Below are 134446 nucleotides of genomic sequence, written 5' to 3'. Positions count from 1 at the left end.
GGGGCCTATCATGGGGAGGGGGGTGGGGGGAGGGGGGAGGGATTGCATTGGGAGTTATACCTGATGTAAATGACGAGTTGATGGGTGCTGACGAGTTCATGGGTGCAGCACAGCAACATGGCACAAGTATACATATGTAACAAACCTGCATGTTATGCACATGTACCCTAGAACTTAAAGTATAATAATAATAATAAAAAAAAAGGGCAACCAGCAGCCCCCATGGCTGCTCTGTCTATAGAGTAGCCATTCTTTTATTCCTTTACATTCTTAATAAACTTGCTTTCACTTTGCACCACGGACTCGCCCTGAATTCATTCTTGCATGAGATCCAAGGACCCTCTCTTGGGGTCTGGATCCGGACTCCTTTCTGGTAACAATATGAATAAACATACAGTTGTGTACACACACAGAATAAAAAATTTCTTGCAAATCAGTATTATTCCACAAAATGTATTGATATTTTCTGTATTATTTTATTCTATTCCATTATTTCATTTTTTAAAAAATGTTGATTAGGACCCACTAAATAGATTGCATAACCCCTGAATGAGTATGAAACACTGGCATTCAAGGACGAGAGTAGACTCTGAGAAGTGTAGACTGGGATCCAACTGAAAGGGGCTTTAAATGTCAGCCTCTTGACAGCATATGATAAATGCCTCTTAGTAGCTGGTTGGTGCTACTACTTCATAGTTGGTGCCACTGCCATCAGGGTTCTAATAAAGTACAGACTATATACCAAGTGTTTCTCTAGAACTCTGAATTCTGTCTGTCAGTAGTTCTCAACTGAGGTTGGCTTTGCAACCCAGAGAATGTTGGGCGTGTCTGGAGATATTTTTGCTGTTACAACTTGGAGGGTGTGCTGTTACTGGCATTTAGTGGGTAGAAACCAGGGATGCTGCTGCTAATCATCCTGCAATGCACAGGACACCCCCCAACAATGATGAATTATCCAGCCCAAAATGTAAGTGCAGAGGTTGAAAGATCCTGCTCTAGCTGGATCTTCTCTCAGTCAGTTGTGTCCAGCAGTAGTTCAATCTCTTTTGAAATTGTTCCCCGGCTGTGTCTTCCCTGTGCTCCAAAACTATGCCTCTACTACCTGGTGTAAAACATTATAAGCTCTTATGAATTAGGTTTTTGATAAGTGATGACTGCATTAAAAAGAGTTTATTATATAGTGAATCTGAAAGTGGTGATTGTGGATATGTGCAAACGATCATCTTGGCACATGGTGGCCTATTCCAGGTTGCCACTGTCAGTCAACTAAACAAACAAATCTGCAAATTGTTTCAAATCTCCGGAACTGCAGGGTAGCTAATATCTGTCATCTAAACATACACTTTAGGTTGTAGATTTTACTGCAATCACATTTAAAGTACATTTAAAGATCATTTGAACAGGGCATAGGTAGTACTAGTCCAGTGAAAACTGAAAAGATAATGACTTTCACATTATAAAGCTGTTTAGAAGCTCTTTTTGCTCAAAAAATAACTTTACCAGTGTCTCTAATCCTATATGGCCCATTGTAGGGCACTAGAAGGCAGCTTAAAGGTAGAAGGAATAGTCAGTAACCAGCGTCTGTTGTTTCCACTAATAACTAGCATAAAATATACCTTATGCTTGGGAAATAATATCTAATTAAAGCCATCGAGGGACAACTTTCTGGGAGGCCCAGGCCACATTTCCAGGGCCAGCTCGTTGGAGTGGGGGTGGGGACAGAGTGGTGGTGGTTAGTGTCAAAGGATGGAATATGAAAATAATCTATTTTAGCCTCCATATTGAGGGGAGAGGTCTTTGAAAAACAAATGTAACATGTATTGCTAATAATCCTAGAATAAAAGTTTTTTAGGTTTGTGTATAGTATCTCTTCTAGTTTCATTGGAACATGAAAGAGCCTATAAAAATAAACTCCAGGAAGTGGAAGATAAACTACAAAGGGAGTTTTAAACGTAATAATTAGAACCTCTGCCCCTTCAAACTAAAATAGCTTTACTGTGGAAAATACTCTGATCTTAATTTCTGTGTTGCAATATGCAGTCTCTCCCCAATCCTAAGAGAGACTGGAGTGGTGGTGAGGAAAGGTCTTAGCACACCAAAATTCGGGAGCTTGAATAGTTACGAACAGTATCAGAAAGACAAGGTTCCAGATGAGCATGTTTCAAGGAACAAACAATTGAAAGTGAAAAACTATTTAGTAACCAGTGACTTGTTCCTTCTGTATTTGTATGGTCTTACTGCTGAAGCAAAGGCATATAAGTTAAAAGAAAAAAAAAAAGCTACCATTTTATGAAATGCTGAACTTCTTTGTGTTTGGCACAGTGCTAAGCACTCTATATGGCATGTAATCATCACAATAGTTCTATGAGGTAAGTACCACTGGCATTCCCATTTACAGATGAGTAAACAGGCTTACAGAGATTATTTGGTTTCATTAAAAGACGAAACTAGGTTTAGAAATCAGGTGTTTTTGACTCTAGAAGCCATGTAATGAATCACTCTGGGATATGCAGTACATGGAATTCTTTCAAGTACTGTCAATGGTTTATTTTATGATGGGCTCAAAGTAAAGGGAATTGTTATGGTGTGGATGGTTGAAATGAGAAATATCAGTGAGTTTCTTTTTTTTCTTTTTTCTTTTTTTTTTTTTTTTTGAGACAGAATCTTGCAGTGTTGCTGGGCTGGAGTGCAGTGGCACAATCTCTGCTCACTGCAACCTCCGCCTCCTGGGTTCAAGCAATTCCCCTGCCTCAGCCTCTCGAGTAGCTGGGACTGCAGGCGCCCACCACCAAGCCCAGCTAATTTTTTGCATTTTTTAGTAGAGACGGGGTTTCACCATGTTGGCTAGATGGTCTCAATCTCCTGATCTCATGATCTGCCAGCCTCGACCTCCCAAAGTGCTGGGATTACAGGCATGAGACACCGCACCCAGCCGTCAGTAAGTTTCTTTTTATTTTTTTCCCAGTTCTATTCATTTTACTAAGCAATCTATTATAGAAGCTAGTTATAACATGGAAACTATATTTCCCAAATCCTGTGATCTTACACAGGTAGTTACCTAATATATAATAGGTTATAATATATACATACATATATATATGTAGTGGGTAACTTGATAGGTTATATATAATATATATACACACACATATATACATACACACACACACACACACACACACACACATATAGTGTGAGGAGGTAAAGTAGGTTAAATATTTTGGTTCTGGCATCTTACTGAGTGAGCTGTATTGTCAGTAGTAGCAGAGTCCTAATGAAATCTGTCTCCAAAATGGCTGTGATTTCCACTAGATGAGCCATTATAGCTACTATTTATGGTACTCTGAAAGACACTCTTTTGGTCAGACTTCAGTAAGCTGTGGAGTAACAGCGGATGCGAACTCCTTTCTTTGCCTACTGGTCTCCTGATTTGAGGAGCCAGAAGGACTAGAGGGCAGCTGTAGACTAAAAGCTAATATGACTCTTGTTCTGCTTAAAATCTGCATTTCCTTTTTGGGAACCAAGACTTCTATACCCATAGATCCTAGACTTGTGAGGACCAGAAGCACAAATTTCCCAAGCGGATCACTGGGAGAAGTGGGGCCGCTCCTACTTTTACCTCTTGGTGCCTGGACCTATGGAGTCTACCTACTGGAGAAACAGCACCATAGATTTGTTATGATTTAGGGTATATGTTACATCCTGTAGAATATGTCCCCCTTCACAAGGTTTCATCTCCAAGCTGGTATTCAGGTGTCCCTTTAAAAGGCCATTTCATTACTCCATCCAGCAGCTTCTAGGTTTCGTGGCTTGTGACAAGACCAGTCTCACTGATCTATATTCACTGCTGTACCTCCTTTGTTCTAAAGTGAATTCCTTGGTCCTTTGTGAGGTTAGGTAGGATCCTAGGTAGGTGGATCAAACCCTTTGTAGGTCCTTGGATAATGAGGTTGGCTGAGGCCATGCAGCCAGGAAGGGAAAGTTCATACCCAGAATATGTATCAATTCCAGTCAGAATCAATTTGCTCCCTTTTCAAGATGGCCAAAGTTACTTGACACCAAGTGGTTGCTTGGTTTCCTCAAAGGAAGGCACTGAATCAGGGGCTGAGCCTTGCTCTCTGTTAGTGGTAGATGGGATATTTGACATAAGCAGTAGCTTAATCAGCCTTGGAGAGCAGGAGCCCCTGCTGTTAGGCCCATGTGCAGCCTCCATCCCCGTCACTATGGCTTCTCTACTCATGTTCCTATTGTGCCAACACTGCAGTGGCCAATAACAGAGGCAGACTGACATTCTGGTGAGCCATTCTGTCTATTCCATTGTGTAAGCACCTCTTTTGTGATAGATGCTCTCTGTCAGGTAACATACGATTCAGACTTTTCAGATACCAAACAAAAAGAAAGATTTTACTTTCATGTTTATTCCCGTAGACTCACCCACATGCCTCTTACCCAAACCTCCTTGTTTCTGATCTGATCCGTTAACTAACCAGCCAAGTCATTAGCTATGCTTCCACATGTAGTTTTACCTTGGGCCGCTTTTACTTTCTTACCCAGTGGACGCCCATGTGTACAACTCAAAAGTTCTGCCCATTGGACGGGTTTCTGCTCACCGTTGTCTTACCCAGGAGCTGAGGGAAAGGCATTGGTCAACAGTGGAAAATGAAACTTGGGCCAGGACTTGTGCAGCTAATGTGTGCACTCTGGCCCCCTTCTTTCCCATGTACACCACTTCCATCTTACTAGAGATTGTTGATAGGTCTGCCTAGCCTTATGATTTTGTGGGCTGGACAGATCTCAGGTCAGTTCTGGAAGCATGATCACTTGCGTCAACCAGGGTGCAGTAGCACCAAGGACTTGTTTTTCAAATGGTTTATAATTTTCTACTGTGGGTGTCATGGCTTGGTTGCAGAATTCTAGGGGGCCTATGTTGTTATTCTCCAACTGGAACATGCCCAGAAACACCACATGACATCTTTTACCATCACTGACAGCTCCAATATCATTGAGTGTGTTAGGAAGTATGGCCCAAGAGGCAGAATCACTTGCCTTGTAGCCTGGACCTGCTGCAGAGCCCTTTTTTTGTTGAGACCCATTCAGAGCTGGATGCTATTCGTGTAAATGGGTTGGAATAGTGTTCTCTGTATGAAATATGCTGCCTCCAAAATCTGAAGAGGCCTACCAACCACTGTGCTTATTTCTGAGTGGGGAAGGCATGAAATACAACATTCATTTGACAGGGATATCATAGGCCATTGGATCCCAGGCCCCTGAATCTTTATAGTGTTTCTCTCTCAACCACTGAGGGAGTGTATCTTATCAAGGCCTTTGATATGTTTGTAATTTCTTGTTCGTGCAGTCTAAATCACACAATTTTATCAATATGTGGACTAATGTGATATAATATCCAGAGGATCCAGATCCTTTGACTATATTATGAGGACGGGCAGGTGAATTAACATTTATAGTTAACTGTTGTGCATCCAAAGTGAATGTGAACTTTCTAGACTTTCCTCCTATAAGGGATGGGAAAGAAGGCATTTCCCAGATCAATGGCCACATACCAACTATCTGAGAGCCTTATTAATCTGCCCTAACAAAGATGCTACATCTGCCACAGCAGCTATAATTGGCCAATTTGCAGTAGTCCACTGTCATCCTCTAGGATCCATCTGTAGAGAGCAGACTGGTCGATTAAGTGGGACATGATGGAGACCACCATTCCTGAATCCTTTTAGGTCTTTAAGCATGGCATTAATCTCTTCACTTGTCCCCAAGTTACAATTCTTACTATCCGGCTAGGAGTGGTGTAGGGGCAGTTTCAAAGATTCCACTTAGTATTCCTTTCTACTATATCTCTTATCCCACAGACTAGGGAACCACTGTAAGGTTTTACCAAACACTCATACCAGTTAGATATATTTGAGGATAAGGAAAATATCATAACCATGAGGTAGACCTGTGGACTCAATATAAACTAGACCTGGGCCAGGACTAAATGTATTACCTAGCCCTCATATGTTCCCAGTGTAATGGGGGAAGGGGCAATGACGATGCTTGGTCCCTGGGAATCAATGGCAACTTGGAAACTGTGCCCAGTAATTCCTAAAACATTGGGTTTTCCATTACCCAGTGCACAGTTACCCAAGTAAGTCCATTTAGGGGAAGCCCTGGGAAAATAATTAGCTTACGCATTTGGGTGGTATTGCAGGGTCCTTCCTCCTGGAGATTTAGCATTTCTGTTAATCAATGAGTTCTGGATCTGAGAACTGGCTCAGAACCAGACACTGGAAAAGAGTTCATGACTTTTTATTGCAGCAGCTGCTCTCAGCCTCCTGATGATCCATTCTTGATTTCTTTTGGTTGTACAGATTAGGCAATGTCTTTACTGGCTGCCCGTCTATCTTACATCTACTGAAGCCATGTTCCATTAAATATCTCTATAGCAAACTGCAGACCATAACACGTGAATGACACTCTGACCTTGCAATTCATTAAGATAACTTATCCGCTTTGCTCCGGGCAGCGAAGTGCACAACCTGACCTCTGTTATTTCAGGACCCCATCATCCCTATTATTATCAGGGCACCCAGTTCTGTAACATTTCCCACCCTCAAACCCGGCCTTCAGAGGACAGCCACTTCTGAGCTTCTGAATGATGCTGATGCCCCTTTAAATAGCACGTTCTTTATTGTTTTGGTAAATAGTCACCTCTGGGCCTTCCTGCCCTACACAGTACATTCACTCTAGCACACATACTTCTCGGAGCCTTTTGATCCCTTGGCTGCATTGGTAGTTCTCATTATACTTCACTTAGCTGGGCCAAGCTAAGTGGCTCAGGCTTTCTCCAAGCTTCCCAAAATTACCCTAGCCACGGGTTAGCACTGTCTTCCCAGAGTATTATATCTTTTATCATTGGAAAGTGCTTAAATATAAATAACCTCTCATCCAACTTTATGTTCCTTCCCCATTGACCCAGAACCCTCAGGATCCAGGCCCACTTATACTCTTCCAGCTCCCCCAGGTTCGCTTTGACAAAGTTCTGCAGCCAAACTTGAGCCCTGGGGCTGCTCCTCAGCCTTTCCTGTCCTCCAACTGCAGGAGATCAGTTTTCATATGCTGCCAAGGAGGCCCTCTGGCCTTCATACATAGCCTTACTTGGTGATTCATTACTGTCAGCATTTCTCTATACAGTGATTACCCAGAATAGCCATCCAATCCCATGCTCTTTATAATTACTGCTTCCCTTGGACTTCTCAAATGCCTGAAACATTGTATCAGGGTTTTCCAGTATCCCATCCCAACTCACCACCAGTGAAAGTTTCCACAATTATATTGTTATAGCATGCAAATGGTTTTACTGCCATCAGTAATAGGGTCCTCCATTGCCAGCCTGCCAATGCTGATCCAGCTCCAAAATGTCATTTTACAGTCTGCTTCTGGCCGGGCGTGGTGGCTCACGCCTGTAATCCCAGTACTTTGGGAGGCCAAGGTGGGTGGATCACATGAGGTCGAGAGTTCGAGACTAGCCTGATCAACATGGTGAAATCCTGCCTCTACTGAAAATACAAAATTATCTGGGCGTGGTGGCGCATGCCTGTAATCCCAGCTACTACGGAGGCTGAGGCAGGAGAATCACTTAAACTTGGGAGGCAGAGGTTAGGGTGAGCCGAGATCACGCCATTGCACTCCAGCCTGGGCAACAAGAGCAAAACTCCGTCTCAAAAAATTTGCTTCTTCAGACCATTCTTGGCAATAACTGCTTTGATGAGCTTCCCTGAGAAACAGACTGAGGTGGATTTATGTGCCCATTTACTAGAGTATGCCACTGGGATCAAAGTCTGTGAGAGTCTGAAGGAAGTAGGATAGAGCAGAGGAGGAGTTAAATTGCAGTGCAGTCACAATGAAGGCCTCAGCTGATCCCATGGGTAGCACTGGAGCTGATGGAATGGCCTTTCAGAGCTGTTGTGCCTTAGCCAAAGGCACCAAGCTTTTAGCACTTGGATACAGGACGTCCTTGTGAGGAGCCATGGCTTTGGGTGAAGCAGTTCTTTCCAGCTGGTGGCAGTTCTCAGAGCAACTCAACTGAGTGCTCACTGCCAGCAGCTGAAGAAATGAGTGCCTCAGTCCTGACAGATGCGCATAAGAGCAACCACTACAGGTGCCAACATACTTTCTCCTTAGTTTATCCCACAATCCACATACCCAGCCTCAGAAGAACAAATATCACACACATTATGATTACTGAAAACAATTGTGGACAGCAGGTATTTAGTGGTGTATTGTCAAGTGTTTTAGAGTTATGTGAAATAGTTCCCTCTGGATCATTATGCCACAACTCATGGCATAGTTCAACACATTTGCTCTGCTTTCAATTTTTAGAGGGTACGTTTTCAAAATTTAAATTGTATGTTACTAAGTATGTAAAATATTTACATGGTTCCAAAACAAAGTACATTCAGACAAATCTAGATTCTATCCCGAACCTTCTGTCCTGTTTCTTCCCTCTTATACGTTTAAAAAAATATGTACAGTTGGCCAGGCATGGTGGCTCGTACCTGTAATCCCAGAACTTTAGGAGGCTGAGGTGGGTGGATTGCTTTGAGCTCAGGAATTCGAGATCAGTCTGGGCAACAAGGTGAAACTCCATCTCTACAAAAAATACAAAAATTAGCCGGGCATGGTGGCATGCGCCTGAAGTCCCAGCTACTCAGGAGGCTGAGGTGGGAGGATTGCTTGAGCCTGGGAGGTAGAGGCTGCAGTGAGCTGAGATCATGCCACTTTACTCCAGCCTGAGTGACAGAGTGAGAACCTGTCTCCCTCCACCCCCCCGCAAAAAGTATAGTTTATCTTTCTATGTAGAAAATATACAAAACATACATACTCATTCTCCCTTTTTCTTTATTGAAAGCACATTGTGATGGTTAATTTCATCTGTTAACTTAAATGAGCCATGGGGTATCCAGGTATTTTGCCAAACAGGTTTTCTGGGTGTTTCTGTTGAGTGTGTTTTTGGATGAGATAAACATTTAAATTGGTGGACTGAGTAAAGCTGATTCCCCTCCCTAGTGTGGGTGAGCCTCACCCAATCAGTTGAAGGCCTGACTAGAACAAAAGGTCTGGCCTTCCTGATCCTTCCCAGAGTAAGAGATAATTCTTTCTTCTTCACTGCTTTTGAACTGGGGCACTGACATTTTCTTGGCTTTGGACACGAACTGAAATATTGGCTCTTCCTGAATTTCCAGCCTCCTGGCCTTTGACTAGAAATGCATCATCAGCGATTCTGGGTCTTCAGCTTGCGGACTCAACCTCAGATCTTGGGACTTGTCAACCTACTTAATCATGTGACCCAATTCCTTATAAATTTTATATATATATATGTGTGTGTATATATATAACCTATAAAGAAGTATATATATTTCTACATATATCTTTTCTCTGGAGAGCCCTAATATGCATTCCATATGTACTCTCCTTCCTCTTTGCTTTTTTAACCTAACACTATATTCTAAGAATCACTTTGTAGCAATATAAAGAGATATTTCTTATTCCTTTTGGTAGCTCCATAGGACTCCATAATATGGAAGTAATCTAGCTTTTCCATCAGTCTCCTTCTGACAGACATTTAAGTCATTCCAGTTGTTTGCTATTGCAACTAGTGTGGTAGTCACTACAATTTATTCAACTATTTCCATACTGGTGGGCATTTAATATATCTCCAGGTTATTTTTTTTTTTTACTTTACAAAAAATTTCATATAATAAATGCCTTTCTATACAAATAAATCAAGAAGTGCTAATATAGAGTTCCCAAATGAGGTCATGGGTTATGTGTGATATGTGTATTTTTAATTTTGTTAAATTTTTGCAGAACTTTTTTAAAAAAGTAGTAGTACATTACATTCCCACTATCAAAATATGAGAGTTCACGTTATCCCATTATCTTTTCTAGTGCTGGATGTTGTCACCTCTGCTAGTTTTTGTCAATATGACAGGAGAAAATAAAATCTAATTGTTCATTTGCATTCCTTGACTACTAGTGAGGTTAAGTATCTCTACATATTTATTCGCCACTGAGATTTAGTTTCCTATGACTTGTCTATTTCTATCCTTAGCATATTATTAGATTGTCTTTTTCTAATTTGTGAGCCCTTGGTATATCAGAAATATCAACCTTCCTTTTCAAATTATACTAATTAGTATGCGGGCCCACAAAAAGTATCTTAAACCTTGCTATATATTATGGCAAGATAAAGCTCACTCTTTTTGAGCATTCTACGTATGCTTAAAAGGCTGTGAAGTGAACTTCTAAAAGCTACAGTATCTAGTTCATATTTATCCTGACATTTGATAAGCCTAGCTGTCTTAAAATATACATTTCTGAAAGGAAGAGCCTCCCTCTCACCTCAATTTTATTGTATCAAATATTAAAGTTATTTTCAAGTAAAAAGCTATTTTCACTAATATAAAGATTGAAATTACAGTTGCCCCTTGCACACGGGTTTGAATTGCACAGATACACTTATACATGGGTTTTCTTCCACCGCTGCCACCCCTGAGACAGCAAGACTCCTCTCCTCCTCAGCCTGTTCAATATAAAGACAATAAGGATGGAGACCTTTACCATGATCCACTTCCACTCAATGAATAGTAAATATAATAATATATTTTCTCCTTATGATTTTCTCAATGTTTTCTTTTCTCTAGATTATTATTGTAAGAATACAGTATATAATACATTTAACAAACAAAATATATGTTAATCAGTTGCTTATGTTATTGGTAAGTCTCTGGTCTGGTAGGCCATTAGTTATTTTTGAGGAGTCAAAAGTATATGCAAATTTTAGGCTGTGTAGGGGGCCAGTGGCCCAAATGCCCATGTTGTTCAAAGGTCAACTATCAATAAACTTACAAAATAATCGAGATAAATAATAATGTAAACCTACATCATATTTCTCAAATTTACTAAAATGTGTGTGTTTATTTATTTTGAGACGGAGTCTAGCTCTGTTGCCCAGGCTGGAGTACAGTAGCACGATCGTGGCTCACTGCAACCTCCACCTCCTGGGTTCATGAGATTCTCCGGCTTCTGCCTCTCAAATAGTTGGAACTGCAGACGTGTGCCACCACACCTGGCTAATTTTTTGTATTTTTGCTAGAGACGAGGTTTCACCACGTTGCCCAGGCTTGTCTCATATTCCTGACCTCAAGTGATCTGCCCACGTTGGCCTCCCAAAGTGCTGAAATTACAAGCGTGAGCCACCCCACCTGGCCATGTTCTTTTCTAAAGAGCCATCTTTCCTTGAACTTTTCATTTTCCTGTTTCAATCTAGGCTAATTGCCGGTTAGGTATGCCATAAAGCTATGGTTCTAAGATTCACCAACATCCTGTGACTTTCCTTCATCTTTCTCCTGTGCTGTATATATTGGTTACTGGATCTCTTGATTTTTAAAAATAATGTATTCCTTTACTTTGGTGGTGCCAATCTTTCAGTAGCTTTCTGAGAAAGAGGGCATGAGAAATGCATCTTTTGAGACTGCATGTATGAAAACATACTCATTATAACTGCATATATACCTGAATATTTGTCTGGCACACAATTTTGGGTTTAAATGATTTATCCTCAGAATTTTGAAGTCATTTCTTTCTCTTTGTCTTTTGGCTTCAAACGTTAATTCCTGATCCTCTGTGACTTGCTTTTTCCCTCCCTCTCCACAGATTTTAGAATCTTTTAGAATCACAGTGATGTCCCTTTGTGCTATAGTCTGAATGTGTGTGTCCCTCACAATCTGTATGTTGTATCCTAATCTCCAGTGCAATAGTACTAAGAAGTGGAACTTTTAGGATGTAATTAGGTCATAAGCTTGGAGCCCTCATGAATGAGATTATATTGCCCTTATAAAAGAGGCCTGAGGGAGCTCATGTGCCCCTTCCCCATGTGAGAATGCAACAATAAAATGCCTTCTATAAGAAATGTGCCTCACCAGGCACTGCTGGTGCCTTGACCTTGAATTTCCACCCTACAGAACTGTGAGATACAAATTTCTGTTGTTTATAAGCTACCTAGTCTATGGTATTTTGTTATAGCAGCCAAAATGGACTACTAGACACTTGGTATGGTTCTTCTTTTCATTCATTGCTAGGCAGCCTAATGGGCCCTTCAATCTGAAAACTCATGTTCTTACGATCTAAGCAATCTTTAAAAAATTTTTTCAGGGGGAAATTTTCTTCCCTGTATTTTCTGTGTTGCTCCCATCCCTCCCCCTGAATTTCTACTGGTCAGCTATGGAATTACCTGAAGTGATCCTTTAATTTTACCTTTTATTTTCCATCTATTTGTCTTTTTCTTCTTTTTGGAAGTCCTCCCAACTTTGTCTTCCAATCTTCCCATTAAATATTCAATTTTATAATATTTTATATTATATCCAAAAACTTCCTTTAGTTCCTCAGATGTTCCGTTTTTTGCTCTTATTCTTGATCTTTTATTTCCCTGGGTGTCGCTCAGGCTGGGTTTCCTGAAAGCAGAGCCTGTGACAAAGGCTTATGCACAGATAATTTTTGGGAAATGCACTCCCAGGAAGGTGTACAGGATATGAACTAAACAGAGAAGGGGGAAATTTTTTAAAAAAATGACATATTAGGGAGTTGGTTACTGCTCCAGGCAACTAGCCTTCAATCCCATGGGACTTACTGAGGCATACTTTTGAAATACTCTCAACTGTCTGCTAAGGTATAAAACAGAAGTATTTATTGCACTCACAGGAGTCAGAATGGTGTTAAATTTCCCTCATCTCCAAATTGTACATACATAAGTACCAAAAGGTTTCCTACGTTTCAGCTGGGGTGAAGAGAACGTCCAAGGCAGGAAGTAGGTTATCACTTGGGCCAAAAAACAAGGCAATATCCAGTTGTAGTTAAGCAAAGCTGGTCAAGACTATGAAGAATTAGTTACTACAGCAGTGGCTGAAGTGGTGGGCCAAGAAGATTCTCAAGATAAGAGGTGTCTAATATAGTGGGGGATAAGTGATAACTTTTAATTTTAAAATGTTTTTCCTATTAGTTTATGTTGTTTGTTTTGGCCTCTACCTTTCATGTTAGAAGCTTTCCTCAAATGTTTGGTGATTTTTGCTTTCTGCCCATGTGTGAGGCTCCTAAACACCTGACTGGAAGCTCTGCATGCAAGGGAGAAGCTTTTCAACGAGGGGCTTTAGAGGAGGATGATACGGATGGTCCACATCAATGGGCAAGCTTGAAACATCATTAACTGTAGATCTTTTCTCTTGGGCTAATCTTCCTAGGGAAGAATATGCTAGAATCTCCTGCTTGTGGACAGGGTAGAGTATAAGCTTGGCTACTAACAGTCTGGGAGCTGAGAGACAAAGTAGGCTGAGTTCCCACCATTGAGAAGGTATTTGGGGTAATTTCCAGGCTCGTAGTTCAGGGGTGAATGAGAGACAATTGCTAAGGTTTGTGATATGGTGAAGAGGATCTGAGAGTCTATATGCTTTGATATATATGACAATTTGATAACTGATAATTCTATTCACAGTTTCATTAGTACCTCTACTTCCTGAAGTCTTTCTGGATTCTGTGGTGCAAATCCACAGCTTTCATGATTATTCCACTGCTAACCTAAATTCCAGTTTTCTCAGGTTTGCTCAGTCACATACTACGTATTCACAAGCTTTCCAGCTTCGAATATTTTGTAGCTGTTATCACCTGTCTGATCCTTTTTGTCCATTTGGGTCCTTTAACACAAACTCTTTACTGTCAGTTTAGTGTGGTTTGAAAGAGCACAAATGTGAGTAAGTGTTTAACAATGTATGTTTAACCAAAAGTTTCTGCCTTGTTACTTTCCAAAATATGAAAAAGTTTAAAAGCTAATATCCCTTATTGTGTATTGCCCATGAATAAACATTATGAGAGATGGACAACAGGAACATTAATAAGAGCTTACTTTCCCTCTTGTCCATTTTGCTATTGGCTCCTTGCTGTTTCTCAAACACCCCAAGCACGCCCCTGCCTCTGGGCTCTGCCATCTGTTACTTGCTATGTGGATTTACTCTTGCTCCACAAGTTCCCATGATGCCTTCCTTACCTCCTTCAGGTTTTTGTTCAAATGTTACTTCATTGGAGATGCCTCCTCCTACCCATTCTATAAATCACAGCAATAGCCCAACTCCTACCCCGCAACCCTTCTACTCCCTATCTTTTACCCAGGTTTACTTTTCTCCATAGCACTTATCACCTCCTGACATATCATACATTTATTGTTTCACCCCACATGAATTTATGTTCCAACAGAATCTAGTTTGTTCCCTGCTCTATCCTAGTACCCAGAACAATGCCTGGCACATAGCTAATGCTCAGTAAGTATTTGCTGCAGGAAAGAAAAGAGGGAGGGAGGGAAGATGAGAGAATGGAGGGGGAGGAAGGATGGTTGGTTGTTGGGGCATTGTATGTGGTAGAATATAATGGGAGATAAAACACTTTTGACTATTTCTTGAAGTTAAAGTATGGTCTTGAAGTTAAAGTATGGCCCAGAGGTTTCCTTAATTTTGGCATATCCTAACCAAACCAACACTTAACCTTCCCAGAATTTGTTTCCCCCAAAACAAAGAGAAAAGGAAAAGGGTGGGGTGGTGGTGAGGGGAGGGGGTACTGCTAGGCACTCTGTGTTACTGCATATTGCTCCATAAAGACAGGGACTTGGGGGCGCACAGTAAACACTTAATAAACATTGTCAAATGACTAAAGACCAGGTATCTCCTGAAATGTTCCACTTTGCATAACCTTTCTCTAGGACTTTCGCATATTTCTGAGCTGATGGCAATCCCAATAATCACAGATTAAATTTCCTGTTATTGTAACATGCTGGAGAGATTAGAGACAGATTAATTTTATTTAGAAAAAATAAAGTAACTTTGCTTATATCTTAGGGTTCTTGGAGTAAAATTCATACATGCTGCAAGTCTATGGAAGTGTTTCAAAGAGAACATTTGAAGAAGGAGAAAAAGAGAACATTTGAAGAAGGAGAACTAGAACTGTAAGGAAAACCTTAGTCTAACTGGAAAAGTAACCTCACTCACAGTTCATGGAAGACCAAATAAAATGTGGGCCAATTATGAGACACTAGAATAAGTGAGTGTTAGGACTTAAGAAAACATTCGTTTAACTTTGCTTTAGGATGAAACAGACAAGTAGAGCCCCAAGGGTTTTTGTATTTAAAATCCATTAGGTATTTGCTGAAATTATTTTTTACCATCTGGGCAAGAAGGAACAAGAGGCAAGGCTTAAAGCTATTTGTACAAAAAAGATTTTACTTTTTCTCAATATACATTTTAGAAAGACTGTCGCCTCCCACTCCAGATCTTATCTTGCACAATATGCATAAGACAGACTGCTCCTGGTTTGTGAAATAATTTTCAGAATAATTTACTGAGTTTCTGAATATTAAAAACTTAAGTATAAAATAAATCGACATTAACAGCTGCTTAATAGTGATAAAATATATTTTTATTTACTTTGTTGAGTCAGAGGGTTGTAAAAAAAATTATTGCTAAAGTAGATATCAGGCAAAAACAGAAAGGTGCTTTAGAAGTCCAGTTACCTTGGAGTTTATTTAAACTAAGAGAAAAAGGTCATAATGTTTTCATGCAATACATACTTGGTTCTTTAAATAACAATTGTATGACAAATAGCGGAAGGAATTAAGGAATGCTGCACTTGTGATCCACACAAAACACCAACATTTTAGGTTGTACATAATTAAAGAAATATCTGAAACACTTTTTAAAACACTGTAGTAGCCAATACATAGAGGCATGCCGTAGGTGGGCACAGGAATGCAGTTTAGAAAAGAAAAAAAAATCACATAGGAACTACTCAATTTCTTTAAAATCACTGAGCAAGAAAAGCAACATTGAACTTTCATACTGATTTTACACAACTTCTATACAGTACCTTGACTTAAATCCAAGAGCAAAAGTTAAGACTCTCCTCCTCTATTTTTGGTAAACAACTGCATGGTAAACTTAGATGACTCTTCCCCCTGGATTTTACCTGGGAGTGGCCTTTTTACATTTTTATTTAAAAGAGGGCAGGTTTGGCACTTTTATACTGATGTCACCAATGTTAATATTTCTTGGGATCTCAGGAAGATTCATATTCTTTACAGCTGATACAGCACGGGCTGGAGCTCCCGCTAAGCCAGCCTGTATACAGAAGCAAATAAAAGAAAAAGAAAATGTACAACTCAGGTGTAGCTCATCATAAAACACTTACAATGGAAGACAACGATAAAAGATTTTCATATAACAAGCTTAGGGACCAGATGGTAGTTTGAATTGGTATGGAATGGTTACTTTGAAATACTGATCTATAAAGAGAAAACAGTGACACATTAAAAAAATACAGTGAACACATGCAATGATAACAATGTAAAGATTTAAATACAAATTAATGTGCACTACCACACAATATTCACACAATAAGACCTAAATCTTCACTTGTATCTTGATTTAACTGACATATAGCATGAAGCATGATTTACATTAGTTTCCTTATTAAATATCTCTTGCAACGATCATGATAGATTTTCTTTTGCTTTTAAAATGGCATTTATTATCAATATGTGCTGTGAAATAAAAATTGTAAGTAACAGATCGTGCTTGTTTAATTTCTTTTCTTAGGGATAAACCCTTAAAACATTTTAAAACAATAAAATTAGTTTTTTAAATTGTGGGGGCTCTTTTAAACTTTTCTAAGAAAGTTCTAGAACATTCAAAAAATAGGCCTTTAAGTAAAGCCTCAATCCAAAGAATATAGTTCTGCCTAAAGATGAAACTACAAGAAGAGGATCATTCCAACCCTTTGATGCATTAGTAAAAATATAATGATTAAAAATGTTTTGTCATATAGCATAGATTGAGCAACATATATTCAGCTTACAGTTCACAAATTTAGAGAAAGAAGAGCATAAAAGCAAGAGGGTAGTAAATATAAATAAATGAATTCTAAAATTTCCAGTAAGTACCATTAGTGCATAATACTTGGCTTTCCTATTAGTAGGAACATTTATAATTTGTGAAATAATTTTAAAAGAAAATATGCCTACAAATAAAAGAAAAATGCATATATATCATTTTTCTCACCTACATTAACAGCCTTCATATTTAAGGTTTAATTTTTATACCAATTACATTTCATTAATTTTTATTCAGGCTATATAATAAAGCAAAGTCAACAAAGACATCTGAGTTCAGTGGCATCATTTTGTACAAAAATAGACAACAAAAACGAATCTTCCACTTTGATTAGATTATATATAAGGCAATGTCCATCAAATTAGAAACACTAGCTTTAAGGTCCCTTTTCATAATTTTAGTTTTCTTTTCTTATGTAATCCTACCTTTGTTAATAAAAATAAAAATAATAATAAAGCTGTTACCTGAGAAAAATCTTGACTGATACAAAATAGGCCAGTGTAAACTATTTGCTAAATAAAGGATACAAACATTGTTAAGCAATGAAATAAAAGCCATGGATTATCAATTCAGAATTGGAAATAATAGAAAAATTAGTAGAATAGTATTAATAATAAGTATATTCTACACAGGCAATAAGGGTCATACAAATGAATAACTCCATACCCAACTAAATACTGAATAGGGCTGGAGAATTTTTATAATTTAATGGATGTTAGTTATTTTTGATGTACAACTAAAAATGTGATTGACCTCTATACTTATACCTACCTGAAGCAATGAAGTTTTTGTTATCCCCCCTTCCTTCCTCCTCCCCCAAAGATGTTGGAGATACAACTAAATAATAATTAAGGCAGCATGTATCATATTCGAAAGGGTCTTTAATTTGATCATTCCAAGTTAAAGGTCTAGCTACCAAAATTGAGAGTGGGTTGGGATCAAAGAAGAATCTAATTCAAAGAGGTTTACCATCTTTTGGCTTTGTTTTACCAGGAAGTATGTTGTCTACCAAGGAAGAAAAATTTACAAAATTGCAGATGTCCTGGAGGTAGTATCATTTTTTAGACAGGAGGATTTTATAATTTTTCTAGTTAAAAGACCAATTTGCCACTATTTTTACTTTGGAATTTCCATAAAGAAGACAAATGATGAATTGACTATAGAAAAGCATTGACAAAATATTTGAGTATAAATATTTAAAAAGGCATGAATTATTAAGGGATTTTATTATTGCAAGAGAAATTCTGTGTATCTGTGTATTTTATTGGACACTATGGTTTACACTTATAAATAGTAAACATAATTTTTCAGTATTAAATGTACATGAAGCTCTCTTTTCCATAATATCCTGTACCATGAACAGCTAAAGCAAAAAAAAAAAAATTAAAAAACACATCCTGTTAAATTTCATTAGACTGAGTTGTATCTTTGTGACCAAAGATGGTGTCGACTATTGCTGCTAACAAGAATACATAAAGTCAATACAGCAATTGATTTAAATAGCATATTTGTGCTTAATATGTAAAACCAAAAGAAGTTTCTAAGTACAACAAACTACAATTCTTCTAAACATAAGCAGCAAGCCATAGACATGCAAAAGATGGGAACTATTCAGAACACGCAAATGAATTAGGAGAATCAAATTATTTCTCAAGCATGTTCAATACTTTTGTATAGTATGCCATGAATTTAAATGGTAGGAAATTTTAAAATTGTAATATGTACTTTAAGTTTTAATTAAACTAACATTTTAAAATAATTATTATGCAAAATATAAAATGTGAAGAAAATATGATAATGACAATTGATCAATAAGTAGATGTTTAAACCAGCTAGCAATGTTTATATATAAAAATTTAGGGCAAAAAAAAGACTTTATGTCACTCAGTCAACACCAGAATGGCTATAAAACAAATTTCATTTTCAGACATTCATGAAAGTGATGCCTGAAACATTTTTATTAAAACATAAAATGTAAAGTAATTTTCCATTAGGGAATCAGTTTGCTGACACAGAGGTATGAAGTAATTTTCATCTTGATTAAGATTTTTTTTTCTAGTAAGATACATTCAAAGCAACAAAGTAACTTTTACTAACACTTAACTTTTCAATGCTAAAACTTACAGAAATTAAGTTTACCTGACTTCTTAGCAGTACAGTAGTCCCCGCTTACCTGTAATTTCACTTTCCATGGTTTCATTTACCCGTGGTTAACTGTGGTCTGAAAATAGGTGTGTACAGTACAATATTGTGACAGAGAGAGGACTCACTCACATAACTTTTTTTTTTTTTTTTTTTGTTAGAGACAGGGTCTGACTCTGTCACCCAGGGTGGAGTGAGTGATGCAATCATGGCTCACTGCAGCCTTGAACTCCTGGGCTCAAGTGATCTTCCCACCTGTCTCCTGTCTCCTGAATAGTTAGAACTATAAGTGTGTCCCACCATGCCTAGCTAATGTAAAAAATATACATATCTTTTTGTAGAGATGGGGTCTCACTGTGTTGCCCAGACTGGCTCAAACTCCTGGCCTCAAGTAAATCCCCTGCCTTGGCCCCTAAAAGTGTTGGTATTATAGGCGTGAGCCAGTGCACCTGGCCTCACATGACTTTTATTACATTATACTATTATAACTGTTCTCTTTTATTATTAGTTGTTAATCTCTTACTGTGCCTATTTTAAAAATTAAATTTTATCGTATGTATGTATGTATAGGAAAAAACATAGCATATATAAGGTTCAGTAGTATTCACAGTTTCAGGCATCCATTGGGTGTTTTGGAATGTATCCAACACAGATAAAGGGGGATTACTGTAAACACATTTTTAAACGTAAAAGTAAGATATTTCTGACAGTACAACATAGTTCGTAAAGATTTAAGATTATATAGTTGACACAGCAGAAATAAAAAGAATGAAATTCTACTAGAGAAATAACTTGTTTCCATCTATGTTATACTTGAGCACCACCATGGCAGGTAAAACTGCAGCGACTACACCAATAAAAACAAATATATGAATCCAAAGCAGTTAAGAATATGAACTGGATGAAAGAATGAAGTACAGTATATAAAAGAATGATCATGTTTTCTCTCCCATGAGATTAAATAAATTAACAGAATTAAGAGAAAGAAAACAAAATGAAGTCTGCAAATATACCAAAATGAGGCCAAACAGATAGAAGACTTATACAGACATACTCTTGGAAATTTCAAGCACTTGAATCACAAAGATAGTAATGGATGGATATGATTTGTTTTTGATTTTGTTTTTAAATTGCCAGACCCAAAAATAAACAAAATATGTGCAAGCAAAACTGAAAAAGCAGCATTACTAAAATATATTTCAAAGACCCTGAAAGCTCCCTTTTCTTCATGCAATAAACAATCGACTTTCTTGAAGGGAAAAGGAAAGTAATAATCTTGTTATTTATTTCATAAAATATCATCCTACCATCTTAAAATGTCTTTTTTTTTTCAAGTTTGAAATACAGCATAATAAGATGGTAGTTGGAACAATTTGTACATATTAAAACCTTTACCCACCCTTCCTGCTGGAAGTTGCTATATGCACATTCATAATTTTGACCTAACAGCAAAGTGAAAGAACACCAACATTAATAAACACAATATTAAATGGTTTCAGACTCAAAATCATTAACAAAATAATGGCAGATTTTGAAAGCATGTTTTTGAGCAAAAAAGACAATGTCAACAGTTTAAAAAATTTTTCAACATGAGGTAGAATAACTTTTAATCTGGGGATATATAATAGGCTTGTTCTTTGCTTTAATGGCAGTGCTTTAATATTGCAATTATAAACATTTAGATATGCTCATGACAATTCTCTAGTGAGCAATAACTATGGTGTTCTACAGTTTTAACAAAATTAGAATGTTCAAAAATCTAAAAAACCTTCCAAATTATTAGTCATTTTGTACGGATTATCTTCAATTATAGCTTTAATATCAAACGTAGGATTTGCCTGCATGAAAAAAAGAGAGCAGACTAATGACTTTCATGGATTTACTATTACTAGTTTTGACCATTACATGTAACCTCAAGGGTTCTCACCAAAATTTTTTAGAAGTACAAGACAAATGTGTATGTCAAGGTAGAGAGGCAGAACCAACTCATGAGCTGACCGTCCAACATCGGTATTAAAATACCGAGCCACTTTTCTTAGTCTCTACTCTTTGAAAACAGAAACTTGATTTTTTTTTTTTTTAAAAAGGCCAATTAACAGTTCTAGTAATGAAAGTTAATAGACCCAGGTGATTAGCGGTTCTTTGCTGGAAAATAGCAGTTTAACATAAATTATATACTGTAACACAGAAACTGGCAATAATTTTGCCCACTGGTGAGAATGAGACTACTATGTATTCTCTATATGAGGAACAAAATAACATGGATAGAGGGACCAAAAATGGTACCCCAGTTTTGTGATATAGCCCACAATCTCAAAATAAGATACTATAAAGCCACCTGTATGTTGCTACTTCTCAAACACATCCAGAGAGTAAGTAAAAATTTAGTGGCTAAAAGGCAATGCTTTGTGATATCACCACAATCATCAATTCTCAGTGATGTTTTTCTAATCAGTAAGGTGCATAATCTAACTTTGTAAGTTTACACATTTTTTTCTCCATAGGACTCAATAAATTACTTTTATTTTGAAATTTTCAATCAGAGACCTTAAAAACATTTCTCTTTCTTACATGGTTTTACACAAAAGAGTTGCTCATCACCACATACATGGAACTTTTAAAAAAGTAATTAACACAGTTAATTTATGGTGTGAAAAAAATATACAGGAAATATCAGAAGAAAAATTAGTTTTGTAAAACTAGAGGTCTATTAAAAACATTTCCAATATTTGTCAATATGCTTTGCAAAAATATTCAGGGTTTTTTAATCAATACTAACTAAAACATTAATGTATTTTTACTGATTCTGATTATGACATGTTTGGATGTCAGAAGGTTTGCTACAATGAAAACCCATTGTATTTTGGTCAATATATTTAATTCCATTTTTAGAGCATTCAAGTTTGAAATACAGTCAAGTTTTATAAGGTTTCTGATCTTATTTTCTGTTGGCCACTGTTAATATGCACCTGCAGGTCAAAACTGTAAAAGGAATTCTGTTAAGACTTTGGAACTGAAAACCATTTGAGGGGAAAAAGTACTATTTAACAGTCACTATTCTAAGCCTTCACTGCTTCCCATTTTGTATGCAAAACTCTGAAGGTTCAGCTTTTGGTTTTTAAATTCACAGCTTCCAAAACCCAGCAGGCAATTTTATGTTAGAATCCTAATTTAGAGATGGAAAAAAAACAAATCTGTCAGAGTTAAATTAAGATTGGTTCTGCTATATGATGCTCAAAATAAATTTTACGTTTCTATACACAAAGTAAATTGTCATTTCTGCAAATGCAATTTGTCAGTTAGATGACAATGTTTAAAAAAAATTTAAACTTTCCTTTTACAATGCAGGCAGACAAAACAGAACAAACATGACATCAATGATATACTAGTAAAATACACTAAGTCCAATAAAAGATGAAGAAACTACAAGGAGAAACTAGAATGGAAAATAGGCTACAGGGACTATATGGGTTTATTAACACAAAGAATTTTTGAGTCTGGCCTAAATAATTAATTGCCTTTGACATCATTTTGCTTTCCCTTTGTTATAGCACATATTTCTCAAAGTCAGCAATACCTTGTCTACCTGTCCTGTCTGGGAGACTGAAAGATAAAGGTCTGTAAGAGAGAAGAATGGAAAGAGCTAGAAAGATCAGGATGTTCGGAAAAAAAAAGAGGACTGACTTTCAAAAAGTAGTGACTAAATTCAGACCCATTTATCCATCTTAAGAATAACATGAAATACATAAAAGCTAACAGATCTCCCCAACCCCACCCCTCTACCTCCACCCCCAGGGAGTCCTTTCATTCTTAGGCAGGTTCCTGAGTGCCTCTTATACTTGCCCCGAATCCCATCACCCTCCCAGCTTAAACCCTCCTCTCCCAATATTCCAATGTTACAGTAAACAATTTTTCTATCAAAACAGAACAGATGGAAGTACATTCAGAGTATATCTTTGCTTCTCTCTTTCAGGATCTGGGAGAGCTTTGCTCTACCTGTCTAGGTATTGGGAATTAAATTGATTCACTTTTTTCCATTACCAGAAATGTACTAACTTTAGACCAACATAATAAAAGCTTTGATTTCTGACAAAGGCCCCTAGATAAATGCATGTTATGTTTCAAAAGCTGTGTTTTAATTATACCCAGAATGATTTTTAAAGATAAATGATGTTCCTAAAATATTACTTAAATGATGTAAAATATTGATAACCAGTTCTTTTCATCAATCATGACATTCTTGATTTTAAACGAGTCTTTTTTTGTGTTTGTTTTTGAGATGGAGTCTTACTCTGTCACCCAGGCTGGAGTGCATCGGTGCAATCTTGGCTCACGGCAACCTCCGCCTTCCAGATTCGGGCGATTCTTGTGTCTCAGGCTCCAGAGCGACTGGGATTACAGGCAAGTACCACCATGCCCGGATAATTTTTTTTTTTTGTATTTTTAGTAGAGACGGGGTTTCACCATGTTTGCCAGGCTGGTCTCAAACTCCTGACCTCAGGTGATCTGCTTGCTTTGGCCTCCCAAAGTGCTGAGATTACAGGTGTGAGCCACTGCGCCCAGCCAAACAAGTCTTTTAAGTTTATGCTTATATAATAAATTTTAACTGAAATTTAGTAAGAAGATTAGTAAAAGTTTATACTTTGCTTTCAAGTAATTTTGGATTATTCTGCAGAGTAATATCTCTGATAAATTTAACCAATTGAAGTAACATGGACATGAAACATATGAAAGCTTTTGACATTTCAATGTTTCTGGAATAAAGCTAGACGTCGTTCAAACATACTTAAAATATATGAAAGCTACTGAAAAATCAGTCATCATACTTTTCAGTGCTGTTTTAAAAAGATGATCAGGACTAAATGGCCTCACTTTGATTTGAAATCCGATTTCATAACTAAAATATTAGCAGACATTACATGTATAGAAAATATATAATTTTGTGGTTTATCTCCAATCAAACTTAAAACATACTTTCTTGTAAAAGACAAAAAAAGAGAAACTAATTTGGTACCAGCTAACAATTATGTATGATGCAAGATGATCAGGGAATGAAAAATAGAAGTAATCACCAGTATTCTAAACTATTTTAAATAGCATTATTTCTGTGAATGGATTTTAAGTTATAGTATTTTTATAACGATTTCCATTGAAATGTAAATTACATTTTACTGCTCTTTATAGATAAGAAAAATTGCCTCATTAACGAAGTTTTATTCAACAATCAAAAAGCAAATACCCATTATGCAATAATTACAGGTCCTTCATGACTTTCGTCAATATAGCACATTAACCCATTTATGTCAGAGGTTGCAAACTTTTTTTTGTGAAAAATCAGACCTTGGGGATGACCCTGAACAGTAGGATACAAATAACTCCCACAAGCTTAGCATTCCAATAACGGAACACTAGGCATAAATGTGTTAAGTAGCAGAAGAAAAAGAAGGACCACCACCAATGGAAAGGAGTTAAGTACCTGGAAAGGTGAAAATTCCAGACAACTGGTCATACTTTTTATAGATGATTATACAGAATTCACAAATTACTAGATATTCATTATACCAGTTATTAAAGGATTGCATAACTGTTTGTCCCTTGGCATTTAAAATCTATAACCATACAGTTTTGCAAAGCAATGTTTAACAAATGACATATATTTTAAGTTCTTTTAAAACTTTAAAAGCAATAGCTCAGGGTTTACAGTAACCTTTTCTTTACTAAATAATATATTGCAAGTCAGTTATACTAAATTAAATTATGAGTCTTTTTCCTTGTCCCAAAACAAAATTTTCTCTATTAACCTAATTTATGTTTTCCACTTTCAAAAGCCAATATTTTAAAAATTGGCTATAGGACAAACAAAATGTACAGTTACTTAAGAGAATCTTAGCTCTAAATCACCATTATAAACTTCTCCTTTGGGAAACCAACAGGAATGGGAAATTGAGATAAAAATGCAATACTATTTTATTTAAAAGAGAACATTGGAAAATGTTTTTATAAGAAAGCTTCAACTGTTTCTAGATTTCAAATTTATTCTTCATTCTGTGTTTTCTTCAATTAAAATGGGCACAGAATTGAGTTAAACTGATCCTTTAAAATGCCAACAAGATAAATTTTTCAGAACTCACCTGTTGTAAATTAATGCCAGTGTATTTTTAATACCTTGATGTTTTCATAGTAATATTTACTTTAAATCAACAGAACATCTGAGCTTAACACTAATAATTATAAATAAAGTTTGTTTTTTCCAATCTGAGTTATGACTGCAAACACCAAATGTAAGAGTATCCTCAAACCAGCTGGGTGGTGAATGAGATATCAAAAAATTATTGATCTTTTTTTTTTTTTTTGAGATGAAGTTTCACTCTGTCGCCCAGGAGTGCAGCGACGTGATCTTGGCTCACTGCAACCTCCACCTCCAGGGTTCAAGTGGTTCTTGTGCCTCAGCCTCCCGAGTAGCTGGGATTACAGGTGCGCTCTACATGCCCAGCTAATTTTTTTTTTTTTTTTGTAGAGACAGGGTTTCACCATGTTGGCCAGGCCAGTCTCGATCTCCTGACCTCAAGTGATAAAACTATTGCTCTTTCTAAACCTCTGCTAGGGTAATAAACAACCCAAATAATGTGAACCCGGGCGGCTCAGCTACAGCACCTGCTACTGATATTCAGACTAGTGCTTGAGGGAAGAGTCACTAAAATTCTGAAGTAGGGTTTTTATACAATGCTAAAGTGCTGGTTGTTCCTCATTTATCCAATCTAAGGTTGAATCTAACAGCAGAAAGTTAGCTAAGTATAACAAACCAATCCTATAGAATGCAATAAAAACCACGGATATATATGTACCAATGTCTAAAATATGTGACTTAACTAACTTGTCAGTGAAATCTTAGGGAAAGATCTAGAATTAAAAGATAAAGGTATTGAATTTCTTTTTTGAATGTGAACTCAAACATGCTAGGCATTTATTTATAACTTGAAACATTACTTACTTCCTTATAAGAATTCCATTTCCTGTCCCTGCCCTTTCCAGAAGTAGTTTTGTAACACAAAATTTATATATCTTTAAAATATTAGTTCTAAGACTTCCTTGATAATTACTGACGTTTTACAAAGCAAATATTAGATTCCACTATTCAGATAATTCTTTTAAGCAATAAGATTTGGAATTGTGCTTATTACCCAAGGCAGCTATGACTGTGGCTAAAAGAAGAATACACAAAGCTGTTTGGCAGATAATAGTCACAGAACCTTTAGCATACTAATATGTGTATATTCAATTTTTTAAAAACTGAATAAGCATAACGGCTGAACCTAAAGGGTGATACTGAAGGACAAACAGTGAAAGCTACAAATCATGCGTAATCTGTCATCATGCTTAGAACCTTTCTTAACTATAGCATTTTCCATTCTTACCTCAGATTTTTCCAGCTTATTTTGTGCATCAATTTGTGTAACAATCTCATTCATGTTTGTCTCCAATACCATTCCCCCCATCACCATTTCTGCAAGAATATTGTGAACCTAAAGGAAATAAAAGAACATATACCCATAAAGAAAACTGACTAAAAAGAAGTTTCATGATTCACTTTTTGTTTCAAATACCACTTCATCTATATTAAATGTATGAGTGGTAAAAACAACTTGGAGTAAGGGCTCATAATCCACTTTCATCACTACTGTGAAGTCCTAGGCAGTTATATAACCCCCTTAAGTTAATAGGCTATAAAACATTAAGTTAATGAGCTTAATAGGCTATAAAACAAAAACAATAGTACTAGCTTCATAGGACTGTTGAAAGGAATAAGGTAAGCCAACGCAGTACTCAAAACAAAGTAAATGACTAGTAAATATTAACTACCATTCTTATTATTATTATGTCAAGTTTAATACTAAAATATGATTTATAAGGGTCTTTTATGCCAGATTCTTAGCCAACAATAATTAGGTTGTTATTTTACTCATTGTACTTAATGAAGCAATGTAGTACAGTACTTCTAACAGGCTCTAGATTGGAAAAAGGTAGAATTTTTAAAATTGTGGGTACTTTAATAGTGCTTTTACCCCCAAATCCTCTACACATGTAATACTCAGATTTCTTCTCATAAATACATCTTATAATGACTAAAAATGGTGTCTTCCATTGGGAAGTAAAAATATAACTTCATGTCTTTTCATAAGGTATTATTGGATCAAAGAAATCAACAATTCAGAGCTGAATTACATTTCACAGAAGAATCTACTCTGCTATATATATATATTTTTAAATAATGTGGTAAGGTTAGAAACGGAGACTCCAAAATTAGATAAGCATGAATACCGGCTCTACCACTTATTACTTGTAGTCTTTGAGCAGTTACTTCAGCTCTCTGAGTCTGTTACCTTATTTACAAAATAGAGACAGCAATAATATAGGCACCTCACAGAATTACCATAACAATTACATAAATAATTCATGTAAGTGCTTAGCATAGAACTACTAAGTATTATAAGGTAATTTATTTTTTTTCAATGAATTCTTTTTAGGAATTAAATATATATTATTTGATTTAAATTTCTTTGTAAGATTTCATGCAAACTTATTCATAATTTTAAAAATATCCCTGGAGGCTGGGTATGGTGGCTCACACCTGTAATCCCAACAGTTTGGGAGGATGAGGTGGACAGATCACTGGCAATATGGTAAAACCCTGTCTTTACAAAAAATGCAGAAAATTAACCAGGCATAGTGCCTCACGTCTGTACTTCCAGTTACTCGGAAGGCTGACCCAGGAGGACTGCCTGAGCCTGGGAAGCAGAGGGTGCAATGAGCCAAAATCACAGTACTGCCCTCTAGCCTGGGCAACAGAGTGAGACCCTGTCTCAAAAAAAAAAAAAAAAAAAATCATCATTATTTACTATTTTTCATTTTGGAAATATGGATACCTCATGCACAAATTATGAAGACAAATTTATATAAATTACTTTTCCTAGCCAACCAAACCAAACCAGACATCACAGTGTTTTGAAAACTACCGTAACTTAAAAAAAAAGAATATAGGCAAATGACTAAAAGTTCACACAGAAACTTATGTATGAACAACAATAGTCTCTACCACACTCTGCATCCATTATGAGGTCCCTTATCCAAAGCTAATCAGTCAGCTATATCTTAGGTATCCTAGAAAACTTGCTGTGCACATACTTGTTATACATGTGTATATGCATATCTAATTTACACAAATGAGAACATATTATATACATTAATTTTTGCAGTTCTGTAAGAAAATAAAGAATTGAAAGTTAGAGTCAGGAAAGAATGAGAAATTAAGTTAGGAAAACCATGAAAGAGACTGGTGACAAATGAAACTGTATTGGTAAGAGCAAACAAACAAAAATATAAAAATTTAAAACAGTGAATCAACATTAACTATTAGACATATATTTGTATAATGAGATCTCTCACTGATCTCTGTCAGAGAAGCAAGTTGCAAATATGGAAAATGAGAAAGCCAGAAGAAATTCTATAGTATTGTACTAGATTCTGAGGTATTAAGAAGTGGTCAATGACTTTTAATATACATATCAAGATCTAGAAACAGCTGTGTGTGTATACACACATCTATTTCCCAGTTCAGTTCACTAAGAACCAGGAGTCATGTTACCCCAGCAACAATGAGCAAACACAGTGCCCAAATGGTCATTTCTAAACATCATTCTCCACTGAAAGAAGCCAGGGTTCCTTTGAGAAATGGCTGACTTGAGGGCTGGAGCATAAAATATTTAAGATGCTCTGTTCATTGAAAGGGCCAAGAAACAATGAGCAGCTTCATAATTATGAGCACCTCTAGACTGTGGTTACTATATACTATCTCCAACACAAAGGCATCAGGGCTCCTAGAAAGATGGGCAACTTGAACATAAAAGAAAATAATGTCTGCAATTGACTTAAACAAATCAAATACATTAAAATATTTTTGTCATAGGATACTAAAAAACTTAAATGATCTTTTTTGGTGGATATTAGAAAAGCAACCAGTTATGAAAATTGGTAAATATAAAAAAAAAACACTCTAGAATTTATCTGGCCTTTCCTATATAAACTGTGCCTTTTATTTAAACCCATCTTTGTCTTCAATGAATTATTTCATTCAATGTACTTTTAGTGTATTGAATATTATTTCTACCTTTAATTATACTTTCTCTTTTCTCCCAATATTTGTTAGTTTGATCTAATTTTATTACACTATTCTCTTCCTTTTAAATATGAGACTCTACTGTGCTTATACTTCCCATTAATAAATATCTCTCCCTCTTAAATGACTTTGTTATTATTTATAAAACAAATATCAAGTCTTTCTAGATCACTGAGACCTTGTTTTCCTAATAAAATACTTTCATTCTTCCTCATTCTTTTTTCTCTCAATTGGATATGACCCTCCAAGTACTTGTATAATACATGTTAAATGCATCCTTCAAAGTCTCTTATCTTCTTCATGTCTTCTATCTTTCAGTCTTATGCTTTGAGATAATTTCCTATACTTGATCTTCTACCTTTAATTCAAGCCTCAATTGTGACCACCGTCTTTAAAACTTTTCAGTCTGAAAAACTCTTTTCAAGCCCAATAAGACTTTTCCAAATCTTAAGTACTTTTTAAATCATTTTAAAATTTCAAGTGAGAGGCCAGGTGGTGGCTCACACCTGCAATCCCAATGCTTTGGGAGGCCAAGGCAGGAGGATCACTTGAGGCCAGGAGTTCAAGAGCAGCCTGGGCAACACAGCAAGACCCCAATCATACCAAAATAAATAAATTTTAAAATAATAAAATTTCAAGTGTTACTCTATCTTCTCCAGTAGTTCTTTTCCATGGAGCGTAATTTCTGATTGTTCAATGTGTCCATCTTTCTTGTTCAGATGGCAGTGCTTTTTTTCCTATTGGTTTACTGTGCTCAGGGCTGGCCTCCAAGATATTATTAATGACTAGCTCCTTTATTTGGTGAAAGTAAAAGGAGTCTCTCATTCTGTGCCTGTGGTTAAAGGCCAGGCTATCAAAATCCTCAAGAGGGACCAGGTTGGAGGAAAACACTCTGCTCTTAAGTCTTCATTCTCTCAGCCTCAAGGGTAGGAAAGACACTTGGGCCTCCAATCAGATCTCTACACTAATCACTTGTGGAGGCAAGTGGGGGAATGCAGAGAGGAGAACAGAGTATATTAATAGCTGTCATTATCAAAGTCATACATCCTCCAAATCAAGCCCTTTAGCTGTCTCATTTTGCCTTGGATTTGGATGCTTTGTTCCAATACGGGCAACAACAAGGGGCCACCCAATTGAAGTCACACTATACAGGAAATGGGCAGATAACTCAGCAGCTCCTCCCAGCAAATCCACAATAAACATGTAGTCTAAGTAAGAAACATACTGAATTATTCATATTTTAGGATTTTAGGGGTAATAACCACAGCATAACTTAGCTGTACGTGATAATGGGTCTGACTCCATTTTTTATGTTTCTCTGCTCACAGCCTTCAAGTTCTACTAGTCCCCATTCCTCTTCTGCCTCATATCTGGGCAAGCTGTTAAGAAGGTCTGGGTGCTCCTTCCTTTACACTAGTGGAAAGTTCAGACTAGCTAAGACCTGGCCCACATGCAGAAATCCTCACCCCATTCCCAGTACCAAACCACCAGAAAACCCAAGCCCGGTGTTGTTCTCTGCTTTCTCCAGAAAGCCTCATTATGTGAGTAATAAACCTTTTCCAACCCTCTTGGGGCACCTGTGACATTGTTAGTCTCTACATCCAAACCAACTGTGAGTAGGGGCGGGTCTGTCCCACTACTTCAGGGTGACCACACTAGCCTATGTGATTGATACAGCTATTAGCATGTAAAGATTTATAAAAAGAAACCGGTAACAACCATGATAAAAGAAAATGTGTGACAGTGGTTTACAGGTTGGATGGCTGGCCCCATGGAAACTGTTGTATTTGAGGCTAGGAAGTTACTGATGCATGTCTGTAGTGGCAAAATATTTGGTACAATTATCATCTGTGATACCTTGAAAAGCAGATAAATTTACCCAATGAAAACTTTTTTTCTGACATAGAAACTAACAACGTTCTGGATAGTGGCAGCTCTGTTACCATGGATACCAAAATGACAGCATGTGGAATACGATAAAAATACTGCGTGAATAGGAAAGAACCCTTTTTTGTTTCACGGGGTTAACATTTTAATGTTTATTACTGCAGCATAAATTAACTCATCCTGACTGATAACAGAAGGGGTATTCTCTACAACTTTCTCTTTTCATCTACTCAGTTGTGACCCAGAAGCAGTCTGAGGGTTGTGTGTAAACCTCTCTGGGTCTTGCCTTTAAGAAAATGTGAGCCGTTACTGGGCGTGGTGGCTCACGCCTGTAATCCCAGCACTTTGGGAGGCTGAGGCAGGTGGCTCACGAGGTCAGGAGATCAAGACCATCCTGACTAACACTGTGAAATCCCATCTCTACTAAAAAAAATACAAAAAAATTAGCCAGGTGTCGTGGTGGGTGCCTGTAGTCCCAGCTACTCGGGAGGCTGAGGCAGGAGAATGGTGTGAACCTGAGAGGCGGAGCTTGCAGTGAGCCGAGATCGCACCACTGCACTCCAACCTGGGCGACAGAGAGAGGCTCCGTTTCAAAAAAAAAAAAAAAAAAAAAAAGAAAATGTGAGCTGAGTCACTCAGAAGATTCCTACTGCTGGAAGGTCCAGAGCAGCTTAAAAGTTGAAATTTAAAAATAAATATATATTTTTTAAGTTGAAAATAATTTTCATCAAAGGGCTGAAAGCAAAGTTAGCATTGTCTTGGAGAATAGGAAGGAAATACTTATTTGATCTCCGACTCTTGGTATCCCAAAACTTTTGTCTCCTTGCCTTGAAAAAATAAAACAAGATCTTAGCCCAGAGAAAAGAGAGACAGTTAATTTTGGCAGGTTCTAAAATAGTGATATAGTGTTGTGTAAAATGAACAGGCTACACAAAATACATATTGTATGATTCCATCTTTACTGTTTTAAAGATGCATTTGTTTAAAGATTATTTGTTTTAAAGATGTAAAATCAAGAATTATACATATTCTAAAATGTTAACAATAGGCAATCTCTGGGATAGGGATGATTTTCACATATTTTTCTCATCTGTATTTTCTGATTTTTCTAAAATGAATGCATACTAATGAGAAATAGAAGTTTTAAAAACATTTTGTATCATGTATGGAAGTTGCAGATGAGTACAGCTTAATTTTCTTCGAAATTTTTATTCTCTTTCTCTAGTAAAAAAATACTAGAACCTTATTCTTACCACCACATTTCACAACAGAGTCCTCAATTTTCTTAAAAGATGGTAAATGTGTTTATATAAGCTAATGATGACCTCTCAGCAGTCATTTTAAAACACAGCTTTCTAAAAATTTTAATCATGTATCAAAACATAAATTTTTTTCTTTTTTGAGACAGGGTCTCACTCCGTCACCCAGGCTGAAGTTCAGTGGCACAATCATGGCTCACTGCAGCCTCAACCTCCCCGGGCTCAGGTGATCCTCCCTCCTTAGCCTCCCAACCAGCTAGCACTACAGATGCATAACACCACACCTGGCTAATTTTTGTATTTTTTGTAGAGACTGGGTTTTGCCATTTTGCCCAGGATGGCCTTAAACTCCTGGGCTCAAGCAATCCTCCGACCTCAGCCTCCCAAAGTACTGGGATTACAGATATGAGCACTTGCACCTGGTCTTCAAAACATAATTTTGAGTATTGTGAACCCTAATGACTAAAAATAACAAGAGTCTTTGTAAGTGTGAAAAAGCATTAGACATAGTAATTAGAGAAAAACAGCAGAACACTAAAAACAGACTCATAAACATATCATGTTTAAGTACTCTGTCCAAAGTGAATTAATTTATAAAATCAAATCACTTGGTAAATGAGAGATATGATCTAGAATATTGGCTAAAGAGAAAAGTATTTTTTTGACATTCACAAATAATGAAATTCATGCCTTGTACTTTGATTGTGATGCTGGTTTCATGTACTATACACACTTGTCAAATCTTAGTTTTGTAAGCTTAAACCTGTTGACTTTTTTTTTTTTTTTTTTGAGACGGAGTCTCGCTCTGTCGCCCAGGCTGGAGTGCAGTGGCCGGATCTCAGCTCACTGCAAGCTCCGCCTCCCGAGTTCACGCCATTCTCCTGCCTCAGCCTCCCGAGTAGCTGGGACTACAGGCGCCAGCCACCTCGCCCGGCTAGTTTTTTGTATTTTTTAGTAGAGACGGGGTTTCACCGTGTTAGCCAGGATGGTCTCGATCTCCTGACCTCGTGATCCGCCCGTCTTGGCCTCCCAAAGTGCTAGGATTACAGGCTTGAGCCACCGCGCCCGGCCACCTGTTGACTTTTAACACCTGTAAATTATGCCTCAATAAAGTCAATTTTTAAAAATCACACTGCATTTTTTTTTTTTTGCTAAAATTTTCAGACTATCTTATTCAATAGTTGAATCACTCATAAAGAATCTCTTAGATTATACAAATTTAATACAGAATAAAATCTGCACATAGTGCAAGTGGAATCTCTTCCTCCTAAGTTCCGTATCACAAATATCAACCAATACTGGTAGAAATCTGTCATTCTTTCTCTCACCTCCAGCTTTCAATAAGCCATCAAATCCTATCACTTCTACCTTCTCCCAAACCTCATCTTGGTGTCTTACCTTCTTTCAAACCTCATGGTAGTGTCTTAGTCATTTCTTTCTGGACTACTGCAATAAACTCTTAATTGACTTCCCTGTGTTTAATTTCTCAACCTATCAATCCAATCTCCATAACACAAGAAAAAATCATTCTATCAAAAATATATACAAACAAAGCAATAATAATGTCAGTAAAAACCTGTTTAAAAACATTAAATTGCCTCACAATAAAGTTCAAAGTCATGGCATTAATGGTTCTTTTAAATTAGGCCTGTTGATCAATATCAGTCCCTCCTCACAAAAAGGCCTATATTTTGTATCTCTGCCAGTAGGACCATCCTCTCCTTTTCTATGTATGAAATATCTACTAATCCCTTAAAAATCCAGTTTAAATGTAATTTCCTCCCTTCACAGTCTCCTAGGGAGAGGTAAGTGGTTCAGCTGTGTCCCCATTGACATCCTGTACATACTATTATTATTTGTTAATGCCATTGTTTCCGCCCTTAGATGTGAACTCCTCTAAGGAAGGATCTGAATCTTCTCCACCAAGCACAAAGCCTGGCTCATAGTAAAAACAATTTATGAACTGAATAATAAAAGAATAAAATAAAAGAAAAAAATAGAATTATTCATTAAAGCCACTTTTGCTATGACAATTGTAAGTTAATTTTTTTTTTAAAAAGCTTAGATGTGACAATAGAAATAGTACCTTGTCTACATGGAAAATCAAATCCAGTTCACAGACATTTTCAAAACATTTGTCTAATGTTTCCACAAATACCTATGGAAAAAGAAAAAAGGTTTTGAGACTGTTTAAATTTATTCAAACCTGTTATCTATAAGGAAGGCAATTCTTAATTATGAACTAAAATTTTGTATAATACATTTATCTTTTTCAAACTAAAAACTGTATTAAATATTAAAAAAGTAAAAAAAGAATAGAGTCCTAAAAATACCAAGTTTAACTACAGATAAACTACTTTTCAATACGTAAGTATAGAAAACAAAATAAACTTTTTTGGAAAATCACTAAAACTAGAAAGTCTTACCACCACTTCTTACAAAATCACTTAAAAATACTCAACTAAGTCTCCTTATTTTGACGTGAGTGGGGGAAGAAAGCTCATTAGGAAATATTTATCAAGAGAGGTGAGGCACAGTCCAACTCCCTACTATATCTAATGTAGCCAGTAACTTTTAATTATCAAATCAGTATAAAAGACCACTAAAAACTACTTATGGAAAAAGCACAGACCTTGGCATCAGACTTACCTGGGTACAAACTCTAAACTGAGTAACCTGTATGACATCGTGTGGACAAGAGTCATCTCAACAAGCTTGCATTGTTCAAACTCTGCACATTCCCATAAATGGACTGTTTTCAGGACTAGCCCTTGGCCAGCTCCTGAGAACTAAGCTCCCACCTTTCAGAAAGTTGTCCGATTAGAGTGTTTTTGTGTGCTGGAGGTCTTGGGCCATGCTGTACCAGTATGAGCAGGGACTTTATGTTAATAATGTTGATTTACAGTGAATATAAGCTTTTTCTCTGAGGATCTGAAGCTTAAGTAGCCAAGGTCAGTCATGCAGGCATGACATACCTATGTGACTGACCCCCAGGGTAAACTTCCCTGGTTGGGAATACTCTGTACACATTATCACATATTTTGGGGGAAATTAAACATGTCCTGTGTAACTCCAGTAGAAAGGAACACCTGACAGCTTGCAACTGGAGTCTTCCAGACTTCATCCCATGTGACTTTGCTGACTTTACTCTGTATCCTTTCACTATAATAAACCATAGCATGAATATAGCAACTTCTGAGTCCAGTGCATCCTAGTAAATGATTGAGATGGTCTTGATGATCCCTGATGCAAACCTTCAAAAATCAGTCTCTTAAATTCCACACTGCATAGTTGTCACCAACTATTCTATTCCCATTTCTATTCTCACCACCCCTTTCAGTGGTAATTTCAGATAAAGTGACCATACAATTTATCATCCCAAATGGGGCAGTATTAAAAGTAAAAAGAAACAGCTATTAATACTAAATTATATAATAGGATGCAATATCATCATAATGTAATAACAGCCTGGAACAACAGCTATAAACCAGGACTATCCCTAGTTTATTGAAATGAATAGTCATCCCACTATTCACAGGTGATCCTATGGGGAAAGTAGTAAAATGTAAACAAAAGGCTTCTTGCTATAGTTGCTCCTATGTAGGGCACCTTTCTACACATCCACAATCCAAGGTTCCTTCCTGGCATCAATGTTAGATAGCTAAGTGGACATGTAACTACAGTTCATCCTTGAACAACATAGAGTTTGGGACTCTAACCCTCCAGGCAGCTGAAAATTCATGCATAACTTTGAATTCCCCAAATCTACTAATAGTTCACTGTTGATGGAAGCCTTACCAATGACATAGTTAATTAACACATATTTCATATTTCACAAAATATGTGAAATAACGTTTTCATGCCTGCTGGGGTACGACTTCATGAAATTTCCCAAAAATTTCCTTTTCTTGCTGTTCAACGGTCTGTATGCTGGATCCACTTATCTTGAAATGGAAAGCAACCATAGCTGCAGATCTCAATCTAAGGTACATATCAAGTGATTCAACTTTTGCTGGTAATGTCATGACATTCTCTGCTTCTTGGGGGCACTTCTACCATCACTAGTGGCACTTGGTATGGGAGTTACCATGGTGTTATTCAAGGATTACGATATTGAGTAAACATGATGAAAAATACATAAGAACCAGGAGATTACTTTTTGCTCATGGGGACATAGCAATTAGCAGGACATAGCAATTTAAGCAGATATTCAAAACACTTGACCTCACCACAAGGAGGTGACAACAAAATTATTATAGTTAATATATATAGTTAATTTTGTCTAGCTATAATTTATTTTAATTTCTGTGGGTACACAGTAGGTATACAGATCTGTGGGGTACATGAAATGTTTTGATACAGGCATGCAATGCACAATAATCACTTCAAAGAAAATGGGGTATCCATTCCCTCAAGCATTTATCTTTTGTGCTACAAACAATCCAATTATACATTTTTACTTATTTTTGAATGTACAATTCAATGATCGTTGACTATAATCACCATAATGAGCTATCAAATAGTAGGTCTTATTCGTTCTATTTTTTTGTATCCATTAATCATCTCCACCTTTCTCCAGCCCCCCCACTACCCTTCCAAGTCTCTCGTAACCATCCTTCTACTCTCTATGTCCATAACTTCAATTGTTTTGATTTTTAGATCCTAAAATTAAGTAAGAACATACAATATTTGTCTTTCTGTATCTGGCTTCTTTCACTTAACGTAATGATCTCCAGTTCTATCCATCCATGTTGTTGCAAATGACAATATCATTCTTTTTGCTAGTACTCCATTGTGTATATGTACCGCATTTTCTTTATCTATTATTCATCTGCTGATGAACACTTAGGTTGCTTCCAAATCTTGGATATTCTACACAGAGCTGCAACAAATATGGGAGTGCAGACATCTCTTTGATATACTGATTTCTTTTCTTTTGAATATATACCCAGCAGTGAGCTGGATCCTATGGTAGCTCTATTTTTAGTTTTCTGAGGAACCTCCAAACTGCTCCCCATGGTGGTTGTGCTAATTTACGTTCTTACCAAGTGTACAAGGGTTCCCTTTTCTCCACAACCTTGCCAGCATTTATTATTGCCTGACTTTGCATATAAGACATTTTAACTGGGATGAAATGATATCTCACTGCAGTTTTGATTTACATTTCTCTGATGATCAATGATGTTGAGCACCTTTTCACGTGCCTGTTTGGCATTTGTATGTCTTCTTTTGAGAAACGTCTATTCAAATCTTTTGCTGATTTTTTGGTTGAATTATTAGGGTGCATGCAAATCTGAAATCCAGTGGGGGAGTCAAATCTTAAAGCTCCAAAATGATCTCCTTTGACTCCATATCTCACATCCAGGTCACACTGACGCAAGAAGTGGGCTCCCACAGCCTTGGGCAGCTCCAACCCTGTGGCTTTGCAGGGTACAGCCTCCCTCCTGGCTGCTTTCACAGGCTGGTGTTGAGCGTCTATGGCTTTTCCAGGCACACAGTGCAAGCTATCAGTGGATCTATCATTCTGGCGTCTGGAGGATGATGGCCCTCTTCTCACAGCTCCATGAGGCAGTGCCCCAGTACGGACTCTGCGTGGTGGCTCTGACCCTACATTTCCCTTCCACACTGCCCTAGCAGAGGTTCTCCATGAGGGTCCCACCCATCTGTATCCTTTGTAATATTCTTTATAATAAGTGGGTAAATGTGTTTCCCTGAGTTCTGTAAAGTGCTCTGGGAAATTAATCGAACTGAGGAGGGGGGTCACAAGAATCCCAATTTACCATCACTCAATCAGAAGTACAGGTCACAACCTACTACTTGCAACTGGCATCTGAAGTGGGGGCAGCCTTGTGGGACTGTGTCATGGGATCTGATACTATCCCCACGTAGACACTGTCAGCACTGAATTATAGGACATCCAGCAGGAGAACTGCTTGGTGTGTCGGGAACAAACTCCCACACATCTGGTGTCAGATGTATTGTATTGAGTGACTGGGGTGGTAGAGGCGAAAAACCATCTTGTATTTTCCTTTTACAACAGGTCAGCCACAAGTGAGATTTTAGTTTAATTTTTTGGTAGGTAAAAAATTAGTATCATTTAGTACCCACCCAAACTCCCAACTTTATTTATTTCTCCTCAAGGCCCTGGTGACACAGTACCTGAAATGACTTTATTCATTCTAACTAATTCAGATACATTTTTCCTCTTTGATACAACAGACTCCTGTTATGAGGACTGAATGGGGTAATGCTGCTTGAACACAGAGTAAGCAATGAACATATATTAACTTTTTGGAGCAAGTAATAATAGGAGTGAAAAGAGGAAAATTCTCGCTGTTACCAGGGCAGCCCTCATGAAATAGTTGGGAAAGTTCTTTTTCTTACTGTTTTGCTTTAGACCCCTATTAATAGGCACATGTGCTCAAAGAAACTAGACAGCCTGGGATGATACCAGGGCTCCGGAAACAACTCAAGTTACTGGTGACATTTCCATTGAGAAAGAAGAAAATATTTACTTTGAAAATAGTCTTTAACTTAGAAATCATTTGAATACCTATTTAGAAAATCATAGTTAAAAGTTATGGAAAATAAAGCCATTTAAGTTCTACCCCCTGCTTAAATTTTTACTTAAGTGTAACATACACATAGAAAAGTACAAAAATCATAACATATAACATAAATTTTCTGTATAATCAACACTCAAATCATGTTTTAACATTACTAACATTATAGAAGCCTTCTCAGAGTCCATCAGTCACTATCAACCATCAAAGGTAACCAATACCCTACTTTCTAACACTATGAATACATTTTATCTATGTCTGAACCATATTAAAATGAGATCATAGGATATATGCTCTTTTGTGAGTGGCTTCTTCATTGTTATCTTTGTGAGATTTATTCAGGTTATTACATAATACAACAGCTAATCATTCTTAGTTGTACAGTATGCCATTGAATTAGAATATCACAATGTGTCCACTCTACTGGTGATATAAATTTGGGTTGTTTCCAGTATGGTGCCATTACAATTAGTACTGTTAGAAACATTTCTTACACATCTTTTGGTGAACATATATATATACACATATCTACTGATTACATACTCAGAATAGAACTCCTAGGTCAAAGAGTCGTGTAGGTTAAGCTTTAGTATATAGTGCCAAATAGACTTTCAAAACAATTATGCACACTCAGACTTTAAACAGCAGTATATGAGAGTTTCTGCAGTTCTATAACCTTGTGACCACCTTATGTTACCCATCTTTTAACTTTAACCATACTCAACAGTGTGTGGCGGTATATGATGATATTAACTTGTACTTCTCTGATATAAGACTGTGTACCATTTCATCTGTATTACCCATTTAGATATCCATTTTCATAAAGCCTGTTCAAGATTTCTGCTCATTTTCTATTGGTCTTTTTATCATTATTTTTTCTTAAACATGGTCTCACTATGTTGCCCAGGCTGGTCTCAAACTCCTGGGCTCAAGCAATCTTTCCACCTCAGACACCTGAGTAGCTGGGATTAAAGTGGTCTGTATTTTCTTACTGATGTATAGGAATTCTTTATATATTCTAGCTACAGTCTTTTGTCATATGTATTACAAATATCTTTGCCAGTTCAGTGGCTTGCCTTTTCATTCCAAGAGCAGAAATTTTCCATTCCAATAAAATCCATTTTTTCAGTTTTTTTTCTTTATAGTTAATATTGTTTTATGTCCACTTTAAGGAATCTTGGCCTATAGCAAGGTCAGGAAAGAGATTCACTCAGAAGAAAACAAAAGCTTTATTATTTTACTCTTCAAGTTTGGACCAAATTTATCTGAAATTGATTTTTGTGTATGATGTGGAGTGGTCTTACTTGATTTTAAATCATTATTAGATTTACTAATCAGAATACAATTTCCAGTATGCCTTTATTTTTTCTTTCTTAATTTTTCTAGTTCCATTGATTACCTACATGTTGCAGTCATCCTTTTTTAACTGTTAGAAGACCATCCTGGTAAAAATGCTGTCTAAATAGTTCCCCTTCACTTACATGTATTTATAAAAGATCAGCAGAACCTACTAAATGTGCAGATTATACTGGGCAAAAAAGAAAAAAAAAGTTTGTGATAGCATTAAGTGTGCCTCTGGTAAACTAGGGAGTGGTAAAAAATATGGGTTGCCTATACAGACAGTACAGTACTGTGTTGAGGATACATGCTTTGAAACCAGGAAGACATACGTGGCTTCAAATCCCTGCTCTGTGGCCTTAAGTATCATTTCACTCCTTTAAATCTCAGAACTATCAGATAGAGATAAAAGTACCTACTTTTCTGGATTATCATAAAAATTGAGTTAAACAATTTAGATCGAGGGCCCAGCATAGTTCCAAAGACCCATTTAATAAATGGCAGCCAGAATTATTTATCTGGCTGTTCAAATTACATGATAATTATAAAATTAAAATAGAAATAGAAAATTGTAATTCTGCTGATAAATACTGATATAAAACGAAGATGACTACATGCCACAACCACCAAGACACTGTGATTTGTTAACTTAGAAAGGAAAAATGCTGTCCACATTTAATTCAGAACAATACCAAGTGTAAAAAAATGTGAATACTATAAAAAAAGTATACCCTGCAGCAAAATGTCATTATAACTGCATGTTCTTAATTTATGAAAAAAAATCTTAAAATTTAAAGCACTCAGATACTATGTTCAGTTTTAAAAAATCAAAAACCTTCTTCAAAAGACTTTCTATTAATTTTCTTTTGATTTAGCAAAAATTATTTGATATAATTAGAAATCTAGAGCCCTAAGGTCCATACACACTGATGATCTGTTACATGGACAAGGCCAACAAAAAACAAATAAACGACAATCTGAAGTGAAGAAATTAGGGGAAAAAATTAGAGTCTTGATGGTTCTAACCATAACAACAACAAAATTGCTGTTGCATTATTATTTCACAAGGAGAAAGATAAAAGGAGGTAAGACCTAGAAGTGTCATAGTAAATAGCACCCTCTTGTGTCTCAATTTTAAAATGATATAAAGTTTAAAGACAATTTCAATATAACAGGTATCTAACCACTACTGAGTAGCTATTCAGGTGCCAGGGATATAAAACCAAAGACCTAAACTCTGTCTTCAAGGAATTCAAAAGCTGGTGGGAGAAAAATTACTTCTAATTTACAAAAAAGAATAATATTTTAAATTGTCCTGCATTTTAATTACCTAGTATTCAAAAAATAAATATAAAAAATAAATAGATTCTGAATAATGCCTCCTCCAAATATTAACAGTTCTCCTTTCCCATGCTATTCTAGTTATAAAACATTCTTGTGTTTTCTTTGTCTTTACATCCAAGCCATAAACAGTGACCTATATATCCAGGCTACAAAGAGTAACAGGTATCTATTATGTGGCAGCTTAGTACTGAGTACTCAAGAGCACAAACTTTAGCATGCGTATACTCAAATTCTAGCTTTGCCTCTAACTCTGAGATCCAGGGCAAGTTATTTAACACTAAGCCTCAGTTTCTTATCTGAGCATAATAATGGTACTTATATTATAGAGTTGTTTTAGGGATTAAGTGAATAAATATAAAGGGCTTAAAACAATGTCCCACAAAAGAAAACACTCAATACACATTAGCTAGTATTATAAAACAAACACATGGAGAAATAAAAATGTACACAAGATAAAATAAAAATATCACAAATTACCCTTAAACAATACCACTTATTTGGCAGACCCCCTTTCAAGTTTCTAAGTCAAAAAAATTTTGCTTCTCGGTTTAGAAATTTCTGTTAAAATTCAGGAGGAACATATCCTGCTGTTTTGAACCTACAATAATAAATGAAATAAAAAAGGGTTACACTGACATGTTATAAGATAGGAAAAGTCTTCAGTGCAAAAATTGGAGGCATAAATTTAAGGATACTAATATGCTGAAGCAAAAAAAATTTTTTTTCATCACCAGCAAGATGTTCTAGAGAGAAACATCTTGGTTTAACTCAAACCAATAACTAAAAAATACCATTACAAATACTGAATGTACCAACAGGTCTAGGGAAGACAAACTGAACTTAAAATCAGATCATTTATCTTTGAAGAACAATTATGAATGTAGCCTAGGTACACTCTCCAATATGTACTACTGCATGTACTATTAAGAATCTTTTAAAGTATGGTGTTCAAGATATGTAAATAGCACTTGACTCAACATATGACTGCATTCTGGACTGGATTTCTACTACACCTCACTTGGACACTCACATGCCAGTGATGACAATGTTAGCAAAAACAGTCATTTAATGGGCATTTACTATGTATCATGCACTTAACACACAATGAACTCTTAATGTCAATATAGAGAAATTAAGAGTTGAAGAAAGGACCATCTATCTTCTGTATCACGTCATAATAATTCTGAAAGAGTTTACATTAATGATTCTTTCTCTGTGGTTTACAGAAAGTTAACGATAGTAACAGCTAGCATTTACTTGGTACAGTTGATCTTTGAACAACAGGGGGATTGGGATGCTGACTCTCCACACAGTTGAAAATCTGTGTACAACTTTTGACTCACTAAAAACCTAACTACTAATGGCCTGTTGCTGACCAGAAGACTTATCGATAACATAAACAGTCAATTAGTACATTTTTTGTTGTATGTATTATATACTGTCATCTTACAATAAAACAAGCTGGAGAAAAAATGTTATTAAGAAAATAGTGAGGAAGAGAACATATATTTACTATTCATTTAGTGGAAATAGTTCATCATAAAGATCTTTATCTTCGTCTTCACATTGAGTACACTTAGGAAGACGAGGGGTTGGTTTTGCTGTCTCAGGGGTGGCAGAGATGGAAGAAGTGGAGGAGGTGGAATGGGAGGCACGAGAGGCAGGTACACTCAGTGTAATCTTTATTTTAAAAAATCTGTGTATAAGTTGACCCACACAGTTCATACCTGTGTTGTTCAAGAGTCAACTCTACGTAGTATTGTGGCATTAACACTGTTCCGAGTGCTTTAAGTATTTTATTTGAGCCTTCACAGTAATCCCATAAGGCAACTACTTTTATCATCAACCATTTGCAGAAGAGTAATCTAAAGCAAAAGGTTAACTACTAACACTTAATGGTAGAGTCCTGATTCAAATCTCAAAAATCTAATTCCAGAACCGACATCAACAACAAATAATATATTATTTCTAATGTAGTAAGAAGCGATCATTTAGAAAATATGGAAAATACAGAAAAGTATAAAGCAAAAATCTGAACTGTCCATACAGCACCCACAAAAATCTACTGTTAACAGTTAAAATCTCATTCATAACTTCCTTTCAAGTGAAGAAATAGAAAAAGAAGTAACTACAAACACAGGCTTTTCACACCATTCTTTAAAGTGTTTCGGCTGCCTAAATCAAATGATAAATTTCAAGGAGAATAAAAGAAGTTAACAAAAGGATTCAACACGATGATGGTTAATATTAGGTGTTAACTTGATTGAAGGATGCCTAGATAGCTGGTAAAGTACTCTTTCTGGACGTGTCTGTGAGGGTGTTGCCAGAGGAGACTGACATTTGAGTCAGTGGACTGGGAGAGGAAGACCTGCCCTCAGTGTGGGTGGGCACCATCCAACTGGCTGCCAGCATGGCTAGAACAAAGCAGGCAAAAGAAGGTGAAATAACCTTGCTTGCTGAGTCTACTGGCTTTCATCTTTCTCCCACACTGATTGCTTCCTTTGGTTCCTCCTGCCCTAAAACATCAGACTCCAGGTTCTTCAGCCTTTGGACTCTTGGTTTTACACCATGGTTTGCCAGGGGACTCTCCGGCCTTTGGCCACAGACTGAAGGCTGCACTGTTGGCTTCCATGTTTTTGAGGCTTTTGGACTCAGACTGAGCCACTACTGGCTTCTTTCTTCCCCAGCTTGCAGACGGCCTACTGTGGGACTTTGCCTTGTGACTGTGTGAGCCAATTCTCCCTAATAAACTGACTCCCTTTCATATATACATATATCCTATCAGTTCTATCTCTCTGGAGGACACTGACTAATACAGATGGAAAGTCATTAATGTGTCTTTGGAACCAGGAGGAAGACACTGAAATACTCAAGAAAGCAGAAGAAACGGAAATACAACTCATGTAGTAAATGATGTTGGCCATAATGTTAGTGCAGACTTCTGGAAGTAGAAAGAAGTAATATTAGTTAAGTTCATATTATTAAGTCATAGGGCTATGATTTCAACCCAGGAAGAACTTTGAGATCAACAGTTTTTCTATGTGATAGAATGTCTGTATCAGTGTTCCTATTAGTGTGTTTGCAAAGAATCAATCTTGAATCAGGCCAGGGCCTCTCAAGTCAACATATAATAACCTCAGAAACTAGGAAAAAAAACGCTTGCCTTACTAGTTAAGTGATTTTTTAATCCAGAAAGATTTAAAGTAACAGAGATTATGATGTGAACCTATAATATTAGTATTTTCATGTTAAGTTTAGAAAGAATCTATATAGTTGATATTTAAATACTTACACCTTAAAAAAAGTGGTATCATAAGAATACTTAATAGACTAGGCTTTTATAAATCTAAATTTCAACGTAAACCTGAATATCCAATTGGAATGGGTTGTTTTTTCTTTCTTTTTTTTTTTTTTTTGAGATGAAGTCTCACCCTGTCGCCCAGGCTGGAGTGCAAAGGTGTGATCTCAGCTCATGGCAACCTCCACCCCCCCAGGGTTCAAGCGATTCTCCTGCCTCAGCCTCCCAAGTAGCTGGGTACAGGCGCACACCACCATGCCCAGCTAATTTTTTGTATCTTTAGTAGAGATGGGGTTTCACCACGTTGGCCAGGCTTGTCTCAACCTCCTCAAACCTCATGATCCACCTGCCTTTTTAAGCTGAAATATAAAGGAAAACTTGCCTACATTGATTGATGTATTAGAATGTTTAAGATAACTTAAGAATCACCATAATACATGAACTTCTAAAAATTAATTTGAGATATTTAAAAATTTGAGAAAGTTTGCCAAAATATGAGCATAAAAATAAAACATAATACATATATAAATTCAGTTTAAAATACAGGTACTCCTTGCTTTATATGGTACCATGTTAATGGATCTCAGCAACCACTGAACCGTGCAAAGTGATAAACATGGTTCCTGCAAACATGAATTATTACCATGGTATTCTGCAAAGCGAGGACTGCTTGTACTATAGGAAGCTTAATTATGTTTCAGTCCCTCCATTTAAGTGACTGAATTTGATTTGTATGTTGAATTTCTAAGAAAGAACCGGGTTTATGAATTTGTAAGGTTAATAAGTATTAATTTTAAAAATGAAAGTAAACTATGAATAATTTCTTTCTGTGTACAAAACTACTCATGAGAACATTTTTTAAAGCTTATATTGACATAAATTGCCAAAACTATATTTAAACTCCCAAGCAAAAGCTGATTTTTAAAATGGTATTTGGCCTAAAAATACATTCTTCTACCTATAGTTGAATATGGTATGATTGATATTTTGAGCAGTGACTTAAAAAGAGTAAAAATATTACAAAGGAGGTGGCTGGCAAGATGGCCGAATAGGAACAGATCCAGTCTGCAGCTCCCAGCAAGATCAACGCAGAAGGCAGTTGATTTCAGCATTTCCAACTGAGGTACCTGGCTCATCTCATTAGGACTGGCGAGACAGTGAGTGTAGCCCAGGAAGGGTGAGCAGAAGCAGGGTGGGGCATTGCCTCACCCGGGAGGCGTAAGGGGTTGGGGAACTCCCTCCCGTAGCCAAGGGAAGCTGTGAGGGACTGTGCTGTAAAGGATGGTGCCACCTGGCCCCGATACCACGCTTTTCCCATGGTCTCTGCAACCTGCAGATCAGGAGATTCCCTCAGGTGCCTATACCGCCAGGTCCCTGGGTTTCAAGCACAAAACTGGGCAGCCGTTTGGGCAGACACCACGCTAGCTGCAGGAGTTTTTTGTCATACCCCAGTGGCACCTGGAACACCAGCAAGACAGAACCATTCACTCCCCCGGAAAGGGGGCTGAAGCCAGGGAGCCAAGTGGTCTATCTCGCTCAGTGGATCCCACTCCCATGGAGCCCAGCAAGCTAAGGTCCACAGGCTTGAATATTTGCTGCCAGCACAGCAGTCTGAAGTCAACCTGAGACACCGGAGCTTAGTCGGGGGAGAGGTGTCTGCCATTACTGAGGCTTCAGTAGGTGGTTTAACCCTCACAGTGTAAACAAAGCCACCTGGAAGTTCGAACTGGGCGGAGCCTACTGCAACACGGTAAAGCCACTGTGGCCAGACTGCCTCTTTAGATTACTCCTCTCTGAGCAAGGCATCTTTGAAAGAAAGGCAACAGCCCCAGTCAGGGGCTTATAGATAAGACTCCCATCTCCCTGTGACAGAGCACCTGGGGGAAGAGGTGGCTGTAGGTGCAGCTTCAGCAGACTTAAACGTTCATGCCTGCCAACTCTGAAGAGAGCAGCAATCTCCCAGCACAGTGCTTGAGCTCTGATAAGGGACAGACTGCCTCCTCAAGTAGGTCCCTGAGCCCTGTGACTCCTGACTGGGAGACACCTCCCAGCAGGGGTCAACAGACATCTCATACAGGAGAGCTCTGGCTGGCATCTGGTGGATGCTCCTCTGGGACAAACCTTCCAGAGGAAGGAACAGGCAGCAATCTTTGCTGTTCTGTAGCCTCTGCTGGTGATACCCAGGCAAACAGGGTCTGGAGTGGACCTCTAGCGAGCTCCAGAAGACCTGCAGCAGAACGGACTGTTAGAAGGAAAACTAACAAACAGAAAAGAATAGCATCAACAAGGACCATAAGGATGTCCACACAAAAACCCCATCTGAAGGTCACCAACATCAAAGGCCAAAGGTAGATAAATCCATGAAGATGAGGAAAAACCAGTGCAAAAAGTCTGAAAATTCCAAAAACTAGACCGCCTCTTCTCCTCCAAAGGACCACAATTCCTCGCCAGCAAGGTAACAAAACTGGATGGAGAACGAGTTTGACAAATTGACATAAGTAGGCCTCAGAAGGTGGGTAATAACAAACTCCTCTGAGCTAAAAGAGCATGTTCTAACCCAATGCAAGGAAGCTAAGAACCTTGAAAAAGGTTAGACAAATTGCTAACTAGAATAACCAGTTTAGAGAGGAACGTAAATGACCTGGTGGAGTTGAAAAACACAGCACGAGAACTTCATGAAGCACACACAAGTATCAATAGCCGAATCAATCAAGTGGAAGAAAGGATATCACAGATTGAAGATCAACTTAATGAAATAAAGCTTGAAGACAAGATTAGAGAAAAAGGAATGAAAAGGAACAAACAATGTCTCCAAGAAATATGGCACTATGTGAAAAGACTTAATCTGCGTTTGACTGGTGTACCTGATAGTGACAGGGAGAATGGAAGCAAGTTGGAAAACACTCTTCCGGATATTATCCAGGAGAAATTCCCCAACCTAGCAAGGCAGGCCAACATTCAAATTCAGGAAATACAGAGAACATCACAAAGTTACTCCTTGAGAAGAGCAACCCCAAGACACACAATCGTCAGATTCACCAAGGTTGAAATGAAGGAAAAAATGTTAAGCGTAGCCAGAGAGAAAGGTTGGGTTACCCACAAAGGGAAGCCCATCAGACTAACAGCGGATCTCTCTGCAGAAACTCTTCTGGCTTATAAGCCAGAAAAGAGTGGAGGCTAATATTCAACATTCTTAAAGAAAAGAATTTTCAACCCAGCATTTCATATCCAGCCAAACTAAGTTTCATAAGTGAAGGAGAAATAAAACCCTTTACAGACAAGCAAATGCTGAGAGATTTTGTCATCACCAGGCCTGCCTTACAAGAGCTCCTGAAGGAAGCACTAAATATGGAAAGGAAAAAACGGTACCAGCCACTGCAAAAACATGACAAATTGTAAAGATCATCAACACTATGAAGAAACTGTGTCAACTAACGGGCAAAATAACCAGCTGGCACCATAATGACAGGATCAGATTCACACAAAATAATATGAACCTTAAATGTAAAAGGGCTAAATACCCTAATTAAAAGACACAGGCAAATTGGATAACAAGTCAAGACCCATTGGTTTGCTGTATTCAGAAGACCCTTTCATGTGCAAAGACACACACAGGCTCAAAATAATGGGATGGAGGAATATTTACCAAGAAAATGGAAAGCAAAAGAAAGTAGGGGTTGCAATCCTTGTCTCTGATAAAACAGACTTTAAACCAACAAAGATCAAAAAAGACGAAGAAGAGCATTACATAATGGTAAAGGGATCAACGCAACAAGAAGAGCTACCTTTCCTAAATATATATATCCCGATACAGGAGCACCCAGATTCATAAAGCAAGTTCTTAGAGACATACAAAGAGATTTAGACTCCCACATAATAATAGTGGGAGACTTCAACACCCCATTGTCAATATTTGACAGATCAAGACAGAAAATAAGCAAGGATATTCAAGACATGAACTCAACTGTGGACCAAGTGAACCTAACAGACATCTACAGAACTCTCCACCCCAAATCAATAGAATATACATTCTTCTCAGCACCACATCACACTTATTCTAAAACTGACCACATAATTGGAAGTAAAATACTCACCAGCAAGTGCAAAAGAACAGAAATCATTAATGAACAGACTCTCACCACAGTGCTATATCAAATTAGAACTCAGGATTAAGAAACTCACTCAAAACCGTACGACTTCATGGAAACTCAACAACCTGCTCCAGAGTGACTACTGGGTAAATAATGAAATTAAGGCAGAAAAAAAATGAGTTCTTTGAAACCAATGAGAACAAAGATACAATGTACCAGAATCTCTGAGACACAGCTAAAGCAGTGTTTCAAGGGAAATTTATAGCACTAAAACCCCCACAGGACAAACTGGGAAAGATCTAAAATCAGCACCCTAACATCACAATTAAAAGAATTAGAGAAGCAAGAGCAAACAAATTCAAAAGCTAGTAGAAGACAAGAAATAACTAAGATCAGAGCAGAATTGAAGGAGATAGACACACGAAAAACTTTTCAAAAAAATAAATGAATCCAGGAAGTGGTTTTTTGAAAAGACTAACAAAATAGATAGACCACTAGTCAGACTAATAAAGAAGAAAAGAGAAGAATCAAATAGACACAATAAAAAATTATAAAGAGGATATAACCACTGTTCCCACAGAAATACAAACTATCATCAGAGAATACTATCAACACCTCTACGCAAATAAGCTAGATCTAGAAGAAATGGATAAATTCCTGGACATATACACCCTCCCAAGACTTAAACCAGGAAGAGGCTGAATCCCTGAACCAGACCAATAACAAGTTCTGATATTGAGGCAGTAATTAATAGCCTACCAACCAAAAAAAGTCCAGGACCAGACGGATTCACAGCTGAATTCTACCAGAGGTACAAAGAGGAGCTGGTATCATTCCTTCTGAAACTATTTCGATCAATGGAAAAAGAGGGACTCCTCCCTAACTCATTTTTTGAGGCCATCATCATCATGATATGATACCAAAGCCTGACAAAGACACAACAAAAAAAAAGAGAATTTTAGGCCAATATCCCTGATGAACATTGATGCAAAAATCCTCAATAAAATACTGGCAAACCGAATCCAGCAGCACATCAAAAAGCTTATCCACCATGATCAAGTCGGCTTCATCCCTGGGTGGCAAGGCTGGTTTAACACACGCAAATCAATAAACGTAATCCATCACATAAATAGAACCAATGACAAAAACCACATGATTATTTCAATAGATGCAGAAAAGGCCTTCGACAAAATTCAACACCCCTTCATGCTAAAAATTCTCAATAAACTACATATAGATGGAACATATCTCAATAAGAGCTATGTATCACAAAACCACAGCCAATATAATACTGAATAGGCAAAAGCTGCAAGCATTCCCTTTGAAAACTGGCACAAGACAAGGATACCCTCTCGTCATCACTCCTATTCAACACAGTATTGGAAGTTCCGGCCAGGACAATCAGGAAAGAGAAAGAAATAAAGGGTATTCAAATAGGAAGAGAGAAAGTCAAATTGCTTCTGTATGCAGATGACATGACTATATATTTAGAAAACCCCATCGTCTCAGCCCAAAATCTCCTGAAGCTGATAAGTAACTTCAGCAAAGTCTCAGGATACAAAATCAACGTGCAAAAATCACAAGCATTCCTGTACACCAATAATAGACAAACAGAGCCAAATCATGAGTGAACTCCCATTCACAATTGCTACAAAGAGAATAAAATACCTAAGAATACAACTTACAAGGGATGCGAAGGGCCTCTTCAAGGAGAATTACAAACTACTGCTCAAGGAAATAAGAGAGAACACAAACAAATGGAAAAACATTCCATGCTCATGGATAGGAAGAATCAGTATCATGAAAATGGCCATACTGTCCAACGTAATTTATAGATTCAATGCTATCCCCATCAAGCTACCATTCGCTTTCTTCACAGAATTAGAAAAAAGTACTTTAAATTTCATATGCAACCAAAAAAGAGCCTGTGTAGCCAAGACAACCTTAAACAAAAAGAATAAAGCTGGAGGCATCATGATAACCTGACTTCAAACTATATTATAAGGCTACAGTAACCCAAACAGCATGGTACTGGTACCAAAACAGGTATACACACCAATGGAACAGGACAGAGGTCTCAGAAATAATGCCACATATCTACAATCATTTGATCTTTGGCAAATCTGACATAAACAAGCAATGGGGAAAAGATTCCCAGCTTAATAAATGGTGTTTGGAAAACTGGCTAGCCATATGCAGAAAACTGAAACTGGACCCCTTCCTTACACCTTATACAAAAATTAACTCAAGATGGATTAAAAACTTAAACATAAGACCCAAAATCATAAAAACCCTAGAAGAAAACCTAGGCAATACCATTCAGGACATAGGCATGGGCAAAGACTTCATGACTAAAACTCCAAAAGCAATTGCAACAAAAGCCAAAATTGACAAATGGGATCTAATTAAACTAAAGAGCTTTTGCACAGCAAAAACAAACAAACAAACAAACAAAAAACTATCATCAGAGTGAACAGGCAGCCTACAAAATGGGAGAAAATTTTTGCAATCTATCCATCTGACAAAGGGCTAATATCCAGAATCTACAAGGAACTTAAACAAATTTACAAGGAAAAAACAAACAATCCCATCAAAAAGTGGGCAAAGGATATAAACAGACACTTCTCAAAAGAAGACATTTATGCAGTCAACACACATGAAGAAAAGCTCATCATCACTGGTCATTAAATAAATGCAAATCAAAACCACAATGAGATACCATCTCCCTCCAGTTAGAATGGCAATCATTAAAAAGTCAGGAAACAACAGATGCTGGCAAGGATGTGAAGAAACAGGAACGCTTTTAAACTGTTGGTGGGAGTGTAAATTAGTTCAACCACTGTGGAAGACAGTGCAGTGATTCTTCAAGGATCTAGAACCAGAAATATTTGACCTAGCAATCCCATTACCAGGTAAATACCCAAAGGATTATAAATCATTCTACTGTAAAGACACATGCACACGTATGTTTATTGCAGCACTGTTCACAATACCAAAGACTTGGAACCAACCCAAATGCCCATCAATGATAGACTGGATAAAGAAAATGTGGTACATATACACACCATGGAATACTATGCAGCCATAAAAAGGATGAGTTCATGTCCTTTGCAGGGACATGGATGAAGCTGGAAACCATCATTCTCAGCAAACGAACACAGGAACAGAAAGCCAAACACTGCATGTTCTCATTCATAAGTGGGAGTTGCACAATGAGAATACATGGACACACAGAGGGGAACATCACACATCGGGACTTGTCAGGGTGTGGAGGGCTAGGGGAGGAATAGCATTAGGAGATAATGCTATCCTACATCTACCTAATGTAGATGACGGGTTGATGGGTGCAGCAAACCACCATGGCATGTGCATACCTATGTAACAAACCTGCACCTTCTGCACATGTATCCCAGAACTTAAAAGTATAATAAAAAAAATATGTATCACAAAGCTTTTCCTCACAGAATTTCAACTATTAAATATTGAAGGTATGATAGAAGAAAAACCCCACCATTTGATAAACACCACAAATATTAATAATTCTTTTAGGTAAGAATGATCAATAGATACTAGGATGAATGAACAAATATATGATTAGAAAAAGTATATTTAAATAGTCTCAAATATTCCCCATAATATACTAGCACAATGGGAAAATGAAACTTTATGGTGCATAAACCTGTTGGACCCCACCTTAACCAAGTGATCGTCAGGTATCACAAGTAGTGGAACAAATGGACACCATATACCTCTTGATATGATGCACTATGGACATAACATCATTTCTGTGGCATTCTTGCCAAAAATGCACAGTCTAAATCATTATGAAGTATCAAACAAACCCAAATTGGGGAATATCAAAATAACCAGCTAGTACTCATCAAAAGGATCAGTATATGAAAGACATGAACGAAAGACAAAGTTAAAGAATTGTTACACAGTAAAGGAGATAAAGGAGACATGACAGCTAATGGAATATGTGAATTACATCCGGAATGAGAAAAGGACATTAATGGGACAACTGGCAAACTGTAAACAAGGCCTACAGATTATATAGTTGTGTATCAATGTTAATTTCTTGGGTTAATAGCTGTACTGTGGTTAATGTCAAATTTGGGGAGTCTCCCCACCATGTCCAATTCCTTCCTGAAAACCAACCATTCTACATTAGGACATGATGAATTTACCTTAAATCAAAGAAGAAGACCAACATAAGCTGAGTTTTTCTCTTAAACCTACATTGAAGGGAAGAAAATAAATTTTAAGTCACTTCCAGCTCCAAAATTCTGATTTTAAGCACTTGAGTTCTAAACTACTTCCTTCACTACTGTGAAGTAACTAAGAAGAGTGTGTCCACTATATTCTAAATCATTTGCTGGTTGTTTATATAAATTAGTTCTAATTCTTACAACAACGCTGGTGAGATAAGTATGAATATCAACACTTACAAAAAAGAAAACTGAGGAAAGATGAGACTAAGTAATTGCCTAAAGTTATACAACTGTTAGGTGACAGAGCCAAGATTCAAATCCATACTACCTGACTCTAACACCCTGACACTCTAAACTTGACACCATGATGCCTCCTAAATGAACTGCTAAGACATCAATGAAACATGTAAATTATAAGAGCAGGTATCATCAAATTTGATACCAGGATTTGATACCAGGATTTGTCACAAATAAATAGCAACATAAATAAGAATTATTATATTTGCAATTGCTGGAAATTAGACTTCTCAAGCATGAAAATAACACAGGAAAATGATGTTAGGAATCCTGCACAACTCTAACAATCTGACCCAAACTATTTTTAAAAAATTGGGAGTTGCCCAAAAATATATGAGAAACAAATCTTATTGAAAACAGAAAGTTTTAAATAACCGGGTAACACAGTATAATGTAGGAGGCGGAATTTTCCTAAAATGATCCTGGGCATTCACTTGAGTGCCTGGAAAATAAGCTCGCTAGGCCAGGGATCCCTCTTGCTCCAGCAGGAGGAACTGTACCAGAAACGCATCCTCTTCTGGGACCAGGAGTTAGTTTATCTCCAACAGGAGAGTTGCAAATTCCCATAATTTCCAAGTGCTGGACGGTTGGTTTTCCCAGGCAATTTTAAAAAACAGGTGGTACCCAAACCTACATAGCCCAAGGCTTAAACAGTATATCTGTTACCCCACCAACAAGTGTACTTTCAGGCCTACCATCATGATAGATGAGAACAATAACTGGGTGGGCCTTCATTGGCACACCACTGTATGTCAGTCAGTCAGCAGCACCTACCTCACCATAATTTGCTAGGTGATGCTGGGAAGATCAGAGACCTTTCTTCACTTAAGTATTCTTGGCTTATAAATTTCCCCAGTGAAGACTATTTCTTATCACATAAATGTGTCATATAAAATTCATTCCAAGCCATCAAACAACATACAGGATAAACAGATTCACAAATGCTTCTAACAATGAGAAAGCCAGAAAGATTAAAAAAGAAAAAACCTATTTACTTAATTCAGTTTGTGTACTAACAAAATAATATTTTATATGCCTTTCTCACAAATACATGCTTTAATGATAATATTAGCTAAAAACCACGGGCATGTTAATCATTTAGTCATGGGTTTCACATGAAATATCTTTTTTAAATGTGCACACCTACTCTGTGAGTTGGTGTTATTATTATTATCCCTGTTTTGTGGATGAGGAAAGTTAGGGTCAAAGAGGTTAAATAACTTGCCCAAAATTACATAGCTTGTATATGGCAGAGCTGAATGGTTTTAACCACTAAAAGATAATAGATAGCTTTAATTCACAGGTCTTTTCTAACAACCTCATGTCTGTAGGCAACATGTTGAAACAAGTATACTTTACAGGTAAAAAAAATTAAGGTCTATAAAGAATAAATAACTTGCTCAATATCATACTAACTTAGCATCAGCAGCCACGAATAAAATAATTCCTGAAAAGGTAGTCTAATGGTACTGTAATAATAACAAATGTTACATATGGAATTCCAGTTTAAATATACATTCTAACAACATGGTCAGAACGTATCTTTCTAAGTTTAGCTGTTAGTTCTCAATTTTGTTATCTTTTTTTTCAACTAGCTACAACTGAATAAGACTGATGCTCTGATTACTGTTATATGTGGTACAGAAAACTGTAATAGAAATTTGGAATTATCCAGTGAATTTATATGCCTCCATTATCAGCTTGGCATAATAAACTAATTAAGGACAATACGACTGCTTATAAATAACTCAACCCAACATTAATATTTGATAAACTTTTATTCTCATCCTGTAAATATTTTAACACTTCCAACTTCCAATAACAATATGCTACAACAGAAAGGACTCCTTAAAAAGCTAGCTATTAACTCTCACATATATGGCAGTTAATATCACACTAAAATGGTATATATCAATAACAAAAAGTGTCTACCCCTTTTTTCCAAACTTACAAGGAATTTTAAAAAAGAAACAAAAGAAAACAAAAACTGATAATTCATTTGGGTAGCTGGTGTAAATTCTGTGGAATACTGATGTAAATTCAGTACTGGTGGAATAGTGGTGTAAATTTCATATCGAATTTACTAATAATGCCTTCTCCCAGATTTTATACAAGATACAAACTCATATTTGGGACAACATATGCATACCTCAGAGACACTAACTCTCTGTATTAAAATATATGCTTCCAGTTATATGAATGGTATCACTTTAATATTTAAAATATCAAAATTATAAGCATAGGCTTAACAGTTATATGCTGAGTTTTCTTGATCTGTTCTCTAAAAGAATATGCAAGACCAAGAGGTTTTGATGTAATCTCTCTTGGTTTATAATTTTCCACTTTTACTTTTTACATTAAAATTGCCTTTCTCCAAACTAGAGGATGAACAAACTAAGAAAATCAGTTCTCTCTGAATAGCTATTTGATGAAACAGAAGCAGAAACAATAAGCTACTCACTTCCATCTTTGTTTATTCAACCAATATTTTTAAAGTGACTGACTCATGTATGCTCAGTACACTCCCTCTTCAGTATTTAATGAACTGTGGTAATTGAAGGGGAAAGATCACAACCAAAGAACTTCCAACATGTTTCTGGTAGTGATAGACATAGTACCTATAAGGTGAATTACAGAAATCTTCTTTTTTTGTGACACAATACATCAGCATGTGGTAACTCAGGGGTATTGTAAAAACAGCTCTAGCCTACTTTAGTAATAGGAAAATGACAAAGTCCTCCTGAAATCCTTTCTTCTATATGTTACCTAATATCAAAACAAATCATCAATGTGTGAAGCATGGCTAAAAAATTTTGCAAAACACAGAAGACAGTTTCCACTTTCCAATGAGTACACGACAGAATTTACTTCGGATATGACATATTAATAGCATGTTTGTTCTTTGAAAACTCCCCATCTAATCCCCTTTGGAGACAGAACTACCTTCTCATAACAAGATCAACCACAGTATCAAAATAATAATCAATGGTGAGGACTTAATCTCAGGACACAAGCATAAAATACTTCTGATTTACCTCTAGGAAAACACACATTTGCTTTGGTCTTTCTTAATTGCAATATTTCTATTAAATAAGAGACTAAATTTGAAATGGTACACTTTTTCCTGTTTGTCTTCCTATAATTCTAGTGGCTAGGCTCAGGTAAGTAAAAACTGTTTTGGAACACAGTGTGCATGTCTACCACTCTCTTCAGTCATGGGTAACAGAGAAATAGAAAACACAGTTCTGCATTAATTTTTTTTCTGTAAAAATATAATGCTCTCTTGACATAAGGATAAAATGAATTAACTACTCCCCTAGGTGGGATAAACTAAGAAATGTAAGAATAAACAAAGTTACAAGGCAATGCAATATATAGTCCTGATCAACCCTTCAATGTTATCAAAAGCAAGATTTGGCTTCTTTTTCTTTACTAGAAAAGCCTTGAGAAAGCAAAACAAAACTTAGCAGTGTTTCTCAAGTAGGCCCCAGGAGGAAAGTGAACATATACCCAAGGGATCTCGGGGCACCTTTCCTTCAAGCTCAAAATTTCTTTCAAGTCTCCACTTAGAGCTTTAAATATTATTAAAATTTTGTATTCTACCTCATAATATATACATGTTTACTTTCATTTCCTCATTGCCACCAATCTTCAAAACAAAGGAAAAACATATACCAGGAATATGTGCCATGATTATGTTGTGGTTTCATATAACTTTGATACGTGGCTCCTCCCAAAAACCCAGTTTAAGAATTATAGATTTAAGAGTAATGTGACAAACGAATAGATCCATTTATCATTTATCTTCTTTTTTATTTTATTAACAATGTTTTTATTTATATTTTTTGAGACAGGGTCTCACACTGTTACCTGAGCTGGAGTGAGTGGTACAATCTCAGCTCACTACAAGCCATCCTCTCTGGCTCCCGCCTCAGCCTCCCAAGTGGCCGGGACTACAGGTGCAGAACAGCATGCCTCATTAATTTTTGTAGAGATGGGGTTTTGCCATGTTGCCCAGGCTGGTCTGGAACTCCTGGGCTCAAGTGATCTGCTCAGCTCAGCCTCCCAAAGTGCTAGGATTACAGGTGTGAACTACCACACCTGGCCACAATGTTTCTATTTTTAAAGCCTTAGCCATAGTGCTAAGAATTTATTACCTAAGTTGTCTGCTTGGGTTAATTTCTTGTCTATTCTGTAACACCAACTAGAGCTCAAACCATGCCTCCTTCTTGATAACTTCAAAAGCCAATTTTATCTGTGTACTGGGAAGCAAGGTGCTAAAAGTGCTAGATATTTTAGGAGAGAGGAGACTGTATGAGTAGTCATCTAGAGGTATGGGAGAGTAAATGGACCGGGGAAACAGAAAATGATTCTTGGGTAGCATAAAGGACTCACTGAGCTAAAGGATCATTAATTTAAAGTGAGACTGGTAAACATGGTTACCTTTTTTTTCCTCTAGGTGTGTTCAGATGTATGGGTGTGGACAAGGAGTTAAGTGTACACAAGGCTATATCACTATCATGACTATGAAATTTAAGCTGGATAAGGAAAGTAAGATCAGTAAAATCAGAGACTGAAAAAAAAAACAGATTTTTAAAACTGAGGGTTCCAATAGGTCTAAACACTTCAAAACTGTGAAATTGAGATTATGGAGGGGTTACAGTTTAGACAGAGATAAAATATAGAAGTGGGTACATAGTGAGATGGAATGCAGGGCAAAATTTATCGGGAGAGAGGGGTTTCAGATTTGAAGACACCAGGATATTAGAAGAATTATACATATGAACAATGGAATCACCAAGAATTACAAAACAAGCAGTACTGGAATGAATGCCAGTAAACCAAGAACCATAATCTATTAGGAGACAATTTTCCATGGATCTTGTGTTTCTGCACATATTGTGAGCAGAGGCATGGACTGTCTTTGTTCTGGGCTATCTTTTTAAGCATGCTTGTGTATCAAACAGCCCTGGAAAATAGACAGTGTCTTCTTCCACAGCAAAGGATAGGTTTCCTTACACTCTTGGAAGAGACAGTCTCTTCCTTCCAAACAAGGGCAGACAAGCTTAGTATCCATTATAAAAGATTCCAGTTCCCTAAGCTTGGTGTTCCTTATCTGTCATTTAATCCATGGTGTGTGCAGGTATCATCTGGACCTCTTCATATCACCCCTTGGGAATCAGAGAATTCATGCAAGCAAATGCTGTCACTTTAGCTAAAGTTTTTGCTATTAGTAATAAGGTCCTTTGTCTCTGGCCCAGAAATCTCCTGTCTTCTGCCAGCATCCATGAAATTATGGAAGGTTAACTTCTTAGCTTGCAAGTAAAGCAAATCTCAGACACTTCACATTTCTTAACAAAATCTCCACTGAATGAGAGATGGAGATGAGTGATGACTATAACTAAATGGATAGAAGGTGGTATAGTCTGATAACATAAGATAAAATTCGGAGGTGTTTGAGAAGAAAGAATGGTCTGGAAAATGCAACGAGAAGCTAAGAGTACACCTCCAGGTTCAAAGGCAGAAAGAAGCAGGAGAGAAAATGGCTACTACCTGAAAGGGTTGCAGGTAGTATCATCAGGGAAGCAAGATTTAATTTAGAGCAAAATTAAAGTAATATTAACAGAAGAGGCTGAAGATAAAAAGAAATTTGCTGATGACTGACCTTGAGTTCCAGAGACTTTATGAAAGATTTTCAGGAAACACGGAGAGGTAGGTTTTAGGGTTAGTTTTGGATACATGTGTTAAGAAACCCACCAGTCTTGAGCTCCTTGCTGTAACTTACATGAGCAAGATAAAAGGTCATGATGAAATTAAGTTATGATAGTTTTAATCAGATCAAATATTTGCTTGTTTCTATGTCCTTTGACCACTTTTACCAACAAAATATCTATTATGAAATGCTTTATTTCTTACTAACATCATTTTAGAAAATTTAGAACATATAAGTTTTTAAAAATTTAAATGCCAAACTGTTATTTAAGATAGTAAGAAGCAAGTGTTAACTTACTTGAATTAGATCTAAAATGCCAAGTTCACTTTCTGAGGAATCCACACAGAAGACAAAATATAACGTTGCGTAATGTCTATAAATCAGTTTGTTGTCAGATCCTCCAATTAATCTAAATGACAAAAAAATTGTAATGTTATTGGAAACAAAATGCAAAACATTTTCATTAGCTCAAGCAAACTGACAATTTGTTTAAAAACCACTTGTCAAACGAAAGGTGACATTCAATGGCAAAGCATTTAAGTGAACTTATTCAGAGACTAGGTAAATTAAGATGGCTGTTTTCTTCAGCAATATCAAGTAAAAGAAGCCAGTGCTTAATTTCAGTTCATTCATTCATTAAACCGTTCTCTGAGTAACTACTGTGTGCCAGGTACTGGTAGTGGGGAAGGAGCAATAAACAAACATATCAGAACATCATCAGATAGTGGCAAGTGTTACACTGAGAATCAAAATACAATGATGATATATTGATGGGTTCCCTATTTCAGGCTGACTATTAAGCAAGAGTGACATTTAAGCTGAGATCTAATGATAAGGAGTTGGCTTGAAAAAAATTTAGAGAAGAGCATTTCAAGCTAAGGTAGTAAGTAATAAACGGCCATTTCATCAAGAACAAAGTATGTATGTTCAGGGAAGAGAAAAAAGGCCAGTAGATAAGAAAAGATTAGTAAATGATACAGTCAGAGAAGTAGGCAGAAATTAGATCATGGGGCATTTGTAAGTGCTTACTAGATTTAACTCCATACGTCACAGTAAGTTACACAGCTTAAGACTGATTATCAACTAGAAAAAAAAGAAGAATGACACTTCTTAAGTTTTGGATAGATTCACCATCAAGATCTCTTCCAGAATTACATTGTTTTGAAATATAAATGCAAGAAAACTAAGCTAGGATACTAAATTCTTTAATGAAATACTTTTATTTATAATGACTGGAATTTTAGTATTTTAAAAATAGTAATTTAGGAATCATTCCAAACATCTTATAATTTTCTAAATATAGTTTAGCTATTTCATAGTTAAGTTCGCAATAATGAATTCACCTTCTTAAAAGACCTCTAAACACTTAACATAATTTACAATCAAGGTTATATGAAACCAAAAGTAAACTAACATCCATCCCAACAGAATATAGGAAAATGGCATTTCTTTCTCTCTCTCTCTCTCTTCTTTCTTTTTGAGACAGAGTTTCACTGTGTCACCCAGGCTGTGACAGAGCCTGGGTGGCGCTATCTCAGCAGCCTCCGCCTCCTGGCTTCAAGCCACTAAAGTAGCTGGGATTACAAGCGCGCACCACCACACCCGGCTGATTTTTGTACTTTTAGTAGAGATGGGGCTGGTCTCGAACTCCTGAGCTCAGGAGATCTGCATGCCTAGGCCTCCCAAAATGCTAGGATTACAGATGTGAGCCACCATGCCCGGGCAGCATCTATTTTTTATGCAGTAAAAATAATACTAAACTTACAAGTTCTGTAGAAACAACTTCTCAAGGTATATACTACTTCTATGTCCTCTAATAGCAAAAGGAGAAATGATCTTTGACAAGAATAAAAATTTCCTACTATCCTAGATACTCCTCTAGAGAAGATATTTAATTTAAAAATATCTACATGCAATTTAAAGATTCTGAGAGTGTATTTATAGACTGTGACTGCAATTGTTCCCTGAAAGAGGTAAAAAGAATACAAATAGGAGGCTTCACTTCATTCTGAAACAGAAATTTAGTGATTATCTTAAAATTTTGCTTTACTTTAAAAGGAGAGCAAACTTCTGAAGAATATAAGTTTCAAAGAGGCCATTAATGCTATTAAAAGCAAGCAAAAATATTAATGTGGCAAGTATATATTTTACCTTTAAAAATATAATTTTATCTTTAAGCTATAGTATAATACTGATAAAAATTCCTGTACAGAATGCAATACATCATATACAACCACAGGATTGAGAAATCCTGTTAGTCCAAATAACTCATTTTATAGAGGAGAAAACTGAGGCCCAAGAATTTAAGTGACCTGTCCAAGAAAATCAGCCTCTTAGTAACAAAACTAGGATTAAACTAGATGTGTAGCCTCATCTTTGCTGCAATATTTGCTTTCTATTTTTTGTAAGGTTAAAAAAGAACAATCACAATTTCAAGCCACAATTTCTATTTCAAATAGCACCCTAGTTAGATTAATCAGGTTCTTACTTCTAAATGCAGTACACACTGTGCTGGGTGGTAAGTTTCCTAGGAGATAAGAAATCAAGAGGCTAGGATGAGAGGAAGTGACAGTAATGTCAAAGACAACTAAAGTTGAATCAATACAAGTAAAATTCAAAAACAGAAGCAGGTACACTTGTCTCAATTATTAAATTAGAAGCCTTGAGTTAACAGAAACATTTTTAAGTATGTATTGGACATTTAAGGACAGCATGATATAACCTTTTAGGAAACCCAAGTTAAGTGTTCCACATGATAAAAAGTAACTTATGACCATGGATTCCCTGTTATCCAGAGTATTTCTCATCCATCATACACATTAAAATACAGAAAATTCTAGGTTTCTCTGACTGATTCATGTTTCAGAACAAACTGTTTTCATGGAAGCTATTAGTTTAAAAGTATTTATTTGTAATATTTGGCAATATTCTTATTCATTTTAAAATAGAAAAATCGATTAGCTGAATTAGGTATATTTGAAAAACAGACTTCAGTATTGTAATAGTAAAATAAAAAATGTAATCTAGGCCGGGCGCGGTGGCTCAAGCCTGTAATCCCAGCACTTTGGGAGGCCGAGACGGGCGGATCACGAGGTCAGGAGATCGAGACCATCCTGGCTAACACAGTGAAACCCCGTCTCTACTAAAAATACAAAAAAAACTAGCCGGGCGAGGTGGCGGGCGCCTGTAGTCCGAGCTACTCCGGAGGCTGAGGCAGGAGAATGGCGCAAACCCGGGAGGCGGAGCTTGCAGTGAGCTGAGATCCGGCCACTGCACTCCAGCCCGGGCTACAGAGCAAGACTCCGTCTCAAAAAAAAAAAAAAAAATGTAATCTAATTTTTATGCACATTCACACAAAGGAATACTCTATAGTCATTAAAAAGAATAAGCTTGTCCTAGATGTGTTTATATGCAAAGTTTTTGAACATACTGAGAACCAGCAACATGCAAATGAGCATATAAGCGTAATCTCATAAATAAAAATTTCAAGATTGTATGTTAGTCAACACATATAACATACTTCATATGTTAGTCTATACAAACAATTTTCTAGAAGGATACACAAGAAATTGGGTAGAAGGACTAAGGTTGAGAGATTCTTATTTTACATTTTATACTTCCCTGTAATGTTGGAATTTTTACCATTAATATATTACCTTTATATAAAATTCCCTTTCAAAATTTTTAAGAGGGAAAAAAAGATTTCATATCTTTAAAAAATAATTCTTTAGGTTAGATTTATAGCTAACATAGGTGGCAATCAATTCACCTAATCCAATTAATCAAAATTAGAAAACTTTTACCATAAACTGATTAAATAGCATATATTTTAATCATATAGTCAAAACTTAGAAATGTCTATGAAATGCTTTACTTACAATCCTCCTTCTAGGAAATTACAAACATTTTCATCTCTCTTAGATACCAAATGGAAAGTCTCCCTGATGATTTGCTGTTGTGTATCTTCACTCTGAGGAAGAATAATTCATATATATTAGGACGGAGGGTATAGGTTTAATAGCATTTTAAGAATTTTTAAAATCAAAGGTAGTAATATGTATCTGGGAAATCCATCTAAGAGAGGGGTCCTTGGAGAAGTGACTTAAATTACACCTTACAGAAGCAAAACCCAACATTTTTTGATGAAAAAGGAAAGAAAAAACCAAGTATTTATATTTACCACTATAATAAAAGTAACATATTTCTAAGTTTCAAAAACCAACAAGAAAAAATATTAGATGAATTACACACACTGGTAAAAGGGAAACTAGATGTTAGTCAAAGCTGATTATCTTACGAATGAGTAAACTGAATCAGAAAGGTAAAGTTATAAATAGCATAGCTAATCTATATTTGAATGGAGAAAAGAAATAGAACTGTGGAGCTTCCAATTAAGTTTAACCTTTACTAAATACAGACTGAGGTAAGAGTCCATATATCTTACTTATCTTTACATAAGCTGATCTAAAGCCAAGGATTGGCTCAATAAATATTTATTAAGCTGGACTAAGCAATTCATATTCCAGTAAGAGTCAGCGTCCTGACCGGGCACAGTGGCTCATGCCTGTAATCCCAGCACTTTGAGAGGCCGAGGCGGGCGGATCACAAGGTCAGGAGATTGAGACCATCCTGGCCAACATGGTGAAACCCCAACTCTACTGAAAATACAAAAATAGCTGGGTGTGGTGGCGTGTGCCTGTAATCCCAGCTACTCGGGAGGCTGAAGCAGGAGAATCGCTTGAAGCCAGGAGGCAGAGATTACAGTGAGCTAAGATCGCCGCCACTGCACACCAGCCTGGTGACAGAGTGAGACTCCATCTCAAACAAAACAAAACAAAACAAAACAAAACAAAACAAAACAAGAGTCAGCTTCCTAAACACTGCAATAGAAAACTGAACAAGATCATGAACACCAATTTCACAGGAAAGGATGTGAATGATCCACAAAGAAATAAAAAGATACTAAACCTCAGCAGTAATTAAGTGAAATACAAATTAAAACGACGAGATAGTTCCACATGTACCATATTGGCAAAAGTATAAGAATATGATAGTATAAAATGTTGACAAAGATGTAGAGCCAAAGAAACTCTCACCTCACCAGTGGTAGGGTAAACATATAATCACTTGGGGAAACAGTTTTATTAACCAGCACTTTCTCTCCTAGATACTATTCTAAACCATATGAAACCAGTTTTTGAAGATCAAAAACAATTGAGCATTGGCAATTACACAGACAGTTGACCCTTGAACAATGTGGCGGTTAGGGATGCCAATCCCCCATGCATTTGGAAATCTACGTATAAGTTTTGACTCCCCAAAAATGTAACTTAGCTATACTTTTTCTCTTAACAATCTGTCATCGTGACATTTTAAAAGTCAAACCTCTTTCTATAAGCAACAAACCGTCCTTTGCTGGCATTAAATTCTCCAGCTTTAGATCCTTTACCTTCCTTATGCTTTATGTTATCATATAATGACTTCACTTTTTCTCAAATCATATTCTATAGGTATGCCTTTCTTACAGCATTCCTGTGCCCACATAAGAGCTGGATTTTCAATATTAGATAAAAAGGGATTTTGCAAAAGGTGCAAAGTTTTCTCACACATTGGCATAGCTATAGCTACAGATTCATGAATATTCTTTTCTTTTCTTTTTCTTTTTTTTTTAGATGGAGTCTCCCTCTGTTGCCCAGGCTGGATGGAGTACACTGGTGCAATCTCGGTTCACTGCAACCCACCACCAGGGTTCAAGCAATTCTCCTGTCTCAGCCTCCAGAGTAGCTGGGATTACAGGTGCCTGCCACCATGCCCAGCTAATTTTTGTTTCTATTTTATTTTATTTTAATTTATTTCTATTTTATTTTATCAAGACAGAGTTTTTGCTCTGTTGCCCAGGCTGGAGTGTAATGGCATGATCTCACTCACTGCAACCTCCGCCTCCTGGGTTCAAGAGGTTCTCCTGTCTCAGCCTCCCAAGTAGCTGGGATTACAGGCGCCCACCACCATGCCCAGCTAATTTTTGTATTTTTAGTAGAGACGAGGTTTCACCATGTTGGCCAGGCTGGTCTTGAACTCGACCTCAGGTGAACCACCTACCTCAGTCTCCCAAAGGGCTAGGATTACAGGTGTGAGCTACCGCGTCCAGCCATAATTTTTGTATTTGTAGTAGAAACGGGGTTTTGCCATGTTGGCCAGGCTGGTCTTGAACTCCTGAACTCAAGTCATCCGCCTGCCTTGGCCTCCCAAAGTGCTGGGATTACAGGCATGAGCCACTGTGCCTGGCCATGAATTTTATTTTCTTTATGATAGTCCTTTTGCTGGATTCATTTATCTTGAAATAGTGGACAACCACAGCCACAGACCTCTATCTCAGGTACATATCAAGCAATTTAACTTTTTCTTGTAGTGTCATGACATTTCTCTGCTGCTTGGGAGCACTTCCAACATTACTAGTAGCACGTCAAGGTTTATGATATTATAACAAACATGACAACAAATTACACAGGAATTGGGAGAAAGCACTTTTTACTGTGATGTGCAATTTACTAAAGATACAAACTGCTCACCAGGAGATGATGAGCATCACACAGCATTTTAAGCAGATTCTCAAAACACCTGAATTTACCACAATAGCAACAGAATATTGGAATTACTACAGTAGTACAATATAAACCACAGTTAATTTTATACAGTTATAATTTAATACTGCATCTTTCCATTTGTTTACAGTTCTCTCCACTGAGAGTAGCACCACGTACCGAGAGTAGCACCATGTCCAGTCTCTAAGTGTTTGCATAAATTTTGATACATTTTAACTTTTTATGATGGATTTGTATATATTTTATGGTAGTAAATGATAAAATAAGCTAGTATCTACTGTTTTATGCATTGATGACATACCTCCAAACTTATTTTTTTTATTTCTAAGTTATACAATTTGCAAGTGTTTTCAATTTGTCAAAACTCTCCAAAAAATTTCCCAATATACTTACTGAAAAGCTGTGTGTAAGTGGAGCCTTGCAAGGGTCAACCGTACATAAAAAAAATCTCTTAACCTCTGTACCAGGAGACAAACAGAAGAATGTTCATAAAAGCACTGTTTGTAATAAGAAAGGGTGAAAAGGACCCAAATGTCCACCAGTCACAGGATAAATTACGGAATGGAATTGTACAATGGACTCCTATAAAAAGTAAGTTAAAGAAAGAACTGAACCACGCCCTTAAATATGAATGATTCTCAGTTGTGCACAGTAGTTCACACCTATAATCTCAGCACTTTGGGAGGCCAAGGGGGATCATCACTTGAGCCCAGAAGTTCAAGATCAGCCTGGGCAACACAGCAAGACCCCATCTCAAAAAAACAAGAAAAGAAAAATTTTGGCCTGGTTCAGTGACTCATGTCTGCAATCTCAACACTTTGGGAGACTGAGGTGGGATGATCTCTTGAGTCTAGGAGTTTGAGACCAGCCTGGGCAACATGGCAAAACCCTGTCTCTACAACAAATTACCCAGGCATGCTAGTGCATGTCTGTAGTCCCAGCTACTTGGGAGGCTGAGGTAGGAGGATTGCTTGAGCCTGGGAGGTGGAGGTTACAGTGAGCCAAGATCATCCCATCACAATCCAGTCTGGATGACAGAGCAAGACCCTGCCTCCAAAAAATTTTTTTAAATAATAATTTTTAAAAATTCATTCACAATATCATCCCAAACAACAAGAAATTTTTTTAAAAACTTAGAAATAAATTTAACCAAAGATGTGTAAGCCATGTTACTTCCTTTCTTAAAGATCTCTAGTTTTTATCTGACCTAAATAAAAACTCCCTACTATGCCATAAAACATTCTCCAATATCTAAGCCAGACTAATCCCTGAAGTTTCATCATCTCTTTCTTCTCCCCCATATAATCTGCTCCAGCCACAGTGAACTTCTTACCATTCACCTTCTTCACATTTTCCCACTTCTGTCTGGGAACAACTTCCTCACTCCATTCTCCAGCAACACCCTTTCTAAGACACAGCCAGAACGTTACGACTTCTATGAAGTCTTTCCTGACTCTCAATTAAAAGTAGTCCCTTCTTTCTCCATGTTTCTTTGGTATTGTTTCTATTCCTATCATACACTTATAACAATGTGCTCAAATTTCCTTTGTGGTAGTCTGAATTCCAACACCAGAACCTGAGCTTTGTATTTGAAATGCTCAGCAAAGTGGCTGATGTAGAATAGCCAATAAAAGTGTACTGAATAAATAAATTTGTAATCTAGAAGACAAGATCCACATCCATTTATATTACCCAAAATCTGGGTTACCTTACACACAAAAAAAGAGGCAATAAAGTTAAGGCAGTATGGTATAGAAGTTAAAAGTGCAAGCTGTGTTCTAATTAAGATGGTAAATTAAACACACATCTGCATTTGTTGCCTGCCCAAACCCCAGCTAAAACAATATTAAAGGGTTTTTTCAGTAAAGGCAGAAACACACAAGGATGAGGAGAATGGGAAAGGAAGACAAGAACAACAAAATCTTGAAAGCGTTTAAATAAGTGTTAAAGTATTCTCAGAAAATTTAATCCTAAATGGTGAGAGGGAAATCATAAAACTAACTCAATTTGTGTCACAAAATAGGCAAAAACTCATGAATTGGTGCTTTTACATATGTCTGGAAGTGAGGATGAAGACAGTAGTGTAAAATAAGGACTAAAAGTTTGCTTAAAAAGCAGAAGGATCACTAAATTCCCACTACCATCCCCAAGAAACGTTCTTAATCTTATTACTAGGAATAGATCAAAGGGAGGGTCTTCGGAGAGCAAGTGGTATTGTGGTAGGCAGAAAAATGGTCCACCAAAAAATGACAACACCCTAATCCCTGGAACCTGTAAATATGTGGTTAACATGACAAATGCCTTTGCAGATGTGATTAAGGACTCTGAGATGAAGATATTATCCCAGATTATATAGGTGGGGCTAATTGCATGGCATGGTACTTTAAAATCTGAGAATCTTTCCTGGGCTGTGGTCAGAGGGAGATATGACTACAGAAAAAGAATCAGAGATATGCTATGCAGCTGGCTATGAACATGGAGAATGGAAGCCATAAGCAAGGAATGAGGGTGGCCTCTAGGAGCTGGAAAAGACAAGAGCATAGATTCGCCCCTAGAGCCTCCAGAAAGGGATGCAGCTATACCAATACCTTGATTTTAGTCCAGTAAAACCCACGTCTGACTTCTAACCCAAAGAACCATACAACGATAAGTTTGTGTTGTTTTAAGGCACTAAGTCTGTGGTAATTTGTTACAGTAACATAAAATAAATTCAGGGACCACATTGAAAACATGGGGATTATGTAAATGTACAGATACCACCAGATCCTGTCTAATGAGAGTTCTCAGAATACCGCTAGGCCTTCTTCACCATCTAGGCAGGAGATTGGAATATAACTCTGTAGGAACTCCAACTAGATATAAAGTTAATGATAATGGAGATACCAACTATGACAGAAAACTGTTAGCTGCTCACTAAAATCTAGTTCCCTTACTTCCAGGGCACACAATTTCACCCTCCCCTGAATTTAGGTGGAGCCATACAACATAGTTCTGGCCAGTGGAATGTGGCTGGTAGTCTGTGGTATGCCAGACCTGGCATGAAAGTCTATTGGGTGTATCTCTTCCTAATTCTGCATTTGGTGACATCATGTTGGTAGCCTGAACTTGGTCACGGCGAAGTATTTATACCACAAAGATCAGCAAATGCTATAAATCAGAGCTTTTTTCCTCCCAGATGATCAGGTTGTTAAAAATATACTATTCAAGCCTCACTCATGAAAATTCCTGCAAAATCTTCCATGCTAACTAGATGTAGAAGTTCCTTTGTTCCTTTCTCAAGAATGATTTAAAAAAAAAAAAAAAAAAGGCCCACATGAAAGGTTCCAGTTGACCAAGAACACCAACGCTGGACTTTATGTAAGTGAGAAACAAACTTTTATTATGTTAAGTCACGAAGATTTGGGGAGTTGTAGTTACAACAATTCCAATTCCTACACTACTTAAATTGCCTAGCTTGATTACCTCAAGTAAAGATCGCACAGGCAACCTCTAATCATGGATTTAGAGCTTCCAATCAGCTTTCAGTACTCTATCCTTAGAAAGGAGCAGTCAATCAAGGATTATTGGACAGTTGAAGACAACTCTAATATAGGTGCAGCAAACCACCATGGCACGTGTATACCTATGTAACAAACCTTCCCATTCTGCACATGTATCCCAGAACTTCAACTATAATAAAAAATAAAAATTAAAAAAAAAATAAATTTTTTTTAAAAGTTAAACATAAAATAGGGGAAAAAGCTACTCAGAGGAAACAAACCAAGTAAAGAGAAGAAAATTTAAAAATATATATCATTAATATGAGAGGTAAGAAAAGATAATGCAACTATAAAATAACAGTATACAATAAAAGAGTGAAATTCAGAAATAAAGAAGCTCATGGGAATTCAAAATATAAGGAGAAATGTTAAAAATTCAGTAGAAAACTGGAAAATAAAGTTGAGAAAATAGAGCCAAAGGGCACAAAGATAGAAAACGAAAGAGAAAGAATAAGAAATGTAGAAGAGGCCAGAGAAATTCAGAAAAACTGAAAAAAGGAGACTCGAGAACAGGAAATGAAGAAATGTTTCCAGTAGAGGACAAAAGTTTCTACAATCAAAGGACCCATCAAATACCCAGCACAATAAATGAAAACAGACCCATGGCAAGGGTCTGTGAAACTGTAGAAACTCTGCCCCCAAAACAGGAATCTACAACTTTTTGGAAGGTATAAATGATCACACATGAAAGATAAGTAATCAGAACTGCTTCAGACTTTTAGATAGCAACACTGGAAACTAAAAGGTAATGGAGCATATAATCTAAGTTCTGAGAAAAAATTCAAACCTAAACTTTTATATGCAGTCAATGTGGAGTCATAAGAATTTTGGGGCATGCATGCCAGGTCACAAAAAATCTACTTCCCATGACCTTTTCTCAAGAAATTACTGGAGGGTATTACTGGCTCCTCCATGGCAAGATAATAAACAAAGAAATGAAGCAACAGGAGGTCCAACACAGGAAACAAGCAAAACGAATCCCCTAAAATAATAAAGATCCCTGCATGACTGCCTTACAACTGGTCTGGATTGGTCCTCGTCAAAAGGCTCCAGAAAAGACTTAAAATTTAAGAACATAAAACGGAGAAAAGATGCGTAAGATTTAGACAACTGGCAAAGATGTAAATTAGTGATAAGCGCATTAAACACTACATCAAAAGAAAAGGTAATTACAACCTTTAAGGAAAATAAAGTGTCAGGAAAGAAAAAACAGTACAGTTTACAACATGGCTCGGCTGAAGAAAGTGTTTACATAATAAATTAATGTAAACATCAAAACACTGATCTAACCAAAATTATGAAATAACTATGAGAGGACTGGGAATTAGTTGTGGAGGAGAGAACAGCCAAATAATCAATTTTAATAGCAGAATAAATCACTTCTACAAATAATAAGTCAGGCAGTAAAAGAAGTACATTATTTAGACACATGTACATAAACACTGAAAGCAGCTAAAAGTAGTTACTTGTGGAAAGGGAGAAATGAAGGAATGTTATTTTTCATAATAAACTTTATGAAACTATTAGATTCTTTAACCAATATGTATGTATAACTTGAAGAAACAAACTAAAAGGGAAAGAGGAGAGTAAATAATCTGCAACCAGATATATGGGTTTATTCCTGGATGTACTCTTTGTTAACCGTGTGACTTTGGGCGAGTTACTTATCCTCTCTGTGCCTGAGTTTTCCTCATTTGTAGCATAGAGAAACCAATAGTATCTACCTTATGGTGGTGTTGTGAGAACTGAGTTCATACACTTACTTTATACATATATGTACATACTCATAGAATGGTATCTGGCACATAATAAGCATGCATTAACACTGACTTATTTTTAAGTACTACCTCTGGACCTTATCTGAAAAGTCAGTTCTAGAATTCTAAGGACAATAAAATCTTATAGGAAGTTTTCTTTTAAGGAATGTTATCTTTCTGCATTATATTACTGCTTATCAAGGAAGAGGTCAACTGTGCTAACCTTTAACTATGTTTCATTATATTGACAGTGAAAGAATTTCTCATAGGAACTTCAACTGCTGTCACTTGGAATCTTCTTAGAATGCTGGCAATACTCAATGAAGAAAATCAGTAGGGTGGTTACCAGAGACTGGTGGTGGGAATAAAAGGAGGAACGGGGAGAGCAAAAATGTTGATCAAAGGGTACAAAGTTTCAGTTAGACTGGAGGAATAAGTTTTTGTGATCTACTGAACTGCATGGTGACTGCAGTTAATAATAATGTATATTTTAAAACTTCCAAAAGAATGTATTTTTAACATTCTCCCCACAAAGAAATAACAAGTTGGTGAGATGACAGATACGTTGCTGGGTGCGGTGGCTCACGTTTGTAATCCCAGCACTTTGGGAGGCCAAGGCCTAGGATCACTTGAAGCCAAGAATTTCATACCATCCTAGGCTACAAAGTAAGACCCCATCTAAACAAAACAAAACGTTTCAAAAACTTAGTTGAGCATGGTGGGGGGCACCTGGAGTCCTGGCTACCAAGGAGGCCAAGCCAAAAGGATCCCTTGAAGCCCTTGAAAAGGTTGAGGCTGCAGTGAGCTAATGATCACACCACTGCCTGTCAGCCTGGGCATCAGGGCACTCCAGCCTGGGAGAGACAGCAAGATGGTATCTCTTTAAAAAAAAAAAAAAAAAAAAAAAAAAAAGATGCTGGATATATTAACTAGCTTGATTGAATCCTTTTATAATGTGTACATAGATCAAAACATCACACTGTACCCCATTAATATGCACAACTATTATGTCAATTAAAAATGAATTTAAAAAATAGGAAAGAATGCCTTAAAATTTTAATCAAACATCCAAAGGCTAAAGCTAAACTTAAGTAAGTATCTGCTGATATAAAACTATTTCCCTTATTTAACTTAACAGCTTTCATTAAGGAGCCTAGAACTTACTTCAGGCTGATCAGATTTCCTAACAGTATAGTTTCACAACAGAAGTCAAAAGAGCTATATTTCAGTTGGTCACAACTCCTAGATTACATCAGTCTAAAGACGACTACAGTTACAAAAAGGCAAAAACTTTTATTATTTTAATATTTAATGCATTAATGAAAAACAAAAATAAACTTTACAAAATCAGAAACCCACTAATAATGTTTTCTCTTTTCCTATGTTTCCCTCCTGTCCTTATGCATATATCACAAAGGCAACTTTAAAACTTCCCTCTAATCATATCAATATGTCATTATCCTCATCATTCTTTTAAAAATTTAGGAAAGTGTTTTCTTAAAATGCATTCGTTCACTCTGGTAGATGTTAAAATATAGAGGATTACCAAGATCAAAGACAAACAGCGTATGATCTAATACAAGAAGTAAAACATAAGATATCATTATTTTGAACTTATAGTTTTGTATTTTGCCTTTTTTATATTTCAAAAAAAGACACAGAATTCCTCATAATCAACTAGGCACAGTGGCTCACGCCTATAATCCCAGCACTTTGGGAGGCCAAGGTGGGAGGATCGCTTGAGGCCAGGAGTTCCAGACAAGCCTGGGCAACATGGTGAAACTCCATCTCTACAAAAAAAATACAAAAATTAGCTGGGCATGGTGATGCATGCCTGTAGTCCCAGTTACTCAGGAGGGTGAAGTGGGAGGATCACCTGAGCCCAGGAAGATCAAGGCTGCAAGTGAGCTGTGATCATATCACTGGACTCCAGCCTAGGTGGCTGTGAGGTCCTGGTTGAATAAAAATATTAAAATAGGACTGGCTCACACCTGTAATCCCTGTACTTTGGGAGGCCAAGGCAAGAAGATCATTTGAGGTCAGGAGTTCAAGACTGCCCTGATCAACATGGTGAAACCCCATCTCTACTAAAAATACAAAAAAAGTGGCCAGGCGTGGTGGTGTACGCCTGTAGTCCCAGCTACTCGGGAGACTGAGGCAGGAGAATCGCTTGAACCTGGGAGGTGGAGGTTGCAGTGAGCTGAGATTGCACCACTGCACTCCAGCCTGGGTTACAGAGTGAAACTCCGTCTCAAGAAAAAAAAAAAAAATATACACACACATCTATATAGAGAGAGAGAGAAAGTAACTTTTCATAATAAAAGGTACAGGGCAATTTCTGACATAATAGTAGCACAAATAACATACTGTAAGAAGTCAAGAGGAACAATGATTTTGAGCAGCAATATTGTCATCTTCAAAGAAAAGTGACAGATACTGAGGAAGGGCCTTAAAGAATAGGTAGAATTCAAAAATATAGAGAATGGGGAGTATGAAGTTACATGAAGGGCAGAAGTAAAAATGTGGACAAAATCACAGAATCAAGAAAATATATGAAGAATAATAAGTTTATGTTGCACTTAAAAAAAAGAGATGTCTGAGGACAAAGCCTCAGAGCACTCCAAACATTTAGGAATCATGAAAAAGAGAAGACCCTAGCAAAGAAAATTCAGTTAGTGTGTTTTTTGCCAATGCCTCTCCTAAGTGAGAAGTCTGGCTGGAGACTCTGTGTACATGGGCAGGCCTAACTTCAGCCAGAGTGTGCAAAGAACCAGCAATCAGGATGGCAGGATTCTTAAATCCCAAACAAGAAGAGACTAGGGCACCTACAATAGTAACTTAATTAGAACTCTCCAAGATACCTCATTAAACTTCTTCAGAGAAGAATTCTCTCATATTTTCTCTTACAATATATAAAAAATGCTTAGCACACACAAAAAAGTACTAAATAAATGGCAGGTATAATTAACCCCCTAAACCACCATCAACCATTCTGCTTTGGTTTGAATGTATCCCCCAAAGTTCATGTGTTGGAAATTTAATCTCCAATGCAACAGTGTTAAAAGGTAAGACCTTTAAAAGGTGATAAGGTCATGAGAGCTCTGCTCTCATGAATGAATGAAGGTCATTATTACAGTAGTGGGTTTGTTATCAAAGCGAGTTTGCTCCCACATTTGCCCACATGTGCATACCATGTGATGCCTTCCACCATGTTATGATGCAGCAGGAAGGCCCTCACCACATGTGGCTCCCTGACCTTGGACTTCCCAGCCTCCAGAACCATGAACCAAATAAATTTCTGTTCACTATAAATTATCCAGTCTCAAGTATTCTGTTATAGAAGCACAAAATGAACTAAGACACATATTAAAATGTTTCCCAGTTTCAGGGGCAAACACTCTATTACTGAAATAACAAAAAGCTGAGAAGGTGACAGACTGAGTTTGAAATATTTAGAGGGTCAACCATGGTGGCAGCTGGAAGGTCTAAGAACTCCAAGAACAAGATAAAATTTGGGAGGAAAACTTGGGGTAAAGTACCAAGACAATTCAATAGGGAAAGAATAATCAACAAACGGTGCTCGAACAACTAAATATCCACATGTAAAACAATGAAACTGGATTCCCACCTTATACCATACACAAAACTAACCTGAAATTAACCACTGACCTAGGTATAAGAATTAAGGCTACTAAACTCTTGAAAGGAAAAATGGTTACAAGATTTTGACCTTGGAGTAGGCAAAGATTTTTGAGAGAGGATACCAAAAGCTCAAGTGAAGAAAAAAGAGATAAACTAGATGATATCAAAATTCAAAACCACTGTGCTGTGACAGCAGCAAGAAAGTAAAAAGACAACCTATGGAATGAGAGGAGATACGTGCACAACATATACCTGATAAAGGATTTGCACGTAGAGTATATTAAGAACTCCTACAAGTCAATAATAAAATGACAACTCAACTTAAAAACAGGCAAAGGATTTGAATATATATTTCTTTCAAAGAGATATGTAAATGGACGATAATCACATGAAGAGATGTTCAACATCATCTGTCATCAGGAAAATGTAAGTGAAAATCACAATGAGATACTACTTGATACCCATCGGGACAGCCAGAATAAAAATGACTGACAATAACAATAGTTGGTTAGGACATGAAGAAACTGGAGCCCTCAGACACTGTTGGTGGGAAGGCACAATGGTACAGTCACTTTAGAATATAGTCTGGCATTTTTCCAAATAATTAAACATATTCTTACCACATGATTTGGCAATTTTACTCCCAATTACATACCCAAGAGAAATGAGAACATATGGTCACACAAAAATTCCCACATGAATGCTCATAGCATCATTACTCATGGTAACCAAAAAGTGGAAACAACCCAAATGTCCACCAATTGATAAATGAACAAACAAGATGCAGTGTATATACATCTCTCCATACTAAAATATTATTTGGCTATAAAAAGTAATGAAATATTAATATATGCTACAACATAGGCGAACCCTGAAAGCATCATGTTAAGTAAAAGAAGCCAATTACAAGGCTGTAATACTTCATGATTCCATTTATATAAAATGTTCAGAATAGAAAAATCCATGGAAACAAAACAGATTAGTGGTTGCCAGGGATGGTGGGGAGTGGGGATTGAAGAGTGACTGCTAATAGGTACTAAATTTCATTTAGTTTGATAAAAATGTTCTAAACTTAGATTGTGGCGATGGTTGCACACCACGATATAATTCTAGAAGCCACTGAGATGTTTTTTAAAAAGGTTGGCTAATTCTCACAGAAAAAGAAAAAAAGCTGGGGCAACTTTTATAGCCATACTTTCTCCTATAAAAGTCTTCTTACAGAACTTTTCTGTTGAAGAGTGTTTGGGACTTCGCATTTTATAATAAGCAGCAAGTTCATTCTAAAACAGGGCCCACATACTCCGGTTTCTCTTCAGATCTTATAAACCTTTTGCCTTTTACCAAAACAGGGCCCATATAATTTAAACACTGGGGTTTTTGGAAAAAAATAAAATAAAAGAGATAATTCATTCTGAGAAAATACAAAGAGTATTTGAGAACAATCTCTGGTGTGTTCTATGGTACTATGACTAACTACATGATCTTCCAATTAGAAGTAGGAAGTAACAAGCAGTAATAAAAGTAATCATTACTATTTACACAATTACTAAGTCTTTATATGTCAGGTTCTGCAACCATTCTCTTATTTAATCTTATCAAAAAATCTTACTCAAAATTGAAGTCCACATTGGTTATAGTATACTATACAATGTACTACTATATAGTAATTAAAAAATTATTTTCTGGGTATGATACCAAAAGCAAGCACCAGCAGCAACAACAACAACAACAAAACATGTAAGTTAAATCTCATTAAAAAGTTGTATCAAAGGACACTATTGACAGAGTAAAAAGGCAACCACAGAATTAGAGAAAATATTTGCAAATCATATATACAATAGGAGACTGATATCTAGAATATATTTTTAAAACTCCTACAACTAAACAATAAAAGCAAACAACTGAATATTAAAATGGGCGAAAGACTCAAATAGGTATTTTTCCAAAGATACACAAATGACCAATAAACACATGAAAGGATCCGCAACAGCACTAGTCACTAAAGAAATGCAAATCAAAACCATAATGAGATATCACTTCATAAACATTAGGATGGTTATTTTCAAAAAACAAAAAGTAACGTGGATGTAGAGAAACTAAAACCTTTGTGCATTGCTGGTGGGAATGTAAAACGGTACAGCCGCTGTGGAAAATGATGTGACACTTCCCCAGAAAAAAGCGAAGCATAAAATTACCATATAATCTAACAATTCCACTTCTAGGTATGTACCTATAAAAAGTAAAAGCAGGAACTCAAACAGATATCTGTACATCTACGTTCACAGCAGCATTATTCAGAATAGCCAAAGGATGAAGCAACCTAAGTTTCCACTGACAAACGGATAAACAAAATACGGTATTGAGAAAGAAACTTTTATCTGAGGAATGCAAGTCCTTTTAAATGATCTGGCCCAGAAAGGCAATCAAATGTGACAGCAATCACATCCTACTTCCCTCCTTTGAGCTATGGTAAATACTTATCTATTGAAACTGCTTTATACTGCCACAAGTAACTAGAAAATAACCTAATAATGCTACACCACACATTATAACCAACTCCCTGTATCTCAACAATGTTAGTCAATCATTAACCAACGTTGTATCTATAAACTAGTGAGAATTCTTGACAGACAACTTAGTATCATCCCACTCCATGTCCCCTTTATTTAATGCCTGACTCTCCCAGGCAACTGTTCTCATTTTGGCTCAAGTAAACTCTGAATACTATTTTGTGCTTGAGCCTCTTCCTTTTAGGTCAATGGTATGTACACACATACAATGAAATATTATTCCATCTTAACAATTAAGGAAGTTTTGATACATGCTATACAACATGAGTGAACTTCGAAGACATACTGAAAGAAAAGCCAGTTTCAAAAAGACAAAAATTCCATGATGCCTCCTATATGAGGTTCTTAGAGCAGTCAAATTTATAGAGACACAAAGTAGAATGGTGTTTGCCAGGTACTAGGAGAAGGGGATAATAGGAAGTTAGTGTTTAATGTGTAAGAAGTTTCTGCTGGGAAAGATTTAAGTTCTACAGATGGATGGTGGTGATGGTGACACAACAATGTGAATATACTTCATGCCACAAAACTGTACACTTGGAACAGTTAAAATGATAAATTTTATGTTATATATTTTTACTACAATAAGGTTTATTTTATAACCCTTTCATATCACACTAAGATATATTAATGACAGGAAATAGCAGGATATGTATGCGGTAGAATCAACTGGTACTCTTCCTCAGTAAGTACAAGGTAATTGAAACAATTCAGTGAGTCTGGAATATTAAAAGATAGTCCTTTCCTCCTGAGTAACAAAGAGAACTGTGACTGACAGTAAGTGATTCTTGTAATTATATCAGGATTGCAAGAGTGGAAAAATGTAAATGCTTTTTGGCACAATAGAGGTGGGTCCAGTGGGCTTCACATAAACTCTATTCACATATAATGAAGACAATAAGTTAAGAAAAAAGATCATTTTCTTCTTGAGTTGTGTTACTTTACAGATGACTTAGGAAAGCTTGATCACAGGTCTCATTGATAGAGAGGCTGTACAGAACTGGAGCACTCATGGTTTTTGTTTCTTTTGCTTTTTGTTTTTTTTTTTTTTTCCCAGGAGACAGGGGTCCTGCTATGGTTGCCTAGCATGGCCTCAACTCCCGGGCTCAGGCAATCTTCCCACCTTAGCCTACCAAGTAGCTGGGACTATAGGCACACACCATGCCTGGTTTTGATGCACTGACTTTTATCTTTATTCACTGGCCTAGCAACCCCATCTTTCCAGAGCCTAACAATAACTGGGTAGAGAAGAAAGTAACTAATCAGAGGAGAGCCTCACGGCCCCTTCTGCAGAGGCACAGTTCAAATGGCAAAATACAAGTATGATTTGAAGAGGAGTATCTCCTCTTGTGGAGAACATGCTGGGCATGATGTCATCAAACTGAATGATGTCAAGAAGGGGCATGGTGCGGCATACAGGCATGATCTGTCCCCATCATTCTCTTTAGCTTCATCTCCTGCCTCTCTTCCCTGTGATTTCTCAGCTTACCTTCTTGCTATTCCTGAACACATCAAGTGTGGTCCCATTTGAGGGACACTGCACCTCTTTCTGCCTGAAACATTCATTTCTTTGCTGTTCTTATAATTCTCCCTCTCTTATCTCATTCAGTTTTCCTCTCAAATGTCAGGTCGTCAAAGAGGTATTCCCGATGACCCTATCTAATACAGGCTCTCCTCCGTCAAGCTTTATTCCCTTATACTGTTTCATTTTTCTTCAGACTAATTACAATCTTAAATAATTTATTGCCTATCTCCTATCACCAGAATGTAAACTCATAGGGCAAGGGTGACATCTGTCTTACTCTATTACTGTAAGTAATATTACTGTATTACTGTATTACTAGTATTAGTAATACACTGTATTACTAGTATTAGTAATACACTGTATTACTAGTATTAGTAATACACTGTATTACTAGTGCTTACAATAGGGCCATACAACCAACAAATAAATACTTGAAAGAATATGGACAGGACAAGAGAAGAGTGTAACGGAGAGACAGATCAGAAAGTATCCAGAAAGCTCGCTCCTCTTCCCACAGGCCTATCTCTAGAAGGCCTAGTCAGAGGCCTAACTCTACAGGTGCTTCCTCCACTTGGAGTCTTAAGAAAACAGTTGGTAGCTAGAATTGTTCTTTTTTCATCTCAGTATCCTTCTAAGAGTTGCCTGATTCTTCAGCAAAGAATTCTAACTATATTGTAGTTCAAAGGATTTGATGAGAGGAAAGCTGAAAAGGCGGGATGGGTGAAGAAAGAATGTGTTTAGTTAGCCTAATGGGAGAGTTTTATATAACAAGAAGTTGGAAGGGGACTGGGCCCCCTCGATGGTAACAGCTCAGAACCCCCTTGAATTATAAACAGCAGTGACAAAATCCATAATCCCCAGGTACAAAGAAGACTCTAAGTGCTAAAGGCAAGAATGAACTCATGACTTTCAAACAAAAATTAGCGAAGATTTCCCTTTAGAATGAAAAAGACAAGGACACTGATAACCTCAGGTTACACAGGTAAGTTTAATTTTATACAAAAGATATACACACATTTCTTAAAACATGCAAATTATTAATGTGCTATTAACATATATTGTGTTTTTTAAATTTTAACAATAGAGTGGCTGAACATTAACATACTCAGTTACCTTAAAGCCACAATGTTTAATAAATCCACCATCAGCTTCAAAGCATTTATTTGTGTTATTAATGTCTAAAAGGTATATCCTATTCACTGGGACATTCTGAAAGGAAAAATAAAGACTGGGGGAAATACACTAAGTGTTAATAATTACCTGTGTGTGGGAAAATCAAGAATGACCTTAATGGCCTTAATACTTAATTTTCCACATAGTCACAAAAAAGAAACTTACTTAAAATTGAAAACAACTTTGCTAAAGAATATAATATAGGTACGTTATGTAAGGCCTTCTTTTAGAAAAGCCATGAAATGACCTATAACATTGTACTGTTTATAACAGTTACCTCAAAACCAAAAATCATTTTAACTTTGAACACTTTATTTCTTCCTTTACAATTAAATATTCAAAAGGTTTAACCTTAATTTTTAAAAAGCAAGTTTTCCAGCATACTTCATATAAAAACTGTGACCGTATCAGCATTGGGGTTTTTCGAGGACACTCTGATACAAGGAAAACCTGAAATTAAGACCTATTGTGACACATGTTCAGTATTGCATATTACAAGGAACCATTCCTGATATTAACAACCTCAGAAGCAATCTAAAATTACAGAAAACTAATATATATTAAAAGCTAATAAAGAGGGAACAGTGGTGACAGATATGTTAATTAGCTTGATTTACCCATTTCACAATATATACATATACGAAAATGGCATGTACACTGTAAATATGTGTAATTTTTTTTGTCATCTGTACCTTAATAAAAATTTTTTTTTTTTTAATTTTTTGAGACTGAGTCTCCTCTGGCACCCAGGCTGGAGTACAATGGTGCAATCTCAGCTCACTGCAGCCTCGACCTCCGGAGCTCAAGCAATCCTCCCACTTCAGTCACCTAAGTAGCTAGGACTATAGGTGTGTGCTAACATGACTCGCTAACTTTTGTATTTTTTGCATAGAGACAGGGTTTTGCCACTTTGCCCAGGCTGGTCTTGAACTCCGGAGCTCAAATGATCCTCCCACCTAGGCCTCCCAACATGCTGGGATTACAGGCATGAGCCACCGTGCCTGGCCATAAAAATAAATATTTTTTTTAAAGTTTAGAAGAGGAAATAGCAGACCCTTGTTTGCCTACCCACCATCCACTCCTTTCTTTAATCTTTCCAACAGAATATCCATTTCATTCCCGTTTGCACTCTCATCTTCAGCTCCAATCCAAGGTTAGATCTTGATTAGGGTAAGCTATTAATATTATTGGTCTTGGGTGGGTCTAAGCAGAATGAAGAAAAAGACACAGTCCAGGACTGCAGAAACAGATAGTTGTCTCTTTCTGAATTGAACTGATTACCACCAATTTCAAGGAGAAAAACAGCCTTTGGAAATAGTAATTTTGTGATGAGCAAAGCAGAGAAAGAAAAAGAAATTGGATCTACAATAAAGTCATCGATTTGTTGAATCATTTAATTTTGGAATCTGTCTACTACTCTGCACTTCCTATAATGTACTTCACATAGTTCTTTCTAAACATTTGAGTCAGGCTACATAAAACCCAATTTACGCAGACAAATGCATTATAACTAATATGGAAGGAAACCAAATCGTATGGAATTTTCTTCTTAACAAAAAGCTGAAATGCCATGTGTTAATACGTGTTAACACCCTCATACTCAGCAGTGTTGATAATTCTATCTTGATCACAGACTTAAGTTTAATTATCCCATCTGCCACAATGTCTTAACAGTCACTAAAAAAAGACATCAGTGAACATGGATGGATCTTTTTAAGGGATATTTTTAAAAGAAAAAATAAGTTATCTATACTTCCAATACTTTGTATTTTTATGTTAAAATTTTACAAGAAAACGGGAAAGAAGAATCTTAGAGTTTCTCCTAAGGCTTGCATTTGGTTAACAGTTTAATTAAATATAGTTTATTAAAAACTTGAGGCAACTCATATACATTAACTTGAAAATTTTCCGGCTTGTACTTCATATATGTGTGGCGTGTACGCACACGTGCATATATACACATGGTATTTTATATCTGCAGAAACTACTAAGATAATCCACACAAAAGAAAGACATTTCCACTTTATAAAAGTAATTCACAGGCCAGACATAGTGGCTCAGATCTTTATCCCAGCACTTGGAGAGGACAAAGTTGGAGGACTGCTTGAGGCCAGGAGGTTAAAACCAGCCTAAGCAAAGTGAGACCTTTTCTCTATAAAAAAAATTTTTTTTAAGTAATTCACCAGAGGATACACTATGGAATCATAACCCAAGAGATTTTTTTGTTTGATAGCTATGTAAAAATATATTTGGTTTATAAGATATAAGTCTCATTAGTTATTTACAGTAACGCACAAATACTGTTAGGCAAGTATTAAAAGACTAAAGGTTACTGTTGCCAAGTCGCTGAAGCTACGCATCAACTTAAAAAGACAAACGAAGAAAAATATTTGAATTTGTGCAGTCATAGACCAAGGATATAGAAGGCAAAAACAAAAAGGGAGGCATTCTGAGTACAGACTGGATTTTTTTTTTTTTTTTTTTGAGACGGAGTCTCGTTCTGTCACCCAGGCTGGAATGCAATGGCACAATCTCAGCTCACTGTAGCCTCTACCTCCCCAGGTTCAAGCAATTCTCCTACCTCAGCCTCCCGAGTAGCTGCAATTATAGGCGTGCGCTACCATGCCTGGCTAATTTTTGTATTTTTAGTAGAGACGGGGTTTCACCATGTTGGCCAGACTGGTCTTGAACTCCTGACCTCAGGTGATCCGCCTGCCTCAGCCTCCCAAAGTGTTGAGATTACAGGCATGAGCCAAGGCATCCAGCCCACACTTGAATTCGTAATGTCTAACTTTAGCAGCATGAACCAAAACTTCCGTTTAGCAAAACAGGTGTGTGACTTCATATTTCTCACATATAACAGCTTGGAGCCACAATCGAATCTAACAATCCATTACAGCATGAAATGGAAATGTGCACTGTTAAAGGGCAGATGAATATATAAGTTGTTATATTATGAGGGAGATAAATGAGGAATGAAAATGCAATGCAGTAGCATAAACTTGTTGGCAAAGGGTTAAACATTTTTCAAATGACTTAGTGTTAAACCATTACTGTTGGACTCAAACCTCAGCATCCTGCCAGCATATGGAATCGTTAGCTCAGTCACATCCCTAGATATTGTTCAATAAATTAAACTCAAAATTTTTATTCATATTGGACATATACTTCTTAGAGACCTCTTAAAACAGAAACAGCTGAGTAACAGGTATTCCATCACTACTTTTATGCTAAAGGCAGAAATTCGTAAAACCTCTAGTTAGTGAAGGACTACATTTTAAAAGACAGACGGAAACTCGGGAAGTCAATTCTAATCCAAACTCTATCCCAAGCTAGGAGATTCTAAATAAATGCATTTAGCAAAGAGTTAGTTTTCTATGTTCAAGCCTCAGTGTTGACTGCTAAGAATGACACAAATATCTCTAAAATCTCATACGTTCCTTCAAGTATTCTATAGGATGGCTGCCACGAGGAATTACAGGCTGTGAACAAGAATATTGTGCCATAACAAAGATAAAAAATAAAATCCTAAAACCCAAGAGGAGCCTTTGAGTAAGATCAAAGGCTTCACAGACTGTTTAGGTGACGTTTGTGCTGGGCCTAGAACAAGGGGTTGAATTTGTACACGTGGCAACGGAAAGGAAGGACATTCCAGGCAGCAAGAATAGAATGACGCCCTGCACAGACACTTTCAACTCATGTTCCCTTACACAGTCTGCTCCTGCTATGTAGAAGTTCCTGGGGTTCTTCCAACAGGCACTCTCTTCAGGGTTTTTGCATTTGCTCCTCCTTGTACCTGGGATGCTCTTCCCCTAGATATCTGCAAGGCTGCCTTTCTTACCTCGTTCAAGTCTTTGCTCAAATGCCACCTTCTCAGTGAGAACTTACCAGACTATCCTATTTTCAACTGTCATCCTCTCAGTCTCTAAGACTCTTCCGTGTTTTATTTTTTTTCCACAGCACTTAATACTATCTGGCATGCTATAATATAGCCTACTCCTTAATAGCTCTATCTATGTTTCTCAAGCAAGGGCAAAAGTTATCTGTTCATCTTCAGATTTTAAAACTGTTTCTGCATATGGTAGGCATGAATTAAATATCCGTCGACAAACTGATGGAATGAATGAATGAAAAAAAAATAACTGCCCTCAAAAAGGTTATGGTCTAGTGGAGGAAGCAAATATGTAAATAATCTTAAATTATTCCCGAAAGACAAAAAAAAAACACACTCGGCAAAACCCAACTTATAGAAACCTAATACACAGAAACAACTTCTCATACTCCACTTATACATGGCCAGTGACCACCAGATTCTTGTTTATATATCTTCTAGCTCTCTGCCCTCAGTGGCACTGTCACTCGTACAATGGCCAAAAATGCCACCAGAGTTGCCACTGCTGCCAGAACTGCCTCTTCCCACATTAACCGTCACTGCTACCTAGTGAGTGATGGTAAACAATACTTCTGTTCCACTTTTGGACAAGGGAAAGGCAGATTCCTGAGTTTCTAAATTAAATGCATTTTTCAGTAGATAGTTACATTCTATACTACACGAATAGTATACACTGATTATATGGATTAGCCAGAAAACCCACTGTTTTGAACATTGCTTAAGTTTAGATATGGAAAAATAATTTTTTGAATTGTTTTACTATTGCAACATACCTTTTTTATACTGCAAATGGATGACACTGGCAAAATGGTTATGAAAAAGATTCCTTCAATAAAGGCCGGTACTATATTTTAACAAACAGGTAAAGTTAATGGCATTTTTTTCACTCGGGAGGATCAACTAGAATTTAAGCTGGATTACAGAATGATGTAGAATTTTTAAACAGACCATCAGTATTTAAGTTATACTAAATTAAAACCACACAGGAGTAGCAGAAAATATTCTTATAGCTAGCAAAAGCAAAACAACTGAAAAAAAAAATGAAGAATAAGCTCAAGATTTCTCACTTCAACTAACACCTCCACATTATCATTTTAGGCAAACTGACATTTTCACATTTACTTTGTAACGGCAAGATTGATTTCCATCTGGGACTTATCTGCATAAAAGTGTTAGCCTTGGCACAATTTCAAAATTGAATTGAAAGCTCATTTCTGGCTATAAGCAAAGTGCCACAATACCACACAACAGTTACACCTCACATTAATCCTACCACTGGGAACCCAATTTTATGTGTTTCAGCTAGTGAATTTTGCGCTCAGATGAGCACATACCTCTATAAAACCCTTCCTCGATCATCAATAAATCACTTATCTCTACTACCTTAATGCCTCCTGCACTTGTCCATACTAAACAGTATTCACACATCTAAAAGAGAAGTTCTACAAATGCTACTATTCTTCATAAATAGAAAAAAACTATAAATGATGGCAAATTCCCATATGTGGAAAAATGCCAAACCAGAAGCTGAAATCATAACTTTTAGGTATAGAACCACAGTTCCAATCACTCAACTACAAACGTCGCCGGTTACTTCGAGGGTAAATAATTTGCAGCCAGCTGCTAAAAGGCCTGATAAAAACATTAGGTCCTCACGTATCTTCCTCTTTAATAAGGAGACACCTGAAAGTCACACTGGGCAGTCGGTCACGTATCGAAACATACAGGAGAGAGACTGTACAGAGCGTGCAGTTATCAAACGCAGGAAGCCAAAGTTCCTGCCCTATGAGAGGATTACAGTGAAAACCAGTAGCCCATCTGTCCAAAGAACAGAAAGAAGTCCACTTGGAAAGGCTGGGAGTCGGGGGAGGGGGGCGAGAAGAACGAGTTCCGCCCGGTCTTCCTCCTCCCGGGCTAACTGCAGCCGCGGGCGGCACAAGGCAGTCGCGCGGGATTGGCTCTTGGAGCCGGGGCACAGGGCTCCGGGGCGCGGGTGGGCTGCCGCTGCCCGATCGGCGAGGGCCAGGCACCGGGAAGTCTCCAGGGCCTCGCCCGCGCAGCCGGTAAGGCACGCAGCCCACCGACGGGCGGAGGAACCGCCCGGGCAAAGCCACGTCGGTGGCTGACCGCGCGGCAGGGAGGTGGGCACCCCGTCCACACCCACCGGGAGGCTGACAGCCGGCGAGAGCCAGGCGGCCAGGATGGGAGAAGGGCCGCAGCGCGCCGGAGGGGGTCGCTCTGAGGAAGCCGCGCTGGGCGCTGCCCGTCGCCAACGACTCCCCCTCGCCCGGATCAGCAGCAGCTGGATACTCACGTAGGGTTGGTAGAACTTGGAGAGCCGCGGCTTCCCGTGGTTGTTGAAGATTAGGATCGCCTTGATCATGGCTGTGCCGGGCCGACCGGGTGGGCACTGGGGGCCAGGGCGGGGGCGGGCGCACGAGCCTCGCCTCGTAATCTCGCCGGCGATCCTTCCCCACCCGCCCCCTCCCGTACGCGCCCGCGCGCGCTCCCGTGTCGCCGGGCGGGGCCCGAGAGGCGGGGCCTGGGCGGGGCAGGCACTGAGGAAAGCGGAAATATTTGTAGGTCCGAGCCAGCGGCCTAAGAGGGGAGTGTGCGCATTCGACCAAGCACTGAGACGTTGCCCACCTCTCCTTTACTGAGGTCTGTAGTCGCGGAGAAGCACATGTTGCGTTATTAACGTTCAGAAGTCTGCCACAGCTTCGATTTGAATGACTTGCCAGGAACACCAAGTTTCACTGTGGAATTGGGTTCCCCTTCTCCGACGCCTCCTTTGCTACGCTCTCTGGAGAAAAAGCACGCCCACTGCACGCGCTCAATCGCTACTTCCGCTCTCCAGTCTCTCCAAGCAAGATGGCGGAGGAGCCGCAGTCCATGTTGCAGCTTCCTCCCTCAAGTGCTGCTGGAGGGGAAGGACTTACGGAGGTCTCCCCAGAAACAACCACCCCGGAGCCCCCATCTTCCGCTGCAGTTTCCCCGGGAACAGAGGAACCTGCTGGCGACACCAAGAAAAAAAGTAACTGAATTTATTTCCGGGCAGAGAGGCGGGAGGTTCAGATTGCATCCGACTGGGGGTGGCGGCCAGTAAAGAAGCAAAATTTAGAGGAGCTCCTGTCCTAGACCTGCATTTTGACTAGTCATCAGAAGAAGTGTACTTTTTGATTTTTAAGGCTTATGAGTTGAGTGTTAAAATACTATCTCTGTCTGTCGGTGTAGGTCCTGATACTTGGCTGCCACACCCCTTTCTATATTGTATTCTTTGAGTCGGCCAGACTGCGAGCTCTTTGAAGGAGGGAGGGAGCTGAGTGGGGGTTCTCGGTAATTCCAGGTACTTAACACAGGAGCTAATTATTTTAATAATGTTTTAAGGTGGTAGGGATGGTCACTGGCAAAGCCTGGATTACAATTCACGCCTTCCGACTTACTCGCTCTTTTGGTTTTTTCCCCCTCCCAGTTGGTTGTGAATTCGCTCCTTAAACCAAAAACCAAATTCTTACGCAAAATGAAGACTGCTAAGGGAAAGCTAAAGGCACAGATGTTACCTTTTTAAGAAACACATTTTGGAACCTTTTTGAGTTATTTCATTGCTTGAACCAGCTATCCTCAACCCTTTATTGTTTGAGAGTGTTTTCCTTTGTAAAAGAGATTGCCAAGGTTACGTGTTCTAAAGCACTCTCTAGAGTTCGAGTTGCCCATGAGAAAAGCAGCGTATAAGCATCCTCGATTCAGAGAGGCTGATTTTGTCCTTAGACAAGTTTTCCGCGTTCAGTCTTAAGATGACAGTGGTCTCTGGCCGGGCGCGGTGGCTCAGGCCTGTAATCCCAGCACTTTGGGAGGCCGAGGCCGGTGGATCCCCCAAGGTCAAGAGTTCGAGACCAGCCTGGCCAACATGGTGAGACTCCGTCTCTACTAAAAAATATAAAAATTAGCTGGGCGTGGTGGCGCGCGCCGGTGTTCCCAGCTACTCGGGAGGCTGAAGCAGGAGAGTCGCTTGAGCCCACGAGGCGGAGGTGGCAGTGAGCGGAGGTCGTGCCCTTGCACTCCAGCCTAGACAACAAGAGCGAACTCCACCTCAAAAAAAAAAAAAAAAAAAGATATTGGTCTCATTGCCTTTTCTTCAACTTCTGCTGCTGTGGAGAATAATTCTCTCCCAAGACTGCCCCCCTCCCACTTTAAGTCAGACTCCCATTTCCACGTGATGCACTGTGAGAATTTCCATGGATAGCCGCTAGAATCTTTCTTCAAAAGAATTCCGCAGGTTTTACAGTTTTTTGTTGCGTTTTTTCTTCCAATGTACTATAGGCAAGAGCGGACTTTCCGAGATTCGTTTTAAGGTCTAACAGTCTTAGTCAAAAGGTTATTACTTGACCCTGATGATAGTGTGTAAAACAGAAACTAAAAAAACAGTGGCTTACAATCTAAATATTGCCCGAGGGCATATTTTCTTGGTCTGAACAGTATTTTTTGCAAATTGAACTGTCATTTAACGATCAGATTTTTATTTTCTGGCTCTTGTTAGCATTTGAGTTTGCCTCTCCAATATAAAACTTTCTATTCCTAACCTGTTTCTAACTATTCCTACCTTGAGGTTGTCATCATTTGTTGAGGATAATCTGATGAAAGCAGCTTAACTGTTTTGTATCCTCAGCCTTTGTTTTAATCTACAGAAGAAAGATTGTTGAAACAGACCAAGGTTTTGGCACTGGCGGTATGGTAGGTTACCTGGGGAGTAAGTGTTTTCCTAGTTGATTCTAATGTGTATTCGGGGTTCAAAACTACAGGCAAATTATCTTTAAAATTAAAAAGAGAGGGCAACTGTAATTAAATTATTTTCCTTCTCTAGTTTCTCACTGTCTTACACTTCTTCGTTAGGTAGCATAACTCATGATATTTTTCTGCTTCACTTTCTGGAAATGTTTAATTGCGTTAATGAATGTACTGATAGCCCCAGGGGATTGAGGGAGCAGTGAAGGGAGGTATGAAAGATAGGATAAATAAAATCCCATGTTATCTCCAAATACATTCCTATTCCCGAGATAACTGGGCCTAGGATAATTAGTTCTTTAGTAGGAAGATAAAATGTGCATGCATCATGTGTTCTAGATGCCTTCATTCCAGGGATAAACTTGAATAAATTGACCTCTGATGTTTCGGCTCCAACATTTAATACCAAAAGAATGGAGCAAGAAGGGTGTAGTAGAGTAGAGTTAACTTTAGGCGGCAGCAATACACTATTTTGCTTTCAATGTGTCTTGGTTTTTGACTGCAGATGTCTTTTTTTTTTTTTTTTTTGAGAGGATGTCTCAGTGTGTCACCCAGGCTGGAGTGCAGTGGCGCATCTCGGCTCACTGCAACCTCCGCATCCCGGGTTCAAGTGATTCCCCTGTCTCAGCCTCCCAAGTAGCTGGGATTACAGGCATGCACCACCACCCCTGGCTAATTTTTTGTATTTTTAGTAGAGACGGGGTTTCACCATGTTGGCCAGGCTAGTCTTGAACAAGAAGTTGGAAGGGGACTGGGCCCTCTTGAACTCCTGACCTCAAGTGATCCTCCTTCCTTGACCTCCCAAAGCGCTGAGATTACTGGCATGAGCCACTGCGCCTGGCCAGATGTTTGTTTGTTGTTTTTTAGCAAATAACTTTATTCAAGAGACAGATTCATAGGGTTTGGATTTGCATATCTGTGTTTTGGATCATTGAAACCTTAAGATTTCTCTTTCTGCAACTTCTTTTTGGCCTTTGGTTGTTCTATTATTGTTCATAACTTACTGCTTTCCTTTATTGAAAAGTTTATTACAGAAAATTTGGTAGTTACAAAAAGCATAAGTAAAACCAAGTAACCATTGCCTACAATGTCACTAATGAGAAATAACGTTTTGGTGCATATTCTTCCATATTTATGTGAATGTGTTTTTGATGGTTTCTAATGCATTTGAGATATTATACATGCTGTTGGAGAAATTAAATATCCACATATATACCCAGCAAATGGCAGAGCCAGGATTTGAACCTCAGGCAGTTTAAAGTATATGCTGTTTACTACATTCCATTTAATCAGTCACCTCTAAATATCCTTTGGATATTTAGGTTTACCAGTGTTTCATATAAAAATAAATGCTTAAACGGAGGTGAAATGTTTTTAAGTGAATTTTTACACATCTCGTATTTTCTTAGACTAGATTTCTAGAAGTATTATTGAATCAAAGTATACCTTTATTGGGATCTGTATTACCATATTGCATTCCACAAAGAGTGTACCATTTTACATTCTCAGAAGTAATATCATCTACACTGGTAATTATTTTAATTTTAAGTAGTTTGGTGGGTGAAAGGGGACATGACATTATTTTACTTTGCTTTTTGTGAACTTAAATATTGTTTTTGTATTGATCATTTGTATTCTCTTTGGAATTGCCTGTTAAGATAAAATGCGTTTTAAAAATTAGTCCTGTTGGGAGAACTTCGTAGGATCAAGAAAAAAATTACGGAAAAGAATCTAACATTTTTATACCTCTCACATATCTTCAGTATCATAAATACATAAGATGGATGTAGATTAAATATTTCTGATTTCTAAGTCTTTTATATTCCATTCTCTTTAGATGTTTTCATGTAATTGTCAGTAAATTTTATTCTTTTACAGTTGACATTTTGCTAAAGGCTGTGGGAGATACTCCTATTATGAAAACAAAGAAGTGGGCGGTAGAGCGAACTCGAACCATCCAAGGACTCATTGACTTCATCAAAAAGTTTCTTAAACTTGTGGCCTCAGAACAGTTGGTATGAAACCAATAGTGACGTTTTCCTACAAAAATTTGCAGTAGTTCCTAGGCAACAATGAATTAACTGTTGTTTATAGAAATGCATATGGAGCCACATATGTTGCTTTTGTTATGCCCTTTTATCCTTTTATTTTTATTTATTCATTTTCTTTGAGACAGTCTCGCTTTGTTGCCCAGGCTGGAGTACAGTGACTCACTGCAACCTTCTCCTGGTTCAAGCGATTCTCCTGCCTCAGCCACCCGAGTAGCCAGGATTACAGGAGTGCACCACCACGCCTGGCTAATTTTTGTGTTTTTAGTAGAGACGGGGCCATCTCAGAAGTGCTGGAATTACATGAGTGTGCCACTGTGCCCTGCCTTATCTCTTGTTAGTGGAGTTTATATACTTTATCAAAGGATTCTCTGGGGAATTCTGAAATGAAATGTTTTAGATTTGTTTTACAATGTGAACCAGTTTATTTATGTATTTATTGCCTCCTGTATTGTTTTCCTCAGAAAGTCACTGAATACCCGTGCAGAAAAATCTATTATAGAGCATTACAATATCTGTACATTACTACAAAAGTTTTGGATTTTTTCAATTTGTTTTGATAGCAGTTACTTTTTTCCTATTTTTCTTGAGATAAGCAATGTATCTTTGCCATATATTGTAAAAGAACTAAGAAATATTTCATGTTACAGTACACATTAAGCACTTCACAGGGGCAGTTGTAGTAAAGGTTAATTCTTTAAATGCCACTGCATTTTAACTTGGCATTTGACTACAGAAATTTAAATGTCTACATGTATTTGGCATATTAAGTGTTTTTTATATATACAATTTATATATATCAGACACCTTTATCTGCAAATAGATCACAATCTTGGATAGTATTAACTCAGGTAGCATGAGTGAATAGGTAGTTGAAGAATCGCTATGTATTTTTTAAATAAAATCAGGAATTTTTGTGTGAGGGCGCTAGGGGGAATTATTTGCTTCTGAACACAGGTGTGTGCATGGGTAAAGCAAGTGAACTATCATTAAAGCAGGACATGTTGGAATTTCTTTTTGTCAGGGAGGAGCAAAAAACTGACTCTGATCTAAGAGTTTGGCTGCAAGTGCTCTCACAAAGGTGAAGCTAAATGGAAAAGTCAGGGGAATGAGGACATACATTTGAGAGAAATGAGCAGAGGCTATATATTTACTAAAGATGCAACATGAAGAGTTGGTAAAAATAAATGTACTGACTAATTTAATGCATTAGTTTAGAAATACATGGAGATTTTAAAAAGATGAAATGATACTGTGTTCTCTGTTAAGAGTCTTGAAATTTTGTATTGCCTATATTCATTCAGTAACCTGAAAGGACTGGATTGATACCAATACATAGTAGGTTGAACCACATAAAATTGCCATCATTCAACCATTTTACCCTATGTAAACAATTTCATAAAGGTTAAATTAAAGCCTCTGTAGTGAATATGATTATCCTTTCCCATTTAAGCAATAGGAAACATAAAAAATTATTTCATCATTTTCCTAGATTAAACTAAAACTGATATCTTCTGAGTTTTATCTAGCAAAATGGACATTAAAGGAAAAAAAGTAATGCTAGGAATTCTGGGAAGATAGTGGTATCAGAAGGCATGCATGAATCTCTCTGAATTCTCACAAAACTTAGTCAACTAGATAGCAAAACCAAAAACCCATGATTAGTATTTGTAACAAAACTAGGTGATAAGATATCCTCATGAGCCCCAAAACACATGTTGGTGGGGGCAAACCACCAGCAACCACAGGACCTGCATGGTATCAGCATCTGTGCTGAAAGAAGCAGTAAGAAACAGGGTTGGCATCTGACAGCACTGAGACAAGAAGAACCTCAAAAGCGCTAATAGATCCTGACTGAGAAGCAAAGTGAGCCAATTTAAGAATAGAAGCCGACTGAGAGGAGTTTTGCCCTCTCCTGTAGCACGTGATAACAATGTATTCGCACTAAGGAGGACTTGAAGGGCTCGAGCAATCTCAAAATAGACCCAGGAGGGCTCCAGGACCCCATACTGAGGAGAAATTTTGGGAAGTGAAATGAAAATTAAAAAGGGTAGAGACATGAGAAAGGAAGGAAAGGGAAAGACCAGATCAAAATGGAGGGGAACAGAACTTAGAAAGCTCAAAGCAGGCCTCCATCGTTTTGAACAGTATACAAAAAACAACAGGGGGAGCGCTGTGAAGTTAGAAAAACTACCCTAATTCACCTCATTCTAAAAATTGAGGAAAACTAATTTCACATAAAAACAATAACAAGGTCAAACTCCGTACAGTGTTACAAGAAAAAAGAGATGCGGAAAAGAACAACATCCCTAGAGACGATGAAATCAAGCCAGAAAAATATGCCTGTAAGACAAGTCGAAAACTGGAACCTTGTATTTCAAAACGAGCTAAAAACAAGAAGATAGTATAAGACATGAAAGAAAAACAATGATCAGCATTAGTAAAACTAAGAAATGAAGTGACAGAGCTCAGGAAAAGAATTAGAAATAAAAGAAAATTATTTCAGAAACGGAGACTAAAGTAGGAGGAACGTAAACAACGGATAATGGGTTAAGAAAAATAGATGAAAAAAATTTAAAAGTGAGTCAGCCTTTGGACAAGAGTCTGAAGAAAAAAACCAGAGCAAGGGAACAGAAAAAATACTGTAAAAATGTCATTTAAGAGATTTCAAACTACGTATAGAAAAAACATCCCAAGTACCTGAGAGTATCAACCCAGAATAATGAACACCAGGATGCATTCTGTTAAAATTACTGGACTTGAAATCATTTGGAAATGGAGGGGTTGGGAAAGAAGGCATGACTTAGAAAATTAGGCTGTCATCAAACCTTGACAGCAAAGATGCTTAAGGAAAAAGTGAAATAAGGCTTTCATATCCTGCATAACTGACTTAATCGGGGCACAAACTATTAGCAGAAAATGCTATTCCAATGAATCCATGAGGAATCTACTAGACAGAGCTTTATAACCAGAATAACTAGAGACATCAATTTAAAGACTGCTGATTTAAAAGTAAAAAGAAAAAAAGCTGATTTAAAGGCAAAGTAATTAATAAAACTAACTAATTTTGTCTGCCCAAGTTTTTGTAGTTTGGAAATAATAGTTCCATGGAATTTTACTTTCACGAACCTGGAGTAACTACATCTACTTTAAAGGAACAAATTATAAGCCACTTAGCGTTTCTACAGTGGAATTGATGATGTTAACCTGTTACTTATATAGAGCTTTATCTCTTTTAAACTAACTGAATTGCTTTTTTAAAATTTCGAATTAACACCTGTTAAAAAATCACATTGAATTCCTTCGGTTGGTTCTCTGCTCCATCTAGTCTGCTGTTTTCTGTGAACACAACACCATCTTACTCTTTGTCTCCTTTGCCTAAGAAGTCCTAATTACTACTTTCTTCACCTGGTTAAATCCTGCTTATTTCCCACAAAGCTGTCCCTGACCCTTTTGCTAGGCTAGACTAGTGTACATTTCTGTATGCTATATACTTCATTAGATGTACTTTTCTCACCCATATTTATTCATGTGTGTCTGCCTCTCCTATAGATTATAAGCTCATTGAGGGAAGAGGTCACATTAATCTTCATAGTTCCGTGTACAATTCTCAGCACATCATCGACACTGATAAAATAAACTAAGCTGTTATTGAGAGCCCTTCCCCTCATTTATAATGTACAAGAGTAAAATCTGGATTTGCTCATAAATTGTCAGGCACTGAACACAAATTTTATTTGTATTACAAAAAATTCACATTAAAATGCACATCGTTTTCTGTTACAGTTCTGAAATTTTTGTGCCAGAACTCTACTCAGCCGTAACCACGAATTGATATTTCAGCATGAACTATTTAAATTTAACAATAACACCTCTTGACTACATACACCAGGCACTGATACTTAGTGCATTATCTCATTTTGTCTTTCCCAGCAGACCCAAGAGGTATAGTTACTATTATTTTCCATATCTTACAAATAAAGAGGATGAGAGATTATTTGTATTTAAAGCCAGGATTCAAACCCAGATGTATCTCAGTAGAGCCTGTACACTTAATCACCACACTATGTTGGCTAAGAGAGATGCGAGCAATATTGATTGTTCGTGGTTGGTGATCAAAATAGTATCTGTCAACCAACTATTCTGATACTTTTTTTTTTAATACTAAGTTTAATCCAGGACATTTTAGTCCCAAATTTGGATATTAAAGGAAAACTAAATATGTTACCTGCATATAATGTTTTGTTTTCCAAAAAGAAAATTATTAGAAGGCACTTGGACACTGTGACTTTTTTTAAGTACTAGAAATATTTTAGTAAAAACAGACTAAACTGAAACATTGAGCAGCGAATCCTTTAAAGAGCAAGGTTATAAGGTTTTAATTTTGTTACTTTTTTCCTTGTTCATTTGCCTTTAAGTGACTTTATAAAAAACCTAAGTATATATGTCATACATTTACCCAAGGAAAGTGCACAAACTACCTTGAATATTAGACATACTGATTTTTGACTGTGTGTGTGTGTAATTTTCTTAGGGGAAATTCTTTATGGGTAAGTGGGGACATTTTTATGATAATGTAATTTCTTGAATAACTAGCCTTTCAAAAGCTATTTGTAAAAAATATTTAAAAGTTTCTTAGTTATAAAAAGTTAGGAACCACTGTTCTAGGAACTGGAATTGTGTTATTTTTATTCCTCTGGAGGAAAAATGAGATCTTCATAAAGATCTCTTTGAATTGACTAGAAAAGTTAGGAGTTCAGAGAAGCTTTCTTCAATTGTGAAAACAATACGAAATAGCTAGCTGATTGGAATGCAGAAAAATGCAGATTAATCAGGATACCCTTAAACATCTCTGTTTTTCTCTCCTTTCTTGTAGTTTATTTATGTGAATCAGTCCTTTGCTCCTTCCCCAGACCAAGAAGTTGGAACTCTGTATGAGGTAAAAAAATATATATATATTGCTTTTTTTTCTTAATGGAGTATGCACATCTGTATAATATGTATATTGTGTGGTATTGTTAATTCACATTTTTATTTCAAGAAATGGCATGCCATTCTTTTGTTTGGTTTTGTTTTGTTTTTTGAGACCGAGTCTCACTCTGTCGCCCAAGCTGGAGTGCAGTGGCATGATCTCGGCTCACTGCAACCTCCGCCTCCTGGGTTCAAGCAATTCTCCTGTCTTGCTCTCCCGAGTAGCTGGGACTACAAGCGCGTGCCACCACACCCGGCTGATTTGTTTTTTTTTATTTTTAGTAGCGACAGGGTTTCACCATGTTTGCCAGGGTGGTCTTGATCCACTGACCTTGTGAGATCTACTCACCTTGGCCTCCCAAAGTGCTGGGATTACAGGCATGAGCCACCGCGCCCGTCCAGCATGCCATTCTTAATTGTCTGGGATAGAAGAAAAGATGACTGTCTTGTTCTGTTATCTAACATCTTGATCATAGTAAGATTTTAATAAATTATACAGTTATTGAAGAACCAAGGAATAAATTATATTTCAAAGTCATCTTTGTAATTCTTAGAAAGTAAGACTTTTTCTTTATGGTTGATTTCTTCTGCATTGTTCTTATAATCTGTTATCCAAGTCTGCCTACAAGAAATTGAAAAAACAGCGTAAGAATGACTTTGTTCAATATCTTACAGTGTCATTGCAATAGTCATTAGAGTACACCTAGTAGCACCACTACTAGAAAACAGCTGAAATTACATACATTGTGGTTGGAGATGTAGAGAAAGGACAAGATTAAAATACATAAGCTCATTCATGCCTAAGATGCTTAAAGGACAGATTTTATTAAACACTTCGGATTATTAATATGTGTCTGATAGAAACAGGCATCCTTTGAAAGAGATAGCCTGTAACATAAGTAACTTAGTGTACGTGTGTGGATATTAATGATACATGTGGCATTTATTTTCTTAGTTTCATCTAAGAATAATAAAGATTGAGTTTGATTTGTTGCCTTTTTTTTGTAGTGTTTTGGCAGTGATGGTAAACTGGTTTTACATTATTGCAAGTCTCAGGCATGGGGATGAACCTCAAAGAAAATCAACTTGCTACATAAGATGGATTTTCACAGAAGAGACAGCTCTGAAAAGTTTTGCTGCTTGTGGCAAGAGACTTAACAGATGTGATCTATTCAGTATGTGTTTACTCTATGTTTATGCATAAGAAAACATCCATAGCATGAATGGACTCAAAAAAATGTGATTTGTATTAATACACCAATCATCATAAAAGATGGTCATTATAGTACACCCATTGCTCCTACTTGTTACTATTATTGCTGCAGATCTGCCTCCAAGGTTGAAAAGGAGACTAAGACTGTATAAGCATCTTCATTGCCAGTTCTCAAAATGACTGACATTGTTTTCATGATAAAAGTTAATATACTAAAAGGTTCCTTTTTTTTTAATGTTTACATTTATGTCTCTGTTTACCTTCTTAAAAATAGTCACATTGACCTGCTGGCTGAATACCTCAAAGAATCCAGTAGAGGGCAGCCCACCAGGCAGGAAAGATTAGGCACTTTGGTTTCACATCTTTGCTGCGGAGTAATAGGGAAAATGGCTGTTTTTGCTAATTTTTAGCTAATATCTAGCCAGGAGAGCAAGCACGTTGGACAGACTGAAAGACTGTAATTTTAGACAATACACATGGTTATATTATAATACAAATTCTGGACAAATAAGTCATATACCTGTTTTCAGTACTATCATTTAAGGATTCTTGAGTCCCAATCACCTAACTGTGGTGTTATTCTGTCATTTATATAGTGTCAAAAGCACTTGATGAGTAAACCCAGTAACATCTTTTTGAGTGTTTCATAATGCATTTTCCAACTTGAAAACACTCAATAACTGAAAAATAGCCTTATTGTGTATTTTATGCCATGACTAAAAGTACCATTTTTACTGATGCTGTTAGACTGATAATTTCTTGAAGTGAGATTTAACCTTTTTTATCTTCGTTCAGTATTATATTTGTAATGCCATATTTTTAGAAAGCATTCCAGATCAGCCACGGTGGCTTACACCTGTAATCCCAGCACTTTGGAAGGCCGAGGTGTGGGGATTGTGTGAGGCCACAAGTTTGAGACCAGCCTGAATAACAAGGCAATTTCCCCAACTCTACAAAAAAATGAAAATTAAAAAAAAATTATTAAGCTGCAGAGGCAAGAGGATCCCCTGAGCCCGGGAGTTCAAGGGTATAGTGAGTCATGATTGTACTGTGGCATTCCTGCTGGGCAACAGAGTGAGATCCCATTCTCAAAAAAAAAAAAAAAAAAAAAAAGCATTCTAGTAAATCAAATGGAATGTGAATGGAATTTCAAAACAGGATCTAAGATGGTATGTAGTAGAATTCCAAGTAATATCATTTTAAAGTTAAATAAGTTGAATATGGAAAAGATCTGTTCTCCAGTTTTGTCCGCTTCAGTTAACTGAAGGAATATATTTAATTATATTAATATATTTAACAAATAAAAATATGTTGAATTTTTTATTATGTTTGCCACTGAGGTTTCAGATGATAGACCTCAAAAATCGAAAATACTGGTTGAATTTGTAGCATCCATTTAATTATTCTTTTTGACCTAAATGTTAGCTAAATATGCAACTAACCTTATTTGTTTTCTTTCCTAACAACTCTGAAGAATACATAGGACTTTGCACTTTTTTATTTTTTTTTTAAGAGACGGAGTTTTGCTCTTGTCGCCCAGGCTGGACTGTAATGGCGCAATCTCGGCTCATTGCAACCTCTGCCTCCCAGGTTCAAGGGATTCTCTTGCCTCAGCCTCCTGAGTAGCTGGGATTACAGGCGCCTGCCACCACGCCTGCCTAATTTTTTGTTATTTTTAGTGGAGGCGGGGGTTTCACCATTTTGGCCAGGCTGGTCTCGAATTCCTGACTGACCTCAGGTGATCCACCCACGTTGGCCTCCCAAAGTGCTGGGATTATAGGCGTGAGCCACCCTGCTGGGCCTGGACTTTGTACTTTTTCAAATCATATTTAATTATTTCTTGATCTTTACTCAAAGAATCATTCTATGCTAAATTTACAACATGAAGCAATAATTAAGCCTGGATCTGATAAGTTATTGGGTGACTAGAACCTAAAACACAATTTATTTTTAATTTAGACTCTCAAGTCTTATTAAACTTGGGGGGAAATTGAACATTCAGATGATATTTTAAGTTTTCTTTGTGACTAGATGTCAATAATGTCATGCTTTATTTTACTGTACATAGATGACCCATGGCACACAAAGTATATGTATAATATTACAATTTTGTACTTCCACCTTTAAAAGTATGCCAAAGACTTCATAATGAATTCACTATATTTAATGAATAAGGCAAATTAATGTTTTATCTGAAATCAAAATGAGATTGGATAATTCCTGGAATCTGATTTCTGTAAGTTTCAATCCTAAAGAGACCTTAAATATCTACTAGAAGTACAGTGTATTCCTCAGATTATATGACATTAGTCAACCAATTTAGTTGTAACACAAAGTGGGAAAGTCTTAGGTGTTGAAGGAGTGTGAAAATAAAAATCTCATGCAGTTTCTACTTCATTTTCCAAGGATTATAATATACTGAGTAAACTCTTGGCACAAGGGAGGAAGCCAGCTATGGACCACATAATGAAAACTATTCAGAAAACAGTTCAGCAAATATTACTATTTGAATACAGTTCAAGTCGTATTTATATAAATACTGTTTCCCTACATTATTTAACCCAAACTGGATTATTCACTGTTCTCTCAAGATGCCTTGTGTTTTCTGTTTCCTACTTCTGCTCGTGCAGTTTACTTACACTTTCACCCTTTAAAATCCTAACTCTTCTTCAAGACCTGATTCAGATTTTAACTTTTTTAAGGCTATCTGAATCATTCAAGGAGAAGATACCCTTTCTCTCATAAAAACACTTACAGCAGACTACCACTATTACAGCACTTAGTGCATACTGCCTCAGAGCCATGTGTCATTCTGGTTTTTATCTGGTACCCACACACACATAATACTTACTACATTTCCTTATACATAAATAAGTAGTAATGTAACACATTGAGTGAATGAAATTGTGATTTGCAAAGTATGACAGCTAAAAACAGGAAATTTTGTATAAAATGTTTGTACAGCAGAAGGTAATGGAAAATATTTGCAACATATAACAGTGCTTTTAATGTCTTAAATATGTGAAGAATTCATTTCAATTGGTAAAAAAAAAAAAAAGACCAACTGAAAAATAGGTTAAACATACCAAATTTCGATTCAGAAAAAAAAAAAATGGCCAATAAAACATGAAACACCTTGAACCCTATTGGTTACAAAAAATACAAATAAAAACAATGCTGATGAACATCAATAAAAGTAATGTACATCTTGGTATTAGCAGAGTTGTGGGGAAATCCTGTCATATTTTGGTGAATAGAATATGAGTTGGTATATCACTTTTAGGGGGCAATTTGGCAATATCAAAAACCTTGAAATGTAAGTATAAACTTCAATTTGTTCATATGACCTTCCATTCACACACTGAATGCCTACTATGTCCTAAATATTGGAATAACACTAATAAAGCTCATAAGAGACTATAAAGTCCCTGTTCTTGAGTCACTTTCATGTTGACTCAAGGGGGTAGGACAGACTTTTCAGATTTGAATTTAAGTCTCAAATTTTTTAAAACTGAATTTTTAGAAATAATGGAAAGTAGAAATATTATTAGTTTACCCATGTTTCCGTATTTAATATTAATGAAAGATAAAACATGTATGTATGTGAGTAAAATCTTTAGAGGAATCTTTATAAATCAACTCCCATAGTTCCTTCTGTCATCGTAGCTGATATACACGAATCTAGGTTGATTACTTCTAGTGATAGACACAAAGGATGTCCTGTCCATTTTGAGATGGCTATTTGTTTCATAACTGTCTTTCTTACAACATGCCAAAATCTGCCTCCTTGCTTCCTCCAAGTATTTGTTCCCAGTTCTTTTATCTACATCTACAAAACATACCTTTCCTCTTTTCCTGCCCCACTTTTCCTAAGTCTTGTCTCAAGAATGATAAATCTATACCTCTAGTTGCTTAGAATTTTAACTGTCTTCAAACCCAGTTTCAATCCATCAGCAAATCCTGACAGCTTTACTACCCAAAGCAATCTACAGATTAAATGCAATTGTTATCAAAATACCAATGATATTCTTCACTGAAATAGGAAAAAAAAAAAGTCTAAAATTTTTATGGAACCACAAAAGACCCAGAACAGCCAAAGCCATCCTGAGCAAAAATAGCAAAGCCGGAGGCATTGCATTACTGGGCCTCAAATAATATACTACAAAGCTATAGTAACCAAAACAGCATGATAGAAGCATAAAAACAAGACACAGACCAATGGAACAGAACAGAGAACCCAGAAGTAAATCCATGTATTTACTTACAGTCAACTCTTTTGACACACTAAGAACATACATTGGGGAAAAGACAGTCCCTGCTATAATAAATGGTGCAGGCAAAACTGAGTATGTGAATGCAGAAGAATGAAATTAGACCCCACTCTCTCACCATATACAAAAATCAGAATAGATTAAAGACTTAAATGTAAGACCTGAAATTATGAAGAGAAAATTGGGGGAACCGAAAGTTTGGGCTGGTCGAAGATTTCTTGCAAGACCTCAAAGACACAACCTATGTGAAAATGAGCAAATGAGATCACATCAAGCTAAAAAGCTGCATAGCAGAGGAAACAAAGTGAAGAAATATACTACAGAATGGGCAAAAATATTTGCAAACTACTCATTTGACAAGGAATTAAAAACTAGAATATATAAAGAACTTAATAGCCAAAAAAAAAAAAAAACCCCAATTAACAATAGGCAAAAGATCTGAATAGATGTTTCTTAAAAGAAGATATCAAAGTGGGCAACAGGTATATGAAAAAATGCTCAACATCACTAATCACCAGGGAAATGGAAATCAAAACTAAATAAGATAGCACACCCCAGTTTAAATGTCTTTTATCCAAAAGACAGGCAATAATGGATGCTGGTGAGGATGTGGAGAAAGGAGAATACTTGTACACTGTTGATGGGAATGTAAATTACTAAAACCACTAAGGAGAACAGTATGAAGTTTCCTCCAAAAACGAATAGAACTACTTTGTAATCCAGCATTCTCACTGCTGGTTGTAAACCCAAAGGTAAGGAGATCAGTATATCGAGATACCCGATTGCAGCAGTACTCACAATAGTCAGGATATATAATCAATCTCAGAGTACATGCATGGATGAATGGATAAAGAAAGTGTACATGATGGCATATTCAGCCTTAAAAAAGAATGTAATCCTCTTATTTGCAACATGGAACTGGAGGATATTATGATGTTAAGTGAAACAAGGCAGGCACAGAAAGACAAATAGCACATATTCTCATATGTGGGAGCCTAAAAAAAATGCTTTTAGGATTGACTGGCAAGATGGCCGAATAGGAACAGCTCCAGTCTGCAGCTCCCAGTGAGACCAATGCAGAAGTGGGTAATTTCTGCATTTCCAACTGAGGTATCCTGTTCATCTGATTGGGACTGGGTAGGCAGTGGGTGCATCCCACAGAGGGTGAGCAGAAGCAGGGTGAGGCATCACCTCATGCAGGAAGTGCAAGGAGCAGGGGAGCCTCCCTTTCCCAGCGAAAGGAGGCTGTGAGGGACTGTGCTATCTGGCCCAGATACCACACTTTTCCCCTGGTTTCAGAAATCCACAGACCAAGAGATTCCCTCGTGTGCCTACACCACCAGGGCTCTGGGTTTCAAACACAAAACTGGGTGGCTGTTCAGGCGGACACCGAGCTAGCTGCAGGAGTTCTTTTCACACACTGATAACCGAATTGATCAGTGGAAGAAAGGATATTAGAGATTGAAGATCAACTTACTGAAATGAGGCATGAAGAAAAGATTAGAGAAAAAAGATTGAAAAGGAACAAAGCCTCCAAGAAATGTAGGACTATGTGAAAAGACCAAACCTATGACTGACTGGTGTCCCTGAAAGTGATGGGGAGAATGTAACCAAGTTGGAAAACCCTCTTCAGGATATTATCCAGGAGAACTTCCCCGACCTAGCAAGACAGGCCAACATTCAAATTCAGGAAATACAGAGACCACCACAAACATACTCTTTGAGAAGAGCAACCCCAAGACAGATAATCGTCAGATTCTCCAAAGTTGAAATGAAGGAAAACTGTTAAGGGCAACAGAGAGAAAGGCAGGTAACCTACAAAGGGAAGCCATCAGACTTAACAGCGGATCTCTGCAGAAACTCTGTAAGCCAGAAGAGAGTGGAAGTCAATATTAAACATTCTTAAAGAAAAGAATTTTCAACCCAGAATTTCATATCCAGCCAAACTAACTTCCGTAAGTGAAGGAGAAATACAATCCTTTACAGAGAAGCAAATGCTGAAGGACTTTTGTCACCACTAGGCCTGCCTTACAAGAGCTCCTGAAGGAAGAACAAAATATGGAAAGAAAAAACCAGTACCAGCCACTGCAAAAACATACCAAAATATAAGCACCAATGACACTATGAAGAAATTGCATCAACTAATGTGCAAAATAACCAGCTAGCATCATGATGACAGCTGGTTAACACATAGGACTTTGCACTTTTTTATTCACACATAAGAATATTAACCTTAAATGTAAATGGACTAAATGCCCCAATTAAAAGACACACCCTGGCAAATTGGTTAAAGACTCATTGGTGTGCTGTATTCAGGAGACCCATCTCCCATGCAAAGACACACATAGGCTCAAAATAATGGGATGGAGGAATATTTACCAGGCAAATGGAAAACAAAAAAAAAAGCAGGGATTGCAATCCTAGTCTCTGATAAAACAGACTTTAAACCAACAAAGTTCAAAAAAGACAGAATGGCATTATATCATGGTAAAGGGATCAATGCAACAAGAAAAGCTATTCTAAATATATATGCACCCAACACAGATGCACCCAGATTGATAAAACAAGTTCTTAGAGACATACAAAGTGACTTAGACTGTCACATAATAATAGTGGGAGACTTTAAACACACACTGTCAATATTAGGTCAAGGAGCCAGAAGATTACAAGGATATTCAGGACTTGAATTCAGTGTGCAAAAATCTCAAGCATTCCTGTACACCAATAAAGACAAGCTGATAGCCAAATCATGAGTGAACTCCCTTTCACAATTGCTACAAAGAAAATAAAATACCTGGCCGGGTGCAGTGGCTCATGCCTGTAATCCCAACACTTTGGGAGGCCGAGGTGGGCAGATCACGAGGTCAGGAGATAGAAACCATCCTGGCTAACATGGTGAAACCCCATCTCTACTAAAAATACAAAAAAAAAAAAAAAAAAAAAATTAGCCAGGTGTGGTGGTGGGCACCTGTAGTCCCAGCTACTCAGTAGGCTGAGGCAGGAGAATGGCGTGAACCTGGGAGGCAGAGCTTGCAGTGTGAGCCGAGATCACATCACTGCACACCAGCCTGGGTAACAGAATGAGACTCCTCTCAAAAAAATAAAATACCTAGGAATACAACTTACAAGGGACATGAAGGGCCTTCAAGGAGAACTACAAACCACTGCTCAAGGAGATAAGAGAGAACACAGACAAATTGAAAAAAAATCCATGCTCATGGATAGGAAGAATCAGTATCATGAAAATGGCCATATTACCAAAAATAATTTATAGATTCAATGCTATTCCTATCAAGCTACTATTGACTTTCTTCACATAACTAGAAAAAAACTACTTTAAATTTCATATGGACCCAAAAAAGAGCCCGTATAGCCAAGACAATCCTAAGCAAAAAGAACAAAGCTGGAGGCATCACGCTGCCTGACTTCAAACTATCCTACAAAGCTATGGTAACAAAAACAGCATGGTACTGGTACCAAAACAGATATATACACCAACGGAACAGAACAGAGTCCTCAGAAATAACACCACACATCTACAACCATCTGATGTTTGACAAACCTGACAAAAGGAAGCAATGGGGAAAGCGCTCCCTATTTAATAAATGGTAATGGTACTGGGATACCAGGCTAACCATATTTAGAAAACAGAAACTGGACCCCTTCCTTATACCTTATACAAAAATTAACTCGAGGTGGATTAAAGACTAAAATGTAAAACCTAAAACTATAAAAACCCCCCAAAAACCTAGGCAGTACCATTCAGGACATAAGCATGGGCAAAGACTTCATGACTAAAACACCAAAAGTAATTGCAACAAAATCCAAAATTGACAAATGAGATCTAAGTAAATTAAAGAGCTTCTGCTCAGCAAAAGAAAGTCTCATCAGAGTGAACAGTCGACCTACAAAATGGGAGGAAATTTTTGCAATCTATCCATTTGACAAAGGTCCAATATCCAGAATCTACAAGGAACTTAAACAAATTTGCAAGAAAAATCAACCCCATCAAAAAGTTGGCAAAGGATATGAACAGACACTTCTCAAAAGAAGATATTTATGCAGCCAGGAAACATGAGAAAGAGCTCATCATGACTGGTCACTTGGAGAAATGCACATCAAAACCACAATGAGATAGCATCTCACACCAGTTAGAATGGCAAGCATTAAAAAAACCTGGAAACAACAGATGCTGATGAGGATGTGGAGAAATAGGAACACTTTTACACTGTTGGTAGGAGTGTAAATTAGTTCATTGTGGAAGACAGTGTGGTGATTCCTCAAGGATCTAGAACCAGAAATACCATTTGACCCAGCAATCCAATTACTGAGTATATACCCAAAGGATGATAAATCATTCTATAAAGACACATGCACACGTACGTTTATTGCAGCATTGTTCACAATACCAAAGACTTGGAACCAACCCAAATTTCTATCAGTGATAGACTGGATTAAAAAAATGTGGCACATATACACCATGGAATACTATGCAGCCATAAAAAAAGAGTAAGTTTATGTCCTTTGCAGGGACATGGATGAAGCTGGAAACCATCATCCTCAGCAAACTAACACTGTAACGGAAAACCAAACACCACATGTTCTCATTCATAAGTGGGAGGTGAACAATGAGAACGCACAGACACAAAGGGGAACATCACACACCGGGGCCTGTGGGTGGGTGGGGGGGGTTGGGTGGGGGGCAAGAGGAGAGAGCATTAGGACAAACACGTAATGCATGTGGAGGTTAAAACCTAGATGATGGGTTGATAGGTGTAGCAAACTACAATGGCACCTATTTAACAAACCTGTACGTTCAGCACATGTATCACAGAACTTTAAAATAAAATTGCTTTTATGGAAATAGAGTGTAGATGATGGTTACCAGATGCTGGGAGGGGTAGTAAGAAAAGGGGAATAATAAAGAGTTGCTTAATGAGTAAAAAAATACAGTTAGAAGGAAAAAAGATCTAGTGTTGGGTAGCACAATTGAGTGACTCTAGTTAATGTATATTTCAAAAAATAACTAGAAAAGTAGAGTTGGAATGTTCATAACACAAAGGATGAGAAATGCTTTGAGGTGATGGATATTTCAGTTACTCTTATTTGATCACTACATATTGTATGCTTGTATCAAAATTTCACATGTACCCCATATATATGTACATTTATGTATCCATAAAAATTTTAAAGCCTGACTGCTTTACCTGCAAAACATGTTCAGGGTCCAGCCATTTCTCATCTGCTACCGCTGTGGACAGAGCCACCATCATATTTTTTTTCACTCAAATTGTAACAGCTAACTGGTTAGTTCCTCTGTATCTACTCTCTCCTCCCCTAGAATCCCAGTGGCTTTCTATATTGGTGTAAAAGCCGAAGTCTTTACCTTGGCCTACGTGATATGTAGTCATCACTTCCGCATACTCTGCCACTCAAATGCTGTCACTCAAACACTAAGCTTTCTCCAATCCCAGGGCTGTTGGATTTACTGGTTCTTCCACCTGGAAACTTGCCCTAGACAAATGTCTTACTAATATTCAGGTCTTGCTCAAATACCACCTCAAGGAAATGTTCCCCTGAACTCCCTCTAAAACAGCAACTTGCCACTCTACATACCCAACTTCCCGTTTTATTTTTCTCCATTGTATATTTTATAAAGTGTTTGTATGTCCGTTTCTCCACATATGCTGCATACAATATTTGTTGGTGTGCTCCTCCTACCAACCCAACCCCATTAAAATGTAAGCCCTCCGAGGGCAGTGGCTTAGTTTTGTTAGCAGTGTCTGGCATATAGTACATGCTTTTTAAAATATGTTGGATAGTTCCCTTCTCTGTATATCTACCACCATGTCTGTCTGAAATGTCTGTCTGAAAATGTGACAGTCATTGATTGCCCTGGGCAATTCAGAGTACAGTAGAGCTACCTCTCTGGACCTAGGTATTCTACTTATGTTAATAGAGTCTATAATGTCAACTTTTTTAGATGACTATAGTTAGGTTACAATATGCAACTGTTGGGAAGAATTCAGATGTCCTTTGCAAAGAAACAACCTGAAAAAAGTCTTTTCTGGATTTGAAATCACAACCCTAGGATCCTTAAAGAGGAATGAGGAACTAGATGAGTTACTCTAGCCAATATGTTTTTACTAACTTCATTTATGCATACACTTAACAAATATTTCTATTTGTGCCTAACCTGCACAAAATACTATGCACTAGGCACTGATGGTGATATAAAAATAAAATGTAAGAGGAGCTTGTCTTAAAGGTTCTCACTGTCAAAGTGATCCACATAAGTAATTGCAACACATGCTGAGAAATGGTAAGTGCCATGAGAAAGATAGTGATTGTTCCGTTGTTCAGGAAGAGGAGAGATGGCTCATTTGACAGGAAAGTAAAAGCTGGATCTTAAAATAAGATTGGGACATGTTGAAATGGCTGGCTAGGATTCAAGCAGAAGGAAAAGCTTAAGCAAAACAATGGATTTGGTAAGCACATTCAATTTGGCTGAAAGATACATTCATAAAGAAAGAAAATAAAGGGCAAAATATCAAGAAAGGTAGTTTACAGCCAAAATATGAAAAAAAAAAATTAATGCCAGGCTAATAAGACCTATTGTATAGGAAAGAGTTATTGGAAGAATGTGACCAGGAAACAACATCATCAGTTCTGTGCTTTAGGCTAATTAATCAAGTGATTGTGAATAAAGGATACCTATGGGAGAAAGCTGGAACCAAGGAATCCAGTTCAGAGGCCAGTGCCATAATCCAGCCAAAATCGAATAGAGGTTTTGAATAGTGGAATAGCAATAAGAATACAAAGTAGGGAAAATGATAAGGAGATACAAAACTTGGCAATTGGTTGAATGGGCTCTGGATAAGGATGCAAGGAAGGAGTAGGCAGCAATGGATGAGGTTTTTGAGCCTGGGTGCCTCATTGCAGAAATAGAACCTTGAGGAGTTTGGGCGAGCATTCTTGAGAGGAATTTCACACATACTGCATCTGAGATGCGAAGAGGTGCTGGAGATTGCAGTCTGCATGTAAAACTAAGGGACTGTGGGAGGCATCCACATACAGATGATCAATGAAATCCTGGGTGTGGGGGAAGGGAGGGAGTTGAGAGAAGAAACAATAAAAATGTGTCAATATCACTATATTAATAAAGTTCCTTGAGGTCTTTGAAGGTCAAGAGGAGGAGTCAGATGGACATAAAGATGGCAACAATAGACACTGGGGACAACTAGAGGGAGGATGGGGGAGAGCAAGGGTTGAAACTGTTGGATACTATGCTCAGTACCTAGGTGACAATAACATTCATACCAGAAACCTCAGCATCACACAGTATACCCAGGTAACCTGCACATGTAACCCCTGAATCTAAAAAGTTGAAAAGAGGGTAGCTACGCACAGTAGCTCACGCCTATAATCTCAACACTTCAGGAGGCTGAGGCAGGAAGTCACTTAAGCCTAGTAGTTCAAGCCCAGCCTGTGCAACATAACAAAATCACATCTACAAAAAAATTAAAAATTAGCCAAGTGTAGTGGTGCACGCTTGTAGTCCCTGCCACTCGGGAGGCGAAGGCAGTAGGCTTGCTTGAGCTCAGGTGTTGAAAGCTGCAGTGAGCCAATGGCTCCACTCAGTGTCCAGCCTCAGTGACAGAGCAAGACCTTTGTCCAAACAAACAAACAGAGACAAGTCACAGACTGGGAGAAAATATATACCAATCACACATCTGACTTGTTTCTAGAATATATAATAAACTCTTAAAACCCAACAATGATATAATTTTTAAATGGACAAAATACTTGGATATTTCATCAAAAATTATTTACAAATAACCAATCACATAAAGATATGCTCAGCATCATTAGTCATTATGAAAGACAGGACTAGCTCGATTTCCTAGGCCAACTAAGAATTCCTAAGCCTAGCTGTGAAAGGTACTGCAACTACCTTTAAACATGGGGCTTGTAACTCAGCTCATACCCAACCATCAGGTAGTAAAGAGGGCTCACTAAAATACAAATTAGGCTAAAGCAGGAGGTAAAGAAATAGTCAAATCATATATTGCCTGAGAGCACGGGGGAGGGACAATGATCAGGATATAAACCCAGGCATTCAAGCAGGGAGTGGCAACCCTCTTTGGGCGCTCTCCCATTGTATGGGAGCTCTGTTTTCACTCTATTAAATCTTGCAACTGCACATTCTTCTGGTCTGTGTTTGTTACGGCTCAGGCTGAGCTTTCGCTTGCTGTCCACCACTGCTGTTTGCCACCATCACAGACCCGCCACTGACTTCCACCCCTCCAGATCAGGCAGGGTGTCTACTGCTTTTCTGATCCAGTGAGGCGCCCACTGCCAATCCCGATTGGACTAAAGGCTCGCCATTGTTCCTGCATGGCTAAGTGCCCCGGTTAGTCCTAATTAAGCTGAACACTAGTCGCTGGGTTCCATGGTTCTCTTCTGTGACCCACGGCTTCTAATAGAGCTATAATACTCACCGCATGGCCCAAGGTTTCATTCCTTGGAATCCGTGAGGCCAACAACCCCAAGTCAGAGAACAAAAGGCTTGTTGCCATCTTGGGAGCGGCCGGCCACCATCTTGGGAGCTCTAAGAACAAAGAGCTGCCCATAATAATTAGAGATATAGAAAATGAACAACACAATGCGATATCAGCACACCCCTATTTGACCAAAATCGGTAAAACTGACAATACTTGGTGAGGATGCAGGGCAACTAGAACTCATACATTGCTGTTGAGAATGCGAAATGGCACAGACCCTTTGCAAATTAGTTTGTCAATTTCTTGCAAAGTTAAACATGCATTGACTAAATGGCCCAGCAGTCTCACTCCTAGGTATTTACTCAGGTGAAATGAAAATTTGTATTCACCCAAAAAGACATTTGTTGAATAAATTAATGAATGAATAATAAACGAGTGGAGCTTTCATAATGTAAAATGACTAGATAATATCTAAAATTGCTGAAACAAACAAACAAAAAAAGCCTATTTTTGGAAAAAGGAAGTAACTACCACAAGGATTAGTTAGAAGAGTTAAGAGACTGACTCTTTAAGTACAGGACAGATCGTCGGGAAAGGTTAAAAGGACCTGCTGCTTTTCATTGACCTTCCAGTACTACTGATTTTTTTTTAACTATGTGAATATATTACTTTCATAAAAATTTAAAAAGAAAAAGAGGAGTCAGAGAAAGAAAAATGAAATTGTCAGAAAAATTTAGAAGTTTTATCAAGTAAAATGTAGAAAAGATAAATTGTGCTTACTTTTTTTGTTGTTCATTCCAAATATTTATGGATTACATTAGCTGAAATGAATTAAGAGACTCAGTAGAAAACATTGCCAAGAATAAAAAACAATTTGAGTAAACAATGAAAAGTTTACAGGTTACTCTGTCACAAAATACTTTGTTAATTCACTACCGGGCAGCAACACACATTACCAAAGCTGGCTTCTGGAACGCTTTCTACCTATAGCCATTTTTGAACAATAGGTGATTGAGCTTTTAACAACACTGTTAGAATATAATGTAGCGAGTTTTACCAGAGATGTTTAAGACTACCTGGCACAAGTCAATTTCATTGTATACATGTATATACACGAGGGAGGGTGATCATAGTCTAGAAAAAAAACAGGTCTTCGGAAGTCTAGAACTTTAGTAACCTTAAATCCAAATTATTCCCTGGGTCCATCCATATGAGAAGAAAGAAATCTACACTTGCATTTCCTCCGTCTTTAACATCTTTCTCATTTAAATGCTACTTTACTTGATTTGTGTTGTTCCCAAAGTGTTAGGTGCTATGCATGACGTAGAAACGTGTTTCCTTACAGCAGGCTCCTTCAAGCACATGCTTGAGAGATTCAAATCTAATTAGAGCCTCTGAAATTATTGCGTCAGAGCCCCATCCCCTCAGAAAAAGCCCCCTTTTACACCATCAAATGAAATACCAGATTCTTTGCACTAGATTTTTTTTTTTTGAGACGGAGTCTCGGAGTCTCGCTCTGTGCACTGGATTTTTTTTTAAAGAAAATATTTGATTTTAAAATCAAAGAGTTCCTGGTTTTCCAGCGTTTCACTACTTGTCTTACTAGAGACCCGAGTCTCCTTTGCCAAAATGTATTTCAGTACACATTTTAAAAAATATGTGTATGTACTTAAATATATTTTGGCAAAATATATATATATATATATATTCTTTTTTTAAAAGAAGATATTTGATTTTAAAATCAAAGAGTTCTTGGTTTTCCACCGTTTCACTAATTGTCTTACTAGAGACCCGAGTCTCCTTTGTCAAAATATATTTCACTACACATTTCAAAAAATATGTGTGTGTATACTTAAATATATTTTGACGGAAGGTGTGTGTGTGTGTGTGTGTGTGTGTGTGTGTATATATATATATATGTCTTCGACTTATTTCCACCTAGCCTGGGGCGTATTCTGGATAGTTTCAATTGACAAAACAGGCGCTCTCCGGCCTAGGAGTGGAATCCATCCTCAGTCTTCGCAGGCTCCTCACAATTCTCCGTTTGAAGAAATGTCCCTCTCCTTCCCTTTTCTTTTCCTTCTTTACTCAGCGTCCGCCCCCGCAGCCATCTCCGCCGACCCTTTTGGTCTACGTCCCAGCGTCGCGAACCACAGCGGCGGAGGTGGAGCGGGGAGATGCGTTAGGCCGGACGGCTAAAACGCGCCGCAAAAGTAGGGGAGAGATTGCGCTGAGCCCACGCGAGCCCTGGGACGCTGGAGACAACGGGGCTCTTGGGAAGGCGCGGAGTCCGGGGAAGCAGGGCATATGCGCGTGGTCCATGTCCGCAGAGTCTCCCCGCCTCCGCCCTCTTTCTTGGGTGGCTCTCCGCCTCGTCCACCCTCCAAGGGCCGTTGGTACATTCCTAGTGACTCCAAGCGCTTAAAAGGGGCCCGGGAGGGTGAACCCCACAGATCTGAACCTGATTTATGTGCGCGCCGCATCTCTAACGAGCCCGGATCCACTGCGCTGCCAGCGGCGGGGGGGTGGGTCTCTTGCTGTCTTTGCGACGACATCCTTACGTTTTGGCACTCGAACGCTGGGTTTGTGCGTGTGTCTGCTTAGCGGTCTAGCAGGCTGTTAGGCTCCCTCGCCCCCAGCTCCTTGTTTCGCTCAGCTACTCTCACCGCAGCCCAGCAGTGAGACGCGCACGCAGCCGGCTCCGCACGAGATGGAGCAGACCGAGGTGCTGAAGCCACGGACCCTGGCCGATCTGATCCGCATCCTGCACCGGCTCTTCGCCGGCGATGAGGTCAATGTAGAGGAGGTGCAGGCCATCATGGAAGCCTACGAGAGCGACCCCACCGAGTGGGCTACGTACGCCAAGTTCGACCAGTACAGGTGAGCGCGCTGCAGCCTCAAGGCCAGGCGGCGCCCACTCGCCCAGTCTGAGGAGGAATGGACGTGGGGCACGCAGCCCAATGTGACTGGCTCGGGAAGCTCGGCCCGCGCTGCGCCAGCCGCTCGCCCCCTCGCTGGCGAGCCGCGGGGCTGGCACGACTCGCTTGGGGCTCCGCGGCCACAGCGCAGGCGGAAGGTGGATCATACTGGCCTTGCTGGCCTCCGGCGGGGGACTGCGGGCAGGCGCTGGGAAGGGAGGTCACAGTGCGTCTGCGAGACTTTCTGTTCTCTTCTCTCCCGCAAACCCCTCTGCTTCCAAACCACCAGTCCTCCTGCCCCTGGCCTCGGGAGCAGTGCCCACACTCCCAAGCCATCGTTAGCCCCCGGCGCGGAGATGCGGAGAGACCGCACTCAGGTTCCGGCCCGCCTGGCAGCTTAAGGAACTGTCTGGCGGTACTAGCGGAGGGTGCTCCCAGGAGAGCACTACATCAGCCTTCGGGAGAAGTGGGTGATGATGAAGAAGACAAGTCACCCACGTCAGTTCTCCGTCACTGCGCTTTCTGTCGCCTGCAACCGGGCACCTTATAGCAGGCATTTTTACTCATGTAAAATAGCTTCTTGTGGCCGTCAGCTGCCACTACGCAATTTCTGCTGTTCCCTTTCCCAAACCAACTTCCCCGACTGCGGGTTTATTCAAACCACTGCCAGGTTTCGCAAATTGAATATTCGACCGTCGTTTTTTTTCAGCCCCCAAACGATCTGATTTATCTTATCCTTGGTTCTGAGCATCTACAATGTAAATTAAAGACTCCTACTTCCCAGATGTATTTGAGTGAGGTGCCCTGGTAAGCTGACTTTTTTGCAGCCCCTGCTTGGCTTGGTGATTAAGTTGAATCTGTCTACCAATCCTCCGGGGCCAGAGGTAAAATTTAATCACCCCGAAGTGTGAGAGGTTCTAGTTTTTCTGAGCAGCCAGCGCATCAGTCTTTACGGTTTTTTGGGTTTAGGGTTGGGAGAAAGGGGTAAGTGAAAGAAAATAAGGAAAGAAGTAAGTTTGTTTTTCTTGGGAGCAGGTTCTTTTAGTCACTGTTTAACAGATAGGATATTTGGTAAAGTTTTGTTGGCATGGGCGGTTTCAACTGTATTTTAGGATTTGAAATAGAAAAAGTGAAGCCCACTAAGGATCCCATTTTTCATATACAAGTGACTTGAGGAAATTCCTTTGGCTCTTGTCAGCTCAGTTCCTGGTAGAGCGCTTCTGTAGCGGTGAAAGCTACCAGAGAGTCTAGCTTTTAAATTTTCTTGCATTTGCTCCAGGTAATTGAAGATTTGTTATCGGACAGGTAGTCTTCCAGTTACTTGACACATGTGAAGAATGGTAGGCAATGAAGAGGTTGAATAACTTGCACGAGGTCTTCTATCGAGTAGCAGGGTTAGCATTATTGTTCCAGAGCCTACACTCTAAACCACTATTAAACCAGGACAGGTTGTAACCGTTTTTAATCTTTAATCTTTAGAACAAGTGTATTTTCAAGGACCTTGAAGTAGTCTTGATTGACAAACTCTAAACCTTTTGAAGGGCAACCAGTCGGGTTGATTGGTCTTTTCACAGATATCTGAAGTACAGCTCATTAACATAATGGATGTAGTCCTGAGCAGGCAGTTGTGGGAAGACAGGAGATGGGAGAGAATTCAATTCTACAGTATTTTTTGCGTTAAATAGATGCCTAGCTCTGTGAGGGATTCTGTTCTCTGACTTCGGGAGGGCCAGTGCAGAAAAATCAAGACAGAATATGCTCCAGTGTGGGCCAGGCTGTGAATTCTTTGAAAGAAGCCTTAGAGAAGCAAGAAAGATTATCCTAAGACTTGTGAGTTCCTTCTACAGGAACTCAGTTTACTGTGAATTGAAGGTTTTGTGCACAGCTTCTTGTTAGGTCATAAAGAGCTACAAAGTAGAGAAAACTGAGGCTAAAAAGCACTTAATAGGATCGTGCTCTTCGGGCACCTGGGGGTGGGGAGGAATGGGACGGGATGGAAGGGGCATGCTAGACAAGGGTTAACTGATGACCAAGGGAACAAAAACTCCCCAAAAATGGAGTAAAGACCCCTTTTCTTTAACGTGACAGCCTAAATGAATGTCATAATTATGAAACTTTGCTAACTAGATGCTGTCAGCAGTATACCTTGGATCAATAGAAACTTTGACGTTGATTTTACTTTTTTCCTGGTGCTATCGTTATGGTCGTGGTTTGCAGTTTGTTGTTGTTGGTGGTGGTGGTGGTGGCTGGTTGTGGTATGTGTGTCTGTGTGTATGTGTTTGCCAGTTACTGGTTTCTCCTAATTGTAAGAGGTTTAGAGGGTTCTTTACTTCACTAACGTAGTCTTCTTTGTTCTGGTACTTAGATCAACCCCCACAGAAGACTTTTCATTATAAGGGCCTTTGAATGTGGTTTGTGTCTAGGCTTTAGTGAAACTAAGAATTCTAGAACAGCTATTTAATGAAATCTTGTTTCTCAAGTCCTGATTTAGCTACAGGCAGAAAAAGAAAAAAAATACAATAACAACATTCTTGTCTGAACCAGTAATGCACTTTGGAAATATTTTTCTATGAGAAACTTACTCCAGCAGTTTGAGGCCGTCACATTGAGAAACACGCAATTTTGGTTTTTTTCCCGTTATTTTTCCCGTGCCATTAATTAAAACTGAGCATCTACCTCTGTAAATGCAGCAGTTCAAAATTAACTGTGAAAAAGGATTTTTCATTTATGTTGGATTTCTAATTAGAAAACTGCATGCAAAATTGCTTAGAGGGGGAAATGTTAACATTTGTGAATAAATGGTACTTGGTGACACACTTACTTTTTCCAGTGCTTGTTTCAGCAACCAAATTAAAACTTGTGAATATATTGGTTTTTCTTTTTAGGTATACCCGAAATCTTGTGGATCAAGGAAACGGAAAATTTAATCTGATGATTCTCTGTTGGGGTGAAGGACATGGCAGGTAAAATAACTATTCATTCACAGATATTTATTACAGCATGTGTTCTAGCATATGAAAAGTATAGTACCAGGCTAGCCACAGGCCTCACAAGTACTAACAAATCTCTTTTTTTGTTTTTATTTATTTATTTATTTATGTTTTTTGAGACGGCGTTTCGCTCTTGTTGCCCAGGCTGGGGTGCAGTGGCACAATCTTGGCTCACTGCAACCTCATCTCCCGGGTTCAAGTGATTCTCCTGCCTCAGCCTCCCGAGTAGCTGGGATTACAGGCATGCACCACCCTGCCTGGCTAATTTTGTATTTTTAGTAGAAACGGGGTTTCACTATGCTGGTTAGGCTGGTCTCGAACTCCTGACTTCAGGTGATCCACCCACCTCGACATCCCAAAGTGCTGGGATTACAGGTATGAGCCACCACATCCAGCCCTCATTTTCTAATTACTTGTTCATAATGTTCCCTAATCCCAACAAAAATTCTCATGAGAATTAGCACAGGGCATTCACGCATACACCACACATATTAAAAGCAGCCCCCAAAATGAATAGTAAATCAAAGGAGGTAAGTAACCCCCTTAAGTTAACCATACTCTGTTTTCTATGGAGTTAAATTTTATGTGAAATTGTGTTTACACTTCACATTTGTGGCGTTTGAGGTGTGTAAACAATCGTGGGACCAAAGACCAAAGGATGGAGAAGCTAGAAAAGCATTGCAAATTCAGAAAATTGCTTTCTACTTCAAGTTAATTATTTAGTTTCTTTACTGAAAAGGCAGTTTATACTGTTTCCTTGAAACTTAGCTCCTTAATTTGTCTTTAGTTTCACGTTTGACAGTCTTATTATCAACTAAGTATTACTATCTTTCTCAGTCTTTTGATAATGGTAAAAGCAATAATTTAGATCCATTTTTATGAAAGGAAACATGAATTTATAAGTGTTTAGAAAGTAGGTCTGTAGAGTGCATTTATTTACTCATATGGAATGAAGTGTTTCCATTCATTCTCTCAATATTTTTGAAAGCACATTATGTCCAGAGTGGGACTAGGCTCCGTGGATTTAGGAAACAAATTCTTTTTATGGTACATATATAGATTAATGAAATTCAGTATATGAAATGAATACCCAAAATGTATAAAGATACATATATTTTAATTAACCCTGTAACCACGACTGCCTCATGTACTTAAATACTATTTACTCTAAGATTGCATAAAAAAATCCTTTGTTTCCTCAAATCCAATTAACTTTCTCCCACCAATGTTGGAAGGTAATCACAGGTAGAGCACTCTAAATTGGCACAGTGTTAACATTTTATGTACAGTGTAACTTTAGGATGGTAATACACATACAGATACCTTCTCTCCTTACAGCTCGCCAAAGGAAGGAGAAAAGAGAAAAGCCTTGGGGGAAAAAAACATTAAATGTTAAGTGGATCTTCTCAATGTGGTACAATTACTACGGATGATTGTCTTAATCCTTTCTAAAATTTCTCTAATGTACTTTCATAATCAAATTCTAGCCCAGTTTAAGTGAGTTATATGTATTTGGGGGAAGATAAAATGTTGCTGGTTTTGTGTTTTTATTATCAAAGTAGTATAACAAAGTTAATAAAACTGTTCTTTAGTAGGGGTATGCATCAAAATTGTACTTTTTATATGAATTGATATAGATGACATATTATTACTTTACCCTGAACATTGTTGAACTGTAAATTGATAACATTTTAAAAATTCAGCTGAAATGGATTTTGGCTGGGGAGATGGCTTATTGATGGTATGTAGGTGTCAGTTCTGGGAAGACTGTTAAGTGCAGGTCTGGACACTAGACCATCTACTGAGTTCGATTGTCATTTTGTGTACATGTAGCAGTATTCATGATCATACCAACTCCCACTGCTTTCTGAAGATGCTACAGGGAAATCTAAAGGAGACATTATTTGCCTGGCCTGACAAAAAATCCAATGAGATGGTCAAGAAGTCTGAAAGAGTCTTGAGGGAAAACCAGTGTGCCTACATCAATGGTAACATCTTATTCTTTTTCTAAGGGCAAGTGGGAAGAACCATGACCTTTTGTCTGAAATATTGGTTACTTATACTTTTTATGCAGTAAAACCTGGATCATGAGTCATGATTTAAAATAATTTGGAAATGACTTAAACATTAAACCTGGGTTGGAATCACTTATTGAAAACATATGCATGCAGATTAGTATCCACTGAAAAGTCATTTACTTGCCAAGACAAGACAGTTAAAATAAAATACGAATTTACTTCAGTGGAGTCTTTCAACAAAACAGATCAAGTTGGAAACATTAGCTTTGTGTTAGAGAATAGAACAAAATGTTCTGTAACTAATTAAGAATGCTAGCTAGTCTCTGTTTTTCTAAAATATGTATAGCATACCTAAAAAGTATCCTCCAGGGAAATTTTACAAAGCACATTATTGGCTAGTGATTTATACATATCTTACCAAGATGTCGTTATCTTTTCTAAATGAGATATGGAATAGCCAAATACTTTTCAAGGGAGGCAGTGATTAACTTTCATATTCCTAAAAGGAATAGTAACTTTCCAAAAAGCTCATTAAAATGTATATGAGACAGATAGTTTTTTATTCCCATTTACATATGAAGTTGCCAGTACATAGGAAGATCAAAATAGTTTGTCCAAGGTCACTCAGCTTCTAAGTGGCAACCAGAATTTGAATCAAAGCAATTTGATTCAAAAACCTATGCTCTTATTCAGCATGTACCCCACCTATATAAAGTATTATAGAGTTTTGGGTGACTTTTTTTGGCAAAGCTAGTTTTTTTTTTTTTTCATAAATCTTACTGGCCTTGATATTTGGCCTGTATGCAAGTCACTTGCAAAGGTCAGATGGTATGGGAAGTTTTCCCTCATTCACATAACACAAGGATGTTAGTTTCCTATGTGGCAGGAAGCTGTGATTCATTTACCCAAATAATGTGAGGCTTGCTATCTATAAGGCACACCAGATTTCCAAGAACAATGTCTGTTGTCTGTATATTCACAATAAAGCCACACATCTTTCAGAATAATTACTTCCAGCTGGAGTCAGAGTGCTTGTGAAAACAGGTCAGATCTTTAAGAATACGTAAGCTTTTTCAAGGGTCTTCAATGCAAAATCCTATAGAATCCAAACAGATAAGGAAGTGATATACATCAGGGATAAAGCTGTGGTGAGGCCTGGTATGAACTGGAGTATACAAGCCTCATACTAAGGTGACAGCAGTGGCCACCTAGCGCCAGTGAAATCAGCCTGGTTTCTTTCTCCACAGAAGTTGGAAATTCTGCATTTTATATGAAATTTTGCCAATCAGTAAAGTATTGGGTGGGATATGTTAATTATTCTGTAGACTAATTACCCAAATAACTTAAAAGCCACAAATTTTCAACCTCTGATTCTTACAGATGCAGGAGTAGGGGTGGAGATGAATAGTGATCAGGGGGAAGGATGTTTCAAGTACAAGGAAGAGCACAAGTGAAGGTACAATCGTTGTGAAAAATGGAAACTATTCCAGCATTGGGGGAAGTAAAGAAAGAAGAATGGGTTTGGTCAGTGGATTAGCAGGAGAGTAAAGTGAGCTCAGGGTATGGGCCTGCAAGACCAGCTAAAAGTAAGGACTTTGTTTGGTCAGCAGAGTTGTAATTGGGAATATTTTGATCGATTTGGTAGCAGCATGCAACATAGAGTGGAGGAGAAGGGAGGACTGGGGCAAGGAGACCTAGTTGCCTATTGTAATGGGCAAAAGGTCGACAGGGCCTGGACCTAACTGTCCTTCATAAATATCCCCAAGAAAAGTCCAGTATTACTGTGACAGAGGGTACACCATGACCATAAAGGAAAAAGAAGCAAAGATCAAAATATAATAATAATGCCTGGATTATTAATAGGAGCTTCTCTAAAGGATGGGCAACTTGTTTTTGCAGGGTCTTTGCTTGCAGGATTGTCAGCATGCATTAGATAATGCATGAACCTGCAGTGGTGAACAGTTGTTCAAAACTATGCTTAAGCCAGTATATTATGAACGCAACAAGCTACAGGATCAAAGAATTTGCAGATCTGAGAATTAGACCCCAGTTTCAGAAATAAGGAAAATGAAAGATCCTAGAAGGTGTGACTTGTTCAAAGATAGCTTCGCTAATTAGCTAGAAGTAGAACTTAAGTCTTCTGGTTCTATGCTTCATTCGTTATGATGCACACTCATGGAGCTAGATCATGAAGAAAGCACAAAGCCACATGGGTTGCCTACATTAGTTACACTAAATTCATTACTTGATTAATCCTTGAAACTTTCTTGTAACTATGTAAGTTTATTAACATTTTTAATTGAATATTTCATCTTGTTTTTTTGTTTTGTGTGTGTGTGTGTGTGTGAAGCTCTCTCTCCCAGGGCCTCTTGACTGCTTCAGCACAGATTGGTTGATCTCTAGGCCCAGGGTGAGCTGTGTTCCTGAGATTCCTTACAATGTAAGGCTTACATTCTCTCAAGCTTTCCCTTTGCTGTTTCCTGTGGCTGGATCCCCTCTTTCCTGATCTCATGATTTTTTTTCATTCTTGGTTGATGCCCTTGTTTTGGTGGAGCATATGCTCCAATGGCTTCACAAGAAAGGATTCATGGAAGGTAAATTTTTAAGACCCCATGTATTTAAAAATCTCTGTATTCAACCCTTACAACTTGATTGATAATTTAGCTAGGTATGGATTATCACCTGGTAAACATCTTCCCTCATAACCATGAGGGTAATTCCTTTGTCTTTTAGTTTCTAGTGTTCTTATCAGAAGGCTAGTGCTGGCTGGGTGTGGTGACTCACACCTCTAATCCCAGCACTTTGGGAGGCTAAGATGGAAGAATTGCTTGAGCCCAGGAGTTCAAGAACAGCCTGGGCAACATGTTGAAACCCCATCTCTACCAAAACCACAAAAATTAGCAGGGCTTGGTGGCAGGTGCCTATGTCCCAGCTACTTGGGAAGCTGAGTGAGAGGATCACTTGAGACCGGGAGGTGGAGGCTGCAGTGAGCCAAGATCCCACTGCTTTACTTCATCCTGGACAGCAGAATGAGACCCTGTCTTTTTTTTTTTTTTTCCCCAAAAAAACAAAAACAAAGCAAAGAAAAACCTGGTGCCATTCTAATTATTGAATCTTTCTATGAAACCTTTTTTTTCTTTCTAAAAACTTTTGGGACCTTCTCTTTTGGTGCCTTCTCTCTATCCCCAGTATTCTGAAATTTCATAGTGATGTGTCTTGTTTGATGACCCATTCATTGTGCTGGGTACTCAGTGGGTTTTTAAATCTGGGAGTTCATGTCCTTCAACTCAGGAAAACATTCACAGGTTATTTCTTTGAATTTATTTTAAAATTTTATTTCTGAAACTCCTATTTAGATATTAAACCTCTTGAACGGTTCCTCATTTTTTTTCTCTTTCTTTTCTATTTTCTGTCTTTGTCCTTTTGTTCTTTGAATCTTCCTCAGCATTTCCTGCCAACTCTTTTCTGGTTTCTGTTTCTTCAACCTCTTTTTGTATTATGGTCCCTTTATGGTATTTTCTCTTATTTCTGGGAAAAAGTTAATGATAGGCTTTTGAACACTTCCCCTGAGTAGTCTCTGTTGCAGGTTGCTTTTTTGTTTGCTCTGACCTCTGTCTTTCATACTAAAGGCCTTGCTCAAATGTCTGGTGACCTTAGCGATTTGCTAATATTTAAAAACCAAGAACAAAAAAATTAATTGGTAACCCTGAACATGAGTGGAGCTTGTCAACTGGATTTCACTTTTTGATAGTCTGGTAGAGCCTTTTCCTTCAGGAACTTCCAGCGACAATATCTTTAAAGCTTTTTTCTTGAGCCAGTCAGATTCTCTGAGAAGCTGCTTCCTATCTTCTGCCTGGAAAGAAAAATCTTGTCTGGCAGCATTCTTGCAGCTAGGTGATGACTAAAGCAGGGATTTTTACCATTCAGTATGGAAGCTTTTGTTTAATTCATCTGTTTTTCACCTGATTGCCATCAGTCCCAAGTTGATCTCTTACACCTAGAGACTAGATCTTAGTCTGCTGCTGAAAAGAAAGAAGAGAGAGAATTGGTAAAAGGGTTTTGAGACTCTACTTCTTAAACAGGCTTTAAACCAGTTCTTATATCTACAGCCCTATCTTTACCCTCATTTCCGTAAGTACCTGGTGCTGTCAATTCCTGTGCTATTTGGAGTTTCAAGATATAAATCAGGTTATTTCTTGACTTTCCCCATGGATGGCTAAGGATTTAGCTTTCTCTGCTCTGTAAAGCTATCCATCTTACTTTCCAAGCTTTCAAATTTTTGTTAGTGTTTTCTCTTTTCCTATTTTGTCTTTGTATATTGATGTCTTTTTTATTTTTTTACTGCCATTGGAGAGGGTTTTCAGGAAGGAGCAGAGGCTAATGCATACATGTTACTTACTATCTTTAAGTACAAGTTCAATTCTAATATCTATTCCATTTGCATCAAAATTGATTCATGATCTCAGATGACTCACAGAAATTTTACCTACAGCTGTTGTCTAGGCTCCTTTATCTATTTTTCTCTCTTGGGTATTGTTTAGATTCCATTGGCTTACATCGAGTAGAGAACATCAGCCATACGGAACCTGCCGTGAGCCTTCACTTGTACAGTCCACCTTTCGATACGTGCCATGCCTTTGATCAAAGAACAGGACATAAAAACAAAGTCACCATGACATTCCATAGTAAATTTGGAATCAGAACTCCATATGTGAGTATAATTTCTTCTAGGTTTAAATGCTTTGTAGGTTGGCACTATTACACTATATGTATGCAAAGAATGAGATGAGTCTTAACTCATGGGTAAGGCCCAATATATCTTGATTGTTTTATTTAATTTTAGAGACTATCTCTTCAATTTATTTTTAGAAACTTATTATGTTAGATCCAAAGATTATTTGAGAAACTTCAAAATGTGTGCTTAAAATGTTTTCATTTACTTGGGAAATAAGAGTGAAAACTATTATTTGATATAACTCTTACTGCCATAACTTACTATTCATAGGTCTAATTTGCTGGGCCAACAGGAATAAGTTGCATAGTCAACCTTTGTAAAGGTTATTCTGATGATATAACTAAAGAAAATTGTCTGTTTTGTTTGCCAAGGTTGCTTATTCTTAGAGTTGTTATGCCATTTATGCCACAAATAAGAATAAACTATACTAACAAGTTCCTCCTTGAGAAATAAGCATTTCCCACTAAAAATAAAAAGGCAACCAACACTAATATAGCAGGGCAGTCTTCTACCTCTGAAATAAGTTTGTCATTTAGAGGAATAGTCTTTATTTAATTATCAGAATATCCAGAAATAGACAATGTGTGAAAATGGAGACCAAAACAATCCTTATGAGTCTTAGTGAAAGCACAGCCTCTGAGGGAAGCCAGGGCAGAATTTTCTCATTATCACCCCACTTCATCTTTATCTTCCCCATTCCAAACCCTAAGAGATATTCTTATTGCAGGAAAAACAAGGCTCCCTTGCCCTTGCTAAGTTGTCATACACTGCTACAAAAGCAGAACTATTTAGAACGAACTAAAATATCTTTTGTAAAGATTCTTACACAGCTTTCTTTTTTTCCCTTTTTTACAGGCAACTTCGGGCTCACTGGAGAACAATTAAGGAGCACCAAACCCTCTGAGGTTTTACTTTAAGCCTCGCTGTATGTTTGCCTTGGACAAAAAGGCTACCTACCATGTGCTATCCAGTAATGTACTTAAATAAGCCAATACTTAGATCTACTGTAAGGCAGATGCTAATTATAAGCATTAAGTAAGCAAGTAGTGCCCTCAGCTACTGCAGAAGAAAAGTCCCACTAAGGAAAAGAAAGTCTTGTGACATGGCAAGTTTTCAAGTGCTCTCCTAGTTCTATCCTCTGATTCCATTGAATCCATACTATGAGCGTCAGTGAGGGTTTTCATAGCTTTTGGAAATACTTTGGTCTCTGAACTGTAATTAGCAAGAAGTAAAAACAGAAACCTCAAATATCAAATGCTTGCTTTGTTACCTGGAGGACTAACCGTAGATGTCTTTAGTATACTTTGTATGTTCTTAATATTGGAAGATAATTTTGTGAATCTGTAGATTTTATTTTTTCAGTCTTACCTTACGAATTTCTTTTCTATGAATAATAGAGAGGAACTTACAGCACTCTGCCATTGGGTAATGAAAGGAAGTGCAGAGGATTTAGAAAAGTACGTGCTCCCCAAACCACAACAAACCAAAACATAAACTCACATCTGTGTCCCATGGTCATAGTCAAAGATTTTGTACGGCTAAAATTGCAAAATAATTTTAATAAAGTGGATTTGAACACAATTTGAAGTTGTCTTTCTGATTAACATGATACAAACTTCCCATAAATCAGTTTCGTAGATTTAGATGTACAAAAGCACTGTGACAGATGCTTTTATGATGTAAGAATATGAGAGAGCCAAAAAACATTCAAAAACAACTTACCTTTTTGGACTTAATTAATATCTTCACTAGTTGGTCAGAGACACCAACCTGAGAGCCTCTGGCTGTAGTGTGGCTCAGACATGGTCAGTGTTGCCTGAAAATTGTGTGTCTATACATGTATGTGTTTAAATATGGATTGGTTTTCAACATGTAAAAACTGGAGATTTTGTAGAAGTTGAGGGATTCTAGCTGCTCAAAATTTGAATTATCTAGAACACTTGGTCTGCACTGCATTTTTATTGGTATTAGTTGGCTAGGCTAGGGTTTGCCTCTTAAATGGGCTGGCCCTCCAATCTGCTGCAGTCCCAAACTCACCTATTTCCATTATTTGTTATCTGCAAAGCCTGCATATGCATTCAAGTTTGCTCTTCCTGCTCTAAGCAACTTTTTTAGGAATATCTGTCATAATCTTAGAGCTTATTAATTCTGGGAATTTAGTTAGCAAAATCCTTTAAAATTAGTTTCTGTGTAGCTCATTGGTTACATTGTTTATATCTCTCATATTAGTATTTATATGTTAGCTTCCTCTCATCCTTTAGAAAGATTAACACTTACTGAATGCTTACTATATATTAGGTATTGTTATAAGTTGTTTGAGCCTACTAACAATTCTGAAAAGTAACCTTATTGAATTGGTGTATTTCTGCTGCTGTATGTAGCACATTATCACAAACTTAGTGGGTTAAAGTAATGCAGATGTATTATTCTATAGCCCTGCAGAAGTCTGTTGCATAGCACTAGAATCAGTATTATAAGGGCTGCACTCCATTCTGTAGGCTGGGCATTATCTGTTTTCTTGTTTTGTGGGTTTCTTTTTCCCTCAGCTCCTAAAGACTGTCCAGTATTCCTTGACTTGAACATCCTTCCTCCATCTTCAAAGCCAGCAATGGTGGATTTAGTCCTTCTTCTATGTCTCATTTACTTCCCTTTTCCACTTTGAGGAACTGGACAATGTTTCCATCTCAAGATTGTATCCTTAATCACATCTGAGAAGTTGTTTTGTTTTTGGCCACATGAAATAACATTTCTAGGTTCTGAGTATTAGATATCAGTGCCTTTGGAAGACCATTCTCCTGATCACAGAGTTACATCCCATTACAATATCAACCCAGAAGTCCAAAAACCTTGTCTATATATCATTCTCTAAATTAGGTGTGAGGGAGGCTCTTTTTACCATCCATCCTAGGATACAGTTCCTCTCTCTATATACACATATTCAGCACGGTTAAGAAACTTGCCAAAAGGTATCAGCCAAGATATTACAGAGCTAGGATTGAAGCCAGGATTTGATCTCAAGCAGTCATCCTCTAAAATTCATTCTCTTTATATTTAGGCCTTTTGACATAAAAGAAGGCTGGGCCACCTCTCATTTTTTTTTTTTTTTTTTTGTATCCCATTATAACAAAAAGCAAAATTATGGTATAGTTATATGTTTTATACGTATACATAAGTGCTTAATAAATAGCACCTTTAACATACATAAATGATATAATACCCTATGTATGACAATGATGGTCAAATGTAAATGTGAAGAACTTTGTGAATGTGAGGCTCAATATAGATGGCTTCACCATCCTCCCTGCCTCTGTAATTGGCCTGCTCCCTCCAGTCCATAACAACGTTTATGCAGGAGCCAATGTACCGCTTCTCCCAGAGCTTACTGTCTGCTTGGGTCACTGGGGTGTTTGCACAGAAGCAAGGCAGTGATGGCATCAAGGTCTCAAGAGGATTTTGTAGGAGTGAGAAGGAATATTGAGGGCTGGAATCATACTGTTTGCTAAAGTGTAGGTGGGATGTAAAAGGGAGTGGAGACCTGAGGGTAGAAGAGGTGTAGCCCTAAAGTGAGGAGACAGGTGGAGACAGATGGCCAAGCACCCCATAGCACTCGGTACCTCCCATCTCACCTGCAGCTGGAGCTTGGCACTGTGGCTCCCTCTGCCTAGAATGTCCTCTCTCAGTTCTTTACGTGGCTGGCTCATTCTTGCCCATCAGGTTTCAGATCAGATGCCATCTGCCCAGAGAGGAATTTCCCAATCACACTATCTAACAGTGAGATCTCTAGGCCACTCTGAAGCACAGTTATCTGAAAGTGTCCCTTCTTTTTTCACTCCTTTATTGTCTAAATCCTAGTAATAGGATGCAAGCCCCCATAAGAGGAAAGACATTGTGTTATTCACTACTTTATATCCTGAGTGTTTGGACTGTACCTGACACATAGGAAGTGTTCAATATTTATGAAATGAGTGAAAAAATCCTCAACCTCCTTACATGGTAATCTTGTACTAACACACATGGATGCTTTGGTGTTTTCTGTGTGCCACCAAATCAAATGTGCAATGTTATTTTTATTAAGGATGGAAATTCTAAGAGTCATTTTCTTAAGCCACAGACTTCTTTTGTAAAGCCGATTCAGAGACTTATCTTGGCGTGGATTCATGAATCATGTACTCACACAATCTTATTGATGAACAAAGCGTTTTGACATCTGTTCCAAGGGAGGGGACAGAATTAATTATCCTATCTAACAATGGTACTTAGCCTTTTTAAAAAATTATTATTATGGACCCCTTTGAAAATCTCTGAATGCTAAAGAACTTACCTCCCAAAAGGGAACACATAACAAATTTGCCTACAATTTCAGAAAAGATTCATGAACTCTCTGAAGGCCTCTAGGGCCCCTCTTCAAAAAGCTCTGCCATATATGAGCCAAGATTTGTGGGAAATGGTGGCTATTTGACTTCATTTTCTGAGATTAAGAGGGTATTAGCATGCTGGGCAATTAGTTAACCTTTAAAGGTTGCAATGAGTTATCTAAGGTTTCTAGGAAACACCAGGCATGAGTTACCTTGTCCAAGGCACGTCCACACATTTCACAAGATCTGTTCTCTTTTTTCTAAAGACATGAAGGACATTTCAAACTTTCACAACTTTATTTATCCAGCTGATAGATGTTTTCTTTAGAAAACAAAAGTATGTGGGAGAATGGCATAAGCCAGACACAGAACAAATATTGTATGATTCCATTTGTACAAGATAGCTAGAATAGGCAAATTCATCAGAAGTAGAACAGAGGTTACCAGGGGCCTGGAGGGAGGGAGCATGGGGAGTTATTGTTTAACGGCTAAAGAGTTTTTGGTGGGAATACTAAAAATTTGGTGGGTATAGATAGTGGTGATGGGTACGCAGCACTCTGAATCTATTTAATGCCACTGAATTGCACATTTACAAATGATTAAAATAACTATATTTTCCCACAATAAAAATTATTTCTGTAAAAAGTACATGTGGGAAAAAGTGTGTTCATGTGTGTATGTATTGGCATAGGTTAAGACACACTGATCATAGCAAATACTAAAATGCTAAAATGTGATAAACCATTTTATGAAAAACATAATGTGAGAAGTCTCCTTCCTAACCCCAAGCACTTCGTTTCCCTCCCTAAAGGTAGCCAATATTATCACTTTCTTGTGTTTCCTCATTTATTTTTTCCCATTTTTTATACACAGGGTAGCATTCTGAAGTCAATGTTGGGAAATTATAAGGAGATCTTTCCATATCAGGATACAAACAGCTTCTTTATTCTTTTGTACTGACAGCTGTATGCTATCCCATTGGATGAATGTACCATAGTTTCATTAACTAGCCCTCTACTGACGGAGTTTTCGGTAATTTCCAGCCTTTTATAATTACAAGCAATTCTGCAATGAATAACCGTGTGCATAATGGCATTTCACAAGTATCAGTTGACATATTTATTTATTGCAAAACAAGCAAGATAATAGGGCCCAGGAAATGAGGTAACAGCAGAAAGTCATAGCCAGCTGCCCTGCTTGAAGGCGTCCCTTTAGTGCACAGCCTGCCGCTCCATGTCTTGACTCTTCAATTCAGCCATTTCCACTCTGTTCTCTGGCCTGCTGTATTCATGTGAAGCTCCAAAGCTGTCAGAAGTTTGACACTCATAGAGAGAGTATATACCACAACCAAGAAAGCTCTAGGGCCCCTGTTAGTAAGAAAAGTCACGATCTAGTCATGGTCAATTTAGGATTCAGCCCCACTCTCAATAGGAGAGTTGAGGCGTTCCTAATGTCTGTTTTTGTTTTTTTATCACTGAGCTTTCTGTGCAGTTGAAGGAGATGTAATAGCTTTCTGGGCTGTTTGAAAATATGCCTCACATGGCCGGGCGTGGTGGCTCACGCCTGTAATCCCAGCACTTGGGAGGCTGAGGCGGGCAGATCACGAGGTCAGGAGATTGAGACCATCCTGGCTAACACGATGAAACCACATCTCTACTAAAAATACAAATATTAGCCAGGCATTGTTCCAGGCACCTGTAGTCCCAGCTACTCGGGAGGCTGGGGCAGGAGAATGGTGTGAACCCGGGAGGCAGAGCTTGCAGTGAGCCAAGATCGCCCCACTGCACTCCTGCGTAGGCGACAGAGCAAGACTCTTGTCTCAAAAAAAAAAAGAAAGAAAGAAAAGAAAAGAAAAGAAAATATGCCTCACCTGTTGCTTACTGAGGGGCATTTGGTGAATTTTTTGAATAATTCACACATAGATATCGATAGTGAGAGACTGACTCTCCCTCAGTAATCTGAGGGATATTCTTATACGAGCTCAAGAAAGTGGTTATCTACTTAAAATATCTGTATCTAAATATCCACATACTAGAGTGCTGTGTGTAATATTTGCCTAAAAGCATCACCAGACCAGTTCCTTGCTCATGAGGGATAGACATATTACATAACTAGAAAGCAAATTAATGCAAATAAAGGTCGATTAGCCGTCGATGCCAAGATCCCTGCTAGGCATGTCATAGCATAAAGAAAAAGTGTCATTACAACAGTAGATGACTGCACGGCACCTTTCAGTGAAAGCTATATGATTATAATTAGTGAAACAAGTGTTATGATAAGTGAAGAAACTGAAGCAGAGGAGCTAACCAATGGATGTGAGCAATGGTGTGCTGGTACAGGCTCATACAGTCCTGTTAGAGCTGATATTCGGGGATTTTGCAAGCAAACTGGTAGGTTGAAATTGACTATAATGATAGAATTTCTACTGTGGAAATTAGTCAAAGCTACAAATTAGGGTATTTTTATTCTCTCAGAGAAGCTTTTGTTAAACATGCGCCAGCACATTGTTATAGCTGAGGTTATTCAACCAATTCAGAGTAAAGACAAGATTTGCTTGAGCAATTTAAATATACTTTTTTAGATTGGGCAAGGTGGCTTTCACCTGTAATACCAGCACTTTGGGAGGCCAAGGTGGTGGATCACCTGAGGTCAGGAGTTCAAGACCAGACCAGCCTCAAGATGGCAAAACCCCGTCTCTACTAAAAATACAAAAATTAGCTGAGTGTGCTGTAATATGCTTGTAATCCCAGTTACTCGGGAGGCTGAGGCAGGAGGATCACTTGAACTCAGGAGACAAAGGTTGCACTGAGCCCAGATCGTGCCTGACACTGCACTCCAACCTAGGCAACAGAGTGAGACTCCATCTCAAAAAAAAAAAAATATATATATATATATATATGCACGTGTATATATACACACACACACACATATATATATATACTTTTTTATCCTTTCATTTGTACTGGACTTCTAAATTTTAAAATCTCTTTTGTATATATATTTGTTATTGTCACTTAAGTAGATATTATATCTCCCTGCTCCATTTCAGCAATGAGAATACTTAGCCACACGTACATGAAATGTTTTGCCCAAGGACACAGAGCTTCATAATGGAAAAAACAAAATAGACATCAATTCTGCCCAGAACATTGGACCTTTGACAAAAAAGAAAAACTATTAAGCAGGGACAAAGTAAACAATGTGGCCAACGCAATTGCGATTCTGATTTTCCTGTTTGATATCTGTCAACTGGTTTCTGACCTCATAGTTTACAAAATATATTCATGAGATACTCAAGCCCAGTGGAAGAGAGAGTAGTTTTATTTTTCCTGAATAGATTCAACTAATGATTGTGTCATAGCGGAGGCTGAGACTGGGCTGTGCTTTATTCCTACTTATTTGACAGGGCATAGGTGATCGACTTTGGGGACCATGTTCATGGCTATACTCCATGGCACCAGACCAGTATTCCAGGTTGTTTCAGTTAGGGCTTGCTCAGTTGCAAATGACAAAATGTGACCCAAACTGACCTGAACAAAGCAAGCTCATGTTGCTGTAAAGTCCAAGTGTAAGTAATCAGGGAAGTGTGTGCCAAGGAGTTCAAACAGCTTATTAGGACTCTATCATGCTCTCCATATTTCCTGCCCCTAAAGTCTGCCTTTGCATGTTAAGATGACTCCCCAAACCTGCAGACTTATGACCCAAGCTCTCTATTTCAATTTTGGCAAGATAAGGGGTCATGTCTTCACAGTCTTTCCATAGGTGTTGAAAGGAATTTAGCTTTATGGGTGCTGAGTGCATCAATGACTATCCCCGACCCATTCACTATGGCCAACAGGGTGTGATCTCTGGCCTGGCCAGAGTCCAGTGTTGGCCTCTGGAGTCAAAGGTGGAACCAATTCCACCAAATCATATTTGTTGAATGTATGAATAAAAGGATAAAATGAAGAATTATAGCAACCAAATGACCATCACCTTTTTACCCTGATAACACTAATTTTTTTTTTTTTTTTTTTTTTTTTTTTTTTTGAGACAGGCTCTCACTCTTTCTCACTCTTTTGCCTAGGCTGGAGTGCAGTGACAGGATCACAGCTCACTGAAGCCTCACCCTCCCAGGCTCAAGCAATCCTCCCGCTTCAGTTTCCAGAGTAGCTGGGATCACATGGCACCAGGCCTGGCTATTTTTTTTTTTTTTGTCAAGGTGGTGTCTCACCATGTTGCCCAGACTGGTGTTGAACTCCTGGGCACAAGCCATCCTCCTGCCTCGGCCTCCCAAAGTACTGGGATTATAGGCATGAACCAACTCACCTGGCCATACAACACTACTTTTAAAACTGCAAGACTAGGTTGTTTCTTTCTCTTCTTTCACTGATGAAACTTACAAAAACATTCTCATCACTCCAAAGATAAAGCGCTTTACAGATAGACTCATGAGGGAGCTCAAGGAAAAGCTCCCACATCTCAATATCCTCCATCGATCCCAACCCATGTCAAAACTCTTCCATCAGAATTACTGCCCTGTGTAACAAGAGACAGGTGGGATGTTTTTCAATGTCCTGAAATCCAGCTAAGGCCTGAGGTCAAACCCAAAAGATATCAAGTACTCTCACATTACAAAGAAAACTGACAAAAGTCACTAAGAGCTTGGGATCAGGCATTTTCCCTTGAGGACTTATTAGGTGTTGGTGGAGCTTGCTCTCCCAGCAGCACGCCTACTCCTTCACCATCTTTGCATTGCCATGGTGAGTTACTAAAGTACCTCTCTTAATGTTTATTTCTAAGTCTGTATGTACTGAGTCTGTTACAACCGTATTCTAGCTTCTGCTGTGATCTCACCCTACATGGCTCTAGCCCTGACCCTCAATCTACTTCCCCCTTCTCCTGCCCAATAGAGCCAGGTTTTGCACTTAGATCTTAGCACCCCACAATCCCTCACAAACACACACCCCTTCCCCACCCCATACTCTGGACAAATAGCACTTTGCTACCTCACTGGTTCTGCTCTGCCTCCTTCTCCTTCTGCCTAAAATGCACTCTGCCCCAGTTCCCTGCCCTCTGGGGACATAGCAGCTCCTTTCCAAAGCCCAGCTCAAATATCAATTATTTCAGAAGTTGCCTCAGTGGGAGGTAATCTCTCTATCTTTGGGCTCTCATAGAATTTTATTTTCACTTTCTTATAGCACTTGCCACATTCTGCTCTGTTACAGGAATTAGTTTGTGTTTGCTCTGCTATGAGTTAATAGGTTCCTGAGGTACCAATTCTTGCATTGAGTTGTAGCAGGACAATTTTAAAAATTAATTTCATTTTTTAAAATTAACAAGTAATAATTGTACACACTCTTAAGGTACATGGTAATATTTTGATACATATCTTGTATAGTGATCAGATCAAGGTAATTAGCATATCCATCATCTCAAACGTCATTTCTTTGTGTTGAAAACATCAATATCCTCCTTCTAGCTATTTGCAACTATATATTATTGTTAACTATAGTCATCCTGCAGTGTTGTAGAACACTAGAACTTATCCCTTCTACTTTGCTGTTATTTTGTATCCTGCTTTTTAAAAATAATTAATTAATTTATATATTTTTGAGACAAGGTCCTGCTCTGTCACTCAGGCTGACATGCAGTGGTGCAGTCATAGCTCACTATAGCCTCAAACTCCTGGGCTCAAGTGATCCTCCCACCTTAGCCTCCCAAGTAGCTGGGGCTACAGGTGCACACCACTGTACCTGGCTATTTTTTCTTTTTAATTTTTTTGTAGCAATGGAGGTCTTACTATGCTGCCAGGCTGGTCTTAAACTCCTGGGCTTCAACAATCCTCCTGCCTCAGTTCCCCAGAGTGCTGAGATTACAGTTGTGAGCCATCACACTTGGCCTTACCTAAGGTATATTTAAAAGTCAAAAACCAAGTAACAGCAGTTACCGGAGACGGTATGCAGCTGACACATTCTGTTAAGTGCTACCCTGTCCTGCTTTGGTGTAAAGGCCACTGCTGGAGGGGACAGAATATGCCATTGTCAAGTATAAGAAACCACTAGGGGAGTTTCTAAAAATGCAGTTTCCTGGACTCACCTCCAGATAGTCCAATTCTGTGGGTCTAGGGTGAAGACCAGAAATACACACTTTTAACAATGTTCTCCAGAAATCTGGGGGATTCTGATGCTGAAGGTCTACAGAGAATACTTGAAGAAATATCATGCTCATTACTATTATTGGGAGTTTCTTCTACTATAATTTATGTGCCTAAATTATTTCTCAGTAACTTTTTGGAATTTTAGTCTTTCTCCTTTGACTTTGTTTCCTACCCTGCACCAAACCTCTACAAGGAGCAGAAAGAACACTCAGCCAAGAGTCCTGAATTCTAACCTTGCTCTGTCATTAACTTGTACTGGGCTATTGGGCTTCTAGCTTCTTTGGGCCTCAGTTTCCTTATCATTCAATTAAAGGATTAAAACCAAAAACTGAGCTCCATAGAACCCTAGGATTCCCTAGATTTGCCCCAGACTCAAACATTTAGTGAGGGGTGAAGGATAGACTAAGTGGTCTTGGATTAGGGGCTCCAAACCCTCCAACTCCTCTAGCAACCAAACCAGCCAAGCTTTGAAATTTTACTGTACATCTTGGGATTTCAATAATGGTTTTGCCTGCCTAATTACTTCTTTTTTTTTTTTAATCCACAGGGTTTAAAGAGGTCTTTAAAGAATCCTTTTGATCTCTGCTGTGTCTAATTTCAGAAACTCTGGCACATGTCTTTTTTGTGCAATTTTTCCACTCCACCATACGCCTAATCTGTGGTAGCCAATTTTTATTAGTCTGGGGAGGAAAGATTCCCTTCTGGGAAGCATGTTGTATTAAGAGTCAGGAGCATGAGTGGGTAACATGGGCATTGTAACAATCAATGTTACTGGGGAATCCACTCAAGAATCATTTAAGCCTAATTGCCAGAGAAGGACAGTGCTCCATCTATTTTTTTCTCAGTCTCCACCAGAGTAACCACTCCCCCACCGTTTTACCCCCGTTAACAGTGATGTTCCTGATAAATGACTTCACAGTTGTGGTGTAGACAGAGACAACAGAGTGTTCAGAGAACACACAGAGCATTTAAAAGGTAGATTTCTGCTCTGAGAGGCAACACAATGTCTTAGGACAAGATAATCCCTCTAAGTTATTTCTCTCTGTTCAAGAACAATGTGTTATCACCCTAGCAGGAAACCCCTGGGGCTGGGCAGCCACAATCAGCAAATAAGGCAGAGAGACATCCTCCCAGACTGGGCAGTGGTGGCTATGTGCAGGCACAGTAGTTGCCTGTTAGCAGGAAAGGGTGAGACACCTGCTTCTTGGTGGGAGCAAAGTTCTTCCTTTGCCCAGAGGTTGAGGTACTGAAAGGATTCATGACTCCCATTAATTGAAGAATCAGGGGACATCCTTTCATGTGTATAAATAAGGAAAGTGCAGAACAAAGAAACACCTGCTATCTCTGGACATGTTGGAAGACACAAATGGGACCTGTCCCAGATTGCCAGCATCATCATCTGCTGGGAAGCACTCTGTCCCCCTTGTCAAACTCCTTCTTTACAAAACACGACCTAGCAGACAAGAGCATTTATCTGACCCTGGTCTAACTTGTCCCCACAGCCATCTT

At 37.9% G+C, this 134446-nt stretch overlaps 3 protein-coding genes across 15 annotated transcripts; 2 read left to right on the top strand and 1 right to left on the bottom strand.

The window, feature by feature from the left end:
• Window positions 1-15488: 15488 nt before the first annotated feature.
• On the bottom strand, window positions 15489-86815 carry AP3S1 (adaptor related protein complex 3 subunit sigma 1). 10 transcript variants are annotated; one of them, XR_003119770.1, is made up of 8 exons: window positions 86308-86482; window positions 63175-63266; window positions 59594-59705; window positions 34528-34599; window positions 26537-26644; window positions 22699-22739; window positions 17444-17491; window positions 15489-16208 (listed from the first exon to the last, which is right to left on the bottom strand). XR_003119770.1 is itself a non-coding variant. In XM_025387019.1 (7 exons), the coding sequence occupies exons 1-6, from the start codon at window positions 86374-86376 to the stop codon at window positions 22704-22706; spliced, it is 489 nt and encodes a 162-aa protein (XP_025242804.1). In that variant the 5' UTR covers window positions 86377-86815; the 3' UTR covers window positions 15489-16208; window positions 22699-22703. The 10 variants fall into 10 exon arrangements, 8 of the variants coding, with proteins under 8 accessions (XP_025242804.1, XP_025242801.1, XP_025242802.1 ...); XM_025387019.1 differs by lacking the exon at window positions 17444-17491 and having other exon boundaries at window positions 86308-86815; XM_025387016.1 differs by lacking the exon at window positions 22699-22739.
• ATG12 (autophagy related 12) lies at window positions 86711-99799 on the top strand. Its single transcript, XM_025387028.1, is given in 5 exon segments — window positions 86711-86803; window positions 86805-87027; window positions 90654-90790; window positions 95700-95762; window positions 96803-99799. Coding segments are annotated over 5 exon segments (564 nt in total). The 5' UTR covers window positions 86711-86722; the 3' UTR covers window positions 96863-99799.
• Window positions 99800-112182: 12383 nt separating this feature from the next.
• CDO1 (cysteine dioxygenase type 1) lies at window positions 112183-124024 on the top strand. 4 transcript variants are annotated; one of them, XM_025387024.1, is made up of 6 exons: window positions 112482-112661; window positions 114898-114955; window positions 115586-115663; window positions 117524-117678; window positions 122250-122419; window positions 123299-124024. In XM_025387024.1, the coding sequence occupies exons 1-6, from the start codon at window positions 112493-112495 to the stop codon at window positions 123326-123328; spliced, it is 660 nt and encodes a 219-aa protein (XP_025242809.1). In that variant the 5' UTR covers window positions 112482-112492; the 3' UTR covers window positions 123329-124024. The 4 variants fall into 4 exon arrangements, with proteins under 4 accessions (XP_025242811.1, XP_025242810.1, XP_025242812.1 ...); XM_025387026.1 differs by lacking the exon at window positions 114898-114955 and having other exon boundaries at window positions 112183-112662; window positions 117527-117678; XM_025387025.1 differs by lacking the exon at window positions 114898-114955 and having other exon boundaries at window positions 112183-112662.
• The last annotated feature ends 10422 nt before the right edge of the window (window positions 124025-134446 follow it).

The sequence above is a fragment of the Theropithecus gelada genome, chromosome 6 (assembly GCF_003255815.1).
Source record: "Theropithecus gelada isolate Dixy chromosome 6, Tgel_1.0, whole genome shotgun sequence".
NCBI classification, from domain to species: domain Eukaryota; kingdom Metazoa; phylum Chordata; class Mammalia; order Primates; family Cercopithecidae; genus Theropithecus; species Theropithecus gelada.
The sequence above is the reverse complement of the archived record's forward strand: the minus strand, read 5'-3'. Positions and strand labels throughout refer to the sequence as shown.

Coding starts and splice junctions, on each gene's coding strand:
- CDO1 (XM_025387024.1), top strand. CDS start 112,493: ATGGAGCAGACCGAGGTGCTGAAGCCACGGACCCTGGCCGATCTGATC. Junction 117,679..122,249: donor CCAGTGTGCCTACATCAATG/GTAACATCTTAT, acceptor GGTATTGTTTAG/ATTCCATTGGCTTACATCGA. Junction 122,420..123,298: donor TTGGAATCAGAACTCCATAT/GTGAGTATAATT, acceptor CCTTTTTTACAG/GCAACTTCGGGCTCACTGGA.
- AP3S1 (XM_025387016.1), bottom strand. CDS start 86,376: ATGATCAAGGCGATCCTAATCTTCAACAACCACGGGAAGCCGCGGCTC. Junction 59,706..63,174: donor AATTTCCTAGAAGGAGGATT/GTAAGTAAAGCA, acceptor TTTGTCATTTAG/ATTAATTGGAGGATCTGACA. Junction 26,645..34,527: donor TGATTTTCCATGTAGACAAG/GTACTATTTCTA, acceptor TATTTCCTTTAG/GTTCACAATATTCTTGCAGA.